This window comes from Ochotona curzoniae, unplaced genomic scaffold, assembly GCF_017591425.1.
Source record: "Ochotona curzoniae isolate NIBS_2020 unplaced genomic scaffold, NIBS_Ocur_1.0 contig_883, whole genome shotgun sequence".
Lineage (NCBI taxonomy): Eukaryota > Metazoa > Chordata > Mammalia > Lagomorpha > Ochotonidae > Ochotona > Ochotona curzoniae.
This window is the reverse complement of record NW_024466599.1, coordinates 33,695,238-33,823,260: the sequence shown is the minus strand read 5'-3', so window position 1 is coordinate 33,823,260 and position 128,023 is coordinate 33,695,238. Positions and strand designations below refer to the sequence as shown.

Sequence of the window (128,023 nt, the reverse complement as noted above, 5' to 3'; positions counted from 1 at the left end):
ACCCACAAGATGTACAGGTATCAATGTAGAAATACAAAAAGCATGAAAAAACAAGGTGATATGATTCCTAGAAACAGACACGCTAACTCCCCAACAGTAATTCCCAAAGAGAAGGAAATTACTGAGTTTTCTGATGAAGAATTCAAAGCAACGACTTTAAGAAAACCTCAGTTAGGTACAAGGGAAAAAAGACAAGCCAATGGAATCAAAGGCAATCCTGCTGTGAATGAGAATCAGTGAAGAGCTAGATGACAAAAAAAATCACCTCAATGCTGAACTCAATAACGAAATTAAAAAAAAAATACTGAAAATCTCAAAAGCTGAATTGATTAGCTAGAAGAAAGAATTTGTGAGTGAATGGGTCTGGTGCAGTAGCCTAGCAGCTCAAGTTCTCGCCTTGCACACATCGGGATCCCGTATAGGCACCAATTTATATCCTGGCTGCCCCACTTCCCATCCAGCTCCCTGCTTGTGGCCTGGAAGAGCAGTCAAGGATGGCCCAAAGCCGTGGGACCCTGTGCCCTCATGGGTGGCCTGAAAGAAGCTCCTGGCTTCAGATCAGCTCAGCTCTGGCTGTTACAGCCACTTGGGGAATGAACCAATGGATAGAAGATCTTTCTCTCTGTAAATCTGCCTTTCCAATAAAATAAATCTTTTTAAAAAAGAATTTGTGAGTATAAAAAAAGATATCTTGAAATAGTCACATATATATTATATGTAATATGTATATAATATATATATAATGAAGAAAGTCTCCTCAAGACTTGTAGAGCATCAGCAAGTACGCATGCGTCATCCGATGTATGTTTCCGAAGGAGAGAAGAAGGGACAAGCCACAGAAGGCCAATCCAGCAGAATGGCTATTGAAAAAGATTTCTAAATCTTGAGAAACAACTTAGAAATGACACAAGACGCAAGATTCAAGGAAGCGAGTTCCTCTCCAAGGGATATTATGGTCAAACTGTCAACAGTACAAAATGAAGAGTTCTAATAACAGACAAAGGCATCGAATCACTTGTCAGGGATTCCCCTGATGACAGACTTCTTGGCAGAACTCATACAAGAAAGAATGGAAGAACATATTCAAATTTCTGAAAGAAAGAAAAAATAGCTTAGATGCTCTGAATGACCAATGGGTAAGGAAGACGAAAGAGACATTTGAAAACAACTTAAACAAATGAAAGTGAAAACACCACATACTAAATCCTGCGGGATACAGCAAAGCCGTGGTGAGAACGCAGCTTGCAGCATGAAGTACCCACATCAAAACGGTGCAGATGTCAAATAAACAACCTAAGAGGCTTATAAGGAAAGAAGTACCACAATATCAGAGCAGAAATAAACAAAATAGAGGCTAAAAACATTAATCAACAATGTGTTTTTTTTTAAATATACACAAAACTCACAAGCCTTTAGTTAGACTAACCAAGAAAAAAAGCATCTAAATGAGAGATTAAAAAGGTGATACTACAATTGATACCAAAGAAATAAAAGTGTACCTTTCAGGCAAATAAATCTAAACAAAACAAAAACAAACAAACCTCAAACACAACAGCAAAGGAAAAAAAGTAATGAGTTTTTAGAAAAAATGGCTGAGTGACCTGAATAGACATTTTCAAGAAGATACACAAATGCTCAACAATAATGACCATCAGGGAAATGAAAAATCAAAAATACAATGAGATATCATCTCATCTCTGTTAAAAAGGCTGTTACCAAAAAGACAAACCAAACAGAACAATGAGCCCCACTAACCCTGCGCTGGGGATGCATACCCCATTGATGGGAATGTAGATTAGTGGAGACACTGTGGAAAACAGGATGGGGAATCTTTGCAAAAACTGGAAATAGACCTCCCCTGTTATCCAGCAAGTCCATTACAAGGTTTATATGCAAAGAAATTGAAGTCAATATGTTGAAGAGACATCTGAACTCACATGTTTATTGTAGCATGATTCCCTATAGCCAAGATGGCTCAACCTTGGGGTTCCTGAATGGAAGAAGGGACAAAGAAATGGAATGCTTATTATTCAACCCTAAAAATGAAATGTGGTCATTGGCAGCAACGTGGATGGAACTGGAGGACATTATATTAATAAGCCCAATTCAATCTCTTCTCATTTACTAATGGAAGCTAATAAGTTGATCTCAGCAAAGTGGAGAATGGACAGATCCCTGGGGAAGGAATGGACAGACAGCGTGAGTAATGACTGCAGGAGTACTGTTGGCGGGGAGGGATAACTTCTCATGTTCAATAGCAGGGTAAGGTAAGTGCATTTGACAGCAATTAATTGAATAGTTCAAGGTAGCTAGTAGAGGAGCTTGAATGTTCCTGGTACAACACATGAGGATATGACTGGCACAGCAGCTCTACCAGTTACCCAGGTCTGGTCACTGCACAAATGGAACTACACTTAAAGAACTACACGACGCGTATGGAACCATCACCCCACACCCCGCAAATACGGACAATCACTGTAACTATTGGAACTGTGTATGCCAACAGTGGGATAACATACCTGAATTATATAATTTCTCCCAGCTTGATTTAGTCTCGTGTGGCTTTGTTCCGCCTGGCCTGGGGAGCAAAAGGCCATCCCATCTCTGCAGAGTGTGGCCTAAACATGTGGTAGGTACACCCTCGAGCTGTGTGTATGCACTCTGAAGTCGACGCAGAATTGTCTAGTAACACTGTCCTTAGAACATAACCCCGTAGTTGAGCAACATATGACTGTATTTCTGGTTTCAAATCAACACTGATATTTTCAGTGTTCCTTATGTTCTAGAAGCTGTGCTGTGGCTGGGGAGTAAGAGCTTGAAATAACATCAAATGAGGCATGGCCTAACCCAGGGAGACAAAGCCAGGAAGGCAGCAACACATAGTTCAGGCTTGGGGAAGGCTTTGAGAGCTGTGCCAAAAAAGTTCTTGCTGTGGTGTGGCGAGGGTAAGCCTCTGCTTCCAATACCGGCATCCCATTTGGATGCTGGTTCATGTCCCTGTTGCTCCACTTCTGACTCAGTTCCCTATTAGGGGCTTGGGGAAGCAGCAGGAAAGGACCCTTCCATTCACATGGAAGATCTGGAAGATGCTCCTGGCTTCAGCTTGGTCCAGTACTGGTCTTTGTGGTCATCCGGAAAGTGAACCTGTGGATGCAAGATGGCTTTCTCTCTCCTTTCTGTGTAACTTTGATCTTCAAATAAATAAATTTAAAACAAAACAAAACAACAAGTCTTGGTGACCAGTTGGGTTTGAAGTTCAGAAGCTGCCCTGAAGCAATGACAGCTTCACTGGCAGGAACGCTCAACTTCTGGTAAGATACCAGACCACTGTACCAGGTGCACAGAGGAGGCAGAAGGAGGCACAGGCAGAGCGTGACTTGGCCAAGTCCTCAAGGAACCCAGAGCCTGAGATTAGAGAGAGGATAGAAGTGGGAAGAGCACTGGGAGCAAGCAGCCTTATCTGGGCAAAGGCCCCAGGTGGGGATAAACACCTGCCAAAGGGGAATGGAGGAGGCCTGGCCTCAGGATGGTGGAGGAGGGCAGCCCCATTGGGATGCTGTGACTACAAACAGCCCTATATGTGCCAGGACCTTCCTCCCTGCCCCGGGAGCTCCAACCAGCAGAGCCTATGCAGGGCACCCAGCACCTCAGCAGAGCCTGAGGAGTTGCCAGGGTTGTTATAAGTCATTGGAAGAAATCTTACAAAAAAGAAAAAATATTTCAGAAGGAGTTAATACAACCCTCTCGTCTCTAGATATATAAGCCAAAAATGTGCATTGAGGCCAAAAAGGAAAGGCTGTAATTGGCTGGAATTCAGTGACGTTTGTGCGAGAAGTGCCTTGCACTGCATTGTCTTCAGCAGCAAACAGCCCAGGGGGAGGTCTGACTAATGTCTTGGGGTAGTGTTCCTGCCCCACTTTGTTCCCACGGTGGCTGCAGGGCAAAACCCTCCAGGTCTTCCTCCCGAGGTGGGTGGAAGCTTCCTGCATAGTGAGCAAGGGCATGGAGGGGCTTCCTCTCACATACCTGGCACTCAGGGAAATGATTCCGGAATGACAAAGGCAGGTGGAGAGTGGCCATGTCTTCTGCCTCGGTCAAAGTTGATGGTTGCAAAGGGAGAGGAAGCTCCCAGTCCAGCAAGAGAATCAGGCAGGTGCACTGTAAGTATTCCAGAACATCTTGCCAAGGATGTGGACCTGAGGCTGGCAGACTTGTGCACGCTCTCCCTCTCTCCGGTCCCGTGGCCTCCCTCTGCCTTTCCCTCAGGTCTGCCTCTCTCCTCCCCCTGGGGACAGACTTTCACTGCTTCCCTAAGTGTTTAGGAGCAAGAATGACCACCCAGCACTCCTCAGAGTCAGCATATTTCAGGAACGCAAGTTGTGCCTTCTGGGTTCCAGTTCTAGACTCCCAGAGAATCTTACACTGACCAGCTCCAGCATCAGGATCTTCTCCTGGGCCATCAGTCCTGGTGGATGTAGCTGCCAAGGCCCATCTGAGGGGAGGTGGCCTTGAGCAGCTTGCCCAAACAGGGGCTTGCAGAGATTTTGCCTGGAGGTGCAATTGCTTGAGAGTGTCCTGCAAGGACACGAGGGCACCCAGGGTTCTGTGTCCTCCCACCAGAGCTTTGCCTTTGCTAGCCTTGACAGTGAGCTGGACATTCTCCTGGAGCCAGCCCTGTCCTGTGCCCGGCCTTGCCCTGCCCTCTTCTGTGCTGCTGCTGGTGGATGCGATCACCTGAGACTGCCCTAGTGTTAGTGGAGGGACTGGCCAGAAAAGCTGGGCTCTCCCCTTGCCCCTGGCGGAGTCCATGTTGTTGTCCTGCCATTTCAGGCATCCCCTTCAGTGGGAGGGAGCCCCTAGAAATTCCAACTGGTTCTTCTCCACCATGGGCCTAAACCTGAGACAGTATTTCTGCAGTGTTTTGACTTGGAGCTTGAGCTCTTGAAACTGAGACCTGAAAACCTCATAATGTCAGGCGCAGCAAAATAGCCTGTGCAAGAGGGACCAGGAAAGGCACAGAGCATCGCCGAAGGGACAGGCCGGGTGTTGCATTTGTTCCTTTGCCCATCCTAAGTCCCTGAGGGACTTCCCTCTGGGTCCCAAATGGCCCACTCTCCTCTGTCCACCAATCGCCATGATACTGGCTCCCCTGGGGTTCCCCCTTACTGTCCCAGGCATCCCTCAGTTCCTTCAGGCACCCCTCCCTACTGCCCCTGGAATTTGGCTCCAACCACAAGGAGTACTTCTTCCTGTCTGTGATTAGTTTGTGCTTTTTCCACGTGACATTTTCTCCCCATGAAGTTAGAGCTGTCAAACGTCACAGCACCAATACGGCCAGCTTGTCCTCCACCCTCATTCTCTTACCCTAGCAGCACCCCCTCCTGCCCCACTCTTCTCTGAGCCTGGAGGAGGCTGAGCAGCAGGCACAGGCTTGCAAGTTGCCTAGGTGACAGTCCTGCATCCAGCACCATCTCTAACAGCCTGATGGCACCTAGGCAGCATGGAACTGCCTGTCTCAGGCCCACTCGCCTTTGGTCACATTGAAAGGTTTATTATCTTATAGTGTGTAATTTAAAACCTACACGCTCAGAATGACTAAGCAGCTGTCCTTCCTCTTCCTCCTCCCTCCCTCCCTCCCTTCTCTGCTTCTTTTTTCTTTCTTTTCCTTCTTTCCTTCCTTCTCTCTTTCTCCTCCTCTTCTTCTTTTTATTGTGGTAAAACAAAATATACATACAGTTTGCCATCTCAGCCATTTTAAAGATTATACTTCTGGGGCCTGCATTGTGGAGCAGCAAGTCAAACTGACACCTACGAATGCCTGTTTGAGCCCTGGCTGCTCTGCTTCTAATCTAGCTGCCTCTTAATATGTCTGGGGAAGCAGCCAGATGGTCTAAGGGCTTGGGGCCCTGCCACCCATGGGGGAGAGCTAGATGGAGTTTCTGTCTCTTGGCTTCAGCCTTACTGTTGCTGCAATTTAGGGTGTGAACCAGAAGATCGAAGATCTCTCTCTCTCTTTCCTCCCCCGTCACTCTGTCTTCCAAATAAACACAAAATAAATCTTAGAACAAAAAAATGTAGGTGCTGCCATTGTGATACAGCATCCCACATGGGTGCAATTTTGAGTCCTGGCTGCTCGACTTCCCATCCAGCTCCCTGCTAATGCTCTAAGAAAGCAGCAGAAGATGTGCTTGGACCCATGAGACCCAGATGAAACTCCTGGCTTCTGACTTCAGCTTGGTTCGGTCTAGCCATTACAGCCACTTGGGGTATATACCAGCAGGTAGAAGATCTTTCTCTCCTACTGTCTTTTCCTCTCTCTCTCTCTCTAACTCTGCCTGTCAGATAAAATAAAAATTAAAAAGTCTGCATACTATGCAATCAGTAGTATTAAATACATCCTTTTTTGTAATGAGAAACCATTATCACCTTCCATTTCCAGAACTCCTTTATTTTACAGAACTAAACCTGAGACAGGTTTCCGGCACAGCCTGAAGAGGCTGCTCAGTCAGTTCACATCCCATATCAAAGGACCTGAGTTGAAGTCCCAGCTCCAGTCTAGAGTCTACTTTCTGGCTAATGTGTACCCTGGCAGGCAACGACTGATGGCTCAAGCACTTGGTTCCTACCACTAGGAAGACGGGGCTCCCTGAGCCCACCAGAGACCAGCAGGAGGAAGAAGAGGGGAAGGGAAGGAGGGAGGGAGAGAGCAAGGGCCCAGGAAGGAGAAGCTCTCAGAAGAGAAGCCATCTTCATGGGGGAGTGGTATGCTTGGCCATAGGAGCCTGTGTGAACCTGGCCCTGAACCAAGCTGCCAAAAGTCCTGGACCTCCTGCAGGGTACTCTTAAGAGCAATGCTGGGCCCACGTCTTTTTGGAGGTGGGCAGTAAGCTACCTGGGAGCTCTAAGACAACCCCAGGCCAGGCAGTGAGTGATCACAGTCACAGACCTGGTGGTGGGAGCCCTTGGTGAGGAAGCTGTCCCTGGACCCTATGTTGGGGAGACTCCCCCCTCGGGACTCACAGCTGCTCCTCTTCAGCAGCAGTGTACCTGGGGGGTCTGCCCTGACTCCTATCTTCTGCTTGGCACACTGCTCTCTGAGTCTGTGCCTGGGGGCGTATGTGTAAAGGGTGAGGAAGCCAGGAGCTTCTTCCAGGTCTCCCACACGGGTGCAGGGTCCCAAGGCTTTGGGCCATCCCCTACTGCTTTCCCAGGCCACAAGCAGGGAGCTGGTTGGGAAGCGGAGCAGCTGGGATACAAGCCAGTGCCCTTATTGCAAGGTGAGGATTTGGCCATTGAGCCATTGTACTGGCCTACATAGGTCATTTTTTAGAGAGTATTGTATTACTGTTTAATTTCCTCATTCATTAACTGTAAGCTAAGTTAACTGTAAGACCTTCACTCTTGGTAAAATCACATTTAAGTGACAAGGGGTAAAGGGGCATGACTTATGCAGCCTATCCAGAAAACACTTAAAAACCCGGAAGTATTTTCAAAGTAGCCCTCCATGGCTCACTTTCTGCCAAATTCCCAAGAGACAGCTGACGGAGGCAGAGCAGGAGAGGACAGTGACAACCCCTCCAGGACGGGGGTCTCTGTGCAGGGTGTCTGTGCCATTCTGAGAGCATGTTCTGGTTCTGGAACACAGGGTCCAGTGGGCTGGGGGTCAGGTCTACAGCATCACAGAGCTCTACACGCAGCTCCTGAGGCAGACCCGCTCTGTTCGCAGCCATCTGCAGAGCCTGTTCCTGCGGTTTCTGGTCACTTGGGTGATCTTGGCTTAGGGATCCTCCATCTGCTCAGAAGGCAGCATGACCCACGACACTGCCTTTACCTATGCAGTGAGGCTAGCTGCACATCCAAGAGCCCTTCTCCCTCCCCAACAAGGTCGCTCTCTCGGGGCATTCTGGGTGGTCCAAGTCCTTGGATCCCAGCAGGTCCCTTTGGGTGTGGCCATGAAGGGTGGCTCTGGCCTCTCTCCCCAGGGCCAAACATCAGAGGGAGGCCAATGACCTAGCACCAGCCCTGTGGGTAGGACCCTGCATCCCAGGCCTGATTGTGTACCAAGGTGCTGCAATAGAGGCACCATCACCTCTTCCCCTTTCTCGGGTACAAAATGCAGTCCCCAGGGTTGCTGACTCCCCAAGGAGTGCTGAGGAGGAAAGCCCCTAGCAAGCATTGTGGTGCTGGGGACAGCATTAGTTTTGTCACTGTCATTTTCAGGAGGAGGGCTGGGGCCAGGAGCCCCTGTGGATACACCGTGAGGTGTTGATGGTGGGAGAGAGAAAGGAGAGCAGCTGTTCACCAATGTGTGCACACTGAAGTCAGTACCCCACTTCCCCTACAGAGACACCCACAATTACTCACTGAGTAGGAGGGGCAGGGCTTTTTTTTTTTTTTTAAAGATTATTTATTGGAAAGTCAGTCAGATATACAAAGAGGAGGAGAAACAGAAAGATCTTCCGTCCGATGATTCACTCCACAGGTGAGCACAAATGGCCAATGCTATGCCCATCCGAAGCCGGGAGCCAGAACTTCTTTCCAGGTCTCCCACACGGGTGCAGGGTCCCAAAGCTTTGGGCTGTCCTCGACTGCTTTCCCAGGCCACAGGCAGGGAGCTGGATGGGAAGTGGAGCTGCTGGGATTAGAACTGGCGCCCATATGGGATCCCAGGGTGTTCAAGGCGAGGACTTTAGTTGCTAGGTCACACCGCCGGGCCCGAGGGGCAGGGCTTTAAGAAAGGGTGCACTGTTGGGGCACTGCCCAACCAGAACCCTGGTAAGTGACCATATTTGACATCCTGAGACCCATGTCCACCACAGTAATTGACTGGCTCAGGGGAAAACATCTTACTAAAGGAAGCCGGTCATCAGGAACCCAGAAATGAGACCAATCAGAATTGGCTGCTTAGAGTGGATGTGGTTTAAACATCCTGCAGGTAGCAGGTGTGTGTTGGGGGGGTGGCAGGGGAGTGCCGGAAGACCCATGTCCTAGGAGAGTAACATGCCAGTGAGCAAGTCAGCAGGCAAGGCAGGGGCTGAGCAGGAAAGGGCAGAGAACATAACTGCGCCATGTGCTGAGCAGCCACTATGGGCCAGGCACTGCTTAGGCTCCTGACATGCATTGCCGGTTTTATCATCACAATCCACAAAGCCGGCAGCGTCCCACTGTCCCACTCCTGCTTCCTATATAGACGTGGGGCGGTGGAGGCAACGTGCTTAAGGCCATGCAGCAGTGTGTGGCAGAGCAAGACGCCCAAGCCCAGGACTGACTGTGCCACTTTACTGCCTTGATCATGCTCAGCCAGGTGGCCACTTGAACCCAGGATACGAGTTCTGGCAAGGGGACAGCAGGCTCCTTGGCAGGCAGGTCTCCCAGCTCGGTAGCAATGTGGCTGGGTACTACAGGTGGCTTCTGTGTGTACCACCCAACTGGGAGCTGCCATCAAGAGCTGGCAGTATGGGCTGGGAAAGTGGGGAGGTTGGTTCAGCAACAGGCTTCCCAGGGCCAAGAAATATTTGCACCGTGACAATATCTGAGTGCTGTGTGTGTGTGGAGTGAGGTGGATGCAACAATGAGCACTCAGGTACCAGAAAGGAGGCTGTGAGACGGTGGCTGAAATCCCGTTCATATTTGCACCTGCAGAGAATTACTATTAACACCAAGAGCGCAGGGTGGGCTAGAGGTCCACGGGGCTGGCTGGACAGCCCCTCCGTTCCTGTCTTGGCTTTCGACTCTTGTTCTTGTGATGAGTTTAGACACCGGGGCTGGCTCTGTTGCTCTCCAAAGAAGGGTTTGTGTCTGAGCATGGGGTCTGCAAACTGGGGCCAGGAAATGCCTGGGCTAGCTGCCACTCCTTTTCCCACACCCCAACTGCCTGCATTTCTGACATGACCAACACAATGACAGCCTGGCCCAATCTGTTAAGGCACCGTATGGCAGAGCCCTTGTGTGCCCTCCAGTATCTCCCCTACTGCCTCCCTCCTAGGCAAGTGGAGAGCGAGCGGACAGCATAGGAAGCAGCCCTGAGCTGCGGGCTGGGGGCGTGACCAGAGGCTCCATGACTATTGTCACTAGCTCATAAATGAGTCACTTAGAGAAAAGCCTTGGGCACCCCAAGGTGCTAAGCCCTTCCTTCCTGGGACAGCAAGGTTGAAAACAGGGTTTAAAAAAAATAGAAGCAATGCAGCCCCAACAGCAGGGGAGTCCCCATTTCTAGAAGCCTCAAGTTCAAGGAGAAGCCTCAGGGCATTGGTCTTCAAAGTTGAGGGACAGGTTTATAGCTGTGGGGTGGAGGGCAGCAAGGGATCCCTTGGGGGCATGTAGAACTGCTGAGTAAATCTGTATCACTCTTGAATGAAGTGCTTCAAAAATTTCATGGACAAATGGAATTAAAAGATGTTTATTTTGATGCAAAAAAAAAAAAAACCCTCACGAAATCCAGTCTTTTCAAACATCTATTTTCCACAATTTCTCTGAAACTCTTGATGGGAGCCTGTGTGGGCATCAAGCTCCCACTTGCAAGGTGCAGAATGGCTTCCCAGCAGCTGAAGCCCACCTGGAAGTAGCCCCCCACTTCTCTCCCGCATGCGCGAAAGGATGCTCTGTTGGCCACCTGAGGCACATCAGACTCTCCTGCTCAGGGGTGGGGCCCCGGAGGCAGGAGGGCAGACCTTCCGGGCCTCAGCCCCATGCCCTGTGCCCATCCCCTGTCCCTCACCTCTCAGCACTTCTCCCTGGGCAAGTCTGTCGCTGCTCAAATCCTCTACCCTTGCTGAGCCACCTGGCCCAGGTCCTGGCTGCTTTCCTCGTGTGACACTCATTTTTGCGGGAGACTCTGGGCTTGGATTGCTCCTAGTGCTGGGCGGCGATGGGGGAAGGGGGTGGGGAGCAGTGAACCCTGCAGGCGAGCAGATTCCGTTTCAAGCGTCTCTCCCATCTGCAAGGCCACAGCCAGCAACACACAGACAAAGCCTGCAGTAAGAGCCTGCTGCAGTAAGAGGCAAAGGCTCCAGTATCCTCCGAGATGCCCCCTGGCTTGGCCCAGAAGGGCCAGGAGGCGCTGGCTCCCCAGGGCAGCAGCTTGGGGCTTGTGGTCCTGAGCCAGTGCAGTATATAGGGTCTGGGCAGAAGACCACAGAGCAGCCGGTGCCCACCCACCTTCCAATCCCTCTCTCTGAAAACAAGAGCAGTACCACATGGAGCTTTACACCCTAAGTGCAAAGTGAGGACCGAAAATGGCTCCCCCCCTTTGGGCAGGGGCTGACTTCTTGGGAAGGGTCCTGGGGGGTGCACCCCAGCAGTGTCTCAAACCCTGCACGCAGAGCTGTGCTATGGACATGGAGCCCCTCAGGGCAACCCAGGCTAGGGGAAACACACAGCCAGGCCCAGGTCACTGTGGAAAGCCCACCAAAGGGCCATTGGGGATGACAGGTGTTGGGGGCTGCCCTGCATGTTCTTGGGCCTACAGAAACCTGCGTTGCAAGGTGAGTCTTAGGAAACAATGCGTGGACTCCATGGCTGGTCCACGGCCAGATGTGTATCCTGAGGCTCATCCTAGGGGTCCCTGGCCAAGGGCACATTGCAGAGGGGGCTATGGCAGTGGATGGACAGGCAAGGGTCAGTTGGGGCCTCCAGTCAGACACTAGAAGCCCAGAGAGGCACATGACAGACAGCCCCCATGGCTCCTGCCTCCTTCCAACCTGCCAGCTCTTCCTTCCAGCAGTTAAGACCTGAGAGAGACCCAACGTGCTGCCCTGAGATTGATGTGTGAGAGTGGGGGTGGGCTCCCCAACCCCAGGCAGCGGCACGTGTGGGTACAGGGTACAGCTGCCACGGAGCAGGAATGGTCCCCACTATGTGACCAAATCACTGAGGGTTCAAGCCAAGATCGTGAGCAGGGCATCCAGGCAGGAGGCCAGAGGCTGGCTGCGGGGCTCATCTTTGGTGCCCTTGAGCAGAGACCTCAAGACTCATTAGCCTGAGTGCACAGTTGGCTGGCACACGCTGGGAGCTGGGAGCTGCCTTCTCCCAGCCACTTCCCTGCTGGCTCCAAAAAGCCACCGTCAGTAGTGTCCCAGGCAGCGTGGGATTTGCTTCGGATGCAAATCTTGTCCACCTGGCTCCAAACAGTGCCCAGGCCCAGCTGGGGGAAAGCCAGGGTGGGGGCGGGGTGGGAATGGGGAAGATAAGAAACGTAGTGCTCACGACTGATGTATTTTCCCCACACCTCCTGGTGGCGTGCCTGGCTGCCCCACAGCAGGGCTATGCTTTCCCTCCTGCTGCTGCTGCTGCGTAGGGCGCGGCTCAGAGCTCCCTGGGAATGATGGAGAAGGGCAGCACGGGGCTGCTGGCCTCCAGCTCCAGGGCGGTGAGGAAGCAGTCCACAGCAGCCTCATTCTGGCCCTGTGCCTGCAACACCTCCCCCAGGCCCTGCCAGGCCTCATGGCAGGTGCTCTGCCTCTCCACGGCGTCCCGCAGCACCTTTTGGGCCAAGCTCTTGTGGCCCAGTCGACTCAGCGTGAGACCCTGGGGGAGTAAGCACAGGGGTGAGGTTACCAAGGGGGAGGGGGCAGAGGGGCTGTGAGGGCTCAGCCTGCCAATCAGGCAAAGGGCAGGAACAGCTCCCTCATCAGCTGCCAGCCAGGGAAGCTCCAAGATCCCTAGCCTGGATGCTATGAAAGCAGCCGTGCCCTTTCATGCCCTTTGCCGATGAAAATCTTCCTTGCCCCAGGCCCAGCCAGCCTTCCATCCCAGCCTCTTGGAGCAGCCTCTAGCCTTCCCAGCCCTCACTTCCTGCAGCAGGTGCTTCCCTGGGGACTTCCGGGGACGCCATGGTCCCAGCACCGCACCAAGAGAAGGGAAGCCCAAACTTGTGGCAGGAAAGGGATGCTCTTGGCTTGTATTGGGCAGCTGGGATTCCTATGGACTCCTAAGTACCGAGTCTGGACTAGTCTGGCCAGCGAGGCTCCCAATAGGAAAGTGAGATGACCAGGGAAAGGGTGGGATGAGTGGTAGCCTGGGGCGGGCTGGACGAGCTAACAGATGAAAGGCTCCAGGGCCCTGGGGTTTAGGGGTGGTGAGAAGCACAGCCCTACTGTTTTGCTCAAACAAGCCCTGTTGCCAGAGAAATGGAGGAAACAGCAGGAACGGTCCGAACCAGGGGCTGGGAAGTGAAAGTGGAAGTCTGGGTACCCTACATCCTCTTCTGCCCACCCTGGGAGGAGTACAGAGGGGATGGAGCAGGGAGCTGGTGGAAGGGACAATGATCCCAATTTGACCTCATGTCCCAGAGAGGCTGCCTTGCACCATCCCACTGACATCTGTTCCAGCCCTCGAAGGTGGCACAGCAGGGCTACACAGGGCGTTCTCCTTCTCTGGTTTGGAGATAGAAGGCAAAGCCCTGACTTGGCCTTCCTGGCCAGGCAGGGGTCAGGGTGGGGGTGGACTGCTGCCTGCTCTGAGCCTGTAGCCCCTTCTCCTGCGCCTCCCACTGATGGCCACGGACATTTTTAGCTGGAACATTTTCCTCCTCGCTGAGCTCCCCAGAGCTAGGCCCTCCGTTGCTATGGAGACGCACCAGGGAAGATGCACATGGCTGATTTCATAAAGTCCTCTGAGAGCCTGGAATACGGCCAATTAGGCAAGCCTGAGAGATGGTGCATGTGCGCGCTCTGTAAGTCTTAGGACAAACCTCTCCCTCTCTCTCTGGAGGGTAGGTCCTGGGGCCAGAGGCCAGGGGTCAGAGGGGGAAGGAGCTGAACTCTGATGGCCTCTACAAACCCTGGGCAAGGCTGCACCCAGGCCACTACACACCCCCACAGAGGTGTGTGGCGGACAAGGGCAGCCAGATGGGAGTGGTGCTGACTCAGGGCTGCCCAGGACCAGGGGCAGCAGTGTCCGTCTGGCCAGCAGGGCTCTGGGCCAAGCTGTTCTGCCCACATAGCCCAAGAGCTGGGCCGAGCAGCTCCCAGTGGAACCGGGCCCATGGGGAGGGGCAAGGCAGGAGAGCCGCCCGGCTGCCAGACACCAAATTTGAGCACCAAAAATGGAAGGTTTGGGCCCTATGAGTCCTGCCCATGGGGAGCAACAGAGGACGGGGTGGGGGTGGGGCAGCCAGGCAGGGTGGGCGGGGCCCTGTGGCTTCTACACAGGAGGAGGCTTTCTCTCTTAAACTTTCTCCGCATGCTTTTATTTGGGAAAAGGGCTCCCCTGCTAAATTACTAGGGGAACGCCTCCATCTCAAGATGCATGTGGGCTTTTGGGAAGGGGTCAGGTGTGTTGGCAGGCTGCAAGGTGTGTGCGTGCGTGCACCGGCTTTTCTTAGCATGGAAGGGTTGCTCTAACCCTCCCCACTGTCTGTGGAGAAGCAAAAGACCCTGGCTGGGCAGCAAGATGCCCGGTGACATTGGAATCCCCCAACACTGCTGCCAACAAGGGCTGTGACTCCAGCTTGTGGCTAGCCACCTCAGAGCTGTGGGTTCCTCATCCCTGGGGGACAGGGAAGTGAGGGGGTAGATGGCATAGGCTGCTGTGAGGATTCCGTGGTGATGAACTTCAACAAGTGCAGCCAGGGGCATGGAATGGGTAGAGAGATCATGGCAGTGCCTCTAAGACAAGCAGAGGGTGCTCTGGGTTTGGGGGTGAGGGGTACAGCTGATTGTGGAGACTGGGAGAGAGGCATGGCTCTGCAGGGTGACCGTGGCAGGCGGGCAGGCGCTGGCTCCTGTTCCTCCCACCTCCACCCTGGGATACTGACCTGAGGGCCTGAAAGGAGACACCAGGGCCTGGGGTCAGGCTGGGGCCCAAAGGCAGGGGTGGGGGGGACGTGGGGGGGGCCTGTAACAGGATCTGCTGCCAGCTGCCCCTGACACCAACCGCCTCAGTGTTTGGTAGCAACTCAGAGTTGTTTGCTGCCTGGCAACTGCGCGGACCCAGCCATGGGAGGATTCCAGGTCTCACCTGCTCTGCCTGCACTACACCAAGTGTCCACTCACACCCTCCTGGCTCCCCGGTCACCCAGACGATGGACAGACACTGAACTTTGCACCTTGGGTCCAGCCAGCAGCCCTTGCTGAATCTTCCTGTCTCTTGCTTACTGGATGCGAGAGCCCAGACCAGTCCCTGAACCCAACCTGGGTACCATCCAGTTACAGGGGTCAAAAGCCCTAGTTGGTAAGGGCCATTGACTGCCTGAGCACCTCTCCCGCAGGCTGGAGCCACCCACGTAGTCCCAGGAAGGGACAGGACTGGGCCATTCTCACCTCCATTCGCTCCTTCTTCCCTCCCTCTCCAGTCTCAGGGAGGTGGGCTCCCTCTGGCCAGGCCATAGCTGCCCAGCACCCTGCTCCCCACAGGAAATCCTTCCTGACAACACAATCGCCCCACCTGATCTCCAGGTCTTGTTCTTTTCAAGCGGGCTCTTGTTCACACGCCCGGCCCTGCCCAGGATGCGAGGGACAAGGGCCCTGTCTCCTGCCTGTATTGCCATTCACCACAGGAGGGTCTTGGGTGCAGAAAAGGGACTCAGTAGTCTTGATGTGGTTTTTCAGAACTGCCTCCCCATTCATTCCACGCCTGACCCTCTCCGCACCGCTCAAGGCAGGAAGGATGGCAGAAAGGTGGCATGTGTACGCCTGTGTATGTCGCTTTCTTTGCGGGAGGCACGTCCCAGGGAAGCAGCTCACGGGCCAGGCCTGGCCAGCTGTGGTCCAGGCCGAATACTCCCTCCCTACTCCTGCCCTCAAGTATTTATAGAAGTTATTTTGGGAATTTTCTTTCTGAGCTCAAGGCACATTCTTGGGATTCTGTGACAGACTCTCCAGCTGGGAAGCTGGGAATCATCTGGAGGCCAGCGGAGCCTCCTGGTCCCTGGAGCCCCTGGTCTGGGGACACGGAGGACATGCCTTGCCAGCACTGGGGGCTTCTGGCCTTTCCCACTCCCTCAGTTGTGCCCGTCCTCAACCTGTCTGGCCAGCCTGGGAAGCTGCCCTGCCCTGTACATCCCTAGGGGCTGCTCCCACTTCCTCCTGGGGTGTGGAAGAGGGGCACACATCCTTACAGACCCCACCCCTCGTCTTGCCCTGGAGGGAGCGAGGGTAGGGAAGGAAGAGGCCCCTGCTGAGGTGGTCCCAAAGGCACTGGGAGGCCCACCATGGTGGGAATCCTTTAGGATGGGGCGGGGTGTGTGTGGGGATGTGCCTTGAGCGCTGCAGAGCCACATGTGTCCTTTTCTTTTCCTGGGTCCTCTGGAGGTGACATCCAAGAACCCCCAGTGGCCTCTCAGCAGGAGCCTTAAGAGGAGCTGGGGACCACGCCCACCACCCACACTGGAAGTGGATTTCAAGACCCTGGCTGGTGCAGCCTCCAGCCGGGCCTGGGAGGAGGCTGCAGGGGAGCCTTCTGGACTCTTAAGTGCTAGAGGTGCAAACCCTTGTGTTGGGAACAAGAGGGGGACCCAGCCAAAAGGGGCTCCAACAGCCTCCTTGGCTATGGGGGAGAGTGGCAGCGGCAGCGCTGGACAAGTGGGGAAGGGGCTTTGGCAGTCCTGCACCCCTGTCTTTATGGACACAACTGAGTCTGGAGCTAAATCATGCCAGCAGCGCTCAGCCCTCCTGCTCTGAACCCATGGCCAGCTCAGCTCACTCAGTGTCCCGCCCACCTCCTCCTCACATGTGGCGATGGACTTCAGCAGCCACACCCTGTTCTGAGCTTCCCAGCAGGTTCAGAAAGGGATGGGGAGGACTTGGTGACCTGGCCAGGCAGAGTCTGGGGCCCCTGTCTCACCTCCCCCACAGGGAGCCACACCATTTCCTCCCATGTGAGTCCCTGCTGCCCCCAGTCCTGGGCTGCCACAGGGCAGGGAACACGTGAGATCCACACACCACAGTGTTCCGGCGGCTTCAACAAGACAGTGCTGAGGGAATCTTTCCCCCCCGGCTTGCAATTGCCTGTTCTTTATGCACACGTGTGGGAAGCTGGCAGGAACAGAGCGAAGGGGAGGGTGGGGGAGGGAGGAGCTGCCCACGCAGGAGCCGGCTGCCCCTCCGGTTGCTTGTAAGTTTAAAAGTGGGCAGAGGCCTGCCTCCAACTTGCTCTAGTTTCAGCAAATCAGCAAGGCACCCAGGGGGTGGCGGGGAGGCAGGGAGAAAGAAAAAGACCACTTCAGAAACATCTGTAGGGAGCCACTCTGGACAGTTAGGCGGTTACCATGGAAACCCACTCTTGGAACCTGCTTCAATTTCAAGAAAATCGCTACCAACCATAATAAGCACACATAAGGGAGGGTACACTGTTGACTGCAGAATCTGCCTTGTTAGTGGATTTTGCTCGGCTCTAGGGCCCAGCCTTCGGGCGCCTATCCAAGAAGGCAGGGGGAGCCAGCCCTCTCTGCCTTGGCACCAGGCCTAATGACAACCCACATCCCTCCCACCTACCTCCCTTGGCTGAGTTTCTGGATGTGACCTCCAGCAAGGCATGTATCAGGGAAGCCAACGTCTGAATTGCAAGAGGAAGGAACATGCATTTTGGGGAAAAAAAAAAAAAAGGCAAAGACGCCTGGGGAAGGATGCTAAATACTCAGGCAGCTGAGGGGCAGATGAGGTAGTGGGAACCACAGCTGAGTTGAGATCTTCTGTTCCGGGGCTGTTTCTGAGGACTCCTGTGTTGGAAAGGGTCTTATAAAGACACCCAGCTCCGGAGCTTCTCCCCGCGTGATGTGTTCCTTCTCTTGGCAATTCCCCCCCCAGACGATCACCGCCTGTGGTAACGCATGACACTCTCCCTGACACAGAGCTGCAGTGGCTCCCTCACAGACACATCAGACCGTGGGTAGCAAGCACAACCTTCCGGCCATCCGGAGTCCTCCCCATTCTTCTGTGGGCTCCCTGTGGCAAGCATCAGGGACACCCTCCTGCTGTCCTACACAGCTTATGAGATCTGGGATATCCAGGACAGAGCGCTGTTACCAGGAGGTCAAGATGGCCACTCGCTGTGGGCTTCTCAGAGATCCATCTAACGCCTCCTGTGCACACACAGGCTTGGCCACGCTCAGTCCCGTGAGTGCATACTGAAATGGCCATTACAAGGATCCACCGTGTCACCTGTCACAGCAGGTACTCAGTGAAGCTTTTCTTGGTTCAGAGTCTCTAACTTTAGACAGCTAAGGAACACCAAAGCTCGCTGACTTGCCCCGGATAGCCCAGAGACACAAAGTGACCAGGCCAGGTTGAGGGTATCGGCCTGCCGCTCCCTAGCCTCCACACCACGTTCTGCAGGAAGATTGCTGTATACTGGAACCTGAGGCCGGAGCCCACGTCCTAGGCATGGTGGCTGTCAAGGCTTCTTACCATCACTGCAGTGTGTGCCTGCACCAGGCCTGGCATCCCAGTCTGCCCAGACAACCCCCTCCCATCAACCCAAATTCCAGTAAGGAGACTGAGAGGGAGGGGGTCATCCCAACCCCCCCAGAGAGGAGCTGGGGACCTGCCTGGAGCTCAGGGTAAGGACCAGATGAGCAACAGGAAGGCCAAAAAGAAGTTATGGAGTAGCCTGCAGGGGTACCAAGTGAGAGCCAGAGTGAGCCATTACTGCCAGTCCGCAGTGGGGAGCCTATCTCCCCTGGGCACTAGGCCCTAGTAGGCAGTGGGGCAGGGGCTAAGGAGGGACGAGTGGGACCAGGGCCCAGGGGCCTTGGGAGGACAGACTCACCAGACTGTACATGATGCGCACCCCGTCGGGGTTCACTGTGAGCGCCTCCTTATACAGCTGCTTGGCCTCCTGTAGATTGCCCTTGGCCTCGGCCAGCCGGCCCCGCATGTAGAGCACCGAGTGAGAGGTGGGGAAGAGGCCTGCAGCCTCCTGGATGCAGAAACCGGCTTCCTTGAGGTGCTTTTGCTCCATGAACAGCTCAGCTGCAGAACCAGAAGGGTCGTGGGAGGTGTGAGTGGTGGGGGGCCACTCTGCAGGGAAGGGTAAGATCCCACCGGCTCCCAGCACAGGCCAAATTCACCATAGGATTAGCAGGGTCAAACTGGGGAAGGGGAATGTCTCCTGAGTGTGCACCCTGTGCCATGCACCTTGCTAAGCAACCCTTCCCCTACCTTCCACGAACAGTCTCAGAGCGTGAGACTTTACATAGCCCCTGCTGACCAGGAAACCAGGACACAGAGGGGAAGGTCCATGGCTACAGCTGGATTCGGCACTGCAGCCAGGGTCTGACTTAGCAGGCTGGGGCTGGCAGCTCATGTGGATGACTCCGACTGCTGCCACAGGTGCCAGGAGAAGGGGCAGAGGTGGCCACGGTGGAACTTTCCAGTCCCCTCTACCTGTGCTGGTGGGAGTCTGACAAAGGACAGAGTGGTCAGGGCAAGACAAGGTGGACCCCATCCTCAGAAGAAACAGGGATCCTGCCAAGGCTGGGTGTGGCCTAGGAGGGGGGACAGGGGTGCTAGGAGCACCCACTAAGGGGCAAAGCTGTAGAAATGACCACTTGTGTTTATAGGGCTGGCTGCAGGCCCAGTCCTGATGGTGTTAAATCCCTTTTTTCATGACTCCTCCCTTGCTGGGGGCATGGGGTATGCTAGCATAACTTCCACCCTAAAAAACCCGGCTGACGAGGAAAAACCTCAGTCCATTCCTTCTGTGAGAAAGGGGTCCTCCAGCCCCCGCTTGCATGGGCAGCACACACAGCCTGGGCTTCTGCAAACGGGCAGGCCCAGATCTGCCCCTGGTGTGCATCAGCGGGTAGAGGGCAGTTTCTCCAGTCCTGGAGCAGCCCACACAAACATACATTTCCATCCCGCGCTGCTCAGGCCCACGCCCCCCAGCAGGCGCTTTTAGAACGGTTCTTGGCTGGCCTGGCAGCCTGCTCGGCCTTCCTTTCAAAGCAGCTCCCTGCCGGCGTGGGTGCCCGTGCGGAGGCCACAGAAGGATGGCAGCCCAGATGGGCATGCAGGAGGCCAGCTGAGTCTGCGGGTGCCAGTGCCAAGTGCTTTTCCTAGCCCAGGCTGAGAGCTGAGGTTATGCTAGTTCACATTATGTCTGGCTTGGGGTGGGTAACAGACATCCTTGGTGCAAGTACCTACAAGGAGGGTGGAGACAAAAAAAAAAAAAAAAGCCCAGGCACTCCCTCTTCCTGTCCTGACAGGTGTCTGCAAGAAGACCTAACGCAGGCCTTGGCTCCCACATGCAGCACGCAGGGTCCTTAGTGCAAATATAGTGTGAGGGACATTGTGCAACCCAAGAGGCTTGCCATATGCTAAAATGCTACAGAGGGCTTTTTGGAGCCAGCATGTTCCCTTCCTCTCCTCTACTGTAGACAAGAACCCAGAGACTCAGAGAATTTGCTAAACCAAGACACCAAGTTCCCCTGACATGCGCGCATGATAGAGAGAGAGAGAGAAAGAGTTCCAGGCAGGCTCTTGTCCCCGGAGACAGGATGATGTGGAGAGTTCCAAGGCAGACGGCATGCACAGACATGGCTAGGAGAGACAGAACTCAGGGTCTTGCGGGACGAGCAGTGGCCAGGAACTTGGAGATCTCAGCCTTTCTCGCCTGCGCTGCCCAGCTGTGGCTGTCTCCATAACCCAAAGGCCCACGTCCAAGTATTCCCTTCTGACAGCAAGCCAGGTCCTCTGCTGAGGACAAAGAGTGGAGGTGCAGGTGGGGGCGGGGACAGCAGAGCCACTAAAGCCCTTAGGAGGACAACTCAAGCAAGCAATTCTGAGTGTCACAGGCACTCAGCAGGGGTCAGATCAGGGTGGCTGCTGTGGCCAGGCCAGGCTTTCTGGGGGGGAGCAGCATTTGAGCTGGGACTTTGAAGGTTGCAGGGGCATCTGGGTTGGCAGAGAGGAGGAGACCATGCTGACCTGGAGGGCTGGGCTCCATGGTCTGACAGTCCCCCAGGGTCGAAAGAGGAGAGGAGAGAGGCAGAAGGAAGTGCTGGGTTGTGCATGTCTGTGGGCGGGGAAACTGCTGTCTGCACCACAGTCAAGTTCTTTAGACCTCGGCGTCAGCAGTCCCAACCCAGGCCTGGCTCGTGTGGCCCTGGCATGGCTCATTAAGCTGTTTACAACTTGCTGTGCAATCTCCTGAGCCCAGTGGAGGCTCTCCCCTGTCTTTGGGGATTTGCACAGTGCCTTCACATCAACAGATTTCAATTAGAAGGGCCCCACCCCAGTCCCTTCTGTCTTGCCTCACAGCCCCCAGAGCTTTGGGAATCCCTTGGTCTTGCTGGTGGGAGTCATCATCCAGAGACCATGCTCCAAAGCACGGGGATAGGTCTGTTGCACACTGACGGGCTGCATCATCAGGCAAGCAGGGAACACTGGCACAGCACAGAACCTAAGGAGCTGGGCCTCCCAAGGCTGCCTGGTACACCACCTCGGGGAGGCCCCAGTCTCCAGCGAGGACCTCAGGTCCCAGGGCTGCAATGCACCTGCTTTCAAGAGCCTCAGCAGCCTCAGGCAGACGCCCCCTAGCTCCCTGCTCAGTGTTTTACCAAACTTGGTGCTTCTTTTGCAGCCAGCCAGCCAGCCAGCCGACCAGATTGCAGCAGCAGCCCCATGACACCATGCCCACTGCTCCCTTGATCCCCTCCCTCCTGGTTTAGTGGCCTGGCCCCTGCAGTGGCACACTCAACCTGACCTCACTGGCTTGGGTTGGAGGGATACTCGATGTTACCGATTTCCTAGGATTTTCATCGTCCTGGCAAATACAACCTTGCAGTACCCTGCGTCATGCGGCCCTGTTGCGGTTCCCCAGGCTACCACCTGTCTTCCTCCCTCTGATAACACTTGGTCTCACCTCTCCGTCTACCTCTTGTCCTCCTTTTCTGCCTGTCTCCCTCCGTTGTTCTTCTCTTCTTACCATCTCTCTCCCCTTCCCGCTGAGCTGTCTCTCTGCAGGCTACAAATGGAAAACATTTGTTCCCTGGAGTGCTGCAAGACTCATTTTCATGATTTCCCCTGGAGGCTTCCTTGTGTGAGCAGGCACCCAGGGCTGATCAGCTCCAGCTTCCTCGCCAATGCCTGCCTCTTCCACCCAGGCCAGGTGTGGCTCTCTCTCCAAGGCCCATTTCCACTCCCTTGTCCTCAGCCTGGCCTTGTGCTCAGTGACCTATGGGCCTTTTAGCAGCCTTTCCTGGTGGGGCGTGTTTCCTACAGAGAACTCCCGCTTTCCTCCCAGGGCAGCAGAGTCTAGGCCCCAAATGGAACGCTCGCTAGCTAGCCTTGGGGCTTCCTCACCAGATGGGGCAGCTTGGTGACCCCCAAAGGAAATGAGAAAGTGAGCACCCTGAGCATCCTCTCCATGGAGCAGATCCTCAAGATCTACAGACATCCAGGGTCAAGAAGCAGGAAGGGGAGTGGAGGAGGGGGAAGGTAGACGACCCCAAAGGTCAGGTGCACACAGACAGTCCAGTGAGCTGGGGGTTGTTGGTGACTTCTTGTTCTGAGAGCAACCGCCCTGCCAACTCAGGAGACTGAGGGGAAGAAGAAGGGATATGAGGAAGGAAGGTACAGAAGACAGGAGGGAGAGATGGGTGGGGAGCTGAGAGGAGAGGAAGATCCAAGGAAGATAGGATGAGAAAGCAGAGGAAAGAGGAGTGGGCAGGAAATAGCTTTTCTGGACCATGACTTTATGTTTAAATACAAGCTTTAGTCACAGCCTGGAGGCTCAGCCATGGGCAGACAGCTGGGGTGGCTTCTACAGGCAGGCCAGGGTACCAGTGCTCAGAGGGTATGGGCCTGGCATTGAGGAGGAGGCTTAGTCCAGCTCTCCAAATCCTCGAGGGGCAGGGCAACCCACCCCTGAGTCCAACTTCTTATCTCGGCACACTGCCAGCTCCCAGGGACAGGCATGGCAGTGAGGAGGGGCTGGCTCCTGCTCTTTAGAAAGCATCTGTGACCCTGGGGATCCTGGAGCATCCCAGTCTCATAGAGATCCTTCTGCCCAAGGAGCAACACTCTCATCCTGCATTTCTCAGGAGTGGAAATCCTCTAGGAGGCTTGTTCTGTTTTTAATTTTAAAAATTCTGTTTACTTGAGAGGTAGACAGAGAGACACTGCCATCCACTGGTTCACTCCCCAAATGCCTGCAATGTCTGGAACAGGGGTAAGAGCTAGAACAGGAGCCAGGAGCCAGAAATTCAATCCAGATTTTTCCATGTGGAAGACAGGGTTTCAACCACTTGAACCATCACCACTGGCACCCAGGGTTTGTATGAAATAGAAGCTGGAGCTAGATCAAGTCCAGGCACTCTGCTGTAGGACTTAGGCCTCTTAACTGCTGGGCTGAACACCTGCCTCTCCCTTGGTGCCTCATGGGGGCAGATGGACACCCACAGTGATAACATTTGCCAGAGTCCTTTGTATCTAAATGTGTACGTAGACTTCTGGTCGATGGGTCACCAGAGGGAGTGGTGAGTGCGAACTCCAGCATATGTCCTTGTGGGGAGAGGGTGTGCCTTCTTCCCCTTGTCCTCATTTGTCCTATGCTTTGGAATGTGAATGTGGCAGGGAGCCATCCTGGACCACGTGGATGAGAACAGCTCCCTAGAGATAGCACAGTGGTCATTCTGAGGGCAGGGGTGGTCATCTCCAAATGGAAAGAAGTAAAGAAGTACGGGGCCTGGCGGTGTGGCCTAGCAGCTAAAGTCCTCGCCTTGAACGCGCTGGGAACCCATATGGGCACTGGTTCTAATCCCGGCAGCTCCACTTCCCATCAAGCTCCCTGCTTGTGGCCTGGGAAAGCAGTTGAGGATGGCCCAAAGCCTTGGGACCTTAAACCCATGTGGGAGACCCAGAAGAAGTTCCTGTATCCTGACTTCGGATCGGCATAGCATTGGCCGTTGCGTTCACTTGTGGAGTGAATCATCGGACAGAAGATCTTCCTCTCTGTCTCTCCTCCTCTCTGTATATCTGACTTTCCAATAAATAAATAAATTTTAAAACAAACAAATAATAAACAAAAAAGAAGAAAAGAAGTAAGCATCTTCCTTGTGCACGCCACTGCTCTTGTGGACCTGATACCTACTCTTGACATTGCACTGCCCTGTTCTTAGCTGGTGCCCAGTTCAAAGCCTTCAGGTGATGTCTCTTCTGCTGAGTGATTACCCAGAGTAACATCCAGAAGAAGGGTTGATGTGCACATTACTGAAGGATGTGTATCTACACTGAAATTCCCAAGTCCAGTCAAGGCCTATAAGAAGGCGTCTACCATGCTACTGTCCTTGACGTAAGGTGATGTGCTCTTGGTATGGGAAAGCATCCTTGGGACCTGCAGAAACAGCAGCACCTGCTGATGGCAGTGAACAAGATGAGGCACTGAAAAACATGAAGCTTTAGGAGCTCCTGATCAGGCAACCCAGAACTCCGGGGAATGTGATTGCCAGGTGATGGGCACTCCAGTGTGGGTGAAGCTCTTTCCCAGACACCTGCAGATCTAGTACTCTATCTTGCCCCTGGGGACTGATGATGGCTCTGTGTCTTAGACGAAGGCAGGAACTGGGGGCCAGAGTTTTGGTACAGTGGATAAAGCTGCTGCCTACGATGACCCACCGAGTGTGGGCATTGGTTTGTGTGCCAGATCTCTGTCCCTGTGCCTGGGAAAAGCAGGGAAAATCGGCCCAAGTGCTTGGACACCTGCCAAATGGAGGACCTGGAGGAAGCTCCTGGCTCCTGGCTTTGGATCAGACCAGCTCTGGCTGTTGTGGCCATTTGGGGAGTGAACCAGCAATAGAAGATTCAAGTTCTCTGCCTTTCTCTAACTTTCAAATAACACATAAATAAACAAATATGTTTTTTGGAAAGTGGAATCTTTACCTAAGAGGAGGATGTGTTCATTACTTTTCTAGACTTTGAAGCATTCCTCTTCCTACTCAAGATCCAACAATTGATAGAACACAGCCCACAGCGGCACAACACCCTACAGGACCTAGATGTGCTGGCTTCTTGCTACCTGAGTAATACCAGCAGAATGCAAATGCTCACGTGTCTAGCCTCCCTGTGAATCCTGGCCCATCTTTCTTTTTTTCTCTAAGATTCAGCAACTCTACTGGGGAGAGAGGGGACGCCCTGCAAACTGATCATACCAATACATTCTCGTGTAAAACACACATGGCGGGAAACCCTAGACTCTAAGTGCATTTAAACATTGGTCTGTCAAATCCCTATGTCACAGGTTCCAACAGGGTCTCAACCACCCGGGGCAGGGACGCCCTCTCAGGGGGGACGGGCACCTGAAGGGCAGCCTCCACCTTACTGCTCTCCCTCTGCCTTTGATGAACTCTGTCCCCAGACTGCTTCCTCTGAGGGTTCACCATGGTCTTGCCACTCAAGTAACTCAGCAGGGTCCGAAGCCCTCTGAGCAGGCTGTTCATCTATGGGACCTCTCCTGGCCTCAAATCCTCTCATTTTTGTATTTGTTGCCAGGGCAGGGGACATAAGTAACTTCCCCACTGGGCAGAGAAGGAAACCCAATGCTAAATGCACTGGGTGATCTGCCAGAGGCAAGCAGGGCACAAATAACTAGAGTTACAGCCCCAGTTCTCTGATCCCCAAGGTCTCTGCTCCCCCACCCCCACTGCAGCTGACACCCACTCCTCTGAGTGCCTGGGGATGGGGTGGGGTTCAACTGGTGTCACTGGGGTTCAGATCCCCTAGTTAAGGTCAAAGACACTTACCAGCCTGCAGCCAGATCTGCTCCAGTGTGGTCCACAGCTGCATAGGGCCCTGTTTCATCACCGAGGCGGGCACGGTCAGCTCCGACATGGCCTCCTCAAGCCGCGAGGCCGCAATGGACGAGGCCCGCTGAGAGTCTGTGGAACAAGCGGGGGGCCAAGGCTGAGCATCAGAGTCAGGGGTCCCGTGGAGAGACAGGGCAGCGCAGCCTGGCAGCCAGCAAAACAGCTCCCACCCAGGGTTGGGGAGGAGAGCTTTTACCCACTGGGAAGCCATCCCTATGGAAAACAACCATAAATGTCAGCCAAGAGGCTGGTACAGGTGCCAGTAGTACTGACAGCAACAGAGTCCCTGGAAGTAGCCAAGAACAGAGGTAATTGAGGTTATACTGGTCCAAGACGCTGCAGCCATCTAAGTCATGCATAAATAAGGATGTTGACCTAGTGAGACATTTACACCACTTGGGGAGGTGGAAAAGAAGTTCAGTTGCACAAAAATACAAATGCGGTTTTGTAAAAGAGAAAGAAGGAGAAACGTCTGAGAGGCCGTGTGGAGAAATTTCAGGTGATCCTTCTTCCTGCTGCTATTTTAAATAAGGGGCTTCCAAAAGTGTGTGGGCAATGGCATTAAAAGAGAAGTTTAACTCGGAGCAAAACATATTTGGAATGCATGCCTCATCTTTCTGCAACATGCATCTTCCAGGGCCTTCTGGAGCGTGCTCATTCCAAGGGCCCACTTGAGGCTGCATCTTAAACTAGGGGCAGCAGGGACAGGCAGGCCCTGGCAGCTACGGGTGACCAGGGCCCCTGGTCAGGACAGAGGCTGCTGACGTGTCTAATTCCCAGGCAGGTCAAACGTGAGCCCTTTCTCTCTCTCTCTCTCTCTCTCTCTCTCTCTCTCTCTCTCAGAGGCAATAAATGGTCTAGTACACTCAGGAGACCTGGGACAAACCACAGATGATTTCTGTTTCTGGGACAAGTGTACACTGAGTCCCAGTAACTTTGTGCACCATTCGTCCTTCTTCAGTCGCAAGGGAGCCCTGCGCCCTGCTGCTGTCTCCTGGCAGCCTGCAGCTTGCCCTGCAGCTGTACACCCCTGCCTGGTGCCTCTGGCAGCAGGTGCTAAGGTTGGCCCCTGAAGGCGACTCTGCCACCTGACGGTGTGCTGTGACTCACAGAGCATCTCCTCTGATGATAACTCTCCTCATGAGCTCATTCTCACAACAGGATGGGGAAGGTGCTCTCTACCTTGATCAGGTTCACAGGCTAAATAAATGGGAGCCTGCTTCCTGGACTTGCAAGCTGTGGGTCTCAGGATAAGTCCTGTCCACCCTCCTCTGCTCTCACTCCACCCCCACCCCACTGGAGGAGGAAAGTCAGCTTTAAGCTGAGCAAAGAGCTCAGCCATTCCTTTAAACTTGACCAAGGATAGTGAGAACAACTTTGGCCTCTAGCTTTAGCTTAAGCGGAATGCTTCCAGTTACCTTTCCACCCAGATCGTCACTCTTTGCACCCCGCCCCCTGCCAACCCTCTCTGCCCCCTCCTCCAGCTGTCTACCACCTGTCCCAGGCCGGCAGCCAGCCTCACCCAGTGCCAAGATCAACCCTGGGAGATGCCAGAGGGCAGCTCCTTAACTCTTGACCCTGGGAAGCAGCTGGCCAGGAGCCATTGGTGGGCATGGCCAGCCTGGGCAGATGCCCATAGCGACAGTTCTTACTGGAGTCTGCGTCATGGGCGTCAGGGAGAGTCAGGTGCATGCCACTCTGTTTCTTCATAGTGAGGCCCTCACCAAAGCTGCCATCCTTCTCCATGCCCCTGGAAGACAGTGAGGGGTGGGTCTGGTGAGGGGGATGGTTGGCAGGAAGGAGGAGGGAGTCTCACTCTAGTCAGGGCTCTTAAGCTGAGAGATCACGCTGAAACCGGAGCCAACATCAGGGCCATTAGCTAACAGACTATCTACCTGCTCCAGCTGCCAATCTCAATGCAGGTCCCCCATGTCTTCTAGCCACTGTGGGACTTCCTATCCCCTTTCTGGAAAGCTCTCATCTTAGAGCCTCTTCTGGCAACTTCTACCCAATGTCCTGCCATCCCCTGGAATCTTGCAGCCATCGGAGCCTTCAAAGGGAGGTTGACACTACCCAAGGCTCCCTCCTCCATCTGATTACCCTCGGGTCTCCTCTGTAAATTTTACCCCTAGAGACCTCCTTGCTCCCACAGTCCCTGTGAAGATGTGAATACCCACAGGGTGGGGGACCCCTGTGGCTTAAGGGGGATGATGACACACACAGCAGTCCCAGAGGAGGGGAGTAGCAGGAGGCGGCCATGCACCCACCCACACGGGGCTGCCTTGCCCTCTGAGATGCATGGGCTGAGCCCAGGCACTCCATTGACATTGAAAAAAAGACTAGCTGTAGCTTCCTGATGGACAAGGGTGTCCTGATCTGGCTCAGAAAAACACAGAGCTGAGGCTGGGGACCAGAGCAGGAGGGAGGGCGTATCTGAGGTCCGTTTCTTCCTTGAGCTGAGAAGAAAATCTGATCATGTATGAGATAGGAATATAAGCAGTTGAGCTATCAGAGGAAGCAATAAGCCTAGGCCCTGGCTTTGGGTCTTCTTACCATGCTAGTCTTCAAATTCATAAACAAGTGGAGTCTTTATGCTCTTGGTAGAGGTCTGTCAAGGTCAAAGTTGGATCCTTAGAGTACAAAGCCACAGGAGCACATAGCTCCACACTCACTTTGAAACATCCTCCCACTCCCATCTTGCCTAGCACCCTCCATGGCCAACACCGGCCACTCACCCCAGCTGTGTGAAGCTGTACAGGGTCTGCCACAGTCGCAGCATTTGTCTGCAGGTCACAAGGGCCTCCTCTGGGCCTTTCAGCATCTGTTCCAGCTTCACCTTGGTGAACATCAGGCTGCCAGGAGCAAGAGGGTTGGTCAGTATGCCCTGCATCTCATACTTTTAATCTTAGTGGAAGACCACCAGGGAGATTCTGCTTCACCAAAGGGTACCTCTGGAGCCCATCTCTGCAACCAACGGGAAAAAGCATATCCAGAAATAGGGCAGCTACTGCTGTAACCCCTGAATCACTCACTCTCTCTGGGTCTCTTGGGTAAACAGCATCTTATGTCCCACAGGACAGTTAGAGCTTTACGATGGATGACCCACCGGCCCTACCCAGGATGGAGCTTTGGGTTAAGAACCATACCTAGAAGGCAGTCTGTGCAAGGAAGTGGTAAGACCACGTCATGCAGTCTTCTGGTTCCTGCTCATTTTATTAGAGAGGCAGGGAGACAGAGCCACATCCATGCATAGACATGATGCAGACAGATACACATCTGCTGGCAAACTCTCCAGCTGTCCACAACAGCCAGGACTGGGCCAGGCTGAAGCTGGAAGCTGGGAATCCCCTCCAGGTTGCCCATGTGGATGGTAGGACCAAGCACATGGGTTATCACCAGCTGCTGCCAGGCATGCATTAGCTAGAAGCTGGAATCGGAGCAGGATTGGAACTCCCACCCAGGCACCTTGATATGCGACATCTTAGTCACTAAGTCAAATGTCCACCCTCAGAATTTTGTTTCTCATCTTGCCAGCACGTAACACGTAGCCAGTTAACATCTCCTAAGTGGAACTGCAAACTTTGTTTTCTTGACCCTGGATAGATGAGGAAAGCCTCATTAAATTTTATCAAATGTAAAATTAAAAATTAAATGAAAATGAATGCCTGCAACAGCCAAGGCCACCTCACCATGCACACCCATCTCCCAAGCCTGATTTGAATTCTCACCACACCCAATTCTGCTGACAGCAGCAAACACCGAGCACTTAGCAGGCTTGTGAGGTCCCCAGAGAATGGCTGTACAGTTGGAATAGGGTTCCAGCCCTGCTGCCCTTCCCTCCACCCAGTTTCTCCCAGGGACCAGAACTCTGCCCATTGCTGAAGAAGAGGGTGGGGTGGGAGAGTGCATTCTCAGGAGCAGCCAGGGCTGCAAAGTCCCTGGCGGCAGACCACCCCTGCAGTATTCCTGGCTCCCAGTGGACTCACTGCCTTCTAGCACTTTCCCCCTTCCCACATACTACCCTGAGAGGCAGCTTGGGAACAGAAGAGGTCGAGAACTGAGTTGGCATCACAGTCACTTCCGCCAAGGCGCCAGTGTCCTCTTGCCTGCTGACATTCCATTAGCATGAGTGACCTAGATCGGAATTTCTCAAGCCAACCACATCCTTTCTGGGCTGGGCAAGGGCTCCAGCAGTCACCCACCCACTAGGCTGGCCTTCACTGCTGGGTCCTGGGAGTGTCCACATTGGCTCTGTAGATTTCCTGTCTGGCTGTTGAGTACGGCTTGAGTGGACTCCTTCTCTACAGATGATTCTGCCTGTACGGCCCAGGTTAACACTCCTGGTGACATATGGTCTTCAAGGCCTTCCTGCCCCGGTTTCTGCCATTGCCACCCTCTAGGATGTTTGTGTGGGGATTGATCCTTGGGCAGGGCAGACTCTAGGAGCTGCCTGCTGGCACCTGTCCTGTGCCCCTATCCCTAGTATGGCCAGCTCCTAATCAGATGTGTACCCTGGCTTTCCGGGGAGTAGTCTTTTTTCCCTACATACTTACAAGCTGACCTCAGACTCACTGCTGAATGTTCCCCAGCTCGCAACAGGGATGGGTATATAACAACCCTTTCCCTTCAGGAGGAGCCACTCTACTGAGTTGGATTACAGTAAGCCCTGTTCCACCCACTGGCTGGGTGCTTTGCCCACCTACACCATGCTGGCTCAGCCAGAGAGCACTCACAGAGTCCTGGGATGCCGTCATGGCTGGTGGGCAACACTTCTGGGCCTGCGCAGCCAGGCAGAGCCAGAGCCATGGCCACAGAATACGGGATTTCCTGCGTGGACCAAGACAACTTGGGTTTCCCTTCCCTACCACCTCAAGCAGTACTCCTCACTGTTTCATATACTGGGTGAGTCAAACAGGTAATTTGAATGAAAGATTAAGACTTTACAAAAAAGCCTCTTTTACATCCCTTTAAGATTCTCCTTTAAGAAGCCCCCACGGGAACCCCATAATCCTGTGAGCATGTGCACTGGTTAGAATTCCAGCTGCTCCACTTCTAATACAGCTCCCTGCTAGTGTACCTGGGAAAGCAGAGGAAGACAGCCCAAGTCCTTGGGTCCTAGCATCCATGCAGGAGACCTGGAAATAGCTCCCTGACTCCTGGCTTTGGACTGGCCCAACTCTAGCTGTTGCAGCCATTTGAGGAATGAATCAGTGGATGAAAGATCTCTCTCTGCAACTTGCCTTTCAAATAAACAAATATTTCTAAAACAACACAAAAACAACAAAAAATGAGGAAGACAATCTTCCCCTGGCCCCAGAATTTTTGAGACATTTGAAAGCAGTCTGTAGCCACTCGTGTGCACAGCTGGAAAAGCCAGTTATCTTGTTTGTGCAGCCCCATCTGGACAATGAGTCCCTCAGCACAGCCAGGCTCCGCCTCCTTCCAGGCAGTGTTCACCTGACTTCCCAGGTGCCTGGCATAGCACTGGGTACATGGCCACTCCCTGGCACTGGACTCTGAACACTGGACTCTCACTTTAAACTGTGCAGGAGCCAAGCTTTACTCCCCATGGCCAGAGCCTGGAGGAGCTGCAGGTTCTGGGCATGGCATGAAGAGGGAAGCTCCTCCTGCATAGGCCGGGGCCAGGGGGCCTTTTCAGTCCAGGGCAGGGTCACCGGGCATGGCCAAAATCACCTGCAGAGCTGAGGGCATCATCTGAGACTGGAACTTTGGGATCACAGGAAACTAGTGGCTATCCAGTAGTCACACACGGAGAACAGCCATTGCCTCAGAGGAACGCCTGCATTTGTGTCCTCAAACTTAGTCCGCTCACATCACTCACAGTGAACAGATGCTGACCTGTGAGCCAGAAACCCAAGCCAAAGTCCCAGCTCTGATACCATCTAGCCGGGTATGTCACGGGTCAAACAGAAGTGAAGTCACCTGCCCATGGAACTTCCACGAGACTGACCTGGGATGATCCCCTGAGCAACAGCTGAGAAATCTCACACTACATCTGGCTGTCCAGCACAGGGTCCACCTGCCCAGGTTTCCAGGCCAAGGGTCCCTGCAGGTTCTCAGCAAGTCCTCCAGCTTGCTGGCTTGGCCAGCTGGGTGTGAGTTCTTCCCCATTGCCCCTAGGGTCTAGGAGTTGGGGTTGGGGGCTGCTCAGAGCTCCAGGACTGCGGGCCCAGAAGCAAAGGAGCCTCAGCTTAGACCCTTGTAGGCAAGTATCTGGATCTTGAAGTGGTTGAAGCCCACACTGAATAAACACTGAGGCCTTTTAAGGCCAGGCTATCACTATTGTAAGATGTGGAAGTGAGCACATGGAATGAGTGCAATGGAAACCTGTCCTACCTCAAGGGTTGTCCCCCTGCTGGTGCTGGGGAAGAGGCCGAGGCCTGCGGGATACTCTCACCCGAGGGGCTCAGCCTGTCCCAGCTGCACAGCAAGTGTGCCCTACTTCTTGCCAGAATGTTGCTGCCAGGAACTGCTCGCCTCATCTACCACTGTGGGGATCCACCACCTGTTTGTTGGGTCACCTCCACACTCCAGAGCCCAGGGGTAGGACTGGGAGTGCCCACACAGGCTTGGCTGCCTTGGGCAGAGCCATGTTACAGTCAGTGCACCCCTACCCACCTGCCTGTCTGTCTGTCGGCTTGCATCTGGCCAGCCATCTTCCCAAGCAGGAAGTCACGGGTCTGTATCTCTGCTCTGCTCTAAAATGTCCTGGTGTGTACCAACAGCTCTGCTGGGGGCTGCTGCTGGAGGTTCCCAAGGAGGCTGTTGGCACTTGCTTCCTCCTGGACTTTCTTGGCAGCACTAACACTCCATGGCAAAGACCAAGACTTCCACTGCTTTTCAGAGGAAAGATCTCAGGGTGGGCTGCCCCAGAGATGGGTGAGCATGATTTCCCAAATGTGCTCTGAAGAACCCCATTTTTAGAGCTGGCACCATGGCTCAACAGACGAATTCTCCACTATCAAGTTACCCACATCCCATATGGGTGCCAGTTTGTGTCCCAGCTGCTCCATTTCACATCCAGCTCCCTGCTTGTGGCCTGCAAAAGCAGCAGAGAATGGCTCAAAGCCTTGGGAGCCTGCATCCATATGGGAGACCCGAAAGAAGCTCCTGGCTTCTGGGTTTAGCTCCAGCTGTTGGCAACACTTGGGGAGTGAATCAGCAGATGGAAAATCTTTCTCTCCTTCTCTCTGTAAATACACTTTTCCAATAAAAAGAAATAAATATTTTAAAAAGAGAAAAAAAAAGAGAACTATTTCCTAAATAGGTTTTATTCTGGTGACGTTTCTGGCTCATCAGATGTCCTCGGGTGCCCTTCCTGGCTGCTCACCCAGGTGCTCCTGCTTTAAACCGCAGGTACCTGCTCTCCTGGATGCGGAGTGAGGGACACAGGGCAGGACATGGATGTGTGGGCCTCACTATTACTTTTGGTTTCCTAAAAACTGCACCTACCACCAATCCTTGAACTCAGTCATGGCCTTATACCTGAGGGAGCTGGCTCATGATCTGCAGGCTGAAACCCCTGCCCAATGGGAGGACACAAGGAAAGGGAGCGGTCCGGCCGGTGCCTGGTACACAGGAAGCCACAGGGAAAGGTCAGCTGTCACTCTCTGCCCTGCCTCCCCTACTCTTGGATGGGCACCAGATCTTATCTTGGTGTGCCCAGTACATGCTCTGAGACCAGGCAGCACACCTTGACTGCAGTGTGGAAAAAGGAAGTTGAGTCATAGAGGCTTGGAAAACTGAGCAAGCGAGGGGGACTCCCTATCCCTTCTGGTCCTCCTGAACCCTCACTCTGTGATTCTGCTTGGTCCCGAGTGGCTCTGCCCAGCTTGAGGGTGGAGGGCTCCAGGCCATAAGGGCAGAAGGGTGGCAGCAGGTGTGGCAAATGCACATAAGAGGGTATTAGCTCTTTAAAGGACAGTCATTAGCAATTCCAGCACATGGCTGTGTGGCACTGTTTTAATGAAGAGTTCTATTTTTATAGGAAACACGTAATTGAATGAAAAAACAGGCTACTCTTTGAGTCAGGTAGCCACGCTTCTAGAAAGTCTTAACTCCCAGGTCTGGAGGCCAGGGCCTGGGTATGGCACAGGGAATCAACGGTCAGCAAGCGTCCTCCTTGGTGACACCAAGAATGACCGGGTGGCAAAAGGCAGTGTGTGCCTAATGCCCGGGAAGCCACCCAAACCCTCACAGCCTTAATTTCTTCCCTTATCAGAGCTACTCCAAGCCTTGAGATTGTTATGTGGAAATACGGTACATAGAAGCCCAGCAAGGGTTTTGGGCAACAATGCAGTGTTCCTTCCATCCACACAGGCCCTCAGTCTTACGGGTGCAGCCCCCACTGCAGGCAGCTGCTCACTTGGCCTCTCTGTGAAGTGGGAAGGACAGTTGCTGCCCTCTCAGGTCACTGGGAGGAACCTGTGAGCTAATGCTGGCCACAGTGTCTGCCCAGACCAGCCCTGTGTGTGTTGTTGCTGTCGCTGTTGCTAAGGAAGCTAAGGATGCAAATGCAGCCATTTGTCGGGCCTAGCAGCCGGCCTGGATTCCTGCTCCATCACTCATCAGGGAGACACCTGCCATAGCCTTGAGTTTCACTTTTGAATCAGGAATGTTGCAAAAACCCCAAACCAAATCAAACCCAAATGACAGTGAGGTGGGGTGAGGGCTGTGACAATGCGTAGGGTGTTCTCAGCTACATTCTCATCTGAGGGTCAACCAGGGTGAAGGGCAGTGCTGGGTGCCCAGCATAGGGCTCCCTACGGAACGGAGGGGAGAATGGGAGTTAGGCAGAACAGAGGCCACAAGATGTCCTATATGACTGGAAACCAAAGAATGAAACAACACTTGAGGGAGTGGTCCAGCTGGGAGTACAGGGGCTATAAAAGCACAAAGTCCACAGCTCTTGTCCGTTGCACGCAAGCATGTGCAATGGTCAAAAGGAATCCCACAGAATCTTGTAGGGTACCTCCAGGGCTGGATGGTGCCAGAAGTACAGGCTGTGAGTGGAGCCCCACCCACAAGACAGATCGGGGTAGGGAAAAGGGCAACACTGGGATTGCCATCACCTGAGTGGTCAGTCCCTGCCAGAACACCAGGGATGCCAAGTGATATGCTAGGCTCTAGGGGAGCTTCCACCAATGCCACCAACTAGGAATGCTCACACATGTGCACTTCTGGGCCTGATTCCTTAAAGGGACCTGACAGGAGAGCCCTCCCTGAGTGGTATCTGTGCCAGCTTACACATCTCCTGGCAAGACCAAGACCCAACCCCTGAAAGGCAGTTTCCCTTGGGATGACCACTCCCCTCTGCTTTGAGGCCCCACGGTCTGCCCTACAATAACACACTTCAGCTCTGAAGCTATACAAAGCAGCTGCACAAGCCCTACCCCTCCTTCCTTCAAAGGCTCTGCCCAGTGGTGACCAGCTCCCAGTTGCACATTTCCATGGGCAGACCCTGGAGCAGGTGCATGGCAAGGCGGACAAAAGCATCCCTGTCTGTCCTTCTCATCTGTGTTCTGCACAGGTGACGGCTGACCCCACCAGCATCCAGGCCTCAATTTCCCTTGGCAGCTGGCCACCTCCAGGTCCCTTCAGCTGACCTCCAGAAACAAGCGCCAACCACACAAGGTTTTTCCTTCACCATTCAGGACGAAGAACTTCCAGCCCTTGGTGAGAGTGGGGGAGACCCGAGGCAGGTCCCTGATTTGGCAGTAGACATGGAAAAGCAAAGGTCAAGGTGGTGGGCAATCTCTTGGGGAGCAGGGTGGGGTTGGGGGACAGCTTGACTTGTGGGCACAGCCTTCTCCCAGGGGCTGAAGGCAGACTCAAGCCACAGTACCTACCCCTGGGTCCTGTTGTGTTGTCAGACAGCTAAGGACTAGGACTACCTGTGAAGACCAATGAAGAATTCCTTTGGAAAAACCCTGCTTCTGTGAAGACCAATGAAGAATTCCTTTGGAAAAACCCTGCTTCCCTTCTTCTCTTTCTCAAACTGAACAAGCAATGCTACCTACCCTCTTGGCTTGAAAGTAGGCAGACCTCAAACAGGAGAGTGAGCACTGTTCTCAACAACCTGCACATGTCACACATAGGGTGGGGGAGGGGGTCGCAGGGCTCCTCAAGGGACCAGCAATGACGGGAAGCACTGAACTGAGCAGTTGACCTCTGGGAAGGCCCCAGTGCTGCAAGCGCTACGTTGGGCTTAGCACTTTCCTGGGCTGCACCAGCTGCCAGCTTGGCTGAGGGCTGGTGTCCTGCGCAGGGTGAGGTTGTGTCCACCAGACATGTTTAACGAACCAGGCAGAGTGATGAACTATGTTTGTGTTAATACCTTTGATTCTACCCAACACCAGAATGTTGGTATTTTAAGAATCCTTTTGATGTACTACAAGTCCCTACTAAGAACCATCAAATAAACACAAAGGGTTTAAGGCCGAAATGCTGACCCAAGTCCCAGGACTTGGATCCCCTCTTGCTCAGCAGGCTGCACGCTAGGCAGGGCTCACATGCAACAGGATGGAAAGGTAAGACAGGCTGGCCTTAATGGGATTCAGCCATGTTCTGGCTCCAGCTAATGCTTAGGGCTCAGCTCAGGAATTTCCCAGAACATTTAGGTTTCCTGAGAGTGACACAGGCCACACTTATGGACAGGGTCACACAGATAGCTTGCGGGAGAGTGCCTCTAGACTCCCACACTGTCTCCCCTGCCTCCCTGGATCTATCAAGTCCGCAGGCACCAGGGCTGAACCTGCCATGGGACTGTCAGGGGTGGCAGGAGGCAGCCTTGCCTGCTGTGGAAAGACAAAAGGAAGCCATGGGCCCCTCTGCTGCCCCATGTGTGGCCAGGCTTTGCAAGCCAGCCTGGCCAGCTGCCAGCCTGGGGAGGGATCTGTGACGGACAGGCTGGTAACTGGAAAGCTCCCATCATTAGCCCAGGAACTTTGTTTGGTTACCATGGTGACCTTTGCTACAAGCAGGCTGACTAAGGCACAAGGAATCTGTTACCTAAAACCAGCACCCTGTGGATCCCAGGGCTTTGGGAGGGACGCTGATCAGTGGGCCCATGGCCCAGGCTCCATGACCCCTATTCCTGCCCCTCCCTGGTTGGATCTACCAGCTGCCTCCCACATTCAAAATGAAAGAAAGGACTAGAAAGTCACCTCCACTTGCTTGAGACCTCTCACATTCCTGACAAGGAGGCTGCTGTCCCCAAGCCCTGCTGCAGGCCTGGCCCTCAAGCAGGCTGGCCAGGGACAGCCCAGCAGGCACACGCGTCCAGGGCTTAGTTAGAAGCCTCTTGGGGTGTCTGGTTCCCATCGTGCTAGTTCACGCTGTCCCTTCAGAGCCATCAGGATCACTTCATCACATCTCTGCCTTTTTAAACCTGAGCTCCATTAATAAAAGGTCATCCCACAGCATGGAAATCGAGATCGTTGCTTTGCTTTCCAACCCTGAATTCAGAAGCACGTGCAAGGGTTTGACCCTCCAAGCAAGCTGGTATGGGAATGGTGATTCTGAGGTTGGCTGAGGATTTAAAATCCCTTGTCCCCAAGACCACACCACTCCTCTGTTCAGGGACCCATGGGAGCACCTCTCGTTTCCACCTCCTGGACCAGCCTACACATAGTCTCCCATGGGCTCCCAGTTTCCAGCCAGTGCTAGCTGTGGCCCTGCACACTGTCACCTTGGGCGTGGCTGACAACTGGCTGTGTGCCCTTCTCTTGTCTGGGTCTCCTAACTGACCTGGGAGGCAGAGGGAAGCAAGGTCAAAGCAAAAGAACACACAGAGTAAGGAGAGGAGGTACACTGCAGGTGGCACATGTGACAGGTGCAACACGGGGCTAAGACCTCACTGTGTCTCTCACACAAGACAAGCGCTTGTACACAGGGGTCCATCCACCTAACAGCTTTCTTCTCTATACCAGCTCAGGATCACATGGCAACACTGGCCTGCCAGCTTCTTTCATTGAGGCAGGCTCTGAGATTCAAATCCCTGAGGACCTCTGCAGGTGGAAGAAGGTTCTGAAAGGCAGTGGCCACCAAGGCAGCATCTGCAAGTTGCTCAATGGGAGAGAGCTTGGGTTGATGACGATGCGGTTGGGGTAAAGAGGGTCTGTTTTGTGTTGTTTTGCTGCTGCACCAAGACTTACTGCAGCAACTGTTTTACTTCCTTGGCAACAGCTGGAGCAGCCGCGGTGCCAATCCAAGAGCAATGATATTTTCTGCCATCTCTGACCTATAATGGACTCAGTGACATTTCTGATTAATCCATGGGTTTCTGCACTTCAGGGCTTCATTGGTGTGGGGTACCATGCAGGCCTATTTGCAAAGAGTTAAGGTCATCCCCTAGCGTCATGCAACAGAGCCAGATGGGCTTTGCCTCCCCCACCTCAGCCCCTAGCCCAACCACAAAAGTGTTTAAAGTGTTCAGGGAAAACGTATATTACAAAAGCTAACATAACTTTCAAAATTTCTTTTGCACTAAAATGAACTTTCCTTTCAATTCAATTTCCCACTCACTTTTTGAAATAGTCTTGTAGATTTGTTTTTTCTGTTTGGCTTAGAACAACAGCAATGGATTCTCTGACGCAGACTAGCCACTCCTGAGAATCTCCCAGTTGGGGATCTCCCAGTTGGGTGGCCAGCACAGCACACTGCTTTCTGGAGCTGGAGACAGGACCCAAGGTGAAGAGCCCACTTCCCGCTCATTCTCTGCCCTCACTGTCCCTAGGCAAGTGGACGAGGAAAAGCGAGGCATTACCGGGCATGGGACACATTGGTCCCCAAGCCTGTGGCAGCATACCACTCTGGTGACAAGAACAGAACAGGTTGGGGGCTGCAGCAGATAGGACTCGAAGGCCTATCTGTCTGATTTCAGAGCTTCCCCTCTCCCTGCTCACAGCTCCTGCAGCCCCTGTGGGAGGTCAGCCCTGGTGAACTGTTCCCACGGCAGAGGCAGCCCTTTAGGATTCTGCCTGCAGAAGCAGGGACACTGCCTTCCAGGCTGCTCCCTGCAGGGGCCCAGCTGGGCTGCACAAGGACAAATGGCATGACCTACACCGTGCTCCTTCTCTCTGCTGGGGCAAGCCTTCCTCTGAAGATCCACAGAAAGCTGTCTTCCTGGATGTGTGCACAGAATGTTCTAGTTCATGTCCATCCATGGGCCTCCCAAGGCTGTTGTCAACCTCAAGGCCTAGGAAGACTTTCAGTAGAGCATTTCCTGTGGCAGGGGTGCAGGGGAGGGTAGCAGCTGAGGACACACATACAGCTCAAGAGGGACAGATGATGGCTGTCCAGTCAAAGCCTGGGAAGGTAGAGGAAGCAAGGAGATGGATTAGCCAGTTGTAAAAAGCAGAGTTAGCCATGCTGCCCAAGCCAGGAGAGGCACCTCTGTGTTGGCAGAGAGCACACAGCTCAGCGTTAGGAAGTGAGTGGCAAGATGTTGGCCTCAGCAAGGGAAGGGTGTCGAGCTGGAATGGATCTAGGAAGAAGGGCCAAATGCTGGGGGGTCTGGGGGAAGAGGGCTTTGCTTTCAGCACAGCAGCCCTGCTCCCTCCCCAATGGCCATGTGAGATTTTGCGCAAAGAAAACACCAGCCTTGTGTTGCTTCTGCCCTACACACTCAGAACTTGAAGGCAGGACCCTTGCCCTCTCCCCACCCAACCTGTCTAAGCTTTTCTTTTCAATGGTTCTGTCCCCGCTGAAGTCTAACAAAGGAAAGCCAACACACACACATTCATGACACAGAAATGAGTCACATTTTGCCAGACAAGCATGTCGATGGAGTCTAGACAAAAAAGCAAGGCACTGGCCCTGAGAGCCAAAAGCCTTCGTCTTCTATGCACTTTCATTCAAAAATTAAAAACAAAATGTAGCACCCAATCTTGTTGCATTGAACTTGGGATTTTGAGACAGGTAACTGATATCTATTCATACTCACTTCCATCTGTCTAAAGCTACATCACATGCCTTTTAAAGTGAATCTTAATGGTTACTCCCAGGCTGAACCTGAACCTGGGGAGGCTTCATCCAGTTGGCTTCACACACTGGTTATGCCCGGCTATGAGCAGCTGGGATCTGCCCGAGTGAGGATAGGGTAACATGGAGTCAGGGGTCAACACACTGCAGTTGGAGGGTCAGGGTGCTGGGGCTGCACAGCAGGCTGATCAGTACCATGATACTCACCCTAGGCAACATTCACCAGAGTTCCCACCTTTAGCAAAACTCAATGAGTGCAAAGCATCCTTCTGGAGCATGTGGGGCTCAGCCATCCTCAGTACCCCAAGAAAGCCACAATGCAGAACTGCCTGCAGTGTCCTCTGAGGGCTCAAGGCCACGGGCCCTGTGAGAGTCATCAGGGTCAGGTTTCCTCCTGTCCCTTGCAGTGGACAGCCACAGACAGGGTCTGCCTGACCTTCCTGTATACCCCACGGTGGGACAGGTGGGAGTCAGCAGCCCTTCCTTCTGGAATCTCATAATTCAAACAAAGCCTGTCAACTGTTGACCCAGAGTCAACTGCTCCTGAGGGGAGGAGGGTGGGGACCAAAAGATGTCCTTCCATTGATCCCCTCCACGGAGTGACCGTGCCCTGCCTCCATAGGCCCACATGGCTCATCCGCCCTAGGGGCCAGGTTGGGTGGCAGCAGGTCTTCTGTGCATAGATGGAGGTGGGAGAGCCCAGTCCTGCCTCATCCACTGCTGCCTGAGCCAAGTGTACCTGAATCCCGTCAAGAAGCAGGGCATTTAGCTGATGGGGTAACAAGGGGCTGTGGAGGAGCAGGGCCACCCTGGGGGCAACAATGCCCTCTCCAACTGCCCCAAAGAGGAGGTGGCAGCCTGCATGGAAGCAAGGGGTTGGCTCCCTTGGTGTCTGTCAGGCCAGCCAGAGTTGGAATCCCCTTCTTGGAATTAAAATATGTAAGTTGGGGGTTCCCACGGGGCTCATGCAGAGCCCAGGGCAGGGCATTACAGCCAGTAACCTCCCTACAGGTTGTTCCCTTTTCATCTCACCATGAGCCTCAGTCACCAGCCAGCCCCCAGCCAGCTCCCAGCCCGGCAGTGTCCCTGGGGAACTCACTTGAAATTCTCGGGGTGCTCGGTGATGGCCATGTTGATGACATCCAGGGCATGCTGGTGGTGCTTCTGGGCAGAGAAGAGCAGGGCCAGCAGGTGGAGGGCATTGGCGTTGTCCCTGCACACCGTCAGGGCCTCCTGCAGCTGCTCCATGGCCTTGGAGATCTGCCGAGGCAACCAGCCAGCTCAGGGGCCATTCCCTGAACTCCAGTGCCAGCTGCCTCATGATGAGGTCATCCCAGGCAAGCCACAGTTGGGTACTGGGGACAGGGAAGGTGCTGCGAGAAAACACCCCTTGCCACTCCCCCACCTTTGGCGAGACAGCTCTGCTGCCCCACATGGACCTCCTGCCCCTCTGGATGGGGACCCTAACCTCAGCCTGCACCTGGCTGCAGAGGGCGTCTGTGATGTGTAACTGTGGCCGTGGCCCTGTTGACCAGTGGGAACAGGTTCAAGAGGTCCACAAACCCCCCTCCCCCAGCACATCCCATGGCGGGGGGGGGGGGGGCGCAATCCTGTAGCCAAGATATATAGCTGCCCCCTGCTGCCTGCCATGGTGGTCTGTGCAGATCCCTGCTCCGAGTTGGACCCAGTTGGGGATGTAAATGATCCATGATACTCAGCTTTCCTGAAGAGGCCATCTTAGCACCCCCACAGGGGTCCCCAGACTTTCTGCTTGTCTCTCTCCCCTACCCAGCTACTGCTTAGCCAGGTAGTGGTGGTGTGGGAGGGTGATAAGTGCAAAAATAGCTCCCAGATCAGCTTGGTTTCCTCAACTACAAGGAGCAAGGAGCAGGGCTGGTGCCACAGTGCAGCTGATAAAACTGCCACTTACAGTGCAGGCATCTCATACAGGGGCCGGTCCCAGTTCCAGTTGCACCACTTCCCATCCAGCTCCCTGTTACTATGCTTGGCAAAGCAGCAGAAGATGACTCAGTGCTTGGGCTCTTACATCCATATGGGAGACCTGGAAGAAGCTCCTGGCTCCTGGTTTTGGACCATTCCAGCTTTGGTCACTGTAGTCATTTTGGGAGTGAACCAGGTGGAAGGTCTCTCTAACTCTGCTTTTCAAATAAATAAATAAATTTTAAGAGAGAGGAGAGAGAGAGAGAGAGAGAGAGAGAGAGAGAGAGAAGCCTTTTGGCAGGCGGCAATGGAAACTCATTCGCGAGTTCCCAGCTGGCTGCTCGGGCCCCAGGAGTGGTGGCTCGGGCCCCAGGAGTGGTGGCTTGTGCAGTGCTGGCTGTGAGGCAGCCTCAGCCTCCACAGCCTGGCTCAGAGTGCTCCTGCCTAGCAGAGGCTCCTTGCCAACTGAAAGATGGGTCTTGCTTGCACTGGAGAACGACAGGGGGCTCCTGCAGAAACACTGCTGTGTTTGTTCCAGAGGTGGCTCTGCCGTCCACTGGCCTCTGTCCCTGCAATTCCTGCTGCTTTGAATTCCATCTTCTTGCAAACTTGGCACGCCAGCCGCCAGAGGGTTAAAGCCAACCTTGGGACCACCATGCTTATGGATCATCTCCCCTGTACTGAGGGAGCCCGGGGCTAGTGCACAATGGGCTGAGGCCTCCTGAGAAGTCCTGCTTGGGAGATGCCTTTGTGCCCAGAGCAGCAGTCATGTGACAAGAAGGCCACTCAACAGCACCTGGGTTTGGGAAGAGCCTGGACAAGCTGGTGACAGCTCAACAGTTAGGAACAGTGACAACCTACCTGGCGGACAAGGGCCAGCTGCAGGGAGACATACAGGATGACCTGGGGATCGTCAGGTGCCAGCTGCTGGGCTCTGCATGGGAACAGGGAGCAACAGGGTCACTAAGCATTGAACCACCAGTATGTGACTTGACATCATGGACCACATCTGGGGGCAGAGGAGGCAGCGGATTCTGCCAGGCTCTGGCTTGCAGGAAGGGTCAATGGGCAAATGATAGCTCATGCAGAAGGCCACACACAGCCCTGGGCAGGGGACAGTGTTTCAGAGAGGGACAGCTTAGTGAAGGTAGGCAGGGATTATCTGGGACAGCACCCCAGAGGTCACAGATCCGGAAGGAGGTGCATTAGGGGGTGCAGAATGACAGTATGTACTCCCACAGGGCCAGCCCCTGCTCAGAGCACCTGCCAGCCTGGCTATGGGCTCGACACTGTAGACAGAAGTGCATATCCCATCCCTGAATCGTGAAGGCCCTGAAGTGGTCTATAGGTGAGAAGCCTTGGAAATGAAGAACCAGGGGCAGGGAATGTGCCCATTCCCTGCAGCTCAGAGAGGTCAGCTGGGACTGCATCTCTGGCCACTGTCTCCTTAATTTTGAACATCACAGGGTCCCATGAAGCTGGCAAAAAGGGCCCAGGCCAGGCCCTATCCACAACAGTACTACTTCAACAGGGAGCAAGACACCTACAGGGGCACAGTGGGGAAAGGATGGAGCAGGACAGAGGAAGAAGAGGGTACAGAAGTGGCTGGGCACAGATGGGCTTGGGGAGGGCAGCCCAAGTGCTTCTGGATCCTTCCCTGACTCTGGCCTGGCTGCCAGGCTGGCAGTGGAGTAGCTAGGAGGATAAAACCATGTCAGAACCCCTGCTACATGTGGGATATCCTGCAAGGTGCTGTTCCTACTTCATCTACTGTGATGATCACAGCAGCAATGGCTTGGGGCCTCACATTGAAACCCTGATAGCCCTCAAGGCTGGGGGCTAATCCTGGTGTCTGCTGCTGGCTCACAGTGGAGGTGGCTGTCGATCTCCCAGGCCAGAGGTCCAGGGTCAAGGGTGGGGCTCAACTGCCTGCCAGAGCCCAAAGGGCTGTCCCTGCTAGCTGGGCATAACCTTACACAATGTCAGCTGCTCTGTATCAGGGGCCCATGCCACCCGTGGGCACCAAAAGCCACAAACGGAATGTCCTCACCTCTCCAGTGTCTGCAGCGCCTTCCGGTGTAATTCATCTTGCTTGGCCTTCAGGGTGGCTGCAAGAGACAGAATGGAGGCCGAGATATCAGAGGGGCTGAAGAGAAGCTGCCTAGCCCTGATCCCATCCCCAGGGCGAGCTCTGCCAGCAGAGGCCTCTCCAGAGCCCTGTCTGGAAACTTTCAAGTGCAGCAGCCCTGACTAATGCAGTCTGTGGCCCTGGCCACCCAGCACAGCTCTTGCCATGCCAGCTCCTTCTATTCCAAGGCCTTCTCCATCAGCTGGCCAACCTGACCCTCCCAAAGGCACAAGCCCGGAGGGAGTTCATGACCTATGTGTCCCACCCAGGACATAAGCTTCATGAAAAAGGCTGCCAATTCTGCCAGGCCACATGCCTTCCTGGACTTAACTTTCCCTGGAGACCTAGCTTCATCACACGCCAGGTACCTTCTGAGAAAATTGTATTAGATCTAAAATACAGCAGAGCAGGTGTTCTCAGCTTGGTTGCATGCTGAGAGGCCTGGGAAACATTGACATGTCTGTGTCAGGCACCACTGCAGACCAGGTCAGATGTCCACTGGTGAGAAGCAGGCACAGAGCATCGTCAGAGCAGCCCTGTATGGAAAGTTGTCTAGACCAAAGTTGTCTCGCTGACTTGACCACTGGGGTCCAAGCCTCCCTGAAGACACCGTGATCAAAAGTGTTAAAGAACAGGGCGTTGACACCGAGCCAGGCTCTCTCATATGGTTTCTCACTCATTTGGACAAGACAATGCCAGTGTTCAGGTACCTGGTGGGGAAGGGTCCATTCCTGGTCCAGGTCTGGAACAACCTCAAGGCTGCAAGGGGCAGCTGATGGATGGGGGAGACACAGGGCAGAGCTGGCAGGCTTGGCAGGAGGATATGGAAGTCATCAGTGCGAGCATTTACTGAGCACCTGCTGTGTGCCCCCAGCACCAAGCCACATGTGCAGTAGAATGCAAAAAGATCCAGCAGGTTAAGCCACTGTCTGTGATGCCAGCATCCCATGAGTGCTGGTTAGAATCCTGGTTGCTCTGCTTCTCATCCAGCTCCCTGTTAATATGATCAGGAAGGTAGCAGAAGACAGCCCAAGTACCTGGGTCCCTACCACCCATGTGGTAGGCACCTGACTGCAGGCTCTGGGCTTCAGCCTGGCTCCGGCCCTGGCCCTGGCCATTGTAACCACATGGAGAATGAACTATTAGATGGAAGATCTTGCTATCTATTTCTGTCACTCTGCCTTCAAATGAATCTCAAACAAACAAACAAACAAACAAAACAAAACCAGCAAGTCACAGTGGTGCAAAGGGTAAATGCAGGCCCATGAGAACCAGAGTGAAGAAACCCACATGAGACAGTACCCAGTGCCTTGCAGGAGACCCGAGTGGGCATGGCTGGCCCTTGCAGCATGCGAACTGGGCCCATGAAGAGGAGAGAGAGGAAGGCATGTCGGTGAGTGGGGACAGGCTGAGCCCAACAGCGGAATGGGACCAAGAGGCACAGGTGTATGTCTGCATGCAAGTGTACTCCATCCCTGAGCGTGGACAGTGTGGAAAGCGGCAGACGGCACTTCTGCTGGACAAGATGTCTTAAGGAATGTCAGGAAGACATGGTCCTCCATGGGCCGAGGCCTCTGGGGCCCAGTACTTACCATCACTGGCCTGCAGGCTATAGGTGAGCCCCAGTGCCAAGTAGCCCTTGGGGAGGAACTCGCCAGCTTCCTCCCCACGGTCAGTCACCATCAGGGCAAAGCGTTCCGCCTCCTCCAGCTGCAAAGACGAGATGGAGAGAGAGAGAGAGAGGTCACTATGTATGGCAGGTGACACTGATCCACCAGCCTGGGACAGACCAAGAGATTCCTTGTAGGTGGGCAGCATGACTATAGAGCTCAAGTGACTTGTCACAGCCAAACAACTTGCCAGCTACTCTCTGGGCCTGCTCCCCTCAGAGAGGCCTGATGCCAAGGTCATAGGGACCAGCTTCCTGTGCTCCAGTGTCCTAGTGCCCACTTTCTCCCCCATGTGGCCCCTGCAGGAGCCTGGGCCTATACCCACCCTATTCAGCAGAGGGTGGGCGGTGGGTGAGTCAGGGCTGGGGGCTGGGCCTTGGGAACACGTGCCAGCTCTGTGCAGCAGGCAGGTTGCCACCCTGGCTTCTGTCCAAGTGCTCCCTCCTGCTTGTCTGACAACTTTCAGGGGAAAAAGGCCTGGGGCTGTTTCTGTCCTGGGAACACGAAGCTCGTTCCAGTTGGAAACAGAGCAACAAGCATAAGTCACGCGGCATGCAACATCCCATGTCACATGGACAGGCAGAGGGGCAGACTGGGGAGCTGGAGGACAGCCAGGGTTGGTGGGGGTGACCTCAGTCATGCCTTACTTCCTCTCAACCAATCAGAAAGCCATCACATGGTGTCTTCTTCAAGCACAGGCTCCCAGTGTCAGTCACCTGGGGATCCCGGTCCAACCCCACACTGCTGTTCTGGCACCAAGCCTGGGCGTGTCGCATTCTCCATGCTATCCCTGACAGAAGAGGGGTGACTCTGTGCACCTCTACATCCTGTGCCCACAGCTGGGGATGTGTGGGGCCAGTGGAATTATTCTCTCTGGAGTCTGGAACTGAGACCCTGGGATGGGGTGGGGTGCTGGGCTGTGGTGCAGCTGCGGTGAGCACTTTGACTGAAGAGGCAGAGGACTTTGTACAAAGGGGCACATGTGGCTCTGGAGACTTCAACACACCATTTCCCCTGCATGGCCAATGCCATTTGGGTTTCTCTTACTGCACTACAAAGCCAGCCTTCTTCAGGTGTAGCTACTGCAGAGACCAAGAACAGGACATGTCACTCATTCTAGTGGGCGTGACAACACACAACACAATGGTACACAGCCTTCAAACACACAACTGCTCTGACCCACCAGCCAAGGAGAGGGATGCTAAAACAGCAAATGATAATAATAGAACTGAAAAACTTCAGAGCGCACTACTTTCCTTCATCTAAGACCAGAGCAGGGACCCCAAGGTCCCTGGGAGTTTGACTTTGCCCCTTTGCTAGAGGACTGAAGTCCCACCCCACTCCAGACTCAGTTGTGGCCCAAGGACTCACAGCCTGGCATTCAGAGGCAAGGAAAAGTCCAGCGACTGTGACCACAGGGCCAGAGCCATGCTGTGCTCTCAGATCCTCGACTGGCCCTTAAGGACCTTGTGACCTCAGGGGCTGCTTTGTGCCACTGTGCCTGTTCCCTCTTCTACAATATGGGGGTCAAAACAGTGAGTCCTGAGCCCAGTGTGGTAGTCTAGTGGCTAAAGTCGTTGCCTTGCACGCACTGGGATCCCATATGGGTGCCAGTTCTAATCCCGGCTGTTTCACTTCCCGTCCAGCTCCCTGCTTGTGGCCTGAAAAGCCGTCGAGAATGGCCCAAAACCTTGGGAACCTGCACCTACGTGGGAGACCCGGAGGAGGTTCTTGGCTTCTGATCAGCTCAGCTCCAGCTGTTGCAGCCACTTGGGGAGTGAACCAGCAGACAGAAGATCTTTTTCTCTGTCTCTCCTCCTTTCTGTATATCTATCTTTCCAATAAAAATAAAATAAATCCTTAAAAAAATTTAAAAAACAGTGAGTCCCCCATAGGACTGCTGGGATAGCTCACAATAAGACAAGGCAAACGCTCAAGCAGCACTTGAATAGATGTTGAGGAGTAGCAATGGCTGCACATACACACAGACACCCAAATAGACATCAATGCACACACATATACATATACAACATGCATACACGCACATTTACAGATACCAGAGATACACTGTTAAATACACATATATGCATATACACAGGGACACGAATACAGACATACATATCCACATACACAGATACCGGATACATACAAATACAAGTGAAAGCATACATACACACATACATATACACATGCATAAACTTCAGAAAGTTTGTGGAAAACGAAACTTTTTTGGAAACCTATGTATACTCATATACCATTAGTTTAATTTTCTAGAGTCTTTTTTTTAAAGCCCCATCCAAATGTGACTAACATCAGCAGATGAAGTCCCTGACCCCTGTGGCTACACAGTGCTGAGAAACGTGGCTGTGGCACCAAAGCCCCTCTGGAATCCAGTTATGGAAGGGTGACTACTACCCAGGACAAGCTGGTGTATCCACAGCCTGCCATGCTGGGTTGTTTAGGTTCTCTGACCTAGTCCACAGTCCAAAACACACACCTGTCAGGGCCAGACCTGCCCTACCACAGGCAGTACACTAGGATACCCAATTCTTTAAGAATCTATCCCAGAAAGAGTTGTTTTCCAACCTACTAATGGCGCTCCACCATGGAAATCTCAAACTATGGATTTCATCCGAAAGCTGCTGACTGCTCAGTCCCTGCCCCTGGCATCTTCCTCCCTCCTGAGCACCTCCTGGGCCCTTTCTGGGCTCTGCACACCTCCTCCTCCTGGCTTCAAAAGTTCCTTGCTGTTCCTGGTTCCTGTGGTTCCTGTGGTGGTTGCTGTGGTGTTGTGGTTCCTGGTAACTGTATGCAGTGCTAAGCTCTCTCCACTCATCAAAATACCTCCAGGGGAGGTGTCCAAAACCCAGCCTCTCTCCTTCTCACGTCACTCCGAGACCTCCCCTGCTGAGGCTGAAGCACGCAGCTGGAGATGCTCTCTGCTCCTTCCTCCCCCTGCAGTTCTGGAGTGACCAAGGGCCAGCTTGAATGCATAGCACCACAACCCACTGTCTCAGGGCCGAAGCTCCTGGGCTACCAGGAGCTAAGGGGACCCAGTCAGCAAGCATAGAGACACCTGTCCTTCCCAGCCTCACAAAGCCTCACAGCTGCCCGTGGCAATTTCTGTTTTCTCCCCCGACCCTGGGGCACAGGATTTTGGCCTCCTTAGTAAGGGGCATCTCCCTATGACTTCCCAAGTTCCTCCTTGTGTCCTCTTTTCCTGATGTGGTCCCCACATAGGTTGGCTCCCAGCTTGCCTGTGCCATGCTCAGGGCTGCCTCCTTGGCTTGGGGCTGTCGCCTAGGATCACCTTGTCATGGGCCCAAGTGCTGCCCTTGGAGTCATTGCCCTTTTTCTCTCTGGCCACGGGAGTACAGAGTTCTGAATGAGCAGAGCTGAGTCTGAAGAGCACTCCAGCTTCTCCCTGTAGGCCCACAGCATCCTGTGAGCTGCTCTACTGAAACACCCAGCTGTCTCCCCAGGAGAAGCAGTAGGCGCCTTTCCCAATGCCTGTAGGGGGGCGGCAGGAGAGCTGGCACTCCCTCTTCCCCTCCTCCACCTCCCCCAGTTTTGTCCGCCTTGCATGTGATGTAGGAAGACTGGCATAGGCAATCTTGGCTGAGGGGCTGCTGTCCCCAGGCACGTGCAATGTGTGAGTGCAGGATGACATGTCTCATCCTATCTGGGACCATCACGGCCACCCACAGTAGTGGGTGCAGGGGCTTGCAGATTACAAATGTGAAAACAGAGAAGGCACAGAGGGCCAGCAACTCATCCCACAGCCACACAGCTCCGGAGTGGGCAGGCAGAGACTAGAAACCCAGCCTCTCTGCCTCCATTGGTACTCTTCGTACTTACTCCCACTCAGCGGAAGAAGGTGAAAGATGGTGTCATGCAGAGGCCTCTGCCTTTTAATTCAAGAGAACATTGAGCCGCTGTGTTGGAGAGATGCTAACAAGTATTCACATCTCCCTTTCCTCCTGTTCCAAAAATGGGCACCCCGGCAAGATGCTGGTCATGCCCACGCAGGACATCGCCATGCAGGGCTCTCTGGTTCTTTACTGTCAACCTGTCACCAATTCAGAGCCTGACAAGGCCTCCCCTACCCATGGGAGTGTTGGGCTTAGCTCAGGGCCATGGTTCTCCCGCTGTAGCCCTGGCCCTTCCCCACCCAGCCAACCAGCTCTGCCCAGCCTCCTGCCAGGGGCCAATGTTGCTCAGGCCTAGGCCCAGGTCAGGGGCTTCCCACACATTCTCTGGGCACAGGGATGACTTGAGAGGACAGCAAGTGCTACCCCTGGGCATGCGGCCACCCACCACAGCTGCAACCAGCACAACTTGTTTTTCCAATGCCCCAGTGTCAGTCTTCCCTCTTACAACCCTGGCCAAACTGCTTGCCCCCAGATCTCTGTCCCCAGCTCATGGGACTTGGCTGAGTAACAGCTGGGCCTGCTGGGCCTGATGTGAGTCAGGAGAGCTGCAGAGGGTAGAGTCGGAGAGGGCATTTAAGGCATCCCAGGACCTGTACCCTGTCTCATGCACAAACAGCACCCACCCCATTTCTGCCACCAGTATACCTTGGGAACAGAGCTGGCCAGGGGAACAGGATGCTCTTGGCTACCCCGCAGCCTGCACTCTGCCCACACCAACACAGGGAGCAAGGGTTACCTGCAGAGCACATGGAAACCTCAGGTCTCAGCCCGTCCCTCCCTGGCCAGCTGGGGTGTGTGTTGGTTGATGTGCTGAAAAACAACTGCCCTATGCAGGCTTCTAGGCTGGGGAGAAAGAAGCAGAGTGCAAGATGCCACATGGGCAGAAGACCACAGAGAAGACCTTAGTAGGACTACCTAGTGAGGGTCCAGCCAGCAGGCTGCAGGCGCCGAACTGTGTGGGTTGAGACTTCAAAGAGAGTCCCTGCCCTGCACGAACACGGACAATCACAGTACAGGGGTTCTGTGTCGGGAATATACACAGGGCTGTGGCCACAGAGCAGCTGGGGCCTCCAAGCCAGCACAGGCTGCTGGGCGCCAGCCTCCCACCCACTGGTGGGGCCGCCACCCCACCACACAGCTCCCAGATCTTGCTGGCCAGCCTACCCGCTGAAGCCTCCTTCTGGGCTCTTCTATTTATGTTGTCATTGATGACTTTGCTCCTAACTCATCTGATTTCAATTTGAACTGATTTGGTCCTAATTTTATTACCATGTAATCTGCACGCACATGATTACTGTAATTATGCTGCCGAGGAAGCAGCTCTTCCAGGGTGGGAAGACCTAAATTTAGGGCTTCCTGGCAAGGGTGGCCGGTAGCTGGGTGGCCCTCAGTGCCTCTGAGCTGGCAGCCTTACAGAGCACAGATGCCCGCCTCCAGATAAGATGGGAATTGGGGGATTTAGCTCAGTGACGAGCTGCAGGCCCCTCTCAGGAGCCCCAGGAAGAAGCAGGGGCTGAGCTGGCAGACCAGGAGCCCACCTTCCTGCCTCTGCTGCAGGTGCCCAATGCCCCTCACACCTGTGTGCTTGCTTATGAGGGGCCCCCTAGATACAGAAAAAAAGATGTAGCAGCCTTCTCACAAGAGTGGAGGAGCAAGAGGGTCCCCCATACTCATGGAGCTGAGGAAGGCAAGCTGTGATGTATGCACTTGCCACAGGTCCTTTCCCACCCTCTGACCCTATGCCAAGGCCACTTCCTCCAGGAAGTCTTCCTGACCCACCCAGCCAGCCCCCTCCAGACTTGGCGTTCTTCATGACACACCTGAGCGAAACAGGCTGTTATGATTCCATTTCACAGAGGAGAAAACGGAGGCACAGTGAAGACCTGGGCTCTACTCCAGAGCAAACAGGGAGAAACTAGGAAGCTTGTCACTGCCTGGCCACACTGCCCCCAAGGCCGGGCTGGCCTCTCTACTGCCTCACCCAGCATCTGCCATGTGGGAATGGGGTGCAGGGAGATGTGGCTTTCCCCACCCAGCCTTCTGTAGTGGAGGGAAGGCGAGGTGTTCAGGATGCATGGAGGCAGTGCCCAGGGCAGGGAACGACACAAAAGTGGCTATCCCATCCCCAGGGCTTCCTAGGGCTGGTATCCATCCGTAGGACACCCAAGTCGCGAACAGTGGTAGGAGGAGCTGCAGAAGCTGTACCTGCTGCATGCATTTTCTGGGTGCATCCCGGGGCCCAGTCCCTGTCACCGTGTGAGCTGGGAGTTTCAGGGCAATGGGAAGTCAGGGAGGGCTATCTCAGCACACGCAGTGCACATCCTCATCAAGACTGGCACTGCGACTTCATGCCCATCTGCTCCCATAGAAGCCCTCTGGAACCTGGGTCCTGGCCAGTCCTGCTTCTCACTCACCCAATGCAGGGACCCGATGCAGACCTTAGCAGCCATCAGAGGCACAGTGGGGTCCGAGGGCCGCAGCTTCATGCACTCCCGCAGCAGTGAGACAGCGTGGGCAGACTGCAGAAGGAAGAACAAGCAATGCTGTCACCTCGGCCCCAGGGCTGGATGGACTGGGGTGGCCCCTGCCCATGGCCAGGGCTGAGTCAGGTGGGAGGAGCTCAGGGCCTTGGTTTCCTTGTCTGGGAAGGGAGGATGTGACTTGTGCCTTTTGGTGATGTGACCTCAGAATGAAGCTATGGAAAAGGGACTCAAATTTAAACTACCCACAGGGGCTCCCCAAGTGGGCACTCAAGGCCAGTGTTATGGCACATCAGGTTAAGCCACTGTGGTGACACTGACACCCCACACACCAGAATACTGGCTTGAGTGCTCGCTGATGTGCTCCTGATCCAGCTCCCTGCTAATGCTCCTGGGAAGGCAGCAGAGAATAATGGTCTTCGTGCTTGGGTCTCTGCACTCATACCTGGAAACCCTGATGGAGTCCCTAGTTCCTGGCTTTGGCCTAGTCCAGCCTTGGTTGTTGGCAGGCACTTGGGTAACAGAGATCTCGCTGTCACTTTGTCTTTTCAATGAATAAATAAATAAATCTTAAAACTTGGGTACTGGTGGGGGAGCAGGGCCAGGGGGACATATAAAGGTTGCAGGGAACAAGAGATGAGGCCAAGCTGGCAGAGATGGAGACAACTTTCAGATTGGCCAGGTGGAGGGAATCCCCAAGGCCTGGAAACTCAGGCCGGGGCTGCTGGGGACAGCCAACGTATAAAGGGAGGGCCGGGAGAGGATAGTGTCCAGACCAGGCAGGGACATTGCTAGGAGCAACACTGAGCAAGAGCAGCTAAGCTCATTTGTATGTAATTCCAAGCCAGTCACTGTTCTGGGTCAGGGACCAGCAAAGCACAGCCCACAGACCATATCTGGCTTCTGGTCTCATTTTTGTAAATAAAGTTTTATTGGGCCCCACCTTTTCTCACTGACTCCCGTCCTGTCTGTGGCTGAACGGAACAGCTGCTATAGGCCAGCAGACAAAAGAGTCTGCTATTCGGAGCCCTGTCCTATGTACCGTGTGAATGTCAAGTCATCTCATCTGTACAACGCTCCCCTGAGGCACGCACTGAGACCCAACCTCGACCTCAGAGCCCATACCTAGCTGAGCTGGGATCTGGATTCAGGCTGGCTCTAATCTCCTAGCCACAACCCTTTACTGCCTCTGTGTGACTCCAGTGCTCAGCGAGGGGGCCTGTTTCCCTGCCACATACACACTCATATGGACATGTGCATACACACACACATGCTCGCTCTCTCACACACACACACTCTCACACATGCACACTCAGGGCTGGGAGCTTCTGAGTTCAACACTGCTGCAGGAAACTCAGCTATAGCTGTGTGCATACCCCACTACCTGCATGACCCCAGGTAAGCTGGTTGCTACATGTGTGTGTCACGAGGACAAGTCCCAGATACTGGGCCCTACTGGGAAGTCAGGTTCTCACCCTCTCCCAGCAGCTCCTGGGGTGCCCCTGGGAATGGGGGGTGGAGCTCAGGAAGGCTTTCTTGTTCATAGCTGGGTGCAAGCCACTAGAGGAAGAGCCAGTGTCCCCTTCCTGTGTCTACCCCAGAGCTTCTGCCTCTCTCTGACTCACCTGTTGTCCCTGTCACCTGAGGAAGAGCTATGCTCAACCCAGGTGGGACAGACTTCCGGGGAAGAGGGAGTGGACTCTGGTTCACACTCAGGTCTGACCAGGGGCCCGGCATAAGCGAGGGATTGTAGTGTCACTGTGGGAAGTAGTGAGGCCATGGTTCCTTCCCTTAAGAAGGGCACACATAGGCTGGGGAGAGAGGGGAGATGTCACCATCGCCTCTATATCCCCCGCCAGGAAGCAAGGGGCCAGGAGATCAAGCTATAGAGGCCGTGACTGCCCAGTGGGGGCTCTGGGAGGGGCTGGGAGTGGCCAGCAGACTAGCATCTTGGGCCAGGACCTTCTCCAGGGATGCCTCTCCCAGTCCCTCCTTCCACACATACCTAGCCACCTCAGGTTCGGCATCTGCTGATCTTAGCCTGCGCAAAAATGGTTAAAATATGGGATTCTCTAAGCTGACCCTCCATACTCCACCCCCGCGCAGACCAGAAGCTGCTGCTATTTAAGGAGCCATCTGAGGACTCTGCACTGGGAGCAGCCCTGGCTCACTCACTAGCTCTTTTTTTTCCTGTCAAGCTGGTTACCTAGCAACACAGCCACTGCAGTTGCCGCGTGGAGATGGAGAGAAGAAACGACCTACATCATGCCGCAGAACTCATCCGCTTTTCCTGCAGGCCCTGGTGCCAGGTGTATTTATATCTGCCCAGCCTCACCTTCTGGAGGGCCTTCCGGGCATGGTCACAGGTACACAACCTTGATTTTCACCTGAGCCTCTTTGCAAAGGTAAGGCCTGAACACCCTTAGCAGGGCTGCCAGGGACACTTAGGCAGTCTCATGCAGGGACTGGAGCTCTCAAAGTGGGTGGAGAATATACTTTCTAGAATGATCTGCTGTACCAAATACATGGGTGGGTGTAATCACGTGTGTGTCTCCAGTCCCATGCAGTCCCATGCAGTCCCATGCAGTCTCATGCAGTCTCATGCATAAGGAGCTGTCGTTCACCCCAATTGCTCCCTGCCTGGAAGCCCTTCCTGTGGCCACTGCGGAAGCCAGCTCCTGGATGCCAGGACCACACTGAGCTGTCTGCACCTCTCTGAGCTCAGCTGCTTCCCAGCAGGGAAGTATAAGACCTCTTCTTTGCAGACTCTCAAGGCTCTTCCTGTGTAAAGCTAAGGCACCTTACAGGACTTCCTGCAGACATCGACACTAAGATGCAGACACAGCACGTTCTGGAGGAGGGGGCTTCCTCAGCTCCTGCCAGGGGTCCAGCACCCACCGGAGGATGCAGCCACCGCTCTGGCCTTGGCTCTCTCTCCATCTATGTGCACTACTACCAGGGTCCCTTGCTCTATTCTGGGAGACGCAAAGAAGCTAGCTCTGCCACTTGAGTGAGCTGCCTGCCCAGGTTCTGTGCAAGTACCAGGTCTTCCTCCCATCCTGGCCCACCTTCCCTGGGTTTTCGCCGGAGCCCCTGCTGTCCCCTCTGCCAGGAAGGCCACTCGTGGCTGCTGGCCTCCACTCATCTCCCTCCCACATGGTTCCTAGAAGGTCTCACACCTCAGCTCAGGGTGGGCTGGAGCCTCACCCTGCCAGTCCTCTCTCCCTGGGCCTTGACAAGACCCTGCTCAGCACAGATCATGCAAGGTACTCAGGGAGTTGGCCCTGTGGGATGGATGTGGCAGTGCTGGGGGTCTGAGAGGTCAAGTGCCCAAGCAGAGGGAGACGCTCTGGCCACCCAACAGGCCCGGCTGTCTTTCCCCACCTCGTCCTGCCAGTCGGACTGCTGCATCTGCTGTTCTACCCCTTCTGGCAAGGCAAGGCAATGGTGTGCCCTGCCACTGAGGCCCAGTGCTGGCTGGCACGGCCCCCGTGTATGGAGGAGGTGCTGGCAGGCTGAGACGGCCCTCCTCAGAGACAGGCTAGAAATGGAACGTGGCACAGATGGGCCAGGGGGCGAGGAATTCCCTCAGCGCCATGAAAGGGTTCTGGGTATTTACAGCCCTCAGCACGATCTGCCAGCGCGTGCCACCCCATTTCCTGCGCTCACAGCGTCCTCAGGCCCAGCTCCGCCCTTTCCCTCCCCCCAACCCTCAGATCCGGAAAGGTTTTCCTTTCGTGTCACTGCTTAAAATAGAGGCTTATATAAGCGTGAATTCGGGTCTGTGGCAAAACTAGGGGGTGCTGACACATGGGTTGGGGGCAGGGAGAGGCCTTAGAGCAAATGTCTGCTCAGGTGCCCCCTGTTCTGGGCAGCATGCCCTGTCCTCCCCAGTCCTGGACACATCCACCACACAGTTCCCCCTGCACAGTCCCTCGGTGGGGCGGGGCAGGGCCTGCTGTACCTCCCCCTCACAGGCAAGTCCTTGATTCACTGGGAGTCACAGCCCAAATGGAAGGGTGCTCCTCCCTCCAGGAGTCTGCCCTGCCCCCACATGCAAGTCTCTTACCTGCACCAGTACTTCTAAGCACATTCAAGGAGAAGCACCCCCAGGCCCTCTGGGCACACAGGATCTCCACCCCAGGTGTCCGTAGGCCTTCCTCTTGCCCTTCCCCCATGCTCTGCTGAAGATTCAGACTAACTGCAGGTCACCTCTCCCCAGACCCCCGGCTGCAGAAAACAAAGCCTCCAGGGCCCAGGCTGGAGGGGGGCGTGTGGCCTGGAACAGAGCGCTGAGAGGGAGGGCTTCGAGGCCTTACCTTCCCACAAGCCACCATGGAGAGGGCCACTTGGTACCAAAGGTGGAATTCTCCAAACGCAAACTTCATGGCTCGCTCCAGGCACTGCGGAGGAGGAAGACGGTCATCTCTGCTGGCTGGCCAGGCACCCTGCCTGCCCATGCCCTCCTCGGGCAATCACTGCCCAAATCACTACCTTTGGAAGGCTGTCGGGTGGGTGATGGCTACAATCAGTTTCTGTAGGAAACCAGAGGTTCTGGAGTCCCCGCCATGAGTACAACGTGCGACCTTGTACTTATGTGTCACACCATCTGACCATCAGCTGCTACTTCTAGAACATGTGAATAACTTCACAGGCCATGGTAAAGAACGAATGTAGAAAGACTGGTGAATCTGCTTCTGTGTTCACAGCTGACAAAAAACAGCCGGGAGCATTTTATATTGTGTTTGGCACTGGTCCTCAGCATCTCACATAGCGGGGGCTCACTCACGCCTCCCAGCAGCCTGGTAAGCTAGGTTCCCTAAGGCTTCTTAGTTCACAGAGCAGGGTCATAGCAAGTGCCAGAGAGGCCTGGTGAGTGGCAGTGGGTAGGGGACAGGCGCTGGCTGCACCTGACTCCCAGGCAGCTTACCTCTGACAGCATGGCATACTGGCCCCTCCTGCCCAGCGTGATGCTCAGGAGGTCGTAGATGGCTGCAGCATTGCGCACGCTCGCTGCGCGGTCCTCCTCTTGCTCAGGTGCCCGGCTCAGCACCACGTCCCGGGTTGCCTGTAGAGGGGTAGAAGGCACCATGGCTGACGGAGTAAGGGCAGAACATGAGCAAAGACGTGATCCCCACGGAGACCTCCTTGCTAACCAGTCATTGCTGGGTTTTTTTTTTTCCCTCTCTACAGGACATGGAACCATAGCCCTTCTCATCATCTCCTTGTCCTCCCACTACCCAGTTTAGGACCAGGCCTTGCGTATGGTATCACATCTCTTTAACCTACCTTCTCTGATGTTTTTTAAAGTTTTTTTTTTAAATGTTTATTTGAAAGGCAGATTTGAGAGGTATATTCCATCTGATTGTTCACTCCTCAAATGGTGACAATGGCTAGGGCTGAGTCAGACCAAAGCCAGGAGCTAGGGGCTTCTTCCAGATCTTCCATTGTTATAGTGGCTCAAGGCCTCAGACCATCTTTTGCTGTTTTCTCAGATGCATTGGCAGGGAGCTGGATTCAAAGTGGAGCAGCCAGATCTCAAACTGGTGCCTTTATGGGTGTTTGGGGACACAGGACCCTATCCCTCCTCTGGGTCTCTTGCCCATAGGCAGTGGTCTTGTGCAATGGCCCTTTTGGGTGTCCACAACTCCCCGTGATTATAGCAAAGAGCTTCAGGTCAGATGGGAGTCTTCCAGGTTGTGCATGAGATAGAGTTTGACCCTCAGTGTCCCTGCTCTTCTTCTCCAGCTGCCAAATCCCTCTGAATAAGGACCCCGTCATCCCCATCCCTTCCCACCCCCACAACTCTCACCTCTGGCCCCACACCTGAGGGATCCTTCACTGGCACCCAGCACCACGGATTCTGCCAGGTAGCCAGGGAGGGTGTGGATGGCAGGAAATGTGTGCTTCATGAATAAGTGATTCCGCACGATTCCGAGGAGACCCCTCGCATCAAGGGTGCGACATCCCCTGGTTCTGTGGCTGTAGCATGTGGTCTCACTCCTTCCCACCTCCACACCTGGGGTGGCACTCAGGCCAGGCGCAAGGGAGACACAGTGCAGGAGTGGCTACCCAGCAGCAAGAGCCGTGAAGGTGTCTGTGCCACTAAAGGACAGGGCACAAACCACACCAATCCCACAAATACCTCTAGCACCCTCAGGGGCTGGGATGGGCTGAGGCAAAGGTGGGTTCCTCTCCTCCACTTCTCGGTCCAGCACCACTGTTGCTGGCCATGTATCCCTGCTTCCCTACGCAGAACCTCACCACCAAAAACTCTGCCGCAAAAATGGAGCAGCTGGGCACTTAAACCCAGCTGTCCCTCTTCAGGCCCACACCTGCCTCCTTCCTTCCACCCACTCCCAGGTGGTCCTCAAGCCCCTCTCTGGGCAGGAACTGCTCTGTCTCGACCTCTTCCTCACAGGGCAAGTGGCTGGGGAGGCAGAAGCCTGGTGGTGTAGTGCTCAAGCGCAGTACCACAGAGGCCTGCAGGAACCCATGGAGGGGACCCACCCTGGGGGGGCATGTTAGGTGGGAAGGCAGACCTGTAGCCAGGGGTCCTGATGGCTATCTCTCCTGCCACAGTAAATGGGTGCCACCCACCCACTGCCCTGTGGATGCAGATGGGGCCACAGATGTGGATGAAGGAGAAGGTGACAAGGCCACCAGGAAATCCCCAGACAGGAAAAACCAGCCTAGCAGATAGGAGCTGGTCAGGAGCCCCAAAGGGTTAACAGAGGGTAGGGGAGAGGGAAGTGCCTAGACAGCCCCTCCCTGCGAAAGTCACCCTGTGACAACCACCAAGAGAGAGCTAGTTCACCTGGCCAAGCAGGAACGCAACTCTGGCCCTGCCCCCATCTCCACTTCCAGCAGTTCAACTTTGGCTGGCCAGGATGGGGCAAGAGGTGGTGGGGTAGGGGTGGAGAGTCTGGAGTGGAGGCCTCCACCAGGCAGCAGTGGGGAGGGGCTGCAGGAGAGGCAGCAGCAGGGCAGGCTGCAGTGCCCAGCTGGGTGGAATCTGGAACTCTGGTGGGAGGCAGAGGGCTGGAAGGAGGGGGCAGAGGCAGGCATCTGCAAAGGCAGGTCTTCTGCAGTGGCAGAGAGAAGTCTGGCTGGGCACATCCAGAGCTGGGATTCCGTGCACAGAACAGGCACATTCAGGGGTGTGGACCCACCACTGCCCTCCCAAAAAAGCCCAAGTCCTTCCTGTAGCTTCCCATCCTCACCAGGGCCCGTCTTTGGTCACGGCGTGGTTCCCTCTGCCACCCTGGACGTCTTATGGTCTCTCTCAAGACAGGCGCCCTCCCTGCAGCCCCCATCCTGGACTCTGTCCCTGGAGAAGCCAGGCCTCAAGCAGCACAAATCATGCTCGCCAGGTGTTGCACAGCTGTCTCCTGCCCCACCATAGAACTTGATTCAAACCACCTTGGGGAGGAAGGGGGGTTGGGAGGTGATACTGGGGGGACAAAGCTTGGGTGTCAGGTGTGGACACCCCTCCTGCTCCCGTGTCCCCTGATGGCTTTGAAAGAACAGGATCTCTGGATGTGTGTCTGTGTCTGTGTGTGTGGGCGGGGGGTAGGGTGGTGGTGTCGCATGTGTTTTAGAACCGGCCCTTAATCAGGTCAGAAGCATAGCAACATGTGACTCTTGGTGACTGGGGTCCAGGGCAGGCAGCAGGAAGGGCGTTTTCTCTAGGGTCCTCAGTACTGGCATGACCTAGTGTCTGTGTCGGGAGGGACAAGGGCCAGGAGTAGAAGCTGACCACATTGTTACCATGGCTTTGGGGCAGGGCTACAGTGGATGCTTGGGTGGTTTTAGGGCTGTGCTGGTGTGTGTGTGTGTAACTATGGCAACAGGGCAGGGCAGGAGAGAGCAGGATGGGCAGGAGAGAGCAGGGCAGGGCAGGAGAAAGCAGGGCGGGCAGGAGAGAGCAGGGCAGAAAGAAGGAAGCTTTGAGGGCTTGAGGTGGAGCCACAAAGGAAATTCACCTGCAGCTCAGGGGCCAAGTGTCAGTTCCTTCTCCAGGGCCTAGATATTTACTTCTCTCTCCCTGGGCTTAGGGTCCCTACCTCCCTGTCCCCCCAGTGGCCAAGCTGGGGCCTGTCCTGAACCAGTCCCAGCCCCCTTCATTAGGAAATCATCCAGGTCAAGTGCAGTAACAGACATGAGGGTTCTGGGAACCCTTAGAGCCACACAGACTCCCTTCTCTCCACCCTCCTCCTCCTGCTCTAGGAACAACACAGAACATTCTTTGCAGCTTCTCACCGGCTGGTGCTCACAGCCACAACTCCATCAGGAGATGCACTACTCTCACTTCTCCACACTTTTAGGCCCAGATAGGATTCAGGCACTCATCCCTGCTCCTCCCCCTATGCCTCTGGCTGCTTTCCCAGGGTGGCCTTTCTTGGCCCTAAGCTTGGGATGGCAGGGGAAAGGAATTCCCCTCATACTCCTTCATCCAGCAGCCCACTTGTCAGCTTGGCTGCTTCAGGTCCTCGGCAAAGGCATGGGGGTACACAGAGAGGAGGCCCCCCAAGGGGATGTCCACTTCCCCAGGTGGGACAGCTCGCAGCCAGGCAGCCCCATGAGGCACTGAGAGCAACTCCTTTAGGAGTGGGATTTGAATATTCATTGTCTCATCTGGCTCCACAAGAACCCAAGGAGAGGCAGGGATGAACCATGAGGACTGCCCTCCTAGAAGATGGGGCCATTGGGACGTGGAAAGATATTGTGCAAGGACCCAGGAATTCAGGGCTGATGCTCTGGGGGCCGGGCCAGGACCGTGGTGGCCACTGGCGCTATGGCTGCCACCTGCCTCCTAGCTGCTCAGCCAGCTGCAGGGCCTCCCACGGTACTGGCCTTGGCTTTTTCCCAACCCCAATTCTCCTCTGTGACCCTGAGCACCCATAGGACGCACATAGAGCTCTCAGGACTTTCAGTTGCTTTAAGACTAAAAAAGGCCCAGAGAGGCCACCCACAGCATGCAGAGAAGGGACCCGATTAAGCGTTTCTGACATGCTGACTGCCACAGGGGCGGAATGGGGAGGGAGAAAGAGGGGGAGTGACCTCTCTGCAGAAAACACACCCTGCCCCAGCATGCCCTGCTCAACCCCACTTGCAGACAACCCGCCCCCTCCCCACCACCCTGCCACTGGGCAGGAAGAGACTTGGGACCTGCTGTTGATGCTCCCCCTCAACCCACAACCACCTACACAACTCCCCTCCTGGCAGATCTGTACCCAGCGTCTACCCCCTCTGTGGAGGATGCCAACACGTTCCGCACCCGTTGGCCTCCCCCACCGGCAGCCATAATCACCACTGGTGCCCGAGCTGCCAGGCCACAGAGCCAAGAAATCACACGCTCTGTGATGCATCTCCTTTACCTAAGGGCCGGGCCAGGCCCACGCCAGCCTGCGCCTGCACCTGCCACACCAGGCCCCTGCCAGGTGGCACAGCTCTCCCGCCTCTGCCGAGGCCCAGGGCTCTGTGCTGGCAGCATTCTCAGACCCTTTCCATCACAGCCTTCCGCGGAGCAGGTGCCAAGAGCTGGGACAATCTGTGCCCATCTGCTGAGCTCCAAATGGAATGCAGCCCAGGAAGTACTTTTTTTTTTTTTTTTCTGTCTTCAATTGCACGGTATCCTCACCCTAACCAGATCTAAACTTCATTGTTTTAAAAAACGGCTAAGTTAGAATTCAAGTATTTTTTTCAGGACAAAATGAACATGCGTGTATGCAGAACAATCAAGTGTACCCGGCACTTAGCGCCCACTTTTGTACTTAATCCACCTGAATGCCTGCAGGAGAAGCCTTACATTGAATACTTTTTTGACAGAAATAAATTTCAGAGAAAACTGAGGCTCAGCGGGTAGGAAATTTGCCTGGGCCACACAAACTGTGAACGGCAAAAACCAGACTCAAGGGCTGGTGCTGTGGCATAGCGAGTTAAGCCACCACCTGCAGTGCCAGTGTCCATTATGGGTGCTGGTTCAAGTCCTAGTTGTTTCACTTCCAAATTAGCTCCCTGCTAATGTGCTTGGGGAAGAGCAGAAAAAGGTTCAGCTGCTTGGGCCCCTGCACCCCAGTGGAAGATCCAGATGAAACTCCTGGCTTCTAGCTTCGGCCTGGCCCAGTGTTGACTGTTCTAGCCACTCAGGGAAATGAATGAGTCAGCAGATGGAAGATCAATCAATCTCTCTCTGTGTCCTCCTCTCCCTGCAACTGTCTTTCAAATAAACAAATCTTTAACAAACAAAAAGCAAGATTTATGTTGCCCGATGTACAGCCTCGAGCAAGGTGCAAAGTCAGTTTGTTGATGTGCAGGGTCCCAGGCCTCAGGGACTTGTTCCCCTGCCCCAATCTCACTCCACAGAGGCTTCCATACATCTGCTTCCCAAGTGCCTCTACTACCTGCAGCTTCTGCCTCAGCTGCCTGGAACAGCTCCAAGGTTCCCACTGCTTTAGCAAGTATTATTATGTCCTGGACTGTTAATGACAAAGTTCACTGTCCCACCTTGTTCCCCAAGTGTTTGAGGACGCCAGGTCAGTTGCATATACGGCTCTTTCAAAAATTAAAAATGGCCTTTACACCTCAGTAGGCTGAGCTACCTCTTTGTGATTTAGAGATCAGGGTGTCTTCCACGTGCCTTGACACAGACAGACACAGACAGACAGACACACACACACACACACACACACACACACACACACTGCACTAGGTAAGGGCATCTCTGGGACAGTGACTGTGATGGAAGTCTTCATTATTTCTGCAGTGCTGGGCATGGGGCGGCATGCCGTAGGATAACTGGATGGATGGAAGACTGGAAGGGTGGATGAATAGGTGCACCACTGGATAGATGCAAAGGGGGTGGGGAGTTGGAGCGCTAGAAGAACGGGCAGGTAGATCACCGGATGATAGACTTTAAAACACGATTTGACACCAAAAACTTACCCTAGGTCCACAATAAAATCTTCTCCCCCCCCTCCCTTTTTAGTCCCATGAAAGTATCTGCAAAGTTTCTATTGGTCTCTTCAAAGACAAGGACTTTTTCATGCATTCTGATCATAGCATCACCTTATAACAAAGCCATAACTGAAGTACCAGCCTCATACCCAGATGGTTATTCCTCTGAGTTGCAAACCCAACAACAGGGGCCACAGGCTGGGGATGGAGGACCTTTTTCTTTTTTTCCCCACCTCTCTCTCTCTAGTTTAATGTTTCAAATAAATAAAACACATTTTAAAAAAACTACATAACTCTTAAAAAAGTCTAGGGGATGGTGCTGTGGTATAGTGGGTTACACTGCTGCCCGCAACACTGACATCCCACATGGGTGCCAGCTGGTGTCCTTGCTGCTCCACTTCTGATCCAGGGAAAGCAACAGAAGATGGCCCAAGTGCTTGGGAGCTGCCACTCCCGTGGAAGGCCTGGATGGAGCTCCTGGCTCCTGGCTCTGGGTTGGCCCGGTGCTGTAGTTGTAGTTGTTGTAGTCATTTGGGGAAATCAACTAGTGGACAGAAGATTCTCTGTCTCTCTCCCTTAATTTATATAACCGTCTTTTAGGTCAATAAAATAAGTCTTTAAAAAAATGTGTGAACGGCAGTGCTCTGTTCCCAACCCCCACCAGAGACCCCTGGAACGGGAAACGTTCATTTGTTTGCTGCCACCTCCCTCACTGGAATGAGAGGCCCAGGAAGGTGGCACTTTTCTCTGTTTGCTGCAGCATCTCTGGCATCTAGAACAGAACCTAGCACAAAGCAGGTACTTCCTCGGCCGACGGCTGTTGCATGCACACAGGAGCCCCTTCAACGGGCACACTTACCTCTGTGACAACGTCATCAGAGACATGAAGCAATTGGCCTTGGGCACTGGAACCTACATGCAGACCTCCCACCTCCCCGCCACGTGCTCCTACCACTCTCTCCTTGTCACCCTTGCACCTATCACAGTCCCCTACTGCTGGAGGAAGGAGGGGGGACATCCTCACACACCCATTTTGGGGTAGAACCCAGGCCTCCCAATGCAGCTGAACCCAAGCCTAGGGAACGAGGCTTGCTGTCTGTCTGCAGGGGCGGGACCAGGAGGCTCCCACTTCGGGGGCATGCAGCAGACCTAGCCCACAGGGTCAGAGGCCCAAGGAGCACCCTGGGCTTACCATGGACTCGCTGATCAGGAGGAGCAGGAGCGCTTCCTCGATGTTATCCTTCGGGCAGTAGAGACTGAAAGACACAAATGACAGCCCTGGCTCCCACCCCAGCAGCGCCACCAGCCCATCACGTGGGCCCTCTGCCCCTGGTAAGGTGACTCTCTCCTGAATAATTCATGGGCACCGGATGCCACCTGTGGCTCTTTTATATGCCCCAGAGTAGTGGTTGGGCTGTAATCCCGCAGATGCTCCAGACACACAAACACACACACACCCCTCCCAGTGCCCATCACTGTGTTAAAGGAGCTGGGATGAGGGACCAGGACAAACTCGGCCAGCTGCTGCAGACTCTGCCTTCCATGATGGTGCATCAGGCAGATGCTCAGAGGCATGGAACACCCACATACGTTGGGCAGTGGGGTCTCTGACACGACCCTTCCTCCTACCCCCCACCCCCGATACCTTCTCTCATCTCCATGGCTCCTGGGGATCCTAAGGAGGCTGCCAGGTAGCGGGCTGGGTGCAGGCAGTGGCAGACAGCAGCTGCCAGCGGTACCCCACCCCGGCACGGCCTAGGGAGGCAGGCCAAACTCACTTGTCTCCTTCATAGAGGTGTGGTCTCCGCAGGGCCTGCATGATGAAGGCATTCTCCTCCTTGCTCATGAACTCGGGCAGAGGGTGTGACAGGGGGCTCCAGTAGCACTCCTCACTCAGGGAGTGCAGCAGGACCCCCGCCAGGTGCTTGGCCGCCACCTGGCAGACAGGGAGGGAATCACATCCAGGCATGCATCTCAGCCTTTCCCTAGAATGTTCTAGAACACTCTCTGCTCACCTCCAGCTACATCTGCCCTTCTTGGGCAGGGGTTGGGGGGAGGGTACATCCCCACACAGAGACCTCCACGACTCCAACCCCAAGGGGTCTGCTCATTTTTCTCAGTCCCCTCCTGCATGGAGCTCTCTCCCCACCCACACCTTCTGCTGCCCTTAGGTGGCACCGACTTCCCCCTTTCCCCATCTCATCTCCCAGACAGAGCTGGAGCTCTTAGGATTCCATGGGCCCTGGCAGGGCAGGGAAAGGACAGAAAACCAAGGGCCTCACAGCTCTTGTCTACCACATGCCTCTCTGAGCTCTGACTGGCTCTGACTTTGGGTTAAACAAAGCCAGACATAGCAAAGCCAGTGTTGTTCTTAGCATCCTCACACATCCCTCAGAGTTAACATCCACTTTGCTGGGACACTGTTCAGCTCAGGGAAGGGCTGGCAGTAGATTTTTTATGCGAATTGCTGTCTGCAGGGCTGTGGTGAGAAGGATACTGAGCTCGACTGGTAATGTCTGCCATGGGCGAGGGGATGTCGGGACGCACACCTGCTGGGACTTCTCCCTCCTCCCTCTCCCACCTTACCACTTTGAAATTCTGCGTGGCTTTGGTCTCCACAGTGCGCAGCACCTCACGGAGCTCTCTCATGCCCTTTACGATGTTCCTGCAGGGAGCGAGTGACTTAGCAGCCAAGCCACAGACTCTGGGAGGAGCCTGCCAGCTAGAACACAGCTGAGCCCTTCAATTGCCAGAGCGGTGGCACCAGGACACCCTCAAGTCTGGGTCATCACCAGAGAGCCCTAGGTGTCCAGTATATACCAAGGCTGGGTACGCAAATAAAGTATCAGCTCGGCCCGGGTGCCTCAAGGCTTCCCTGCTCACTCTCTGCTCGCTGGCTGCATCTGGTCCACGCTTTCCTCCCGGTCATTACGATCGAGGCCTCGGACAGGTGTGCATCACTGTGTGGGCTCAGATGACCACCTGGCCAGGCTCACCTCCTCCAGGCAGCACTCTGTACCTTGACAGGGGTTTTACTGCAGTGTTGGCTATCGTCAAAAAATCCACCTCACGCTGCAGCCCATCACACACTTTTCCTATATAAAACTGGGGCAAGGGATCAGAGCGATGGCTCAGTGGCTAACTCCTCGCCTTGCATGTGCCAGGATCCCATATGGGCACAGGTTTGTGTCCCAGCTGCTCCACTTCCCACCCAGTTCCCTGCTTGTGGCCTGGGAACGCAGTAAACGACAGCCCAAGTCCTTGTGACCCTGCACCTCATGGGAGACCTGAGGAAACTCCTGGCTCCTGGCTTCGGATTGGTTTAGCCATTGCTGTTGTGACCACTTGGGGAGGAACTAGCAGACAGATCTTTCTCTAAGTCTGCCTTTGCAATAAAAATAAATAACTTTTTAAAAACCAGGGCAATTCCCGGACACAGCACTTGCTCCTGCTCCTGCTTGGACAGCCCCTCCTCCACCCCTCCCTCTACCCCGACTTGGTAAAATGCTGGCTGCAGCTCACCACGTCGACCTGACAGCCACTAACGGGCTGTGGCCTGCAGCCTGAGGAGCCTCCCCCAGGTCTCTTGACCAAGGGGTCCACTGATACATAGAAGCCATCTGGGTCCTCCCAGCCCCTCTGGTGGCCATCAGGGCCTAAGAGCTCAGCCTGGGTCCTCAGCATGGTGCCCTGGGACTGGGGGCCTGCCCCGCTCTCCCCTGTCCACTCCCACTGCTGCAGCCTCTGCGCTTCCTGCCATCAAGTGCTGGCACAGGCTGCTTCTCCCACTGCCTTTAACAGCACCTCCCTCCCTCATCCTAATCCAGCTCCAGCATCCCAGCCCAGGCCTTCCTCCTGCCCTGCCCTGCTCGCCTGTCCCTTCCATGCTGTTAACTCCTCTGCCTCTGAAGCAAGCTCCCCAGCTCCAGGTCGTTTTCCATCCTTGTGCATTGTGGCCTGCTCAGGGCAGGTGCTCGGAAAATACCTGGTGACCACTCCGCTTGTTTGCTCACAAGGTTCCATAGGCCACGCCACACACGGGAAAGCAGAGGCTGCCGGGGCAGTAAGTGTAGAACAGGGACCATCACAGAGGTGGCACCAGAAAAGCAACTGCCAGGCTAGCTTCAAGACCCAGGCTGCATGAGGAGCGACCAGGAAACAGGCACCAAACTCAGCTAAGGTGAGCTGGACCCCAGGCTGGGTGGGCCCTGTGGCTCAGAGACCAGCAATTCCTGGGTCAGTGGGGGTATTTTTCCACTCTGCACTTGACATGCCAGGCTCCACCCTGGAGCTGCTACCAGGAGCTGGAGCCAAGTATGATCACGGTGCCTTCCCCCGCAGCCCTACCCGAGGACCATCCTTCGTGCTTAGCTGTGCAGTTCTATCTCAACATTGACACCCGCGGACCAGCAGATGGGCATCACCTGGGGACTCAGGGAAGCCGCACCCTGTTTTAACAAGATCCTGAGTCCCAAACAAGGTCAATTTTTGACTTCTTTCTAACCTCTAAGGGAGTCTCTAGCCAAACAGTTAAGTATCCGCAGGCACGTGTGAACCAATCCCCACTCAGACTGCATGTCCTTATAGACAAAACCACAGGGAGTGGCCAGGGGACGCCCTGGGATCCCAGCTCACCTGGTCCTGTGCAGCAATGCTGGGAAAGCCCCTGTGCCTTGGCTTACCCCGCTGAGAAGTGAGAAAGCAGATGGGCCTCACTCCAGGGCTCCCCAGATGGCCAAGGTCTGAATAATCTCAGCCCAGTGCTCCAGCCGCCTGCCTGTGCCAGGTAGGGCCCGGGCTCTCGTGAGCCGTTTCTGCCTGCCCTAGGGAGAGGCCAGTTTGAAAGCTCTCTTTGTTTTTGCCTCTCCCGCTGACCTTTCTGAGCAAAGCTGTCCACTTTCAACACTCTCCAAGGCAGGGCCTCCAACAAACCCTGGCCCAGAAACAGGCTGGCACGGGGACAAGCTGGGAAGCAGATTCTTCTAACCAAAGTCAAGTCTATGAACACAGGGAGGGAAGGGTGGAGACGGGGTGCAGTGGTGGGTGAAGGGCAATGGTTGGTCTTGGGGTGACCTCTGGGTAGGCCATGCGCAGGGAGGCAAGCCCTTGGGCACTCTTAGCAGCAGCACGCAGTGGCGTCCGAGCTTCAGAGCCTGGCCTAGTCTTTGCAGCTGCCGCTGAGCTGGGGGAGGCAGGCAGGCCCAGTAGCCTCTGAAGCACAGCACAACATGGGCTACTCAGAAGGCTCTCGGGACTCCCCAAGGGAAGGGATACACTGCATTTTTCCAATGGGGGAACTGCAGCCTGGCAGATGCCCGCTGTCCCCGCCCACCACCTACCCAAGGGCAGAAGCTGGCTCTTACAATCACGTGGCTCAGGTTTGACTCCCTTTCCCCCCTTCAGACACACAAAGCCTGCCTTTAGTCCCGGCACAGCTATACTTCCTTCTCCTGTCCCTTAAACTCCCAGGACTCTTGGGCCTCAATCCACTAAGCCTTTCAAAGCACCCACTGCCCAGAAAGTTCCCAGTACCAGAAGCGAAGACTGGAAGAGTGGGTATCTAAGCTGGGGCCCAACATGCAAGGAGTTTATTCAGCTAGATCAGCCCTGCTACTGGCTCACTCTGGCATTCAGCAAAGTGTTTTGCACAGAGTAAGTGTTCGGTGGACATTTTTCAAGAGGGGTCATTCTGATTTGAAAGAGAAAATGAGAAACCACAGTGGAACTGGCCACTGAATCGAACTCAAACATGACCCAGCGCAGCAGCTCCACAGCAGGGCTTTGCACTGCTAACTGTACAGGAGAGGAACGCAGAAGGAGAGAGCCAGTGGGCAGATTCAACGCTGCAAGGCTGACTCGGAGCACAAGGTCCAGTGAAGCTCAAATGGTCATCAAGGGGCCAGTGAGGTGGCTCAATAAGCTAACCTTCCACTTTGCAGTACTAGCATCCCATATGGGCACTAGTTCATGTCCTGGGTGCTCTACTTCCCATCCAGCTCCTTGTTTATGGCCTGGGAATGCTGCGGCAGATGACCCAAAGCTTTGGGAAACCCAGAGGAGGAAGCTCCTGGTTCCTAGCTTCAGATTGGCTCAGCTCCGGCCATTGCAACACTTGGGGAGTGAACCAACAGATGGAAGATCTTTCCCTCTGTCTCCCCTTCTCTCTGTAAGTCAGCCTTTCCAATAAGAATAAATAAATCTTTAAAAAAAAAAAAAAAGGTCATCAAGCTGTCTGAATCCAAAACTCTCCTCTTCCGGTCCAGCCCTGGAATAAGACAGGGCCGCTGCCCTCGCCTGCTCGGCTGTCACACGCCAGGCAATGGGCTCCTCCCGTTCTGGGAAGGTAGCAAAGACAGAGAAAGGGCTGCCAATAAGTAGCCTGTGCATCAGGCGAGGCTGCACTGGGCCTCGGAGGCCTCTGCAGGCCCACAAGCAGGACACGGAACACAGGAGGCTTGTGGCATAGGTGATGTCTCCTGCCCTTCCCAGCCCTGCAGACACGACGTGGCTCCGGAGCACAGGACAAAACTACAGCTCAGTAAACATCCTCCCAACGGGGAGTCATACCCACCAGCAAGGCAGGGTTTTCTCTGCTTTGTACCCGCCTGGCACCAGTGTGTGTGTGTGTGTGTGTGTGTGTGAGAGAGAGAGAGAGAGAGAGAGAGAGAGAGAGAAACAGAGCCAGAACAAGCCTGTATGAGCTGCCAGACCCGGGGGGGAACTCCCTTAGAAAATACACACTTTTCTCCATTGTTTGGTTTGGGTGCAGTGAACACATGTTGCTTTGGCAATGAAAAAGTTGTCTGTTTGTTTATTTTTTTTAAAGAACAAGCAGGAAACACACCGCCAACCTTACCTGGTTCAATGTACATGGCCCAAGCTCACCCCCACCCCCAAGCACAGTGTGAGCTCTGCCAGGGCTAAGGAAGGGGACAAAAGCAAACAACTACAAAAAAAAAAAAAACAGAGAAATGGCCCCTTGGCTGCTCCAGGAGAAGGGACACAGTGGGCTCCCAAGGTTGGTCTTGATTAATGAGAGTTCTCTTGAGGTCAGAGCCATGGGCAGGGACAAGCAGCTTCCCACTCTGTATCCCTCCCCAGCTCCTGCTGCTTTGCTCTGGAGTTACTCCATGCCAGCAAATCAAGCTCCTTGCAGGAGCCTCCCCTACAGCCAGGATCCACCTCTTCTTGCCTCTGCCCCACTGTCAGAACCTGTCAGCAAAGTGCCTCCTCCCGGCTGCCCTGCAGCCTGGGGACTGCCTTGGCCTGGATTCCAAGTGGAGTCCACGGCTGCCCTCTGGTGGCAGAAAGAGGAGGCGCTGGGCCCAGGCCTCCTAGTTTCCACTCTTCCTACAAGGCCTTCCCAGTTCCCGGAGCAACCCCAGTTACTGCTCAGACAGAATCCACAGAGCCTGGCGCAGCAATCATCAGTGAGAAGAAAGTGCTGGATCCATAGGGCAAGGCCCCTGGAAGAAATGAACGTTCCTGGGGACACATGGAATGGTGGCAGCAGGGTAGTCTAGGACCAAGCCAGCAGGAGGGAGGCAGGCAGGCAGACAGGCTTGGGCTACCAGAAGCTCTGGAAAGTGGGGGTCACAGACAGGGCTACCCGCTCATCACGATGGACAACACGATGCCAGTGAGACTGTGTCAGATCTATGATGGGAGGATCCAGGCTAGGCAGCGGCCCCTCCCCTGGAACTGTCCAGTCTTGGCAAGGCCCGCCACTCTCCCAGGCACCATGACCTGGACTCCCCTCTAGGGGTGGGACTTGTAGAAGGGGAGGGAAACCTTGTGGGCACTCGGGCTGGCTGGGCAATGAACTGCCACATTGTTCTCTGGGTCTGGACCTCTTCCCTGGTTTTCACTGCCACTCCCACCCCCAGTCCCCTGCCCAAGCAGCGAGCTCCCTCAGCACCAGGCAGCCTCCTCCTCCCCGCCCCCAAGAGCCCAGGCAGACAGGAAGTGGCTCTGCAGCCCCTGGCATGATTTTTTGGTGCTACCCTAGAGAAGATAACGGATGTCTCTGGGCCTCAACCTACCCCTGGGCTTCTGCTCCCAGCACCTGAAGCCAAGGCAGGCCTTCTCAGCTGGGGGCTGCCTCACCTTGCTGGGAAAGAGGGGGCTGTGACTGGCATCCAGTGGGCAGACGCCAGGGAGGACCAGCCCCTCAGTGGAGCAGCAGGGTCAGTGTGAGAAGCCCTGGGCTACCGTGAGTTTGTGGGACAGACGAAGAGGGAGAGGCAATACCGGAAGCAGTGATTGGCCCAGGCAGCTGGGACTCTGATGAATAAGTGACATGTAACTGTAACAGCTCAGTGATGCAGATCGTCACAGGTGGCATGCAGGCCTAGCGCCCGTAAGGAGCAAGGCCTTGGGGCCCAGGATCCGCACCTGTCCACCGGTGACTGGGGACAATTTCCTTAACCCCGTCTTTTCTCCCACAACGTTGAAGGGATCTGGCTTTACTGACCCTATTCAACGGCATCAGCAGTCTCTGGCAGTGAGGGTCCAACAAGTATCAGCTCCTGTGACAGCACAGGAGGCCCTGTCACCTCCTGGGGCTCCCTGGGGCTGCACACAGCCACAGGAAACAGACGAGCGGCTGAGTCACTGCCACGCGTCCTGCGGACTGCTCTTCACACTCACACTTCACCATGTCGGGGCTGTTTACTTGGAGAGAACGGATGATTAATTTCCACTCCTTTTGGAGTGGCTGGGGGTGAGGCTGGCGCCAGTGTCTTGGCTTTAACTGAACTTTGTGCTTCAGAGGAAAAGAGGAGGAGAGTAAAGAAATGAAGAGTCACAAAAGATCACATCCCTTGGGTTTTCCTGTAGTGAGCACACACCCACCCACCCCCTACACCACCTAAACAGGCAGAGTGCAGACATGGGGAAGGAAGCCAGCCCTGGAAGGCCGGGGCTGGCACAGTGGATTAAACCACTACATGCAATACCAGCATCCCATATGACCACCCGTCCCAGTTACTCTACTTATGGTCCAGTTCCCTGCTAAGCAACACAAGATGGCCCAAGTGATTGAGCTCCTGCCACCCAAGTGGGAGACATGGAAGAAGCTCCTGGCTCCAGGCTACGCCTTGGCCACTGTAGCCATTTGGGGCATGAACCAGAGGATGGAAGATTTGTCGCTTTCTTTCTCTAACTCTGCCTTTCAAATAAATAAATCTGGAGAGAGAGAGAGAGAGTGAGTCATCCTCCAAATGGTGATTTGGGGTTGGCAACAAATGGAATGAGCACGCACCTTGAACACTGAGGGCCAGTTTACAGAAACTCCATCCTTCGCCCCACACCCCAGGCTGACCTTCCACACTCACAAAGTTGGAAACAGCATGGGTTTCAAACCCATGTGGATCCAGAGCTGGAACTGCAGTGGGTGAGCCTGGCAAATAATTCACTCTCATCCAGTCTCTGTTCCCTCCCTACTGAGGTGGGTCACATGACTTTCTCTAGAGCCCTGCACGGTGTAGTCCAGCCTGGCACCCTGCAGTCCAATCTCTCTCCAGCTCTCCTGGCTGGTCTTGATGCTCCCCTTAACCTCACTGCACCTGCAAAAAATGCAACTGTCAGGGAGGGGACCTGGCAGCCCCGGGAGATTGTGGTCAGTGGAGCGACCCTCATGGCTCTGTCCCCCAGGAGGTTCTGTATCCCTGCCCTGGATGGCCATAGTCCCCTGGGGACATTGGACAAACAGAGGCCCTGCCTTAGGAGAGAGGAAACTAAACAAGGCAAGTGGAGGAGGAGGTTCCTTCGGGCTGCATTGTGGCCACCCAGACCCTACAATGATGGCCTCCATGTCAAAGTTTCCAATCCAGAGCTGGGACATGGTACCTGCCAAGTATGAGCAGACTCAGACTGGAGCCCCTCAAAAGCAGCCACAGGGGCTTAGTTCCAGGGTTTCTGCTGCAGGCAGAGTGATGGATGCCAGCAGCCAGTACACATAACCAGACCCTGTATGCATAACCTTGGCCCCACCCCAGACCTCTCATTCATGTTCTTTGGGCCTCCGTTTCCCACTTGGAAAATACAGTATCTACTTCAGCAGGCTGCTAAGAGAACCAACACATACAAATGGTGCAATCCAGCACATAATACGCAGCCTGAACTATCAAGTACATATCTGTTAGATGGATACCGTGAAAGACAGAATACTAAAACTCGAACTATCTCCAAATTCCACTGTCACGTACAAGCAACAGCCCCTATGCCCTCAGCCCTGGGAGAGAAGATCCCTTAAATGCTATAGAGAAGGGGGTCAGCAAGCTACCAGCTGTAAAAGAGCTAAGAAGGACAGCAAAGGTCGTGGACTGGCTAGAGATTTCTGCTGTAGCTTCTCAGCTCTGCCCAGATGCCACAGCCACAGCCGGTTGGCCCAGGCCCTCTCTGGACTCCTTAAGGTGCAGGCTAACCTCAGGGTCTGACCCCTGCCCTTGCTTCCTATCTCTACAGCTGGCAGCTGAGGGTAAGACATCACCTTCTAGTACCCTGGATCCGTGTCCAGAAGCTCTTAACTGGCAAGTGAAGGGGCTTTCACGGGGGGTAGGGGAAGCTCCACGCAGCGACCTTGCACAGCAGAGCTCAGGGACAGGCCAGACCCACATGGGCGAGGGGAAGCTTAACTCCTTGGTTCCCTGGACCTCCAGATACGCACCTTCCACACAGGGACCCCCACTCTGTCCCTAGCCTGGCAGCATATGAGGAATGAGAAGAAAACGAGAAGTGTCAAGTTCACGTTTGGGCTCCCAGCCGGTGAAGCTGTGGACAGCATAAGTAATGAAAATAAGAAGCAATGAAGCTGGCTTTCAGGTTGTGAGCAGTGTGAGATGGCAGGTGCTCCTGGGTGAGTCAATGTCACCATGGAACTCTGAGGCAGGCGTGGTCCTCGTTGTCACTATACCGTGCTCAGGGAGCTCAAGGGGTTGACTCAGGGCCATCCAGGCTCCCAGCAACAGAGCCAGGACTCACTTGCAGAGCTGCTGGCATTAGTCTGCCCTCGTCTGCTGGGCCAAATGTGAGACACAGAAGGGAGGTGGCTGCTTCCGCCTTGGTATACTTCCACCTGACGCTTCCCACTTGGAAGACAGAAACACAGGTGGAGCCCTCTCCACAGCTGCGTCCTCCAACGGCGAGGACAGAGGCAGGACTGACCCCCTTCTCCAAGGCCCATGCCCACCTGCAGCCTCCTGCTGCATCCTGGGCCTGGGATGCTCCCAGCTCCTTGCTTGGTTCCAGGGCAGGGGCTCCCGATACATGAAAAGTGTTGTAGTTTTGATGGAACGGGGTTTGCCCAAGCACAGAAAAGCTGCTGCATGGCCAAACCCCCAACCCCACTCCAGTGAGGTTGCTTGCTCACCTGGTTCCAAACAGGGTTCCCCGAGACCCACTTGTCCTCCACGGCCAAGCTCTCTATAACCGCAGTGTACACAGCCCTTACTTACTCCTGGAGATCTGCTCTCTGCTTCCTGCTCACTAAACCCTTTAACCTGCAGTTTCTCATACACACTTGGCCATGGGCCCTCTGCTCCCAGTTCCTCCTCCATCTCCCCCAATGTCTCCATTCTCTGCGGCTCTTCCCTGGCCTGTGAACCTCAAGCCTGACCCAATGCAGCTCACTGTGCATCCATGCCCACCTGTGCAAGAGGGCTCAGCCATCTCCCTCTTGGCCTATATGACTCCACAGGAAAAAGAGGCAAGCACGAACACCCAGGAGACACACAGGGCTGGCACTATAGCATAACAAGTTAAACTACTGCCTGCAATGCCAGCATCCCATATGGGTGCCAGTTCAAGTCCTGGCTGCTCCACTTTTCTGATCCACGTCCCTGTTAACGTGCTTGGGAAAGCAGCAGATGGTCCAAAAGCTTGGGTCCCCGCACCCATGTGGAACACCCAAAAGAAGTTTCTGGCTTCTGCCTTCAGCGTGGTCTGGCCCTGGGTGGTGTGGCCATTTGGGGAGTGAAACACAAGATGTCTCCCCTCTCTCTCTCCGTAAGTCTGCCTCTCAAATCAACAAATAAATCTTAAGGAGAAAGAGATGCCCAGGAACTCACGAGTGGAGGAGGCAGGCTCCAAGCAGCATATATTACAGGCTACTACTTTTTGACTGTTTGGAAAAAGAGAAGAAAAAAAAAATGTGTCTGCTTATCTATACTTGAACAAGGAACGCATAATGTCAACATGCCAAAAGTGATGAAGAACAGGGCTTGTCAAGTGTTTGCTAAAAGGGACAGCAGCGGGCTGAGGGTTGAACGCTGACCAATGGCCTGCAGTGTCACCAGCCATGACCACACAACATCACTTTCACCAAACCCCAGAAGACTGGATGTGTGGCCAGGTGTCGCACTTGGCAAGAGTGTGGAAGTCCATGCCCCCGCCCCATACCTGGTTCTGGCCTCTCCCCTGGGGTCAGAGCTGCTGGATCAAGTCTGTGGCCCTGAGAAGCAAGGGGTCGTGAGTACCCTGGGACCAGTTCTACCTATGTCTGGAGTAGATGGGAGGGGGCAACAGAGAGGCAGGCAGTCTTGTAGGACTGAGCCTGTGGGGGTCTGTGCTCACACCAGTTTGAGCAGCAAGACCATCTGCTAGAGCTGGAGGTTGTGGGTTGGGAGAAACCCCAGGCCATGGGACACAGTGGTGATCTGTGTTGCGTAGGGAACAAAAAGCAAAAGAAAACAATAAGTTGATTTTGTTTTGCTCAATGGATATCTTATGTAAGAATCTCTTGTTCAAAAATGGCCTGGCCGACATCCCATATGGATCCAGCTCTAGTCCTGGCTGCTCCATTTCTGATCCAGCTCCCTGCTGATGTGCCTGGCAAAGCAGCAGAGGATGACCCAAGAATGTGGATCCCTGTACCCACTTGAGACATCTGAATGAAGCTCCTGACTCCTAGCTTCAGACTGGCCCAGCTCCGGCCACTGCAGCCATTTGGGAAGTGAGCCAGCAGCCAGGAAGATCTCTCTATCTGTAGCTCCCCTCACCTCTGTACTTCTGCCTTTCAAAACAAAAGTAAATAAATCTTAAAAACAAACAAACAAAACAGTTTGCTTAAAGGCAAGATGGCATAAAGTGAAATTCAACAGATAAGTCATATCAAAAAGGATAACACAGACCTCCAAGTCCAGAAAGCTGAGTGATCTTGACCCTGGGTTTCTCCCACCCCTCACACACGAGGAGGAGGAGGAGGCCTGAGCCACTCACTGCCCTTCAGGGAGGCCAAGTAGGGAGGGCTGGGTAAGTGACAAGCCTCCCACCTACGGGGACAGGGACAGGCTCATGTTGAATCCCCTCCTCTGGCCACTGATGTCCTCTAGCCCAGCACCCATGGAGGATAAAACCTATGCTGTGCAGACTTGCAGGACACCTTGGCCCCTGCCTAGGAGCCCACAGATGGAGACAGACGGCGTGAGGGATGGACAGAGGCACTGCCAGCAAGCGGGATGGCCTCAGAGCCATGATGGGCTGCAAGACATCCACGCAACATGTGCCATGCCTGCAGCAAACGATGGAGGCGAACATTTTGGGAACCATGACTCTGGTCTGGGCTTTCCTGCTGCTCTACTCCCCACAACCTGGCCTGCACCTGCAGTGAACGAGCAGCCGAGGGCAGCACAGCTGCCTGTCCCTCTGCCCTGTCCACAATCCCCCAGTCCCCTGCAGCCTACCTCCTCAGGAAAAACAAGCCCTCTTTTCTCCCACACACATGCAGGATTTGCTGCCTCTGCTATTTGCAGAGGGCCCAGCCCTTTCCACCCAGGCCCAGTCTCTGCCGCTGGGCTGCAGGCACCCTGGGAATTGACCGCTGTGGACATACCCCTTCTTCAGGTTCTTCACGTAGGCGCTCTGGAGGGCAGCTTCTAGAAAGTAGGTGAGCTCATACTCAGCCAGGTGAGAGCCTTTTAGATGCCGGGATGTGCTGTTATTCATGGTCTGGGAAGGAAAAGGGACACAGTGAGGGTCAGCCCAGTCCATCATCACCACTCCAGTCCCAGCACCATGGTCCTGGGGTCCCAGGTGGCAGACAAGGAGGACCAGGGTCCCCGAGAAGGCACAGGAAAGCAGTTGCCCCTAGGGCCTGGGGTGCATTTCTCTGACTGATCTCAACCTAACGCACTATAACTGAAGTGTGTCTGACACACTGTGTCCCCATATAAGTGCAGGGGGACCAAGGGCCCCAGGTAAAATGTGAGTGCTCCAACTAACACACAGCTTTGTCAATGAGCTTATGTAATCCCAATAGCAGCCTGACCTGGGAGGAACTGTCATTCTCCCCATTTCTCAGATAAGCACACCGAGGCATGCAGAGGCTCTTCTGGCCAGAGGTCATTCAGGTGTGGGTGGCAGATCCAAGCAGCCAGGCTCCTGCACCTATCCTCTCTCTCTCTGTCCCATGTGAGCACCACTCTGACACCGGCCATGCAGAGGTCCCCCTCCTCCCCAGCACCCATGTGCTCCTGCAGGCATAGGCCCACATCTCCCACCCCTTCCCCAAGGAAGAAAAGAGAGGGGAAAAGGAACCTCCTCCTAAGAACCATCAAGACACAAAATCTTACTTAAGCCTCATAACAGCCCTGCATGGCTGGTTTATCAGGAAGCGCCTAGAGAGACAGGCAGTGTGGCCCAGCAGGTTAAGCTGCTTGTGACATTGTATTCCCATAGGGGCATCCCATACCCATAGCAGAGTGGTGTCTGGTTCAAGTTCAGGCTGCTCCGTTTTGGGTCTAGCTTTCCTAGGAAAACAGTGGAGAATGATCCCAGCACTGGAACCCTCTACCACTCACGAGGGAGGCAGGGATGGAGCTCCAGGCTCCTGGTTTTGGCGTAGCCCAGCCCTGGCTTGTTGTAGCCTTTTAGGGAGATTTCCAGGGCTGGTCGGTTCTCTCATCCCACAAACACCTGAGTGTCTACCGTGGGTTGGGCACTGCTTTGCTGCTGTCATTTCAAGGGCTGAAACGCCTGGTTCCAGGAAAGACAAGAAGCAGTCCCTTATCCAAAGCACCTAGTATATAGGGGTCACTGGTCCCACCAAGATGGACCTGCCTTCAGCACATGACCCCCTAAAGGAAAAATCCAAAACCCAAAGGTCTGGGGGAATTAACGAGCTGGCTGTTCACCCTTCCTCCTTTTAGGAATCAGAGAGGATTTAAAACAAGTTCTTAGCACGTTGGTACTTGAGCCACACAGCACTTCTGAGGAGGCACAGAAGCACAACCAAGTCCAGCGTGAAGAGCTGCTGAAAGTCTGGACGCTTCCCGATGCTGCAGGAAGCCTCGGCAGACGCCAACTCCACCATGCCACATCTCCCAACAGCCTCTCAGGGAATGGGCACTCAGGCCCTAGGCTTCCCAAACCCCTCAATCACACCTCCCTTCCTCCTTCAGCCCCAATCAGCAGAGGGACTCTTGGGCAGCGGCGCCCGCTCAGGGGAACAGCCAGCCATCCCAGGAGTCACTGCCCAACCCTTGAGATCACATTGGGCCACACAGAGTGACACTGAGTACTGGGGGGTAAGAACGCCTGGTCCTGATGAGGACTCCCTGCAAAACCAGAAGCAAGGTGGAGGAAGGTGCCGGTCTGACTCTGAGCCCATGATGCGCTCCATGGGCTTCATCTGCTCAGCAGGGGTAAGCAGCATGCCTGCTTGGCAGGGTGAGCAGTCAAATGGGACTGTCACATGCAGAGGCACAAGCTGAACTAACCTCCCAGTCCCTCAGAGACAGCCCGGGCTCCATTATTTATGACTTCTGGGAAGATGCTGGAGCCGAGAGTAAAGCCATCTCTTGGGATATCACATCCCTTACAGAAGTGCCAGGCCAAGTCTTGGCTATTCTGCTTCCCATCCAGTTCCCTGCTAACACCTGGGAAGTAGCAGAAGACGGCTCGAGTGCTCGAGTTCCTGAGAGAACCGGTGGAGTCCCTGGTTCCTGGCTTTAGCCTGGCCCAGCTCCAGCTGGTGTGGCCATTTGCAGAGTGAACGATGAAAGATCTCTCTGTGTGTCACTCTGCCTTAAAAAAAAATACTATATGATTTTTTTTTTATATATAGTAAAGAGTCTCCTTCAAAGCAAATCCACATATAACGAGCTTTCCAACCCATGAAGTCAGGTATCTTGACAGAGCGGGAGGAGGTGTCTTACGGGCTTAGTGGGGTATCCGTAGGTTCCGGGGCTCAGGGGACAGCTCCTGTTCCCCACTCACCTTTTCCAGCTCCTGCAGGAACACCTGGGCGATCCAAGAGGCCCTCTCAAAGCAGGCGATCACCTCCTCCTCCCTCTCGGTCAGGCGGTAGTGCGAAGCGATGGAGTTGGGTAGGCGTTCTAGGGAGAGGCCTGCAGGAGGAAGAGGGCGCCTCAGACCTGCCTTACACTAACATCCTGGCGGCAGGCGCTTCCCACGGGCACGGGTGGGCTCTTCAGAGGGGACACACGCTCTGGAGCAGCCAGCAGGAGGCAGCGGTCTGCACGGGGGAGGGAGGAAGCCGAAGCAGTGGTGGGTGGTATTAGCAATGGTTGGCAGCAAGCGATGGGTCAGGAGGAGGTGCTAGGGCCCCACACAGGGAATCACCCTGGGTCACTTCCCATCCAATTCCTGCCTCTCCTTCCAGGCCAGCTCTCGCAGGAAGCCACTCCTGGCCTCTCCTTCCAGTGGTCAGCAGTGGTGAGCACACTTTCCCTGCTGCACAGTGGTCATCTGCAGCCAGCTCTTGTCTGGTCCTTAGGCTCTTGGTGGGCAGCTGGGTGGTTGCGAGGGCTGCCCTGATGTCCCCGCCAGCACTATGCCCAGCAGGGGTTCAAGTTACAGAGACCTGAACATTTCTGCCACCCACCTAAGTGACTTAAGTGTTTAAGTCTTCTCTTTCTAAAGCGGACACCTGCCATCTTAACAACATTTACTCCCCTTTTTTTGGCCAGGCCATTTCACTTTCCTTCTTGCCATCGCTCAGCTAATCATGAAGTTCTCAGTGATTGGCTAAGGGTTAGCACATGGCTCAGTCTGGGCCAAGGGGAAGCAGTCTCGGAACTGTTGCTCTTCTCGCTGGGAGATCAGGCAACCTTGGGGGTTGCCTGGGAGGTCAGAGGTCACAGGGATCAGCCTGGCAACCTTGGGGGTTGCCTGTCTGAAAACGCAATCAGTGTGGTCAACCGTACACCAAAAAATGCTGAGAGATAAAGGTTGTCTTAACTCAAGCTGAAAACAATTAAATCTAATGTTTGCCTTGATTTAACCTGTAATTTATGCTTGGTTGATTGTTACTTTTTGAACCTGTCACTGATACTGTCTAAACCCAGATGTTTTGAAGAATTGAACTTCTTTTTTTTTTTAACAAAAGAAAAAAAACAAACAAAAAAAAACAAAACAAAAGCAAAGCTCTAAAGGCCAAAAGAAAAACAATCAAAAGAAACACATGCACCCCATCAAACAGAAGGAACAACACATATTGGAAATGAATGCTGTAAAGATAATGATCTATGTTGGGCTTTGAAAATAAAGACAGGAAAACCACCGAAAAGTCTCAGTCATGAAAAAAATGAAGTGCACACAGAGATGAAACATGGTGGAAAAGAATGAATTCTAAAAGAGATCACTTGAGCACCTGGATTCAGCATTGCCTGAAGCTCTACCCCTGAAAATTTTCAATGTACAAACCAACACACCCCCACACCGGCTCTCTCTCTTCCCTTCCTTCTTTTGTTGCCTCCTCCCGACCCCTTCTCCCTCCCTCTTTCCTTCTTTGCTTTGTCAGAGTCCATCATGCATGAATTTCCATCACCTGCCACTAACACCTACCTGACCAGGGTGCTGTCCTTCCGGGCCATGGCTTCCCACGACAGAATCGGTGCCCTCTCTTCCCCGGGCCACCCCAGGTCTACTTCCCATGCTGGAGGTGCCCAGCTGAGCTACTTCCTGTCCCATGAGTTCCCTCATCTGACTGATCACAGAGCCCAGCATGTCGGCAGCTGTCGCCCCTGCCACTGGCTCCTTCATCATGTTCTGTCTCTGGCAGGGATGCTCACTGTGACCTACTAGGCCTCCTGCCTCCAGCCTCCAGGACGCCAAACTGCCCTGCACAATGCTTCTGGGGCTCAGACTTCCTGAGGCCCTTGCTGCTGCACAGCAAGGCCCACATCCCACACCAGGCTCTTCAGATCCCAACCCTGTCCCTTCTTGGGCCTCCTCTCTCACCCTCTCTACCACCTCCACACTCCACCTCCTGTTCCCAGCTGCTGGGTGAGTGCTGCCTTCCTGATTCACTCGAAGTGTTACCCCTGGCTGAGATGCAACCCACCCTTTTCAAGTCTACTTGACCCTGCCTGCAGTCCCTTCCAATCGATGCACCCTGGCGCACCCAGCCGTGCTCATCTGTGAGCCCCGTCTATACATAGTCCCTTTTCATCACTTCCAGCTCTCCCACCCAACAAGCTGATTGAGTTGACATCCTCCCACCTGCCTCACACTGGACAGGCATTGGCTGGGCTGGATGGGAAAGCAACAGGGCTGGCCATGACTGCAAACCTAAGCGAGGAATTGCTTCTTGGTTTTCCTGGCTAGATGACAACAGTCTGCTTTCAGTGACCCTGTCCTCTGTCAAGCTGGCAGGTCCAAAGGTCAGGTGTCCGGCCCAGGGGGAGGACCACTCTTTGCCCAGCCCAGGATCACTGTCAGTGTGCCTCTTGCTAAAATGACAGGGGACCAAGGATGGGGGAGGAGTGCAGGCAACAGGAGGCTGCAGGGCTCACAGCCCAGCTGGGCCAGCCCTCCTCCCCAGGTGGGCAGCCTGTCCACCCTGCAGGACAAACAGTGCTGTTCGTTCCCTAGTCACATGGCCCCTCCACCCCCACAGTCTCAGAATTCTCCACCCCACCTGCTTGGAGAGCTCAAAGCAAAACCACCTCCTCTCTGAAGCCCTTCCAGGTGCTTTCTCTGAACCAGCAAGATATGTCCACTGCATCTCCCATACGTGTGCCTTCTACCTTCATTGTCATCGTGCTCTCTGCCCATTTCCTCTTCTCCCTTGTTTAATGTCTATTTGAGAGGTAGAGAGGTGGATATCTTCTATCCACTGGTTCATTCTTTTTTCTTTTTTTAAGATTTATTTATTTTATTACAAAGTCAGATATACAGAGGAGAGACAGAGAGGAAGATCTTCCGTCCAATGATTCACTCCCCAAGTGACTGCGATGGCCAGTGCTGTGCCAATCCGAAGCCGGGAACCAGGAACCTCTTTCGGGTCTCCCACACGGGTACAGGGTCCCAAAGCTTTGGGCCGTCCTGCACTGCTTTCCCAGGCCACAAGCAGGGAGCTGGATGGGAAGTGGAGCTGCCAGGATTAGAACCGGCACCCATACGGGACCCTGGGGCGTTCAAGGTGAGGATTTTAGCCGCTAGGCCATGCGCCACCGGGTCCACTCTGGTTTATTCTTGTAAATGCCCTCAGCAGCAGGGACTGGGCTAGGCTGAAGCCAGGAGCCTGCAACTTCATGTAGGTCTCCCACGTGGGTGACAGGGATCCAACTACCCAAGCCAGGCTGTACGTTAGCAACAACGTTGCTAGTACTTGAATCCATACATTCTGATATGGGATACAACTGGTTCAAGGGGCTGGGCCAAACACCTGCCCCTCTCTGCCCATTCCGAATTGATCTCTGCCCCCCACAGCCTAGTGTTCCGGGGGTTCCTGATGTACACAAGGATGGACGGGCATATTCACCCACACCGAATGTTCAGCCCAGTGGGGTTTCTCCCTCTCCAGTGACAAAATGGTACAGGTGGGTGCTTTGGCACAGAGTTAAGCCGCCACTTGGGACATCTGTATTCCATATCAGACAGCAGGTTCAAGCGCCAGCTCCTTTGATTCTGACTCAGCTCCCCGCCGAAGCAGCTAGAGAAGTAGCAGAGGATAGCCTCTGCTGTCCATGTGGGAGACCTGGGTGAAGTTCCAGGTTCCGGGATTTAGCCTGGCCCAGCCCTGGCTCTTGGGGCCATCTGGGGAGTAAACCAGCAGATGGAAGATCTCTCTCTCTCCATCTCTCCCTCCCTCTCTATCACTCATCTCCCAAACAAATAAATCAATCTTTAAAAGAATATATATGAAGATAAAAAGAAAGTGGCTATGATTCAGAGAGACAGATCACAGTAATGAGTTAAGATCACTGAATTGCTTCCCTGTGAGATAGGTGCCAACGGACATGAGCCCAGAAGGCTTCTAGGGCCAGCAGTGGCTTTTCTCAGGCAGGGTCGCAGTCCGGGTCCTGAGCTCTGCCCATTCAAAGGGGCATCTATACCTACTTATGCTCTCTGATGATACAAAAGTCTTCTTTCTTGTCCACCTGTGTGGTGCAGGGGGTCTCCCGGGGGGCTCTGACCCCAGTTCCTATCTCCACAGCCCTGTTGGCACTTTCCTCCCAGCAGCCACACAAGCCGAGACTCAAGATGCAGATGGCAGCTCTTGACCCCAGCCTCCAAGGAGCCCAACAGAAAGGGCAGTCCCATGGGGGTGGTCCCACCTGTGCCAGCTGCTGCCTGGTGACCTTCATGGGCAGAAGCGGCCTTTCCATGCAAAGCCTTAGCTTAAACAAGGCATGGGAAGGTCCCATTCAGGACAAGGACTTGTCTCCTATTGGCTCTGAACTTTTAAGTTGCAGACCAAGTGGCTCTGGCACAGCCCAATAGCAGGCTGGCTCCAGCGCTGGCAGCCCAGCATGACTCACTGCAGCCCAGGAAACTGCCCTGCCAAGAAGCCCCACCCAAACGCAGCCTCAGGCCCTGGAGACAGAGATGGAGAACATGAAGCCTTCTGTGCTACAGACAATGTGGACACCCTCCTCCCCCATCCAGCTGAAGAACCCAGGCACCCACAGCACCCAGGAAGGGTCAAGGCCAGTTATAGGCAGCGTCCATGTCAGAAGGAGGAAGGACGCGGTTCCTTCAGGCCTCCAGTGGGGAGCCTCAAGGCCACAGAGAGAGGAGCCCTCACAGCTCACTCTCGAGGGTGGGCAATTGGGAAGGAAAATGACATGACCTCTCCACCCCACTTCCAGGTGCACACACAAGAACTGAAGACACGGTCTCTCTTGGAGACATGTGTGTACATCTATGTTGTAGCAGCCCTATTGACAGCAGCCTAAAAGTGGGAATGGGCATGCGTCTGCTGGCAGATGACTGGGCAGACGTGGTGGGAAGCATACAACACGGTGTGGCTCAGCTCCATGGAGTCACCTCTGACACATGCTCCAGTGTGGCCAAACTGCAAGCACCCTATGCCAAGTGCAACTGGCCAGACACACAAACACTGCCAGACTCTGTTGACCGGAGGTATATCCACAAAGACAGAAAACAGAAGGGTGGAGCCAGCATTGTGGTATAATGGGTAAAGCCTGCAACACTGCATCCCATATGGACACTGGTTCGTAACCCGCTGTTTCACTTCTCATCTAGCTTCCTACTAATGCATCTGGGAAGGCAGTGCTTGGAACCCTGTACCTTCATGGGAGATCTGGAAGAAGCTCCTAGCTCCTGGCTTCGGCTTGGCCCAACCCCATCAATTGCGGCCATATGCAGAGTGAACCAGTAGATGAAGATCTGTTTTTCCATCTCTTCCCCAACCCGCCCCCCTGTAATCCTGCCTTTTGACTAAATAGAATAAATTTAAAAGAAAGCCGAAGGATGGCTGCCAAGGGGTGGGAGAAGAGGGAATAATGTGCTGTTGTTGAAAGGGTATTGAGTTTCAGTTTTGCAAGCTTCTGGAGATGGGTTGCATGACCACAGCTGAACAGCACTGAACCACACACTTAAACATTGTGACAGTGGAACAGTTTCTGGTATGTCTATTTTCACAATTTGTCTCAATGAAAGAAAAAAAAAAACAAAATAAAAAAAGCAGGCAGTTGGGGTTCTATGGCGAAGTTTCTAAAACCATGCACATTCTTTGATCTAGCCAGTCTAGAAGTTGATCTTTTTTTAAAACAAAAAAGTGACACATGCAAAATTTTACCTTAAGGAGTTCCACTGCAGCATTGTTTATGATGGAGAAGAGAGAGAGATTCAGCACATAAGTCCAACGGTAGGGGAGAAGTCCACAGAATTAGAACAGAACCTCACAGAGAAACGCCATGAAGCTACTTAACAGTGATACAGACATGGACTGCAAAGTGACATGTAAAGTACACATACCGACTTTAAAAAGACGATAAAAAAATGACTACATAAGTGGATTTTTAATTTGAAAAACATAGACAGCACTATCAGGAAAAAAAGCCTGGAAGGACAGACAGCAAGCAGCTTTGCAGAGGTCTGACCCCAAACACACAAAATGAGATTGCTAACATCTGGCAAAGAATGTGACCACAATCATTAAATTAGAGGAAATGGCCCAGGGCTGTGGCATCATGGGTTCAACCTCAACCTGCAGTGCTGGATCCTATATTGGTGCACCGACAGGAGTCCCAGCTGCTCCGCTTCTGATCTAGCTCCCTCCTGAAGCTCACAGGAGAGCAGCTGAAGATGGCTTAAGGGCTTGGGCCCCCTGCCACCCATGGGTGACCTGGATGGAGTTACGGTCTCCTAGCTTTGGCCTAGACTTCTGGTGTCTTCCATGCCCTTTAGTGACCCAATAGGGATCCCCAAATCTGGTTTTAGTGGCTCAAGCACATGATGGCTGAATTATAGCTGTTTACACTGGCAGGAGCCAGGCCCTGGTGTCAGAGTTGGTTGCTCAGACGTACCCTCAAGGCCCTGTCCACATGGCACAGCTCCCACTGCTTTTAGGAGTGGCCTCCAGTAAGGATGAAACGGCAGTGAGAAGACACAGTGAGGCCGTGCTGACCTTGCCTATCTGGCCCCCCAAGTTCTCTCATCCTGAGGTTCAGTGTGAACCACCTCGCCCCACTGCCCTGGCTGGATGAAGGTACACCTTGTCCTGAGTTATGTGTCTCAACCCAGAAAGGCACTCAACAGAGGTCCGGGGACAACAGCCAAAGTACCCAGACTCCTTCCAAGACACCCCTGCCCCCAGGAGCCTGCTCACTTCTCTCCCTCCAGAAACCAGTCTCTCACCCACTCCTGGGCCAGCCTTGGGGCCAGGGCAGCAGTACCTCCACAGCTGACCCCTGGCCCCATAGCACAGCCTTTGGGACAAAGGCCAAAACCACCAGCTCATTCCTGCCATTCCAGCAATGAAGAAAACAATGCAAAAAAAACAAATATGCCACCGTATTCTGTCCTGGGAGTAGCCTGCGCCTGCTCTCATACTTGTTGACGTTTTCATAAACCACAGAAATGCAGGTGGCAGCTGAAGGCTGGAGGCTGCAAGGACCAAAACGGAACAGGAACAAGGAAACAGGGAAAACTGAAGGGATGGGGAGGAAAGGATTTGCAGATTGCGACCCTCACAGTTACTCAATGTGCTCTATTTTTCACTTTTCCCAGCAGCAGGCTGGGCACTGCAGAACGTGTCAGGAATTGGGTTTGCTGCCCAGAGCATGCACTGTGCCCCCTCCTGGGTACACAATGGAGAAGGGTGGTAAGGCTCAGCAACAAGGCAGACTGGTTTTCCAGGACCCAGATGTTGGTGTCAACGACCGGCACCTGAAGGGGGCCACAGCAGACATGTCATTAGCATCCTGAGCTAGTGTCAGAGAAACACAACACAGACTTGGGGACACAGGGCTGGGAAGTGGGATCTATAAAACAATTCTCATGGTAGCCTGAGAACAGTTCCTTGAAGCAGCCTGCACACCAATCAGAGCTGGGTGACAGAAAAAGATCCTGTGTTATCCTGGACCCTCAAAGTCCTGAGTACAGTACTGAGACACACAGCAGCTCCTTTGAGAGAAATGAGGTGCTCTCTTGCCTTGCAAGTGCTAGAATCTCATATGGGTATCAGTTTGCGCCCCAGCTACTCTACTCCTCATCCAGCTCCCTGCATGTGGCCTGAGAAAGCAGTGGAGGACAGACCAAAGTCTTGGGACCCTGCACCCACATGGGAGACCCAAAAAAAGCTCCTGGCTCCTGGCTTTGGATTGGCTCAGCTCCGGGTGTTGCTGCCACTTGGGGAGTAAACCAGCAGATGGAAGATCTCTCTGTATCTCCTTCCATCTCTGGATCTACCTTTCCAATAAAAAATAAATAAATCTTATCCAAAAAAAAGTATGCATCCTGCATCCACAGCAGGTGCTTGCTTCATCAGCTACTGATGAGGCTGACTTTGTCCTGTGTCAGGGATCTTGAGTGACACAACCAGGAGGGGTGCTGACTCCTGATGGGAGGGTGGAAGGCTTTGACCTCTGATGGTGGGGAGGCACGGCAGGCATGCGCTAGGCCCCAGTGTGAGGGAGTTGGAGAGGCAGGAGAGAACGCTGGTGGCGAAGCAGCAGGAGGTGACTCCTGTACAGAAGCTGCTGACAGCATGTGAAGGGAAGGTCAGGGCTCATGGTGCAAAGATCAAGGGCAACAAGGGGCAAGGGCAAAGCCCAAACAGGAGGGAGGGGAGGAGAGAGCTTCCCAGACCATGTTGGGCACCAGGAGCAGAACGTGTGTGGCTGACACTCTCATGGCCCATGCGTGGCTCCGGGAAGGGAGAAGAGAATGCAGAGTTCAATGAGAGATGTGGCTCACAGCCACGGCCACGCACAACCATACGTGCATGGCATGGCCACGAGCTTTAGAAAAGTGGCGGCTTGGGCCCGGCGCGGTGGCGCAAGTGGTTAAGTCCTCGCCTTGCACGCCCGGGATCCCATATGGGCGCCGGTTCTAATCCCGGCAGCCCCGCTTCCCTTCCAGCTCCCTGCCTGTGGCCTGGGAAGGCAGTTGAGGACGGCCCAAAGCTTTGGGACCCTGCACCCGCGTGGGAGACCCGGAAGAGGCTCCTGGCTTCGGATCGGCATAGTATCGACCCGTTGCGGCTCACTTGGGGAGTGAATCATCGGATGGAAGATCTTCCTCTCTGTATCTCCTCTCTGTATATCCGCCTTTCCAATGAAAAAATAATAAAAATAAATCTTTAAAAAAAAAAAAAGAAAAGTGGCGGCTCTGCAGACTGGCTTTTCTAGAAAAGCCTCAGAGCCACTGTATTCTAAACAGAATAGAAGACGCGTCTCATCCAATTCCCAAGCAAACGAGTGTGGTAGTAGGGCTGCCCATCCAAACCCGGAGGAGGTGGGGAACTTTCCCTTCCTGGAGCAATCCACTCCTTGGCATGTTTGGTCAGAGGACGTGGACTGGTAGAAGTCACCACAGCCGGACCACAGCAGAGCCTGAACAATAGGATAGCAGAGGGGCAGGCTTCCATTGTGGACCAAGGCTGATTTAAAAAATACAAGCACAGTGTATGTTTGGCAGAGTGATTAAGATGCCATTGGGAATGTCCAGATTACTCCCAATTCCAGCTCCCTGTTAACGCACCCATGAAGGAAGCAGGGGATGGTTCGAGTAGCTGGGTCCCTGCCATCCAGACAGGAGACCTCGATGAAGTCCTGAGCTCCTGGCTTCTGTCTAGCCCAGCCCCAGCTAATACAGACATACTGAGAACAGAACAGGAAACAAGAGGTCGGTCCCTCTCTTCCTTTCAAATAAAATAGATAAAAATTATATACATATGTAGAAAAGCACATTTTTTGAAGATTTATTTATTTTTCTTTGAAAGGCAGAAAGAGAGATCCTGTATCCACTGATTCGTTCTCCAAATGACCACAATAATTGGAATTGAGAGGATCCAAAGCAAGGAGCGAGTAGCTTCCTCCAGGTTCCCCAAGTGAATGTAGGCGCCCAAGGACCTGAGCGATTCTCCATTGCTTTCTCAGCCCACAAGCAGGGAGTTGGACTTGAAGTGGATCAGCCAGGATTTGGACTGGTACCCATATGGGATGCCAGCATCAAGGTGGAGGCTTAGTCTACCATGTCATGGCACCAGCCCCTATATGCACATTTTTAAAGACTTATTTATTCATTTGAAAGCCAGTGAGAGGGAAAGAGATTTTTCCATCTGCTGATTTACTACTCAAATGGCCAGAGTGACCAGGGTTGCTCCAGGGCAAAGCCAGGGATTCAGTAAGGTTTCCATGTGGGTGGCAGGGGCTCAAGCCGCTTTTCCCAGGCCATTTGCAGGAAGTTGGATCAGAAGTGGAGCAGCTGGGATTTGAACCAATGACTACATGAGATCCTGGCATCACAGGAAGCAGCTTTGCTCATTGCACTACAATGCCTGTCCAGCACAGTTTCTAAACAACACTACCCAGCAACATCTCATTCCCTGGGAAAGCAGCTCCTGGAGACAGTGATTCAGGGCTTCACCAGGACGGGAACTCCTAACTCCAGGGCTGTGGCAGCTGGGAGGAAAGAAAGTCCTTGCCTGCAGGAACTTATCCCAGTGCACCGGTCATCCACCTCCCACCACATCACTCTACCCAGGTGGTCCTACGTGAGTGGGTGGGGCCTGTCAAGCTCCTCTGAGGCTGCCCAGGGCTGCACAGGGCCAGAAAGGCATAGGCTGCCTGGCCCGGAGGAGTTGGACCTAGATACAGGGGAACCAATGTCTCAGGTGAGCAGCCCCTCTTTCCTCCACGGTCATGCAGCTCTGCTCACTGCCGCTTCCACTCAGCCTAGCATATGGAGCCATGCTGTCAGAGTTCAGAACCTGGCTCTGTAACGTCCTGGGTGACTTCATACGAGCCACCTCTGCCAACCCAAAGCTCCCTATCAAGAACATGAAGGACCATGCAGGTGCAAGGTCATGCAAGCCAGGATACACTGGGCGTGAACACTCTGTGACCATCACACTCACGCCCCCACACAGAGTTAGGACAATCACAGTCGCCCTCATCCCTCTCTAGGCATGGACTTCATTCACTGCATGGACACACACACTCACATCCAGGAGCACCCACAGCATGCACACCCTGGCGGCCCTGTGCATGGGCCGAGCACACACAGGGTCAGGTGGACCTCAGCATGCCAAGCAGCAGGTGCAATAATTGCAGCAGGATAGGGAGGACAGGCAGAGATGAGGCAGGCAAGGGAGGGCCACGTGCAGTCCCTGAGGGACAGAGCACTAGCACAGCCCGCAACCAAGCAGCCCAGGCCGGCAACACCGGCTCTCCTTACCTCCCCGGCAGGACCTCTGACCACCAGGACTGTGTTCCCCCAAGAAGCTGGAGGCATGCTGGAAAGAGTAGAGAGCAGGAGACAGAAAGCAACACAGACTGAGCCAGATCCCCCAGGGAAAGGCGCTAAGAGGGCACCCGAGGAAGGGCGCTCGGTTCAGGGCACCCAAGGCAGAGCTGGCTGCCAAGAGCCCCACGAAGCCCAAACACCAAAGGAAGATCCTCCCCTCCCTTCCCCAACCCGTACCCCAGAGACGGGCCTGTGCCAGAGGCGCAGACAGGGCAATGAGAGAGCAAAGGGAGAAGACCCTCCCACAACTGCGTCCTCCCAGATGGAAACCTGCCCTCTTGTGCAGACTAGTGCTGGGCCTGCCCAAGGTGTAAACTCAGTAGGTTTCCCAAGATAACATGGACTTGGTGGGGAAAGAGACCTCAAGGATTCCAGAGGTGCACACAGTCCTCGGGAAGTCCTCCTCAGAGGTCACCATCACACCTATTGGGAACCAGAGGGGACAGAAGTTTTTGGGGGCACAGGGTGGTGCCTCATGTTCCAAGGCCAACATCAGAGAGCAGTGGTTCTAGTCCCGGCTCCATCTATACCTCAGGCAAGCCACCTACCCTCTCCAGGCCTCAGTTTCCCCAGAAAGAAAATGGAGAGAATGTCCCCAGCCATCATAGAACAGGAGACAGGTTCTCCATCAGTGCCAGGCACCAAATCTCCACAGGGCCACAGGTGGCCTTTCTATTGCCTTTTCTCTGGGGTTTGGGGTGGTATGTGCTGGATTAGAAATGAACAATCAGACATATAAGATTCCTGGCCACAGTCAGACAAGGGGCTCCTGGGCCCTCCCTGCCATCTAGGCCCACCCAGAGACCCATCCCAGAGTTTATGGGTCCAGGGAAGGCAAGTAGTTAGTTTGGGGCTGGGCTTTTCCTAATATTGAACCCACTCAGAGGCTACCATGGAAATACTCCCAAAAGTCCATGAGAAATACAATTCAAAGTTTATTTTTATACAAAAATTTTTGAAATCTACACTAATTTTGAAGTAATCCACTTTTTCCATGAACTTTCAGAAGGTTCTCTTGTTTCCTCCATCGGGTTACCCACAGTCCCAAGCATCAAATTCCAAACTCATGGACCCCCGGGTCCCCAAGCCACCATGAGAATGGCCTTCACTCTGTTGCAGGGACAGGAACCGTTTCCGACCCGTTCAGTTCTGGATCCCAGCACACACTCCCTGAGCTGCTCACAGTAGGCACTCAAACCCCAGAGGAATGGCAGAGTCTACTGTACACCCACAGATCTGCTGTGTGGACAGTGTCAGCCACCAGTGCCAGCCTGCTGTAAGGAGATGGCTCCCGGTTAAGCCTTTCTGAACCTGGTAGTACATGTGACCCTCTTAGTCACAGAAACCCTGGAAGGCCAGGCACTACTATCCTGTCCTACAGATTTGTAAACTGAGGCCAAGACAGGTGAAGAGGTCATTTGCCCCAGGGCACACACAGTTGGCATCTAGCTGTCAACAGAGCCAAAGTAAGACCCTTGTTCCCTGATGTTCCCTTCCAGGTACCAGCTGCCCCTGGGGCTCAACTGTCCAGACATGGGTCCTGCAGGCCCACCCTGGACACAGTGTCTGATGTTCTCCAGCTGCTGCCTGCTCAGGCAGCTGGGGTCCAATCGCACACACTGGGTTGGGTAGACAGAAGCCCCCGTGGATGCCCACAGCTACCTTTGATGACAAAAGCCTCTGCCAGCAGCCGCATCTGATACAGGGGCTTGTGCTCCATGGACATGCCGTCGATGCCGGCGCGGGCGTACATGCTGATGGCGTCTCGGTACGAGCCTTCCACATAATGCAGTTTTCCCAGGATTAGCATGGCCTCGCACATGTACTGTGGCTGCAAGGACAAGGATGACGTTAGCAGGTTTTGCCCTGATGTTTCCACTCCATGCCCACCAGGCAACCCTGAGTGGGTGACCCCGGGTTGTGACCCTGGTGAAAGGAGTGACTGCAGAGGAAGGAGCTCCACAGACCCTGCTCAGAACTCTCTTCCTCTAGGAAGCTTCCGATCCCAGTCACAGGACAATGGCTGCCGCCTCTGCACCTGCAGCTGTCACCTACGCTGTGGAGCAACTAAGAAAATGCTTTAGGGACTGGAGAAGCCTGTGTGTCCTGTGAATCCAGCTAGACTCTAGGCAGTCTGCAGCCTGGGCCCTGTTTTCTCTCTCCTGAAGCCCCCAAAAGGCTCTGGGTGGTGGGGGTTTGTTGGGGAGGGCAGGCACAGCACTTGGGACCTCCAGCACTTACTTCAAACACAGGTGGGGGAGTCAGGCACTGGGCAAGGACCTCGGCAGGGTGTTGTAGCCACAATCATAGCAGCGTGGCACCAAGACAGGAAGAGAGAGCCTGCCAGGTCACTGGCTCCAGCAGAAGTCGGGGAAAGGGCAGTATGGAACAGGCCACAAGGGCCTGGATTCGAACCTGTTTTCCTTCCACTGTCTGCTCAAGTGCTGTGTGACTGATGTCAGCCAAATCCCTGCCCCTCCAGAGGACTCTCAGGGCCTCCTTAAGGTTCCAGTTAGTTTGGTGTGACCTGGTCACTCTAGCATGGCAGGCCTGACCTTGGATGTGGTCCGGTCCCACCCCAGGGTGGCCTAGCTGTCAAGATCATTGGCTACAGCCCCTGCCTCCATCCCTGCGCTCAGGCAGCCCACGGTTCCTTCGTAGCAGGCTCCAGCCACTCCCTGTCAAGGGCACCAAAAGCTCACTGGAGACACACACATCTGGCGCCCACATCTGGCACTAGCAGGAAAGCACTCCCCTTGCCTCCCTGCAGGGAGGTAAAGAGTCTGGGGTACCTAGGACCCAGGAAGGAGGTCCCCACCGTAAGTGCCTTCTTAGGAGCGGATGGCAAGAAATGTCCTGGGGCTGCCTGCCAAGCTCTTGTTCCCTGCAGGCCTCTTGGGTTTTTACAAACACACGTTACGTTCCTCCCTTGTTTGTGTTTGGCCAGGCCATCTTTCCCTCAGCCTGTCCAAATTCTTGTCCCTGCTCTGGGACTTTACTAGGGTCCACCTCCCCCTGGAAGCCCTCCTGATGACTAGGGAGAACCCTTCTGTTAACCTCCAACAACATTTCCACCAAAGGACCCTGCACACTTCACTCCACACTAAGTCTCTAAGAATGAGTTTTTAGGGCCCGGCAGTGTGGCCTAGCGGCTAAAGTCCTCGCCTTGAACACGCCGGGATCCCATATCGGCGCAGGTTCTAATCCCAGCAGCTCCACTTCCCATCCAGCTCCCTGCTTGTGGCCTGGGAAAGCAGTGCAGGACAGCCCAAAGCCTTGGGACCCTGCACCCATGTGGGATACCCGGAAGAAGTTCCTGGATCTTGGCTTCGGATAGGCATAGCATCAGCCCTTGAGTTCACTTGGGGAATGAATCATTGGACGGAAGATCTTTCTCTCTGTCTCTCCTCCTTTCTGTATATCTGACTTACCAATAAATAAATAAATCTTAAAAAAGAATGAGTTTTTAAAGGGCATTTGATAGTTTCTCCATAGGAGCCTCCCACTTCCTGGGTCAGAGCCACAGTTCCTCCCAGCTGGGCAATACTCCTGCCATACCCTGCACTGGCCTCGAGCCACAAACTCATTTCCTTTCTGCTGGCCTGATTTTTTCACTGATGAGGGAAGTGCGACAGCTGGCGCTCTTGCCATAATAGCAAGGCTACGATCATTAACAGAGCAAAGTCCAGGAGACAGCTTGGCACTGTGCAGCATGAAGAAGCAAGATAAGCATAGGGCATGAATGACAAGTATTACCATTCCTGTCCATGCTGTTGGGGAAAGCAGCTTCCAAGACAGGACGGCAAGGTGGGCCAGGAAAGTCACCTGGTGGACCAATGGCAATTTACAACAGAGCTTCCAACGCTAGTTGGAGTTCCAGCTGCTCCACTTCCACTCCAGCTCCCTCCTTGTGGCCTGGGAAAGCAGCAGAGGATGGCTCAAGTTCTTAGGCCCCTGCATGCACATGGCAGATGGCAAAGAAGCTCCTGGCTCCTGGCTTCAGATTGGCTCAGTTCCAGCCAATGACTGCGGCCATTTGGGGAGTGAATCAGCAGATGGAAGATTCTCTCTCTCTCATTCTCTCTATCTCTTTCTCTCTTCTCTCTGTAAGTCTGCCTTTCCCATAAAAATTATAATTGAGTCTCTAATGATATACCCACACCCCTAGGACAGCTCAGGACACTGCAATCTAGAACAGTCTCAGGCTTTGTTGCTAAGGGATCCGCCACAGACTTCTTTGGAGCCGGCTCCCTAGCGATGTCCAAGCTGCTGATGGGCAGCACACTCTGAGCACTGAAGACAGCACGTGCTCAATACACGCACACAGACTTAAACCGACCTGGCCTGTTCCTGTGTTCTGACATCACTAGCCATCTCCACATGGTTGCCTGTTTGCAAACAGATCACGGCATCTCTGAGTTCTTATTTCCCTGACATGTCCCCAAGAAGCCCAAACTCGGGCATATATTCAGTCAACCACACACTATCGTTTAGAAATTTACCTGAAAGTCACAAACATGGCCCAGAAGTGTGATTTAAAAGTGTCCAGTGTGGGGGTGGGGTGAAGCATTTGATTAAGTTAACTGCTTAGCGGGTCTGGCATGGTAGCCTAGTGGCTAAATCCTCACCTGGGACTGCATGCCTGGGATCCCATGTGGGTTATGGTTCGTGTCCCAGCTGCTCCACTTCCCTTCCAGCTCCCTGCTTGTGGCCTGGGAAAGCAGTGGAGGACGACCCAAAGCCTTGGAATCCTGCAACCACATGGGAGACCAGGAAGAAGCTCTTGGCTCCTAGCTTTGGATCGGCTCAGCTCCAGCCATTGTGACTACTTGGGGAGTGAACCATCAGTTGGAAGATCCTTCTCTGTATCTCTCCTTCTCTCTGTAAATCTGACTTTCCAATAAAAAAATAAAATAGAGCTTTAAAAGTAAAAAAAAAAAAAAAAGATACTGCTTGGGATACTCAGATCCCATCCTAGAATGCATGGAAGGAGTCCTGGCTCCACTCTTGATTCCAGCTTCCTGCCAGCGTGCACCCTGGGAGGCACAGGGGACGGCTCAAGTGCTTGTATCTCCATCACCCACCTTGCAGACCCAACTGTACTCCTGGCTGGCAGCTGCAGTTGTTGTGGATTCTGGGGAGTGAACAATCAGATAAGAGATTTCTTTCTCTCTCTCAAAAAGAAAAAATGTTTTCTAGTAAAATTTTCAGATTATTTTATATGAAAGGTAAAAGTAGGTGAAACTGACTTTAATAAGATTTTCTTTAACTTAATATATCCAAAAGATTATCATTGGAACATGACACCAAGCTAAAAGTTAACAATGTTCCTCTAGGGCCGACACTGTGACACAGCAGGTAAAGCCACAGCCTGCAACACCAGCATTCTATATGGGGACTGATTTGTGTTACAGCTGCTCCACTTCCAATCCAGCTCCCTGCTGATGTACCTGGGAAAGCAGTGGAAAAGAGCTCCTATGCAGGAGACCCTGAAGAAGCTCCAGGCTCCTGGCTCTGGATCAACCCAGCACTGACCATTGCGGCAGCCACCTGAGGAACAAACCAGCAGATGGAAAATCTTCCTTTCTTTCTCTCTGTTCACTCTGACTTTGAAATTACATAAATAAATAAAAAAGAAAATAGCAATGCCTTTCCCCATGCTTCACTTTATTCTATGATTTCAAAATCCACAGTGCAATTTATGGACATAAGCACATCTCACTGTGGACTTGTCAGATTTCAGGGCTCAGGAGCCACACATGGCTTAGCGGCTTCCCTAGGAGAGAACTACTGTTCAGGTGGCCAAGCGACTAGGGAGGACTGAACGGCATATGGCAAGCAAGAGAGAAAAGATGAGAAGACCCCCAGCCAGGACCTGACCACTTACCGGCAGCTTCCCATGGTTCAGGATACTGCTCAGATAATTTTTGGCTTCACTCATTCTCTGGTCATTCTTCTCTGACAAAGGGATGGAGTCTTTTATTGTGGCATGGTTCTCCTTCAGACACTGTTCCAGGAGGGCTTCAGCTAGCAGCAATTTCCCAAAATCATCTGAAAAAGGAGGAAAGACTCAGAGTGGCTCTTCCCTGGACGAGCTACGTACGGAGTCTGGACAGAGCCTCGCAACATGCGGTGCAGGCATGGCCCAGGCCTGAGAAAAGTGCATTCCACCGATGTCCGTGAGAACAGCATGGCCATTCTGCACTAGCTGCAGCGCCAGTTGCCCCATGCGTGGTTTTTCAGCTGAAAAACTTTCAGAATTTCAGAATTTAAAATGAGAGACAGTCATATTTATGTCTAGTCATTTTAAACTTTTTTTTTTTACAAAAAATATTATTTATTGGAAAAGTGGAATTACAGAAATAGGGAGAGGGAGAGAGAGAGAGAGAGATTGAAAAAAGATCTTTCATCTGCCGGTTCACTCCCCAAAAGGTCTCACAGCTAGGACTCGCCCAGGCCAAAGCTGGGAGCTTCTTCCAGGTCTCCCACATGGATGCAGACACCTAAAACTTTGGTCTATCTTCTACTGCTTTCCCAGGCGCATTAGCAGGGAGCTGAATAGGAAGCAGAGCAGCAGTTGGGACTCGAACCAGCGATCATAAGAATGCTGGCATTCCACCTTTACCTACTATGCCAAGGTTCTGAAACCAAGAAGGAATTCTCCCCAAATAACTAAAGAGGGAAAAAATACATCAGGTGGCTCACTGAAGTACATTCTGATGCTCCCACTCTTCCTGTAACCCTAGCTGGTTTGCTGTTTTTAAGGTATGTTAAGGCACATGACCTAGGAATGACCTAACAGCCAAAGAGGAGCTGAGGTGGGACACAGATTTGCTTGTGCATGGAACTTTCTGGAGTTCTCTCACATCTGCTAGCTTCCTTCCATACTGCACCTCGTGGCAGGTAGTTTTACTCCACCTGGCTTAATTTTTTGCCTCCCTCAGCCAAACTGAAAATCCCAGTCTTGTGACCCCCAATTGCTACCACATACAACAGAGGTGACTCGGATATAGGAGGCAGGTGTTCAGGGCTGAGCTCAAGTTTGGTTTCCTAACGGGCCTCAGAAGGCTGTGCCCACCACCCCTCTCCAGCAACCAGGGTGAGAGCTAGGTCTGCCATTCAATTTAAGTGCCCAACAAACACCTGATTGAATGAATATAAGCCTCTCAGCTGTCTCATGAGGTTGCCATCAGCCTCAGGGAGTTCAATGCCAACCCCAAGCTGTCTAAGACCACATGCTCGGCCCTCTCTTTTCACAGTGCACTGGCTGCTGCCAGGACAGCAATCCACCAAGGACTGCCGGTCACTTCTCACTCCTGGGATTCCCACAGGATGCCCTCAAAACTGCTGGTCCAAAGTGGCCTTCTTCTAAATGAAAATTCTCCTTCCCTGAGGTCAGCACTGTAGCATACCAAGTAAAACCACTGCCTGCAATGCTGGCATTCCATGGATGCCAGTTCAAGTCCCGGCTGCTCCATTTCCAATCCATTAGCTCCCTGCTAGTGCACCTGGGAAAGCAGCAGCAGATAACCCCAGTCCCTGGGCTCCTGCACCCATGTGGGACACTTAGAAGAAGCTCCCGGCTACAGAGCAGTCCAATTTCGGTCATTGTGGCCATTCGGGTAACCAACCAACAGATAAAAGACTACTCTCTGTAACTCTGCCTTTCATATAAGCAGGTAAATCTTTCTAAACTTTTTTAACAAGGAAATACAAGAAAAATCTCCCTCCCCAAGGAAGACTTCCCCCTGGAGAGTAGCTCCAAAGTCTAGAGACCCAGGAACATGGACGCAGGGGACTTCCACTCCCAGGGTGTATGTTCCTGATACTTTGCTATCTGTCTCACAATTTCAAAATGAACATTTTGAGGTAATGGCCAAAAAGTGAAGTATCAAAAATAACAAAACAAAAAGCAAAAAAAAAAAGTGTAGTACCTGGCTCAGACGGTCATCCATTGCTGGCACAGTCTAACACACAAAGGGCAATATGACGACAGATGGCAACAGGTTTTTGTACATCCCTGTTCACACGCAATTCCACTCCTACAGGTGTCCTAGCAGGTGTAGACAACGACCTTTGTCCAGGGTCATTCCAGTCATCCCAGCAAAAGGCAGACAGCCACACATCTATCCACAGACGTGTCTAACTAAGTCAAACTCAGGACACTCATCCAAGAGACCCCAGCCAGCCTCTAAAAGGAATGATCATGCTGCTTCAGGATGAAGGGCAAGATGACGTGATAAACAGAGCAGTGCACCCTGGTGCCCAGAATGCCCCACGGTGTGTGTCTGCACCCAAGTCTGCAAGGCTGGACATGAGAACAGAAGACCCAGTCAAAACCACAACCTTAGTCAAGCCAGGAATGAAAGGCGAGCTGCTCATCGCTCGTGTCCGCCCCCTCACCCCTGGTGACTCTGCATCCAAGGTCATGGCCTCGTGGGCCATGCCACCACCTGTTCCTTCACCACCCACCTGCCTACCCCCAGCCCAGATCTCCCACAGCTCCCTGTCTCAGTGCCCTGTATGCCAGAGGGACACCAGACTCCTTCCCAGAGCACGCCGCACTCTCACAATCATGGGCGTATCCTCTGAATCTGAGCCGGGAATGCTCACGCACCAATCCCAAGGAGCTGTGTGAAGAGGGTGGGATGTGGTCATCATAAGCCATGACTTCATCACTGCCCCCAAAACCTGGCCCCACAGAGTAACTTTGAATGTATTGATTCTAACGAAAAATATGCCCTGTGCATTCTTCTCTAGTTCCCTGGTAAATTACAATATGAATGCATCAAAGGACAACAGAGTGGGAACTGAAACAAAACTACTCCTGCATCACAGATGGGCGGTTTGACTGTGAAAGCGGTACATGTTTGCAGAGGGCTTACAAAGAGCTCGGCACTGTATCCTACAGAACGATCTCATCCGCACGGCCCTAAAAGACAGATCTTATTCCCATTTTATATATTATAATCACAAGGTGCAGGGTAGGAGCTGGTATCATGGCATAGTAATATTAAACCTTCACCTGTAACTCTGGCATCCCATAGAGGTACCAGTTTCAGTCCTGGCCACTCCATTTCTGATCCAGCTCTCTGCCAATGGCCTCGGAAGGTAGTAGAGTGGCTCAAGTCCTTGGGCCCCTCCATGCACATGGGAGACTAGGAAGAAGCCCCTGGCTTTGGATCAGCTCAACTTTGTAGCCATTTAGAGAGTGAACCAGCAGATGGAAGATCTCTCTCTCTTCTCCCTCTCTATACCTCTGATTTTTAAAGATAAATACTAAACTAAAAACTCTAACTTCCACATGCTATGAGTTTCAGAAGACAAAGAATTGTTTTTATTAACACTCCAGAGCCTTCCTAAGACTTTTTGTCCTCCTCCAAGCCCTATCCTATTTGTTATCTGCTTAGCACACAGCAGCAGGTACTGCAAGTTCACTCACTAACTCTCACTCTCCTTGTCCCACCTCTCTCTCCCTTTCTCCTCTTCCTTCCATTCCAGTATTTTCGACTTACCAGACTATGGAACTGAATATTTTGAAATGAGAAGTTCTATATTTTCAGTTGTTAAATGAAAATCCAGGGCCCACTTTGTGGCACAGCAAGTTAAGTCATTGCTCACAATGCTGGCATCACATACAGGAGTCCTAGCTACTTTGCTTCTGATCCAGCTCCCTGCTCAAGTGCCTGGAAAAGCAGCAGAAGACAGCGCAAGTTCCTGGGCCCCTGCCACCCACAGGGGCGAGCCAGATGGAGTTCCACGCTCCTGACTTTGGCCTGGCCCAACCTCAGCCATTGCAGCCATTGGGGAGAGAGAATCAGCAAATGGAAGATGCTTCTCTCTCTTAGTAACTCTATCTTTCAAATAAATAAAATAAATCCTAGAAAATGAAAAGAATTTCTTTCCAGAGGCAAGATGAGCTGTTTTTAACATCCTGTTTTCAGAAGCCAACTCACTGTGCCAGTTTAAAAGTGGTCAGCGTCTTTCTGCTCCAGGGCAGTAGGCAGACCCTCTGAGAGATTGTAGGAGACTGGGTGCTGAGCTGGGCTGCCCACTCCAGCCCCTGCTCTTCTCCGAGGCCCCTACCCAGGGACCACCCGGTCTCTCCACCCCCTCCTTATGGTGAAGCCCCTCCTGAGCACCCTCAGGCCATCCCCTCCCAAGGACCACTTCAGTAACAATGGGCTGCTACCAAATCCCTGCCTCTGTACAAGCCGCCCACTCACAGACAGGAACTGGGGGCCCAAAGCACCAATAGGGCCACAGCAGCTGCAGGCAGCTGCACACCTCACCACCTGCAGAGGCGGGGACACCCCCCCCAACCACAGAGAGAGGAACTCTTGTCAGGTCATCTGCCACAAACACACCCCCTTCCAACTTCAACTTCCAAAACGATCACCACTTAACAGTGATCAGCTAAACACAAAGAAGAACAAAACAAGAAGCAGAAGTGACAACAGATGACCAGAGACTCAAGATGGACAGGAAGGAGGAGGGCGTGTGCCTGGCACAAGGCTTGGGACACCACAAGGGACAGCTGTGTTCATGCCTGAGGGCCTGGGCTCAGTCCTGACTCCTCTGCTTCCAACTCAGCTTCCTGCTGGTGTGGCCCCTGGGGCTCCAGTGCCCCGAGCTCCTGTCACCTGACAGCGAAATGTCGTCGAGTTCCAGGCCCTTGGTTTCAGGCCCTGGACATTCCTGGACTCATCCGTGTGCATTGTGGATATCAGAGAAGTGAGCCAGAGGACAGAAGATCTCTCTCTCTCTCTCTCTCTCTCTCTGCCTTTCAAGTAAAATGAAAATAAACAAACCCTATGGTGTAGGAATAGATGGACAGGTATACGCTAAAGCGAGTGTAGTAAGGCGTGTTTACTGCAAGAGTTTTTGATCTTTGCTGAAGCATGAAATGTTCAAAATACATTGAGTAGGGGGTGGGGAGACCCAACCTAAAAGCCAGACACAGTGTAAGGAATGGCCTTCTCTGGATCCTGCTTCTGAGAAACGAACTGTAAAATAGAATTGTTACAGTTCCATAAAGGGTAGTAATGGCTTGCTCAAACAGTTTTATTTAATAAATTGCATTGAAATATTAAAGTGTGGGGGAGAAAGGTGCTAGGATGTGGCTCAAAAAAGAGTAAGTCCCCAAGGACCAAAGCTGCTTGTGGATGAGTGGCAGTCATTCTTCTCTATGTTTCAGAAATTTTTAATTTTTCACGACAAAGTTTTCTTCCTAGAGTTGCTATTGTGACACAGTAGTTTAAGCCATTGCTTGCAACACCTGCATTCCATATCAGAGTAAGGGCTCAAGTCCGTACTCCACTTCTGACCTAATTCCTTGCTAATGAACCTGGGAAAGCAATGGACAGTGGCCCAGATATTTAGCCACCCACATGGGAGGCCAGGAAGCAATTCCAGACTCCTGGCTTCAGCCTGACCCAGTCACTGCATTCACTTGGGGAGTGAACCAGATAATGGAAGATCTCTCTGTCTCTCCATTTCTTCTTGTCACCCTGTCTTCAAAATAGTTTCTTTTTTTTTTTTAAGATTTATTTATTTTTATTACAATGCCAGATATACAGAGAGGAGGAGAGACAGAGAGAAAGATCTTCTGTCCGATGATTCACCCCCCAAAAGGGAGTGCAACAGCCAGTGCTGTGTCGATCTGGAGCCAGGAGCCAGGAGCTATTCCAGGTCCCCCACACAGGTGCAGGGTCTCAAAGCATTGGGTCATTCTCAACTGCCTCCCAGGCCACAAGCAGGGAGCTGGATGGGAAGCGGAGCCACCGGGATCAGAACCAGCGCCCACATGGGATCCCGGCGTGCTCAAGCTAGGCCATGCTGCCGGGCCCTAAAATAAATAGTTTCTTAACAAAAAGTTTTCTTCAGAGCCAGTGCAGTGGCTAAAAGGCTAAAACACTGCTTTACAGTACTATATGGCCACTGGTTAATGTCCCAGCTGCTCTACCTCCAACCCAACTGCCTGCGTATGGCCTAGGAAAGCAGCGGAGGATGGCCCAAGACCTTGGGACCTTGTTACCCATGTGGGAGACCTAGAAGAAGCTCCTTGTTCCTAACTTGAGATCAGCTCAGCTCCAGTGACTGTGGCCATTTGGGGAGCGAACCAGCAGATGGAAGGTCTTTCTCTGTTTCTCCTTCTCTTTGTAAATATGCCTTTCAAATGAAAATAAATCTTTTTTTAAAGTTTTTTTTTTCTGGCCTGGCACAGTAGCCTAGCGCCTAACATCCTCACCTTTGAAATGCTGGGATCCCTTATGGGCGCCAGTTCTAATGCCGGCAGTTTCACTTCCCATCCAGCTCCCTGCTTGTGGCCTGGGAAAGCAGTGCAGGACGGCCCAAAGCTTTAGGACCCTGCACCCATGTGGGAGTCCCAGAAGAGGCTCCGGGTTCCTGTCTTTGGATCGGCACAGCACCTGCCATTGCAGCTGGTTGGGGAGTGAACCATAGGACAGAAGATCTTTTTCTATGTCTCTCCTCCTCTCTGTATATCTGACTTTCCAATAAAAATTTTTAAATAAATCTTTTTTAAGAAGTTTTTTTTTCTTTGACTATTTGGATGAGGTTTTTTGTTTTAATAAACAGACTCCACAGTCATCCATCCTCTGGAGTACCCTGCTCTATCCTGCCCAAACAGAAACAGGATGTGAGTTTGAAGAAAATGTTCAAGAAGGGCCCGGCACTAGCAGCTAAAAAGTCCTCGCCTTCAACACATCGGGATCCCATATGGTCACTGGTTCTAATCCCGGCGGCCCCACCTCCCATCCAGCTCCCTGCTTGTGGCCTGGGAAAGCAGTGGAGGACAACCCAAAGCCTTGGCACCCTGCACCCACGTGGGAGCCCTGGAAGAGCTCCTGGCTCCTGGCTCCGGATCGGCACAGCACCGGCCGTGGCGGTCAGTTGGGCAGTGAATCATCAGACAGAAGATCTTTCTCTCTGTCTCTCCTCTTCTCTGTATATCTGACTTTGCAATAAAAATAAATAAATCTTACACAAAAGGAAAGAAAAAAAAAAAAAAGAAAATGTTCAAGAAGCACCTCTCTTCCCCTGGCAGGTGGCAGAGAACTACCTCCCCAAAGAAGAAAAGGGCACTGCGGCTGGTTCTACTTCTGCCCCAGAAAAAGCACCCTCTCTCCAGGAAATCCGCCCTCGGGGAGCTACTTTCAGTTTCTGCAGAAACCCTAGACACCGCAGGGCCACCAGGCCTCAGGAACCCAGGGTTTACCTCCCTGCCTTAGTACTCCAGCCCCTCTCTCAAGATCTGCAGTTGCCAACGTTAAAGGCTACTGACCTGAAGCCAGACAAGCCATGTGAGACTCTAAGACTTTCTCCCCAGCTACAGGGGAATCAGCTCCAACAACCACCACCCCCCCATCCCCTCCAAAAAAACAAACCACTTCTCAACCCTGTGACTGATCAAGGAGCCCCACAGAGAAAGAACCAAAGGAGCAGCCAACCGGAAAATGTGCTAGGCTTTCAAAGGCATCTGCTTTCCTTCTTAACTGTGTGCGCGCACGTGTGCATGTAGATGTGTTTAACACAGTGTCTTGGGCCCAGCAAGGTAGCCTAGCCACTAAAGTCCTCACCCTGAATGCGCCAGGATCCCATATGGGCGCCAGTTCTAATCCCGGCAGCTCCACTTCCCATCCAGCTCCCTGCTTGTGGCCTGGGAAAGCAGTGGAGGACAGCCCACAGCCTTGGGACCCTGCACCTGTGTGGGAGACCTGGAGGAGGTTCCTGGCTCCTGGCTTTGGATCGGAGCAGCACCGGCCGTGGTGGTCACTTGGGGAGTGAATCATCGGATGAAAGATCTTCCTCTCTGTCTCTTCCTCTCTGTCTCTCCTCCTCTATGTAGATCTGACTTTCCAATAAAAATAAAATAAATCTTAAAAAAAAAAAAACCAGAGGCAGCACTTGATAACTAGACCATGCCAGTAGCACTCTACCACGGCTGTTGACACCACTGTTTCCTCATGACATGCCATGGAATAGGATTAAAGTAGGGTTAGGAAGTGCAGGAGCTTCCTGTCACATGCAGCTCAGCGTAAGAAAGGCTCTGACAAGTCCTGCAGTGGTTAAAAAAAAAACCACTGAATGTCACTGAATTTGTGGTTTCCAAGCTTTTCACTTCTTGCCCACTACAAGGCAAGGTCTTTCTTCCAGCCCCACAGGGAAGCAAGGAATCAGACTCACACTTCCTCACACTTCCTCCTAGCTAGCACCTTCTGCCTCGAGCAGCTCTCACACCCATTCCCACCAGCCTATCCCAGAGGACAAGGACAGAGGGGTCTCTGCCATTCACCCACTCAGGTCTGAACAGGGGCCTCACCTAGTTCCAAACACACACTTTCAGCCCTGCCCACTGCTCCCCACAGCCGGGTTCAAGACCTCAGCCTGGGCAAGCTAGACATCCAAAGTGTCCTGCCACCTGTCCTTGGGCAAACGCACCCAGCCTTCTCAAACACCGCTGTTGGAGGTGGGGGATCAGAGCAGCTCAACTACTTCCTGGAAACCTTGTTCCCTTCTTCCCAGCACCCCCTGCCTCCTCACCCCTTGTGGCAGCTTGGACAGGTAACAGTGCAGCTGAATTCAAAGGAATCAGACCCCTGGGGTTAGGGCCTCCCGGTCGGATGATCCAGTGTGTCCCTTCTCCGTTTCCTGGTCTGTGCACTGGGGCAAGCCAGACTACCTGCCACCTCGGGGTTGTTGGGAGGAGTTACTGAGTTGACTAAAGGGCTTAATCCAGTGCGTGGCACACAGCAAGTGCTGCACAGGAGGGGTGCGCTGTCAGGCTTCCCGGTCCCCAGGACCTGCTGCAACCAGGCAGCCCTTCGCGGGCACAGCTGAAGGTCCCGGAACAGGATCTAAGGGATGAGAATGGGTAGGGGCTACAGCCATACCATCCTGCCAGCTCCCGATGGACCACACAAACTGAGGCCCGCCGGCCGTCCCCACTTCTTCACAGCTCCACCCGGGTGCCCGGCAAACCCCCGCCCCTGTCTGCTGCTGACCAAGTTCCGTTTTCAACTTTGGGCAAAGGTTGGGGGTGGGAACAAGGGAAAGACAGGCATAGGCTTCGAACTGGGGGGTACAGGGATCCCCTCCATCCCGGGCCCAGAGTGCGCAGGGACACAAGGGCCCACCCATGGGGGTCAGCTGATGACTTGCAGGGGCCAACGTTTCGGAGGGAGAAGGAGTGGCCCCGGGATCCCAGAGGGCAGAGGACAACAGGCCCTTATCTCTCTCTCTTCTCAAACACTCCACCTGCTTGTGATTTTTTTTCCCCCTCACAGAGCAGAATAACCTTCCTAACCGCCCGGGCCGGCCGCACCCGTGGCCAACGCAGCAGGAGGGCAGGCAGCCGTCGCCACCACGGTCGCAGGAGGCGCGCTTCCTGGAGGCGGCGCGTTTGGCGCGCTCGCAGCCCGAACCAACCCCTTCTCTCCTCACTCACCGGCGTCTAAAAAGTTGAACCTGGAACTGGGGCTGGATCGCCGGCTTCCGCCGCCAGACACGCCCAGCGTCTGCAGCTGCCGGGCCAGTTCGAGCATGCGGTCCCAGTGGCCCTCGGCGCGGCAGCGCTCCAGCTCGCCCTCCACCTTCAGGTGGGAGCTGTGCGCGCCCTTCGCAGCCATCTTCGAGCGGGCGCTGTCATAGGAGGCGCGGCTGAGAAGTGAAGACCCGGCCGGGGGCGGCGTCCTGGCTGGGGCGCACACGCGGGCGGGATCGATAGGGGCGCAGGCGGCAGCCGGGGCCCCGGGGGCAGCGGAGGTCCGGGAGGCGGCGGACCGGCAGCAGCAGCAGCAGCAGCAACAACACCCAGCGCACCACCCGGTGCCTCCGGGCTGTGGCTCCGGCTGCGCGGCGCTGACGCTTCCAGGAGCAACCACCGCCTCTGCTGCAGCACCTCCTGCCGCTGTTGCCGCCGTCGCCGTTGCAGCTGCTGCCACAGCCCCCGCCCCCGGGCCGGGCGCCGCCAGCTGCGGACCCGCCTCTGGCCGCGGCTCCACCCCCTCGGGGGCGTGGGTGGACGCCGGCGTGTCGGGCGCGCGGGCAGCCAGCGCGGCCACAGGAGCCAGGCGCGCGCCGGGCGGTCGCGGCAGCCCCGGCGCGCGCCGCCCGCCGCCGACGCCGAGTCCGAGCTCACTCTAATGCTGCGCCGAGCCCGGGCGCCCGGGGGCGCTTCGGTCCCCTCTTGTTCCCCATCCCATCGGGGCTCTTGGTCTGAGAGACCACCGCCCCCCCCCCCCCCCGCCGCGCCGGCTTTGTGTTGTGGGCCCGTCACCATTGCTGTCCGCCTCACGTCACAAATCCGGGGAGAGGCCGGCCGCTCGGCACCCCCAGCCCGGGAGCCAGCCTCGCTGGGAACGGTCTGCGCGGCGCTCGGCCTCACCGGAACGCCCCTGCGGCCTGACGCGGGACGCCGCGCCATGCCGGGGGTGCTGGTGAGGAAAGCGGCCGGTCCCGCGTCCTCCCACGCTGCTGACGGCAGCCTGAGAGGGGTCTCACTTTCTTTTGAGACAGCGGAGCCCGCCCATCCAGCTTGCCCAGTACCGGGAGCACTTGGCCCGCCTGTGGCGAATCCCTGGTGCTCTGGATTTCTTTAGGGCGCTTTCCCCACCTTGTAGTATACTCATTATTCACAGCTTCTGGGGAGCCCGTGGGGGTGGCCCCGATGTTCAAAAGATGGGATTGGGGGAATGGGGACGGTGACAGTGAGCCCTACCGCCATCCGCTACTGCGATCTGGCACACACACACACACCTCGCTTCTGAGGTTCTGAAGTGTCAAGTCCCAAGAACTGGGTGTTGTCCACAGCTGGAAAGTTGCTACCGGCAAGTTTTTTGTGTGTGACACTCCTGGTCTTCGTCACCCGTGGGACCCTTTGCCTTCGAGGCCACAAGGGCCACCTGAGGGAGCCATCCATCATGGCCCCATCTAGCCTCCCTCCCCCCCACCCCTCTTGAAGGCCGGCTGGTGGAGCTCAATCCTCGCCTGGGATCCTGGGTTACTTCACTAGGGCTGCGGCTCCCAGCATGTAGGGAGGGAGGTCCCAGGAGGAAAACTGGGACAGCTCTGGCTGCTGGAATTCAGAGGTCATTTACCCAACAGGCTGCTAAACTCCCCCTCACCTGCTCCTGTCAAATCCCCAAGCTGGCTTTTGTTGCCCTTTGGCTGCCCTTGGTGGTCACCAGAACTGGATTTGACTTGGAGAGATGTGAGGTCAGAGTGGCCTGGGAACTCCGTTGGTTTGCCCCAGGCCTGGCATTCCTGGGCAGGGAGTGAACAGCATGGCTTGATAAAAAGGAAAGCAGATTTGACAGAAGAAAGAAAGCCACCTCTCCTCCTGTTTTTTCTCCAGGCTTTTGTCTGTCCTGCCAACAGGTTGCTGCCCAGGGAACTAGCTGCCCAGGGAATTGCTGCTTCTGTGGGTCACCCATGTATGGATGGGTGCAGCTGAAAGGGGGAGCTAGGAGGGAATCCAGCCTTCATGCTTCAAATTTATACGAGGCTGTTGCTCTACACTGGGCAATGTGCCTGGCAGCCACATCACTCTGTAAGGGCAGGGACAAGACCCCAGCTCTCCGGAGACCAACACGTTTTAAGGGAGTAAGAACAAAAGGGCGGCTGTGATTGTAGCAGTGACATTTGCCAAAGCAAAAGGTAAATATGAAGGGCGGCTGTTGTTTTTGGAGTTATCTGAAATCTCTGACGAGAGCTTAGCACAAAGTGTGAACAAAGACTGTTACCACGTGACAGCTCACCACAGTGCCCACACCATCTGATGACCAGAGAGCTGACCACACGGTCCACCATGGTGACAAAGCTGTGAGGAAATGGCTGCTGTTGCTGAGGGAGGTGGACAGGGAACAGAAGAGATTGCACAGGGCAGACATGGTGGCTCAACAGGCTAGTGCTCTGCCTACAAGTGCTGGCATTCCATATGGCCACTGGTTCACTTTCCATCCAGCTCCCTGCTAATGTTCCTGCAGGGAAAAAACAGAGGATGGCTCAAGTTTTTGTGCCCCGGAAACCATGTGGGAGACCTGGAACAAGCTCCTGGCTTTTTGGATCAGCTCAGCTCTGGCCATTGTGGCCTTTTGGGAAGTGAACCAACAAATGGAAGATCTCTCTCTCTTTCTTTCTCTCTCTCTCTCTCTCTCTCTCTCTCTCTCTCCCCCTCTCTCACTCTGGGTCTGTTTCCTCTGTAAAACTGCCTTTCACATAAAAATAATGTTGTTGTTTTGTTTTGTTTTGTTTTTACAAAGAAGGAGAGATTGCACAACATGCAGGACCAGCATCTGATCTAAAGGAGACCCTGAAACCATGCCCACAGCAACCTAACACCCGCAGGCACAGACACAGGCGCAGTGGAGAAGCTTTTGCCCCTGGAGCATGAGAAAAGCCACGTAAAAAGCTCTTGTTGATGGCTCATGAAGGCGAGGGTTGCGGGGCTTGTGATCTCTCATAGTTACCAGCTGAAAGGTTTCATGCAGTGAGCCCAGAAAGATATGGTCATTTAAACTCACAGGAGACCTTTTCATGTTGGGTCCCCAGGGGAAAAGTTTGGCTACTGAGAACATCCCCACCCCCGCTGCCAAACCTGCCCCCTTCTGACCACACTCTGTCCATGACCCAAAGAAGCAAGCAGTGATTCCTTTGGTAGCTAGTTCCAGAGTGTTCTGCAAGCTGCAGGCAGGACTGGCAAAAGCCTGGAGAGAAACTAGGAGGACGACTGGCTTCCTTGTCAATGCTACCTCCTGCTTATCAACCCTGTTCACATTCTGCCCAGATGAAAGGTAGATGCGCATGGAATCTTCAGAAAATTGGGCCACACTGCCTGCAGCAGCCTACCCGAGCCAGGAATCCTCGGCACTGCCTCCCCTTCCTTGGCCACCGAGGGTTTGCACACCTGCGTGATTGCAGTAAGGAATTTAATTCTTGGGTACAATGGCAAACTGTTAACTTCGCAGAGATCTTAGACCTTCTCTGAACTAGAAGAATAACAAATGGATGGATCAGTCTTAGGGTTCTCCTGGAGAACGCAAGGAAAGGCTGCCCATGTACTGGGTGAGAACAGAATCAGCGGGTCCTTGATGGTCCAGGGGTCCTGGTTGAGCACCTGTGAGAGCATCTCAGGGTACTGAGGCACAAAAATCCAGCCAAATTGTTGGCTTTCCCTGGAGAAGACAGAGGTATTGAGTCCCAGCTGCTCCACTTCCGATATGCCTTCCTGCTAACGTACCTGGAAAGCAATGGAAGATAGCCTAAGTGCTTGGGTCCCTGCCACCGATGTTGGAGACCCAAATGAGTTCCAGGCCTTGGCCTAGCCCAGCCCTGGTTGTTGTAGCCATTTGAGGAGTGAACCAGTGGGTGCAAGATCTCTCTATAACAGTCTTTCAAATAAATAAATACAGGACTAAAAATCTAAAAGAAGTATTGACTATTTTGATCAGAAGAGGCAACACAGACCTACAATTGTAAAATGTACAGCCTTCAGAGGTAATGGAACATTTGTGTTTGGTTTGCTAGGAAAGACAAAGTGACTCATCATGTTGATGTGCCAGTGTTGACCAAAAGCCTGTCTCTGTCCCTAAGGTCCTAAACAAATCCAAATTCCTGCTCACCAAATTTGTTTTAACTGATAGGACAGACATGTTCTACAAACTTGGATAAAATACAAAGAAGATTCCTTTCTCTTTATGGCTTTGGGCATCAATCCTTCTTTAGCACTTTGTTTTAGAGACTCTTGTACAATTTTGATTAGAGGAGGTTCAGTTGGGTCAGTCGGGTTTAGCCCCACTAGAATACCAGCAGACTTTCCTGGCCTGGATCGAACATACAACCTAATGCTGGCTTACACACCAATTGACAAATCAATACCCAAATGAACTGTCACCTCGTTATGGGCAGGGAGCACTTGGGGCCTGGAAGGAGGAGTCCATTGGGAGGGTATGCCACGTGGCAATTTCTCTCACATAATTTGCATTCAGGTTATTGGGTTGTGTCCCAAAGGAGACAGGATTGTTTTGTGGTTAAACAAAGGTTCTAAGCTGGCAGTTGGTCAGTTTTAAGCATGACAAACGAATATTGAGGATTGTTAAACAGAAGTGTAACCCAAGTTGTTTGTTGACAATAAGGGAAACACCTGTAATGATGGTCAGATTTAAGATTTATATTATTGCGCCCATATCAAAAGTTTGTAAGATTGTCCTTTATTTCTAGGACGTGTCTGTGGGTTTAAGGATGGGAATCTTCCACTGATGGCTTGCTTTCTGCTTTTTCCCCTCCTCTTCATTTCTTCATTCTAGGGTCCTTTCAAAATAGCCAACAAGGAGGTCTGGCCACAGGGCTATTTCCCACTCTAGCTTTTGTGTGTTCCATCCTCTCTGCCTGGTTTAAGACCATCCACAAAAAGAACAGAGAGCCAGGTTGCATCTACTTAGGATTCACTCCTGAATGCTGTTGCTAGGTGCTGAAGGGCTTCACCCCTCATCTCCATCAGACTTTTCCCTTGACGAAGTCACCATCCCTTCTCTTGACCAGCACCTGAATCAGAGCAGGATTTATTTTCACAGGGAAGACTAGGGGTAGCTCCCAAAAGCCCGTGGCCAGCACTTAGTGCTTTTCTAAAACCCTGTGATTTCCTTTGAAAGATCTTGTTGAAGGTGTTCCCATTTGGATTTTTTCATTGAATTTACAGCATCAGGGGCTCCCATTCATATGTAAGCTCATGGATAAATATCTGGTTAACTCTCCTTAAACAATTTTTTTTTTTAAAGATTTACTTTTTGTCATTAGAAAGGCAAGATTTACAGAGAGAAGGAGAGACAGAAAAAGATCGTCCAAACACTGGTTCACTCCCCAAACGATGTCAATGGCTGGAGCTGAGCAGAGCTGATCTAAAGCCAGGAGCCAGGATTTTCTCTTGTCTCCCAGGGGTTGCAGAGTCCCAAGGCTTTTGGGCCATCCTCTGCTGCTTTCCCAGGCCACAAGCAGAGAGTTAGATGGGAAGTGGAGCAGCCATATGGATTGTCAGCATTTGGAAATGGAGGATTAGCCAGTTCAAGCATTGTGCTGTCCCCTATAACCATTTTTTTTAAAAAAGATTATTTGTTTGAATAACACAGATAGAGGGAGAGATCTTTATCTATGAGTTCACTCCCAAAATGGCTACAATGGATAGGACTGGGCCAGACTGAAGCCAGGCACCAGGAATTCCACCCAGGTCTCCCCTATGGATGGCAAGGGCTCAAGCCCTTGAGTCATCTTCTGTTTTCCCAGGCACGTTAATAAGACTCTGGATTGGCAGTGGAGCTCCGGCCTTGAATTGGTGCCCATTATGGAATGCCAGGCATTGCAGGTGGGAATGTCACTTCTATGCCACAATGCCAGCTCCTAAAGGTCCTTAAAGAACTCTACAATGTTCTCTGACTGTTATCCAGGCCTTGAAGACTTTTTGGCAATGTTTTTCAGTTGAGAATCAAATCACAACATAAAGACCACCATAAAGGACTGTTTCCATTTCTAAAGGAGGTTTAAAGAAACAAGTTAACTTTGCGATATTTTTGTCTCACAGAGGAAAGGAGGGGGGCCAGGGTAAGATGGAGCAAAGGGAGGTGGAGGTCATAGGACAAAAGGAAAAAGCAGTCAGCTTGATATGTGACATGGCGGAGGGGATCTAAAAGACAGTTTTAAAAGGGTCACACATCTGTTTTGCTTTGACCGAAGAGTCTGTTAAGGAAGTAATTTAAGAATCCAATTTTGTTTGGTTGCTTCCTCATGCTAATTTGAAAAAAAAAATGGATATTTGGGATTATATTCCCTTTTCACATTAGCCTATAAGTTCATAATTCTGTTTGCATCAAAAGAGGAACCTTCTGAGGCCAACAGTGTGGCACAACAGGTGGAGCCACTGCTGTCCCAGCTAGATCACTTCTGATCCAGCTCTCTTAAGATGCACCTGGGAAACGGTCTGAGATAGACAGGAATGTTGAACAGGGCAAGGGGAGGATTTTGAGCCAGAGAGTTCAAAGAATTTGAGGAAGTAAACAGTGTTTGATACTGTAAGTTGCATTGAATGTAAAAACCAAAGCTATTTCCAACATCTATCCCGCTGAACAGGAGCTTCCCAAGATGGCAAAAGCCATGTCAGCGTCAGCAGTGTGCTGCTGGTTTTCATTCCTCCTGTATGCTGACTCGAAGATGCTGTGTGGATGAGCATCTGACTCCCTTCGCATCATTCCCATACCAGTTGTCATCATGGCACCTGTTTCTCCCAGCCATTCAGAAAGGAAACAACATCCGCAAGAGGTGATCTCCTCCCGAGCCTTCTACTCTAGCCTCTTTTGGGGCCATTGTGTTTGCATATGCAAGTCCCCTAAGTCCTGTGTTTCCAGCACATAAAATATTATTGACCAAGGCTCAGCTTTTGTGACACTCCCACCTTGCTCTCACCTTTAAGATCCTAAATCCAAAAATGAATGTGATCTTTGCCCCATAGTCAACAATTATTCCATTCACTCTGGTCCAGTCCATGTGATGCAAAACAGAATGGCCAACTGCTGACCTATGATCCTGATATCCAGAAATCAATTTTCATATGTCACTCTGATTTGCCGACAGGATCTCATGCCTTACATAATTATTAAAACCCAGCCAGGCCTCCCAGAATGTTGACATTGAAACTCTGCCAAGGGCTGGCTGTACCATCAGTCTTTCCCTTTGACAGCTGCCAGAAACATTGCATCTAATCATTAAGTTAAAGATAAAGTACTACAAAGGCAGGCTTCAAAATCTGAAGTTCTTTGGGCTTATACAAGGTAGGCACGCAGTAATTATTTGTTATGCTAATTTTAGAATCTTGAAATACCAGATTTTTCCAAGTCTGGGAGGTGAGAGTCTCCGTTTGTGTTTTATACCCAGCCACCTACTTCCTGACAGAGACATCCCAACACCTTCCTCCTTGCACTGACCACCCCAGTCCTTCAGTTCCTGCCTGCCTCCACTGACCCCCTAATTATTCCTGACGGCTGCTGGTGCTCTTGCAAGACTGCTGCCCTAGTCTCCTCCCAGGCCTGGCCAGTGCTGGCTCTCTGCCCCGCTGCTGTCCCAACAGGAAGTCCCTTTGGCCCACCAGGGCACCCAGACTTTCCAGTTCGACTTTGAGGATTTACTTTTAGGTCTGACCTCTTCATCATTAGAGAAGTTTTAGGCCATAAATCATGGCTTTGTACCTCTTGTTTTTTAATTATTATTTCTTTTTTATGTTTTGTTTTTTTTTTTAAGAATCCTTTTTTTTTTTCTGGAAAGTCAGATATACAGAGAGAGGAGGAGAGACAGAGGGAAAGATCTTCTGTCTACTGATTCACTCCCCAAGTGGCTGCAATGGCTAGAGCTGAACCGATCCAAAGCTAGGAGCCAGGAGCTTCTTCCAGGTCTCCCATATGGTACAGGGTCCCAAGGCTTTGGGCCGTCCTCCACTGCTTTCCCAGGCCACAAGCAGGGAGCTGGATAGGAAGTGGAGCAGCCTGGATTAGAACTGGCACCCATATGGGATAATGAACTCATATGGGTCAGAACTCTAGCCACTAAGCTACTGTGCTGGGATCCTTTATTTATTTATTTATTTATTTATTTTAAAATTTGTTTTAACCTACTTGCAAGGCAGAAACACACACACACAATATTTTATCTGCGGTTGCTGTTTTGCTCTCCAAATGCCTACAAACATCCAGGGTTGGGCCAGGCCGAAGCCAAAAGCCAGGAATTCAATCTGGGTCTCTCACATGGGTAGCAGGGACCCAGGTGTTTGAGTTGTTACCCGGTGCCTCACAGGGTGCACATCAGAGGCAGTTGGAACATGAAACAGAATGAGAACATGGAACCCAGGGACTTGGATATGGGATTCAAGCATCCCAAGTGGTGCCTTAGTCCATGTGTCAGGTAATAGTATCCCTATAAATGGAGGATATACCATTGCTTTTGTCTCGAGAGAGTTTGCATGTGGTGAGCATTCTTTTCCCTCTTAGCTATTTATAGGAAAGTTTTTTTGTTTTTTAATAGACTTAATTTCTTTAAAACTTATTGAATTTCAGACCAGGCACGGTTACCTAGCAGCTAAAACCCTAGCTTTGAATGTACCGGGATCCCATATGGGCGCTGGTTCTAATCCCAGCAGCTCCACTTCCCATCCAACTCCCTGCTTATGGCCTGGGAAAGCAGTCAAGGAAGCCCAAAGCCTTTGGACCCTGCACCCACATGGGAGACCTGGAGGAAGTTCCTGGCTCCTGGCTTCGGATTGGTGCAGCACAGCTGTTGTGCTCACTTGGGGAGTGAATCATTGGTTGGAAGATCTTTCTCTCTGTCTCTCATCCTCTCTCTGCATATCTGACTTTGCAATTTAAAAATAAAATAAGTCTTTAAAAAAAAACTTATTGAATTCTATCTCTTCCTTGGCCAATTTTGGTAAGTTTTTTTTTTGTAGGAATACATCCATTTAACCTAGTTTTTCATATTTTCGTTGCAAAATTATTCATGAAATCCTTTCTAATGTTTATGGACTACATCCTGATATCTGTATTATCATTCCTGATATTATGTATGCATGCTCTCAGTTTAAATTTCCGGAACTTGCTCTTTTTCTCTGTTGAACATCTCATCGTTCTGGAGATGGCAAGTCCAGAGTAGGATCAGCCGGATTGTCTGCTCAGGGGAACCCTATGCTCCCTGAGTGGCCCGCTCTGTGGTGGTGTGGCATTTGCAGGCAGGTCCCCAGCGCTCACACATGCTCTAGAGTGCAGAGTGTCCTCTGAGAACACCATGAGATGTGGACTTGTAGGATAGTGAGGAGAAGAGAGAGGCACCAACCCGCCACCGAAGACAGACAGAAGACAGACGCTCGGGGCACCTCCAGTGCGGAAATCTCCAGCAAGGAGCAGAAACACAATGTGCTCAGCCTTTTCTGGGCTGTGGGATGGGCCAGCTCTGGGTGATTCATTCCCCAAATGGCCACAAAAGTTGGGATTGCGTCAGACAGGTTGAAGCCAGAACTCTAGTTGAGTTTCCCACATGGGTGGTAAGGGTTAAAGCACTTAAGTCATGTTACCTTCCCATGTGCATTAGTAGGGAGCTTGATAAGAAGTGGACTAACAGGCACTGGGTAAAAGAAGTCCTTTTTAGGGCCCGGCGCAGTGGCGCAAGTGGTTAAGGTCCTCGCCTAGCACGCCCGGGATCCCATATGGGCACTGGTTCTAATCCCGGCAGCTCCACTTCCCATCCAGCCCCCTGCCTGTGGCCTGGGAAAGCAGTCGAGGACGGCCCAAAGCTTTGGGACCCTGCACCATATGGGAGACCCGGAAGAGGCTCCTGGCTTCGGATAGGCATAGCATTGACCGTTGTGCTCACTTGGGGAGTGAAACATCGGATGGAAGATCTTCCTCTCTGTCTCTCCTCTCTGTATATCTGCCTTTCCAATGAAAAAATAATAAAAATAAATCTTTAAAAAAAAAAAAAAGAAGTCCTTTTCAGGGGTCAGTATAGTGGCATAGGGGGCTAATCCTCTCTCTGCAGTGTCAGCATCTCATATGGGCTCATGTTCCAGCTGTTCCACTTCCCATCTAACTCTCTGCTTGTGGCCTGGGAAAGCAGCAGAGGATGGCCCAAAAGCCTTGGCTGCTTCACTCATGTAGGAGACCCAGAAGAAGCTCCTGGCTCCTGGCTTTGGATCAGCTCAGCTCTAACTGTTGTGGTCATTTAGGGAATGGACCAGCAGACGAAAGCTATCTCTCCCTCTGTCCGTCTCTCTTAATCTCTCTCTATATAAAATCTGCCTTTCAAAGAAAAACAAAGAATTAAAAAAAAAAAAAACAGAATTCCTTTTAACATGCTTCTTCCCCCTCATTGTCTACAAAGAATGATGACACAGTCAATGAATAAGCAGGAGCTTGATTGTTTTTGGAACAGTGTTAACTGGAAAAACTTTCAGAAAGAATGATTACTTGTGGGTACACAGTGGATGTGACTTTGAAGAGTAACATGGGAGTAGCAGCAAAGATCGTCACGGGAAGTGTGCTGGACTGGCAAGACTTTCATGGCGTGACAAGTCAGACTGCACTCTGCAGTGTGTGCTGTGTGTTTGCCTGATGAGCCGTATGGATGCCACGTTCCTAACAGCACCAGATGCCCAGCTCAGCCTCCGCCACTTGGTGAAGCCTTCTTCCACTGCCAGACCTCCAAGCTTGTTTTCATTCTCTATGAACTCCTTGACCTAAAGGGGTGGGGGATTTATTGGGCCCAGCACAATGGCTCAGTGGCTAAATCCTTACCTTGCAAGCACCAGGATCCCATGCAGGTCTGCTTTGTGCCCTGGTTGCTCCACTTCCCATCCAGCTCCCTGCCTGGGAAAGCAGTCGAGGATGGCCTCCCACATGGGACACCTATAGGAAGCTCCTGGCTTTGGATCAGCTTGGCCCTGGCCGCTGCAGCCACTTGGGGAATGAACCAGCAGACAGAAGATCTTTCTCTCTGTATCTCCTTCTCTCTGTAAATCTGCCTTTCCAATAAAGATAAATAAATCCCAATGTGCATTTATTTATTTATTTTTCTTTATACAAATCTTATTTTTGATGATGTTTACACAGTTGATTAGGACAGAAAAGGTTAAGGATTAGGGGAAAGTGGTTGAGACCATTGTTTCCACATTTTCTTTTTCCTGTGTCTGGGGGAAGAGGGGAGAAGGGAAGGAAGCTGCACCTAGCCTCCCAATCGCCTCAGTACCCAGGGTCCCCGATGTGGGGCATGCTCTGAGGGTTCTGCTTGAGTGGTTTCAATAATTCCAAAAGGCTGTCACTCTCGCTGATCCAAGGATGGGGAAATCCTTCCAAGGTCCATTGGCCAACATAGTCCATCTTAGAGTCTCTATTCACCCAGATATTTGCTGTCAACACTTGGCTGGGGTAGTTGACCAATTTGTTCTGTCTTCCTTCCTTTGCACTGGTACCAGATGTCCTCTTACAGATGTCCTCTACCAAATCCTCCATGTGCTTCTGGGTATTCAGCCGTTGCTCCATCTAAGCCACTGAGGAGACCCAGTTCTGACACGTGCACCCCATGGTTATACTATAGATCTTAAGATTCTTCCCACAGTTGGAGTTCTGAATCCAGCAGTTCAGTTGGGGGGATCTCCAAAGAAACCATATATGAAGTGATCACAGATCTAATTTGTGTGTGCTTGTCAGTATGGGGTCTAGCTCAGTCTGTTACCCACATCAGCCTTACAGACACTGTTAGCTGCAATTGCTGGATTGATTCTGTCTCCAGCCTCATCTCTTATTTAAACCAATCAGTGCTGTGGCCCAGCCCAACTGCCCATTACACACATTCAGCCTTCACATACACCAGTAAGAGCTGCAGCCTAGTTGGAGAGACCCCCAATAACCTTCACCAGGCTCTTCCCAAGCCCTGGTACCTGTGCTTGCCAGTATGTTCAACAGACTGGTCCAGTCTGTCCTACTTTGCATTTAGCTCTCATTCATGTCAATGGGTGTTGAAGCTTAGCTCAATGCAACCAACACTACTATCTAGCCCACACTCATGCCAGCAGGTGCCACCATCTGTCTGGCAAAAAAATAAAACATTGGTACCTAGGGTCAGTACTGTGGTATAGTAGGCTAAACCTCTGCCTATGATATAGTATTCCATATGAGTACCCCCACAGTCCTGGCTGTTCTGCTTCCTATTCAGCTCCCTGCTGATGATCTGGGAAAGCAGCAGAGGATGGCTCAAGTCCTTGGGCCCTTGTACCCATGACAGACCCAGAAGCGAGAAGAATCCTGGTTCCTGGTTTCAGATCAGCTAAGCTTTCGCCATTGCAGCCATTTGGGCAGTAAACCAGTGGCTGGAAGACCTCTCTGTCACTCTGCCTTTCAAATAAAAATTAATATTTAAATAAGAAACATTAGTGCTCAAAATATTCCAGAATATATTTTTCTTCATGGGAATATGGATAGATTCATCATATTTAAGAATCAATGATATAAGTACTATTGATGAATGTTATACTCCACTAAATATATTCACTTGTTTCTTTCAAAGCATATTGAAATGATAAACAAAAAAATCCAAACTTTTAGTAAACCAGAACTTTTAGCTTACAAGAAAGGGAAATTCTCATCTGTAACTGTGATAGCTTCTTGCTGAACACCCCACACACCTGCCCAAGGGCGCGCTTCCCACCTGGGGCTCTCTGCTAGGTGCCAGTCGATCACTTGTTTGCCTCCAGCCAAATACAGAACCAAAAGCTCCAAAACTTAACTATTCCCAGAGTCTTTAGTTTGTTTCTTCCTCCCTCATTCTTGTAAATCTCTTTTTGTTTTTATCAGTCAAATGACTGTTCTCTTTATTTTTATTAAAAAAGAGAGAGAGAGAGAGAGATTTATTTCTTTGCAAGACGAGAGTTATAGAGAGAGAAAGAGTAGGAAGATCTTTTGTTTGTTCATTCACTTCCCAAATTGCTGCAACAGCTGGAATTGGGCCAGGCCAAAGCCAGGAGTCTCAAACTTTACCCAGGTCTCTAACATGTCTCCCATGCATTACAGGGGTTCAAGCACTTGGGCCTTCGTCCATTGAATATTAGTAGGGAGCTGGAATAGAAATGGAGTATTCAGGGCCATGTGTGATAGCCTAGTGGCTCAAGTCTTCATCTTGCACGTGCTGGGATCCCATATGGGCACCGGTGCTAATCCCGGCTGCTCCACTTTCCATCCAGCTCCCTGCTTGTGGCCTGGGAAAGCAGTCAAAGACAGTCCAAAGCCTTTGGACCCTGCACCCATGTGGGAGACCCGGAAAAGGCTCCTGGCTTCGGATCAGCTCAGTTCCAGCTGTTGCGGCCGCTTGGGGAGTGAACTGTCATCCTATACAACCTTGCTAAATTAATAGTTTTTTTTCTAATTTTTATGATATTCTACTTGTATGAATCTATTATCTGGGAAGTAAGGCTTTTTTTCCTTCTAATCTTTGCCTTTCGTATTATTTCCTTCAATGACTTGAAGCTCCATTATCATGAATATTCTAGAACACTTTCAATAGAAATGGTGAAGGTGGACATCTTGCTTTGTTCCTGATGCTACAGGAAAAGCATTCATTCTTCTACCTAATATATTTAATTAGACTAGGTTTTTAATAGATATCTTTCATTAGAGGTATTTTATAAGGTTGAGGGAATTCCTTCTATTCCTGGTCTGCTGAAAGATTTTTTTTTAAATCATGTATGAACATTGAATTTCATCAAATGTCCTTTTTCCCCATCATTTTAGATGATTCATATCGCTTTTCTTATGATTCTATTTCTTTGCTAAAGTACTAAAGAAAAAGGCACTGCCTGGAGTTTTAGAAGATGTTTCATTTCACTGTGGGAGAGTAATAAAAATGTTCCCAGGAATGCAAGGCCTCAGAAGTTTGTCCCATCCAACCCATGTTGCGAACACCTCTGATGGAAGTTACCCCATGACATAAACAAATGCAGGACAATCTTCAAAGATACAGGATGCCAGGGGCATCAAGAATTTTTGATAACTTCATTATTGTTAAAAAAAAAAAGGTTAAGATTGAAGAAAAGGAGAATGTTTAGAATTAAATTCCCAAACAAGAACAGCATGACTGGGGTGGGGAAAGAGCACTCTGAAAGAGACAAAGGCATGTGAAGAAACATCCATGTATTTGATGTGCTAGGATGAGGCACTCACATTTAGAACAGGTAAGAGACTCAAAAGGTGTAGTCCTTTCCATCCAGAGTCACGTGCTCTTGGATAAAGTCAGGGCAGGAAGAAGCAGCGCCATTAAATGCAAATGACCATCATCCTCACCGTCCCAGTTTGTAGTTCATCCGAACACAACAGGCCAGAATTTCAAGTTTTGAGGCACTCTATTTCACCCTTAGCAAAAATAAGAATCACAGCAAGAGAGAAAAATGAAGTTCTCCAGCTGATAGGGGAGGTGAGAAAATTGAAGCCATGGGATCATCTCCCTTGCGATGCCAAGCTCAATGGTGGGAAGTGAAGGATGGGTCCCAGGGCAGTGAACCCAGGATACCACACCCTCTCTTGCTTTCTCCAAAGTCATACAAGTGAAAGAACTTTGCTTGAAGTCTTGGGAACTAGCAGACCCAGATTCAGAGAGCTCTGAGGGAGTGTTCTGAAGGAGACAGGAAAAGCAGGCGCTTGGATGGAGAAGCAGCACAAAATCCTTTACAGGAAACCTCTCCAGGAGGTGAGAAAGAACAGGTGATCAGACTGCTCCAAGAGAAGGAATGTGCAAATCAAGTAGAAGTGTTTATGACGCAGGAATCCAATAACCTCTTAATATGTACCTTGAATCTCGACACACATTGTAATTACCTGGGCACTCCAGGTGCTTCTAGTTAAACGGGGGAAGTGACCAGAAGTTCATTCCCAGGCAGCTACTTGAGATTTGTCTAAGTCCTGTCCCCTTATTGCACCCCCTCAGCCCCAAATCTATTTTGAAAAGATTTCCCAGTGATGCTTCCCTCTACATGTGTCTCGTGGCCACTGTTGTCAGAAGTCCTGTGGCGGTGTCCACCGTCAGGACCCTCTCTGTCCTGCTCTCCCGAGCCCCAACACCAGGGCTCATCAGCCTGCTTTGTTTTCCACCTCACTCTTGTGGAGGATTTAAGGCTTCCCACCTTCTTTCTCTCCTCTCTTCTAGGAGTCTTATGCTTTCTCAATTTCATCCCTTCTGATGTCTTCTCTCTTTATTGGCTTCTTCCTCAAATAATTTAAAGCTACACAAGGCCCTGTGTCCTGTGAATAACCCTTCTAGAACCCATTCCCCCTTCCAGCCACTGCCTGTTCTCTTCCTTTCCCTTTACAGCCCATTCTTGCAAGACTTGCTCACACTTGCTGCACCCAGGGCTGACCCCACAAGCCATTCATCATGCACTGCTGTCTGGCTGCTGCCCAGCATTCCACATAAACTGCTGTCAGAGCCCTCAGTGACCTTGGATTAATTAATTTCATTTGCCTTGGAGTCCATATTTTGTCGAACTTCTGTCTCACTTATGAATGCTTTGGATTACAAGTAACCTTTATTATTATTATTATTATTATTATTTATTCTCTGTCTGATGCAGCGGCCGGGATGCTTTATTGCACTCGCACTACGCTGGGCCACGGCGGGGACACAGCACATATGTCAGGGGCAGGGGCGCTGGTGGGTCATGGGCCGGCAGGGCGGTCTCCCGGGTCTTGGTGAGGGGGCGCGCCCTCTGCGAGGAGCTGGACGGCTCCCTCCTGCCGCGACCATCAACTTGGACCTCTGTCGCATCTTCCTTCGCTTGCGCTTCAGCCTGTGCATCCGCTTCTTCCTGCACTTGGCTCTCATGGCGTGGAGGTGTCCAGGAAGATGGCGCTAAAGCCGAGAGATGCAAGTAACTTTCTAAGAGTGAATTAAACAATTAGGAATTCTCTCCACATGACGCAATACCCAGAGGCAGGTAGCTACAGGTGGTGGTTCGGCAGCTCCAGGGTCCTGAGACACCATTTTTGAAATCGCTGGTGACTTCCCTTTACAGCGGAAGGATGCCTGCTGAACTGCCACACCCTCCATTCGGAAAGGAAGGTCCGCACTCGCCACTATCTCTTTTATTAGAAAAGCATCCCAAGTTCTCCTTATGGATCACGTCTAGAACTGAGTCACTTGCAAAAACAAGCAGGGGAAAGTGTTTCCTGCCTTTTAAAATTTTTTTGTAAAGCTTCAGTTGTGGAATCGCACAGGAGAGAAAAGGAAAGGAACTGAGAAGCAAGGGAGATGAACATGGAAGTCCAGGGGTAGTGCTGCAAGGACTCGGTGCTGCTTCAGTTCATGGCAGGAAGAGGAAGGACATACAGGCCTGGGCTGGGCAGAGGAAACACTAGGCCCATGCTATGTTGTCATAACTCATTCTTGCATCACTAATCCAGCCCTTCCAGCATCAAGCCATTCCTGTAAGAAAGGCACTGAGCCCTCCCCCCCACCTAACCTCCTCTTAGAGGCCCACTTTCTCACACCACCGTGGCAATCAAATGTCCACATGGCTTCAAAGGGAATAAACTGAATTCATGCCCTAGTACTTCTCTTCGGGGAATGAACCAGCACCACAACACCAGCCCCCTACTTATTTATTTCAAAGGCAGAGAGAGAGAGAGAGAGAGCAAGCTAGAGAGAGATCTTCCCCAAATGCTTACAACAGCTGTGACTGGCCAGGCCAAGACTAGGAGTTGGAACCCAGGCCAGGTCTCCCATGTGGGAGACAGGCACTGAAGTGTGTGCTGCCTCTCTGGATGTGTATTATCAACAAGCTGGACCACAAGCAGAGGTAGGACTCAGGGAGTCTGCAAAGAGATGCAGGTATGCCAAGTGAGGTCAGTCTGCCGAGCTAAAAGCTCACCCCAAACACTCCGTAACTTGATCTGGGTACTGGTTGTTTACTATTTCAATTTCTAAAAGCTACTGAACTGTACTCTGTTTTCTAAATGTACACTTTTCTCTTGTGTGCTACACCTCCATTTTTTTTTTAAGGGCTGCAGGAAAGCATATTGAGTGCTTCAGTGTGAAGATACAATACTAGCTTCCATGCAGAAACACAGTGCGTGGGAACTGATGTTCTATGATGTTCAATTCTGTTCCATCAAGCACATCCAACTCTGTGTCTTGGCATAGCAGGCTGTCTTCCGTGGCAGCTTATTAAGTTTTCAGCTGGAGTCTGGAAGCTCCACCCTTGTCCTGTTTTCTGGTTGTGCAGAAAGCATACCCTTTTGCCTCACTCTCTGTGGAAGGGTTTCAGGGCCCAGGGATTACCACAGGGTTACATGGCTACAGGGTTGAGATTTTAGGGATATGCAATTCCTTTAGTCATGTCTTAGATTTCTAGTCAGTGCCATGTATAAGAAGTCATAACCAACTTATCTGGAATCTTTAGATGTGTCTTTTAAAAGTCTTTTTAAAAGTTTTTTTTAATCTTTTTAAAAAATATTATTTACATAGTTGATAAAGACGCATGCCTATGTGGGCATGCAAGAATGACTGCTGAAAGCAGACTAGACCAGGCTAGCTACAGCACCTTTTGGCCAGTTGTGTTTGGGGGCAGGCTGGGCAAGGTCAGTTCTCAGCACACACTGGCTGGAGTGAAAGCCAGGACTGGATGCAGGCTGGGCCAGGTTGGGCTATCATACCCACCAATTCACATGAGGGCTGGAGCTGAGAGTGGGGTGGGCTATCTCAGACTGGGCTGCAGCACATGCTGGCATGCACAAGACCCAGGGCTAGAAGTGGGCCTAGTAGGGGATCTTCTGGGTTACAGCACTAGTTGGCAAGTCCCAAGACTGGGTGACAGTCATGTCAGTCTGGACCACAGCACCCTCTGGTAGTTGCAAAATCCAGGACTAGGGACATGCCTGACAAGGAAACCATATGTTTCCAACAGTAGCTGTTATACTTACCAGCAGGACCTGCAGCCTAGCAGGAAAGTTTCTGCAGTTCCCCTACCAGGTCCAGCAACGGATCTCACATGCGCCAGCGGGTACTGCTGTCCACGTTGACATGGCTAGCCCCTTGTCTTGGCACTGACCAGTGGGTAAAGTGGCCTCGCCTGACTGGCCTGCACCCATTCTGGCTCTCACTGATGGGTGCTATAGCCTAGTCCAGCCTGGTTCACACCCAGATCTGGCTTTCATGTCACTTGGCAGGTGCCACAGCCTAGTACTGCCTTTCCCACACCCATTCTGGCTCTTACAAGCACCAGTGGGTGCTGCAGCTTGGCCCCGCCTGGCCTTCTCCAAGCCCCTGCATCCATAAGTGTCAGGTGAGTACCTATCAGGTGAGTTCTGTGTTCTGTCACCACTCCCAGCTTTCCACATAAACCAGTGGGTGCTGCAGCCCCATAGATGTGGGCCCATGTTCTGTTGTGTGCTGTAGCCCAGGCTGTTGTGGTCCACTCCCTGCTCTACACTCATGGGCTGGTACTGTGGCCTAGCCCAGCCACATATACCTCCCAGCTGAAGTTTTCATATGCCAGGCAACACTATTTAGCTCAGCTCAAGTCTTCCATGTGCACAGGTGCCTTGGCCTGACCCAGACAGGCCCTCTAGTTTTCCCTCTCCAAACCACTGTCTCAGCTCCCTTACCTGCCTGCAAGTGCAGTGGCATAGTCTGTGGGAGACCCAGAAGTCACCCCACTGGATCAAATATGCCCTCAGCCACTCCAACTCCAGTATGTCACCAGACCCCCGCCCCTTCTCCAGGCAATTACAGTCCCACTACCTGGGAGCTGGGGTGGCATGCCCTGGCCTGGAGTTTCCCAGCTTCCCCACATATCTTTAAAGAAAGGAGGGGGGGTACGGTAAGAATACGGTAAGAATATACTGGCATATCAGTATAGTTAACACAAATTTGGCATTAAGCAGGCCCAGAATGTCTGCCAGCTATTGGCTGCTTTTCTCCAAGGCACAAGGCAACCTGGGCAGTTGCCTGCAGCTGGGGTTTTTAAGAAAATATCTTCCATTCCTTTTTCTACACTTGATCTTAGCCAAAAGGCCGAGAAGTGATTCATTTATTTTTCCAAACAATAATGTACCTATATAGTTTGGAAAAGTCGAAGAAATACTAAAGGTATAAATTGAAGTTTTGGTCTTACCTGTGCTTCATCTCCCACACAGCATAAAGCAGCAATGGAAGAAATAACAGTTGGAATTCATCTTGCTCCCTGGTGCCCGTCTCATCTCCTGATGGAGCTGCTTTTTCCTCTACTGGAAATGGCCTCAGCTTTAGCACTTAAGGTAAATCAGTTATTTCAACCCAGACAGGCTTCCCATTGTGGGGCCCTTAGATACTTTATATCGTAGGCATCCAGCAACCACCAGGTGGCCTCTTTCTTTTTCTTGGCTTACCAAGTCCTTACACTTTTATCAAGTTCTTTTCTTAATTTCTACTTTCAAATCAGTTCTTCCTTTAAAAAAAAAAGAGAGGATTTATTTGAAAGGTGTATATATATAATCTGTCATCTGGGGGGTTCACTCCCCAGATAGCTGCAATGACTGGGACTGGGCCAGGCTGAAGCCAGGAATCTGGAACCCTGGCTGTATCTCTCATATGAGGACCCCAGGCATCTGGGCCACCATCTGCTACTTTCCCAGGGACACTGGCAGGTTGCTGGAGCTGCCAGAAAGCTGGGTTGGAAGCAGAACAGCTGGAATTCAGAGCAGCAATCCAATAAAGGATATCTATGTCACAAGTGCTGGCTTAATGCACTGTGCCACAACATGGGCCTCTAGAACAGTAATTTCTCATCTAATTTTCATTTCCCTTGATGGAGATTGCCAGAAGTTAGAGAGAGAGAGGGAGAGAGGGAGAGAGAGAGAGAGAGAGAAAACCAATACAATTAGGCTCCTAAAATTCAATTTTGGTTGACATACAGTCTGCACCTAAGGGCCAGCAAGATTTACAGTTTAACTAGTGCTTAATAAGAATCACCAACTTTCCTATTTAGAATAGTCTTTGACAATGGCTATCTCAATCTCCAGTTCCATATTTTAGTACAGATTTTTAGCATCCTACTTTTGGTACCAAATTCTTTGCCATTGTGAATGGGTTTAACTACAAATGACAGAACACCCCCTATTCAACACAGGTGGCTGTTCACTCACCTTTGTGAGTGAAGAGGTGGAGGCAGGGAGGACAGGGAAGAAGCTCTCAGCTGCCCCCAAGGCAGGGATGGTTCCTTAGGCTTAGAATGGCAGCAGCAGTGAGTGCAAAGACACAACAGGCTCAGCATCAACAGAATTGACTGAAGGGCTGGGTAGGAAGGCAGGCATTCATTAACCTACGAGTGTGAGAAGGGCTGAAGAACAAAAATGGGACTTCTGTGTGGTTGGATGAGAGGTGATGCAGACCTGCAATTGTAAATTATAAATTGCCTGTGTCCCAGCCGGCCCAGGGTGTGGCAGGGAGCAGCTTAGGGAAGTGCTATGGTCCAGTGGCAGTATTCTGTCTCACATTTGAAATTCTTTTATTAGGCAAAGAGTTTCTGATCCAGCTGTCTCTTGTATTAGGATTAGCTCAAAAGGCAAAGGCAATACAAGGAATCAGGAGCAGCTTCTGGGTTGCAACTTGAATAAGTGACATCTCCTAAAATGAACATGACTAAGAGAGGCGCAAGTGTAGAGGTGAACACGAAGATTTGGGGGGCCACGTTGGGAGGCCAGGTAGACCTCCATGTGGAAATGTCAAGCAGGCAGTCACTGAGGATTCGGGAATCCCAAGGACAGGTCATATGCAGGTTACTTCTGTACTCGGCTGCTCATGAGTACAGTTCATAACGTCCTGAAGCATGGGACTAAGCGAAGCCACAGGCTGTGGGATGGCAGAAGAGGGAAGCTCAAGAAAGAACCCTGTTATTTTGAATATTGACTGATGGGTGTAGCAGAGCATGAGAAACCAGAAAAAGAACCTAACAAAAAAGGGTCAGTGAGATAGGAGGGTGACCTAGGATGTGTGAGGTCAGAAAACAAGGGAAGAAAGTCTTTCTAAATGGGGTGACTGACCGATGAATACCGCTGGGAGGACAAGCTAAATGAGAACAGCCACCAGAGACCACTGAATTTGCATGGAGATGGCAGTTGGAGGAGCTTGGTGGGGGAAGAAACCAGACAGCAAGCTCAGACGCTGAAGGGATCGGTGTGGTAGAGGGGCAGTCACTGCTAATTCCAGACGGATACCAGGAGACAACATCTGCAGAAAAATGGAGGCCCTGGCTAACTTGCACGAGGACACTTTATCCATGGAATAAATGCTGAGCTAACTGAAGAGACTCTGTCTCCCTTGTATTGTCATCTCTGCTAGCTCCCTACACAGTGCCTTGGATATAGAAGGCTCTCAAGAAATGTGACTCAACTATTGACTCAATGAAAAAATGGAAAGATAGACTGATGATGGGCAGGTGCAGGGCAGAATAAACAAAAAGGTCAAAGTGGTCCAGTCTACAGAGGAAGGAATGGAGAAGGGTCTTGAATTAATGGAGTCTCCAAGGATTCATTTGGAGGTCTTGGGATTTTTTTTCCCCTCCTCTGGGAAGGGGTTAATTGATGGCAATGGAAGAGCGAAGGAGGCTTCAAGAGCACTGGTTCTGGCCAATTCACAGCACCGATTTAATAAAAGCAGACTTCACGGTCTGCCACTGTGGTGCAATGAGTTAAGCCTCCACCTTACATGCCGGCGCACCAGTTTGAGTTTCAGCTGCTCAACTTCTGACCCAGGTTCCTGCTCACGCACCTGGGAGAGCAGTGGAAGATGGTCTGAGTACTTGGGCCCCTGCCACTCAGGTGGGAGATCTGGAGAGAGTTCCAGGTGACTGGCCCAGCCCTAGCTCATGGCAGCCATTTGGGGAGTAAACCAGCAAATGAAACCTATATCTTCACTCTTTGTAACTCTAATCTTAAACAAATAAACCAAAGCAGACTGTCTTGGGGTCATCTACCTACTTGGCTACTTTTTTCTTCTCTCTCTCTTTAGCGATCCAAGTGCACGTGAAAGTGGGTTGTGTCTTCCTTGCCACACATGCCAGAAAAGGTTTTTAAAAATCGCAGTCCTAAATTCAAAGAGGACTTGTGTCCACGTGATACTCCAAGTGAGTGACAATCCTGTCCAGAGGCAGGGTCACACAGTGTAAAGTTCTTTATCTTCTCTCTTGAGTGAATACTGGTTTCACGCACTGCGCAGGGAAGGTGGTATTGGAACTGGATCGCCCAAAGCTTTTTGGAGGGGGTACCCTAGCTTGAAGGTCCCCGGGGGATGCAGCAGGGAGAAGCAGGTCATTCTTACAAGCGCAAGTTTCAAGGCCAACCCCAGAGTCTCCCAGTCGCACTGTTAAGCAGAACTCGTATGTCCATGAGCAGTCTCCCTTGCCGAAGGACCGGGACAGG

The 128,023-nt window shown here is 52.8% G+C and overlaps 1 protein-coding gene, 1 long non-coding RNA gene and 1 pseudogene across 2 annotated transcripts; all 3 read right to left on the bottom strand.

Annotated features, from left to right (window-relative positions):
- Positions 1 to 10,956: 10,956 nt before the first annotated feature.
- Positions 10,957 to 105,975, bottom strand: TTC7A (tetratricopeptide repeat domain 7A). The gene is made up of 20 exons (XM_040993210.1): positions 105,508 to 105,975; positions 95,926 to 96,089; positions 91,701 to 91,869; positions 79,071 to 79,201; positions 76,687 to 76,802; positions 65,442 to 65,520; positions 64,634 to 64,791; positions 64,048 to 64,111; positions 56,827 to 56,964; positions 56,216 to 56,299; positions 51,831 to 51,935; positions 45,407 to 45,524; positions 43,737 to 43,794; positions 42,548 to 42,620; positions 40,845 to 41,005; positions 28,477 to 28,593; positions 27,394 to 27,491; positions 25,679 to 25,813; positions 18,706 to 18,908; positions 10,957 to 12,525 (listed from the first exon to the last, which is right to left on the bottom strand). Exons 1-20 carry the CDS (start codon positions 105,686 to 105,688, stop codon positions 12,304 to 12,306), a joined length of 2,574 nt encoding a protein of 857 aa, XP_040849144.1. The 5' UTR covers positions 105,689 to 105,975; the 3' UTR covers positions 10,957 to 12,303.
- On the bottom strand, positions 79,945 to 80,560 carry LOC121164867. Its single transcript, XR_005885175.1, has 2 exons — positions 80,226 to 80,560; positions 79,945 to 80,076 (listed from the first exon to the last, which is right to left on the bottom strand). It is a non-coding gene; the product is annotated as an uncharacterized LOC121164867 (long non-coding RNA).
- Positions 105,976 to 124,497: 18,522 nt separating the features above from the next.
- Positions 124,498 to 124,652, bottom strand: LOC121165508 (annotated as a pseudogene).
- Between the last annotated feature and the right edge of the window lie 3,371 nt (positions 124,653 to 128,023).

Excerpts from the sequence above, each read along its gene's own strand:
- TTC7A (XM_040993210.1), bottom strand. The coding sequence starts at position 105,688 with ATGGCTGCGAAGGGCGCGCACAGCTCCCACCTGAAGGTGGAGGGCGAG. Across the intron at positions 91,870-95,925 it reads TGAACCATGGGAAGCTGCCG|CCACAGTACATGTGCGAGGC; the intron begins GTAAGTGGTCAG and ends TTGTCCTTGCAG. Across the intron at positions 12,526-18,705 it reads TGCGCATCATGTACAGTCTG|GGTCTCACGCTGAGTCGACT; the intron begins GTGAGTCTGTCC and ends TTACTCCCCCAG.